This window comes from Eupeodes corollae, chromosome 2 (genome assembly GCF_945859685.1).
Source record: "Eupeodes corollae chromosome 2, idEupCoro1.1, whole genome shotgun sequence".
NCBI lineage: Eukaryota > Metazoa > Arthropoda > Insecta > Diptera > Syrphidae > Eupeodes > Eupeodes corollae.
In genome coordinates, this window is record NC_079148.1 from 30554694 (window position 1) to 30676583 (window position 121890).

Genomic DNA, 121890 nt, shown 5'->3' on the forward strand with positions numbered 1-121890 from the left:
AGTTTATCCATGGCTTGAGGTCCCTGTTTGAATTGTTCTGCATTAAAGTACAAGTAGAAAAACTTATGTGTTCTTTAAAATTTTTAAGAAATAAATCATAGGCAATGGATTCTTTACTTTCAGACATGACGCTATTCCAATTTTGTTGTTAGTTCACTCTGATAAAGGGGGGTTGGGTACCTTCATTGTTTTCACATCTAACACTTTCAAAGAGAATTCCTGTCATACAGAGGTCAGTTATATTAAGTTCAAGGTAAATTCCAGCAATAAAATTGCAGGGAATCTTAGCAAAACGACCAAGAACATGGTCAAGGCAAGTACCAGAACAAGGCCTAGTCACTTCGTTTACGAAGATGTAAGTCCATTTTCGGCTATGAGAACTTTATAAAGATCAGAAATTGAATTACTTATTAGAACATCTATGTTTAAATCACCTATAATAATAAGATTCTTCGATCGTTTAAGACTTAAAAAATTTGACATTTCATTTATAAAATAGAGGGGAGATGAAGCGTGTAATCTATAAATGCAAACAAAAGTAAATAATTCGTCATATATGCTACAACACACTTCGATAATATCTGCACTTTTTAGATTGAAAACTTTAATTTCATATTCATACACTGCGCGTACAAAAACTCCTACCCCACCACCAGAATAAGTATCATTAGTACTTGCGTGAAAATTATAACCAGATATGTTATAATTTTCTATTTCATCAGAATAAATCCAAATCTCTGATACAAAAATTAATTCAGGTAAATAGAAAATAGCTTCAAGATTTCCGACCAATAAATCGAAATTTCGACGCAAACTGCGAATATTTTGATGAATAATAAAAAACGATTTGTTTCCCCAATTACATTTTAAAATATTAACATAAATACATCTAATAGTTCTAGTAGTGAGGTTATCGTGCATAAGATCAAGATTGCCAGTCATACTTATGATCTTACGACAACAACCTCACTACCTTCAACTTTCTTCTTGAAATTGCTTGAAATTATTTTCTTTTTTAATTTTTTTCGCTGCCATATAAAGAGATCTATTATGTCTTGTAAATGAATCATTAATTAAAATACTATTTTGACTACCTACATTGAAAATACTCGAAGTAAGCTTTTTCCTTGCTTTGAAATTGTTTAAATTCATTTTTGAAAATAATGAAAAGTTCAGACTTTGCAAAACTAAATCACTTTGGAATCGTTGGGAAGCACCTTTTTGGTCCGCAACAGTGAAGTTAAATGACAAAATTTGAGTTGTTGGGACAAGTTCATCAAGAATGAAGAATTGAAGCCGTGTGCGAATTAATGAGAAAATTGCTGATTTAGCCCGGTTTGTAAACGAAAACCCAGGTTTTAGACATTACTTACTTACTAAGGACCTCACACAACAAACTTCTCCATTTAGCTCGGTCCCTAGCTAGATGTCTCCAGTTGCACACTCCAAGTTGGGTGACCTTACTTTACACTTGTGTCCCGCCGCCTGTTCCAATGTCTTCCTCTTATGTACTGTCTTGTGGAAGTGGATTTGATGACTTTTCGGACTAGAGAGTTGGTTTCCCTGCGCTCTTCGTGACCCAGCCATGCCAGTAGATGGGCTTTTATAATTCTGGCTTCATACAATTCTTTGTTCCGTCTTCTCCTTCACTTACCTTCTATCCATACGGGACCGTAAATCAAGGGAAAACTTTTTTTCAGGAAAAGACCCAAGGTGTTATGTCTCGAAAAGGTGGTGACATAATCCCCATCGAGATTGACCAACTTCAGTTTTTTTTTGTTTGAAGTCAAGTGGAAGAGAAAGTCTCTATGCCAATGTTCTACGATTTAAAAAGGATATTAAGGATCCTGAAGATGCATAAAATCGTAAATTTGCGAATTGATCAAGGCCGTTTGGCTGTATCCTTAAAAAAATACTCTTTTGTTATTTTTAAAATAATACCTCTTATTGGTAAACAATGTATTTTAAACGGTTGTGGCAATTTTGAGACAAATTGAATAAAAAATGAATAAAAACAAAGCAAACATTTTATGAAAAGTCCTTGATGGTAAAAAAGAAACTCATTAATTATGCATTTCCTTGGAACTTGTTTTTTCGGTCATCTCAATTTAATTCATTTCGTTTTTTTTTGTTTAATTAAAAACAATTTAGAAAATATTTAACTTGCTTTGATGAGAAACAACGCAAAAACTTCTCCAACATGAATTGAAATTTCACAAAAAAGCTTCAATTTATTTTTGTATAGTTTTTTTTTTGTAACTCATTAAATATCAATAAAGCTCAAGTCCTTTAGTCAGCAAAACATAAACATATACATACATACACAAAAATATGCATGTATTTATGTATGAAGCTATGTAATAATGTATGCTTAAAAAAAGTCCTTGTTAAATGTTAAATTTAAAGAACAAACAAAAAAACACTTTTGAATTCATGCAGGTGTCGCTCGCTACCACCATCATCGCCACCACATAGAACGGGTGCTTAACCAACCTTAATGTGTTATAATTATGTAGCAATTAAGGATTTGTATGTCCCACAATTGTGTTGAAAAATTTGAATTGAAAAATTAATTTTGGTTAAATTCCAAAGTCTAAAACCATAATTATTTTGGATGGTATAATTCTTATGAAAGGCACATGATGATAAATTATTTGTTTTTTTTTTTATTTTTGTTTGTTCAAGAATGAAAAAACCCACTTCCTTTGTTTTAAAACTGACACGTGCTGTTTTGGAAAAATATTTCGCTGCTTCGTTAACATATATTATGTACAGTGATCTCTCTCTTAACCGAACACTGACAGTATTAGAAAATTTGTTAGGGATATGTGAGATGTTTGATTTTAAGAGTTATCCTTAAAGAGAGGGAGTAAACTTTAGATATATTTTTTATTTCTAAGAATCCTTCAAGGGTATTGATTTTAATTGGTTTAATTGGCTTTTATCCAGAATCGTAAGATAATCTTGTTCGAAGCAAATATTTGTCCTGCATTAAGGGCAAAATATTTCACGTATATGAACGGGGGAAATATTTTAAGCTGGCCTGCCACAGTACAAACAAAATTGGAATGAATTCAAAAAAAAAGAACATACAATTTTCCAGCTTCAGTTTCCTGTAGAATAATCTAATACTATATAAGCAGTTTTGTTGAAAAAAATCTATAAACCTACCAAAAATACCACTGAATTGTTTAAAAGCCTTTATACAGAAAACAGAAGCTAGGTTCGACTTTTCCAACTTAATAACTTCCCAGCGGTGCTGGAAGAAAATCAATAAAAATTAAATTCATCCATTTTCTGACGAAATTTTCGAGGCTTAATATCACTTGAGTGGTATTCTTGGCAGGTTTGTATTCATTAAAAAAAACTTGTCAATTTAAAAATCGAGCAAAATTAATTTTAAATACTTTGTTCGTGTCTCCAAATACAAAGAAGAAGCTGCAACTTCTCAAGGATCAAGTGAATTACATACAAAATTATAAGATTTTTTTTTTAAACTACTGTCCTCTTATCGAAGAATTTCACTTCTTCTATGTTCGAAAAAAGTTAAATTGAATTTGATAAAACAGAATTTCACAACTTCAATTTGTATTTGGCTGTAACGAGAAATTTAGGATTATAGATATTAGTTTCCGGATTTATGTATAAAGCCAAAGGCACTGAGAAAAACCGGAATAAGATCAAACAATCTAGAAAGAACTGTAACAGACATATTCGACGGACACTTTCAATAGGCAAGGTTACTATAGTTTAGGTCCACCTGCACGGCTAGTTCTATACAGTCTTTAAACCATCCACTTCGGGATTGGATTGTTTGAAGAACTTGGCACAACCAGAACTTTGAGAATATAATCGACCTATAGCTTCAGTGTTTTTATTTATAAAGGCGATAGACCCGTTTTCACCATTATCATGCAGTTTGTCGTCCTCGAAGGAAGGTGGAAAATCCTTTGCATGCAAAATCTGAGCAGTTTTTCCACTTGTTCATATTTCCAACCTCCACAAGCTTGCACCACATAAAACATAACTGATTCCGATACAGCTTCGAAGACCCTAAATTTACTGGTATGCGTAATTTCCTTATTTTTAAAGCATTGCTTTCATACTAGGTTTATAGCTGTTTTCGCCTTAACAAGTTCGTCAGTGAGATGTTTTTCCATGCACAAGTTCTTAGTAAAGCAGACTGCTAGACATATGCATTCTTTCACCAACTCTACTCTGCCGATCCCGATCTACTGTTTAACCATTATAGTGCTATTGCCCACTTGCACCCGATCTTCCACCGTTATTCTTAAAAAGCATCATTTTGGGTTTATTTAAATTTACCACTAGGTTCCACCTTATACAATATTCAGCAAGCTTATTTAGCATTAGCTGAAGCGACTGCGGAGTATACGCGAGCAGAACAATGTCGTCAGCGAAAAGAAGAGCTTTAATGTTAAAGCCTGCGTACTCGATTTCTGCTGGTAATGCTTCGACTTTATCATCAATAAAGGGTGCAAACAAGCTTGGACTGAGTGCACAGCCCTGTCTAACTCCTGATTTCGGTTGGAACCATTCTGATAAGCACACTGATGATTTGGTAGCCTTGTATAAATTTTGCAGTACTGTACCGAACTTAAGGGACATGACTGAAAAATCTGGTAAAATAGGGCATTTGTTATCCACGGTGTCGAAGCAGCTTCGAAATCAAGTAAAATGCAAAAAAGTGTCCTTTTTCTCGATAGAAACGAGTCAGCAATCGAGCAGAGTACAAAAATGTGATCAACGGTGAACTATCCCGATCTGAAGCCAGCTTGGAACTCACTAAGCGGATTAGAATGTATCCTTTTATTTAAAAGACTGAGCAGAATCGATGTTAATATCTTATATGACGAGTTCAAAAAAGAGTTTGCTTTCTAGTTTTCCGGAACTTCAGTGCTCCTTGTGGATTGGGAAAATCAAGGCATATCGCTGAACTGATTTGGGATGGTTTCTTCCTCAAAGATCTGGTTGAATACTGCTGTTAGACATACAACAAGAGTATCTGTACCATATCTTTATAATTCTTCTAAGCCCGCAGTCTTTCGATCCTTTTAGTTGTTTATCGATACAAACACTTCTTCCTTTGAAATTAGAGCATTTAAAATAATATTTTAGAAGCCGGATTTGGCATACTGATTCAGAAACTCGTTTGGTGCATCTGGGTTTAACAATTGCTCGAAATATGTTTGCAGTCTAATTAAATCAAGATCCGGGCTAATAGTAAATTTTGTTTCATTAAGTTTTCGGACCAGGTTTCAAAACTCAGACGACTTGTTACGTTTTGCATGCTAATGTGCCCAGTCTGAACAGACTTTTTTTCGGCAGTGAAGTTTATAATTCTTATTATACTCCATGTAACGGTCTTTTCGATATGCAATTAGCCAAGCGTAAGAAAGGCTTCTCGCCTGCAAGCATTCCTCGTCAGACCAAGGTTCTATATATTCAGTTTTTCTTTGACTGTTATTCGTTATATGTTATGCTCCTTTAATGCTTTTTTCACTTTTGTTCAGGCTTTCGTCGTATTGTTTCATCATCAGAAGTGCATCTAAACGTGTTCTATAGTTGAATGCACATTCGTTTGAACAACGTAGTTTGGGAATCAGTTGCATTTGTACATTGGTTTCATTTGTTTCTTCTCCGTAAGTAAAAGATATACAAAGAAGCAAGTGGTCCACAAACGGTTTCTTTTCTATTTCCAGATTTTTAACAACTGTTCTCCAGTCACCATCGGTTTCTACGCTCGTTTCAAATGAAACTCCCCTTGGAATCCAATTTGCTTGCAACATAGTTTGCTATTAATTCGACGCAGCGTCTCTACTAGGACAAATCTTCTTTCGCACTCGTACAGTTCCTAGAGTGCTTAAAGATCTTGATAAACACAAAAAAAGACACTTGATAGAGTTCGGCAACAAGCTCTTTTATCGAAAATGCGTGCTTTAGGTATTGATGAATCCTTTCTTTGTTGGGTTACAAATTTAAGTAGTACATTTTACTTCCACAAAATAACCGCTGGTGTACCCCAGGGCTCTGTTCTGTCTCCAACACTCTTTCTTATTTTTATAAATAATACTTTGAATCAAATTTTTAACCAATTTAATTGTTTCGCTGATGACACTACCCTCAGTTTTTTATATTCGTTCTCAGATTCTCATGCTTGTTCTTCAGATATAGACTACCAACGACGGCAGCTTATGATAAGCTCATTAATTCTGACCAATACATCACGGTCCATTGGGGAATCAAAACCGTGTAGAATTTAATGCTTCGACAAAAGCGCAACACTCTCCCAATGCCTCTTACCATGGGTTGCATTTGCATCACGAAAACTGAACAGCTTTTAGTTTTTGGTATGTCACAAACCACTTGTTGTGGAATTATCACATATTTGGCATCACCATAAATAATGCTTAGTGTTTAGGTTTTCTTCGAAGATGCACGAAGTTGTTTACCCCTTCTGATATGACTGTAATTTATAAAGCTTTTATTCTTCCAAAACTCAAGTATAATTCTTATACTTGGGTACACCGCTGCCCAGCAAAGTTACATGCCTATAAATGCTTTATCAATATTTTCACAAACAATGCTCTAGTCAAATTGCCAGTAGTATCCTTTCCCTCAAACAATTCAACCGTAATGCCCGTACTTTTGGAAATACTCATTAGATTTCCCTTCAGCCCAATTTCGGACGTCCTATTAAGTACAGGGATCCTTTCTTCAGCCGCACTACACGAATGCGGAATGCTTTACCAGGTTCAATATTTCGTACTTATTATAATGTGCAAACAAAGCACACAAAAGTTGGCAATGCGAGGACGGCTAATTTTTGGGCTGTTATCTAGTCTTGAAGTTAAGCAAATTGCTGGAAAATACGAATTCCTGTCAGTATTGCGGCTTTGAGTGGTTTTTAAAACAAAACAATTTTGCAAAAACTCATTTTTACCTTTGTTTGGAATTACTGCGTTCCTGTTTATAGCGCCTCAATCTATAGAAACAGGAATTAAATTGAAACAAAAGTAAGGATTTCAAAACTCTTACTTTCACTGTCAATAGATAGATTTCAATTTCATTTTATAAGGAAGCAAAATGCATCCTTGACAGTCAACCGTACACATGTAAACCTTGAAATATAAAGAAATGTTACAATTTTAAATTTGACAACTCCAACCGATTCTCAATAACTACTAAACGGAAGTAAACAATTACTTCGACATATCTGACCTCGAAACATCGATTATTGTATCTCTGGCAATGTGTGCCATTAAAAGAAAGAAAGCGCAATAAAATATTTCATTGAAATTGATTTCAAAATCAAAGTTTACAGATAACTTCGTTATTCTTCTCTTTTCACTTACAAAAGACATAAGACCATTACTTATACTTTACAGATAAAACAAAAAAATAATCACAGATGAAACAATATTCAACACCCCTTAAATCTTCTTACTGTCACTTTAAATATATTTATACTTCAATATCCGTTGTACATACATAAATGACATATATAAAAATACCTTGTGCAATAACCTATTTAGCACATTTTGCCATATTCTTTCGTTGAATTTCCTATTCTGATGCACTTTATCTCGAAAACACGACTCTAATCATAGCTTATTAAAAGTTATATCATCGCAGAAGCAATAAATATCCTTGGAACTTTTCCTGTCAACACACTGCATCACCCAGATAAAAGTACAACAGCAACAACAGCAACAAAAAAGAGATATAAAACCAAAAAATAAAAAATCCTCTTACATCAGGCAAGAGAATCCTATTTTTTCCCATCTTAATAACAAAGCAAAAGGTGGGTGGGCTTTGTGTGGAATTTGCCCGTAAGCTTATTGTCTGCAGTATACAAACCCTTTTGCCTTTATGTATGGAAGCTACTTTCAACTTAACTCGCATAGAGTTGTACCTTGTGCTGCTGCTCCTCTATGCTCTATGAAAATGTTACTCATCGACTACGACGACGATGACGTCGAAGACAGCAGAACCAACAGTCTTTGGAATATGAAAAGCACATTTTTGTTATGTGTGTTACACAAAGCGATTAATTTACTCTGACCCGTTTTTAAGGAAGTGATAATTTCTTTAGGTTACATAACTCACTGCGTCTATACTCGTATAAAATATAAGTGCAATCGGGTGAAAGGGATGAAGGATGAGGGGTGTGTTTTTTGTGAGTGAAGTTACGTCTTACTTTCATATCTTTTTCTTTCGTTATTTAAGCTTAAGTATATACAGAGATAGTATACTACAACCGCTCCCAGAAGCTCAATTAAGGTTATATAAAAATATAAAAGAAACGAACAGGAGCGGCTACAAAAGGGGTGGAATATAGTATTACGGGTGCCAACATAATCTTTGGTCGTTTTAGAAGAGTAGTTGGTTTTAGGAGATGCTATAAAAAAATATTAACCTTCAATCATTTTCAATTTCAAATTGCTTCATCAATTTTTTATGGAAGATGATTAAATTTAATGATAGCTTAAAGATATTTGGTCAGTTGTTCCGTGCGTCGTTTAAATAGGGAATACAGTCGATTCTCTCATAACTAGGAAATCCGTACTGGTTAAGAAGTGTCTGGTGTCTGTTTTGATGAAATATTCATTTTAGTTCTTCAGAAACTATCCAAAATGTAAGTAATCTTTATTATTTACATTTCAGGATTATTTTTGTATTTCACAGGAAAACCATATATTTTATATTCTAAGCTTAAAAATGTTGACTTAAGAAAAATTTCATTTGAAAAGTAAATTTATGTTAGAATTTAAACAGTGTTACACAAATAAATTTTAGATGACATCGAAGGCAAACATTCTGACAAAGCTTTTAAGATTAAATCTAGTTTTGTCCATTTCGTTACAACTACGGTTTCAACTATGTGATAAATACGGCTCTTAAACTTTTCTGTAAGGCCACCATAGAGGCCGAAAAAATGTTTTTTTTTTAATACTACGATAATAAAGCAGGAATTTATAGAAAATTTAGTATACATATAGTGAATGCTTACAATATTTATTTTTAAACGCCCATTTATTACAAAATGGTGGCAGTACAACGTTCTTACTATAACATCACCTTTTTTAAAGGCTAAGTGGCAAATTTGCCAAAAAAAGTCATCTGATAATTGTTAATTACAAACGAAAATAGTCGATAAAAAAAGCCCTTGGGTCTTTTCACCGAAAACCTTATGGCCAAATGTCATGAAGCCCAAAATTGGGCACAGAGTCCAAAAGTTAAAAAAAATTGCCAAAAAACCCCAAGCGAATGTCGCAACGCCCAAATAAATGTTTATTGTTAGTTGTCACATTGTTAGTTGACATTTGAACAAAAGACTTTTGAATTTGGGGTTTATAGCATAGGAGTTGGGCTTTGTGACATTTATTTTAGGCATTACGACGATTGTGATTTCTATAGTTTCTTATGTTTTATCATCCAGTGACATATAGCCCAAATCATAAAATGTCATAAGGCCCAAACAGAGAAAAGCCGAAAAAATAGCAATAAGAAAAAGTTACAAAGCACAAGTAAAATGTCATATCACCCAAACAAACTTTTAATGTTGTAACGCCTAAAATTATAAATGTATAAATGCCTTAAAGATTTTAAGACGCGTTTATTTTTTATGAGGTATGGAACCCAGAAAACTGCTCTTATTTCGTTTAATGTTTGCACTTGGCGATTAAAGTTTAAATTCGAAATGCCTAGTGTCCAAAATAAACAAACAAATTTGCCAGAGTGTCCAAATATTGAAACACATAATATCTTTTGAAAGTTATGATACTTAAAAATTGCTTTAGGCAATATGACATTGATTTTGAGCTTTTGGCATTTTCTTCTGCAAAAATTTTTGGGCGAAACCAAGGTTTTAATTTTTGGTTTCATGAAATCCAAAACAGTTTTCACGCTCAAATGTTCGGTAATATTGTCCAAAATGTTAAAAAAATAAATTATTTTGAGCCCTAAAACATTTTTAATTTTTGCGATGGTGCGAAAATACCAAAGCCCATACAAAAATTTTCCACTGACGCTATAATATTTTTGGATAACATTTTTGAAGATTCTTCGGAAATTATAGGTTGGGACAACCTCTTAAAAATCACGTCTATCTTTAAGATAATCGAAAGGAGGCAAAAGTTTAAAGTATTGTAGAAAAAATCGCCGAAAACGTAAGAATAGTGGTAAGAAAGCACCCTTGAAAATAAATTAAAGCAATTTGTAGATTTAAAATAATTTTATTTCAAAGCCTCTTGTTCCCGAGAGGTATATTTTTGTATGGATAAATTGTGATATTTGTTAGTAGGATTGAAGTTACAGAAGTGTGCTAGCTGCTTAGGGATCTGCCATAAAAAAGAGAGTGCGCTTCATTTAACGCGCACCTCTTATGCCTTCCGAAGTATTCACGAAATTTCCTTATTCAATCCTGTAGTCGTCTTCTTTGAAATAAACAGGTGTCTCTTTCTATCTCAACTAATCGGCCTTTCTCCTTCATCTAACACTTCGCAGCAACGTTGTTTCTGATGAGTTCAGAAAAAAAGATCTGTTTGTGTTATTTATTTTTATGGTGGACTAAGTCATTTTTGCAACAGTATTCTCTAAAAGTTATACAACAACTTGAATCAAAATCAATTTTAATAAAGACGATTTCATAATAAACGCGATAGTATATTGAAAAATCACTTCTTCAAGTTATTACAATTGTTATGACAAGGCCAGTAATGATCTTGAGCGATAATCGTATCCAACTTAAAAAAGACAGCTTTTCATTTTTTTTTAAATCGTTAGGTGGTTCAGAAGCTCTATAGTCTTGAACCATAATACCTTTAAATGTACAAGTACTTAAGACACAGAAGGTTCGTTAAATCCATTTTATTCAAGTTAAGTGAAGTACATACATAATTTAGAGACGTTTATTGGGGGTTTTCGGTAGTGATTTATTCTCGAATTTCAATCATAGCCAAGTAAATTGTTACTTTAAAGGATAAGCTTAGGTGTTACTTATTTGTATTCTAGTTACCGAAAACAATCACTGTCTCTTTGATTATGATTTGTTCAACTCAAGTTGTAATTTTGGAAAGGGACAATAATATTTTGGGATAACTTCTAGCTTTTAAAACTTTAACTTCTAGCTTTTACAACAATTCAGTTCACAATAATAGCCTGACGATTTCTACAAACCGGAACATAAAAAATTCACCTGAATTAAACAATAACATTGTTTTATGGCATTAGTATAATTTACACTTCTTTTTAAAACTTACATTTGGGCATAGGATTTTCAGATAAGAAATTTGTATTCAGAAAATATTGAAATTATTAAAATTCGCTACGATCCACAGAAGTATCAAAACAATTCCAATTATGCAGGAAGAGTTTCATGACCATCTTATTGCATAAAGAAGTGATTGGCCACCAAGATCTTGAGCCTTAAAACTCTTAAATTTTTTTTTCTTTGGAACCAGGAATAAGTCAATTTAAAACCTTAAAAATGCGCCTCACATTTTCCAACTGGTCCTGAAAAATGTCATGCTAAAACCGTAGCTGTGGTTTGCTGTTTGGAAAATATCGTTCTTCATAGGTTATGTCATACCTTTCTCTTTACAAACATCCATTGACTTTTCTTAAGAAATATTCAAAACCTTTTTTTTTGGAAAATCATGGTTTAAGTCATGGAACCTTCACTGACAAACAAATTTACGATTCTTAGAAATTAAAACTTTTCCATCCGTACTTTCCATCCATAACTTGAGGGTTTTTACTTTAAATAAAAATGAATTTTACAATTTCACTAGATTTATCCAACCACGAGGAAAAAACAATATTTACTTACTTAACAATCTCAAGCCATAGCAGCGTGACAACAAAATTTATATAGTTGTGTTCTTGTTTATCAGGAGCGGGTAGACAATGGGTGCAAACCATTGTCAGCTTAAAGGCATCATTCGTGTTAAATAGCTTACTTTGAACTATTTCTCAAATACTCTTACTTATAAATAAAAAGACGCTTAATAAAACTAGAAGTCAAGTCATTCTTAAAGTTCCAACTACAAGTTTAAAGGAATCATGGTTAAGATACTGCAGTCGAATATAAAAGTGACTTGTGACTTCAATTTTAAAAATTAATGTTATTTTGGAAAACAATTTTCAGAACAGTATTTACAAATCAATCAGTGCTTCTGAAAAAGCTGACATAGAAACGCAGGGTCTCAGATGATTAATGGCGGTCCTGGTTTTCCTTTGGCTGTAGTCATCGCTAACACACGACTTCTTCAGTCATTAGCTGGGTCCTAGCATCCTCTCGCACGGTTCGGTTGGCTTGTTTTCTTGGCAAATAAATAATTTCAAACGTGATTGGTAAAACGTGCATCAGTGCCAGTGATGACTTTGGTGCACCATCGCATCGGTTAGCAGGAGAACAAACTAGTTAGAAAACTAAAAGCATGAGGGAAATTCTTGTGTTTGCGATTGAAAAGAGTAAACAATAAATATATAGCAGATATTTATATGTACATACGTTATTAAATAAAAAAAAGCTATTTATTTGAACTCCGACAGGTGAAAGAATAAATTTCCAATATTCAAGGGCGGAGCTTCTTTTGCACTATGGAACTAGAATAAGGTTTATGTAATCGAACTTTATGATGTGTTTTATTTCAAAAAAAATTACTGTTAAGGGCTTTGATTGATTGCACAAATGCACATGTCCTTTATACATGTGACTATTTTTATTGTATAGATGTTTGGTATTTAATTGTGTTCAAATGTGTTTTGCCTAAAAAATGGTATTTTTCAATATTTTTTAACAATGAAGACAACAGGAACAGAAGGTCTTCCAGAAGATATAACCACCTAGTGTCAATCAAAATCTTAAACAATTTGACTGCAAAACCGGTATGAACATTGGCTTTGACCCGAACGTTGTTTTCAGGATGATTTTTAAAATTCCATTCCTTGATAATTCGCACCAAACTACCATTTGTAGTGGATGCATTAGCTTTTTTAATAAAACGTATAGGTGTCCCGGTGAGTTCCTTTTTCACTCACCATAAAAATCCGACTTTTCGATGAATTTTAAGCTCAACATTTTTTTTGGTTCAAACTACGGAGCGGTATCTTAGCTGATAGTTTTGTTTTAACAATCACTAAATCACTGAACCGTATCAGAGAATAATCCTATAATAATGTTTGTTACATAACTGCCGGCACCGTTTGTCCTTGGATTTAGTTAAACCTTTTTTAAGTTTTTAATATATCCCAACGTTTTTCAAGTATTAAGCGACCTATTGCGCTGTACGGAGGCATGATACTGACTTTCTGAAAAACAGCTGTCAGTGCCAAAATAACCTATGATTTAAAAAGAAACCGCCAGATGGCGTGTCCTGTATAATATGTATTTTAGACATTTGAGAAATTCGTGCTATTTATTCAAAAATGAAGCCGTTTAATTTGAAACAAGCCTCATTTATTTCTTTGTAAGAGCTATTGCCTCTTAATCTTCTAAAAATTAATAAAAAAAAACATACTTCGTTTTATTTTCTTCTAAAAGGGAAATATCGTAAACTTACCTAATATCCAACCCAAAAGGTTTTTTTAAACATTTTCACATTTAATAAGAAAAAAAAAAACAAAAAAGGAAAATTATCTTCAAATTAATTATAATCAAATCAATCTTATTCGAAATTAAGTGAAATCGATGGGATAAATAAAAATAAAACGACCTCAATTAAATACTTTATCCCTTTTTCAAGTGCCTATTCATATAAGTTCCATACAAATAAAAGAAGTCTTATATAAGTATTACTTGATTGCTTGATATTAATTAACTTGAACGCGGATAACATTATAATTAAGGGCTATATTACACAATCGAAAAATCGGCAATTAAATATATAAATATAAATAAATATAAATAAATTTCCAATATTCAAGGGCGGAGCTTCTTTTGCACTATGGAACTAGAATAAGGTTTATGTAATCGAACTTTATGATGTGTTTTATTTCAAAAAAAATTACTGTTAAGGGCTTTGATTGATTGCACAAATGCACATGTCCTTTATACATGTGACTATTTTTATTGTATAGATGTTTGGTATTTAATTGTGTTCAAATGTGTTTTGCCTAAAAAATGGTATTTTTCAATATTTTTTAACAATGAAGACAACAGGAACAGAAGGTCTTCCAGAAGATATAACCACCTAGTGTCAATCAAAATCCTAAACAATTTGACTGCAAAACCGGTATGAACATTGGCTTTGACCCGAACGTTATTTTCAGGATGATTTTTAAAATTCCATTCCTTGATAATTCGCACCAAACTACCATTTGTAGTGGATGCATTAGCTTTTTTAATAAAACGTATAGGTGTCCCGGTGAGTTCCTTTTTCACTCACCATAAAAATCCGACTTTTCGATGAATTTTAAGCTCAACATTTTTTTTGGTTCAAACTACGGAGCGGTATCTTAGCTGATAGTTTTGTTTTAACAATCACTAAATCACTGAACCGTATCAGAGAATAATCCTATAATAATGTTTGTTACATAACTGCCGGCACCGTTTGTCCTTGGATTTAGTTAAACCTTTTTTAAGTTTTTAATATATCCCAACGTTTTTCAAGTATTAAGCGACCTATTGCGCTGTACGGAGGCATGATACTGACTTTCTGAAAAACAGCTGTCAGTGCCAAAATAACCTATGATTTAAAAAGAAACCGCCAGATGGCGTGTCCTGTATAATATGTATTTTAGACATTTGAGAAATTCGTGCTATTTATTCAAAAATGAAGCCGTTTAATTTGAAACAAGCCTCATTTATTTCTTTGTAAGAGCTATTGCCTCTTAATCTTCTAAAAATTAATAAAAAAAAACATACTTCGTTTTATTTTCTTCTAAAAGGGAAATATCGTAAACTTACCTAATATCCAACCCAAAAGGTTTTTTTAAACATTTTCACATTTAATAAGAAAAAAAAAAACAAAAAAGGAAAATTATCTTCAAATTAATTATAATCAAATCAATCTTATTCGAAATTAAGTGAAATCGATGGGATAAATAAAAATAAAACGACCTCAATTAAATACTTTATCCCTTTTTCAAGTGCCTATTCATATAAGTTCCATACAAATAAAAGAAGTCTTATATAAGTATTACTTGATTGCTTGATATTAATTAACTTGAACGCGGATAACATTATAATTAAGGGCTATATTACACAATCGAAAAATCGGCAATTAAGGTCGGATTTTCTTATGAGTGTTTTTATTTATATCGTACAAAAGTTTTGTCCTTTGTAAGATTTTGTTTTTATTAATGTATGAAAAAAATTAACCTTGTTTATAAAATTCAATACAAAAACAAGAAAATGTATTTGTTATTTTTCGTAGCAATGGAACATAACCAAACTTTCGCTACGTAGAATAGTTAAAATCTCGTATATAAAGGGTTTTATTAATAAAAAGTTTCATTGTACATAATTCACTTTTTGGGCTTTACTTTTGAAGTTTCCGTTTTTATAAGTTTTGACACGTAAAACCTACGAAATTGTTAAGATTCACAACAAAAATGGTGAGCTTTTTGCCGTGAAAATTCGCAAAACTAAAGAACTTTTGGGTAAAAGTGAAACAGGTGAACAAGTTTAAGCTGACGGGACTAGAAAATTATGTGTGCGTCGCTCAAGAATAACTCAGAAGTCAAAACATTTCTCCTGAAAAATGAAGAGTTCACAAAATACAAGGTTTATGGATTCCTTGTCGATCTTTGAAATTAAGTTTTCTACAAATGAAATTGTATCGTATTTTGTATAAATACTTAGGTTTTCAGACTTTTAAAAATCAGTTAAAAGAAGACCTTAAATAATTCGATCACTACAACTTCCCATCGTATCTTCGCCACTGGGTCATTAAAATATATCCAAATAATGGAAAGACCACTATCCTTCACTTCAAAGCAAATAATTGTAAATTAATGTTTTTGTTTTATTGTTGTGTAAGCCTTTGTTATAAAATTTACTTAAAAAGTGTAAATATTTAATAATTTAAACTAACGAATCTTTTTTTAGAAGAGTGGTTTTTAATCTGGGAGTACTTTTTTCGGAGTTGGTCACTTTGACAGCTGTCACAGGAATTATTCTTAGTTTGGTTTATCATTTTAAATGTTTAGATTTACTCACAAATAATTTTGAAAATCCGTGCAAATTACTACCGAAATAATTGTTCAAACAATTAATTTATTGGACATAACTTTTTGTGAGCGGCTTTTTTTTTTTTTTTTTTTAAACAAAATATTCGGCGCGCTGATGCACGGTCCCTATCGCTGAAACACAATAGCAAACATTTATCTTGATAATAAGGGGCCAGTTATAGCTATCATTGAAATCATTTTTGAATATTTTGGAAATTATGTACTGATCGATTGAAAATCACACGAAAAGTGAAATGTAATGCGTATTTATTTTTCTCTAAAAATGTATTTTTCTATTTTCCGAATGGAAATTCATTTTCCTGAGCACTGATACTTTTATGTTCAATAGTGAAAAGAAACGTTTCACTGATTTGTGTTCCAATTTAACACAATTCCAAGTGCAGATTTCTTTCAGTAAAAATTTTTCAGTAGATTTCAATCATGAAATTTTTTTCAATGATGGACATTTTTAATGATATCTATTAACGACCTGTCAACAACAGTCTAATGTTTGTTTTCAATGATAAAAACCAATCATAGCTATAACTGGCGCCTAAAGCAAGATTATTCGCCATAAAACGAAATTATATGTGTTTATTTCTTCTTGAAAACCGCACGCCTTAAAAAACACCCTTTATTTTAGCGTGTGCATATGATTAATGTAAATGATTTGTGAATATCTGACGTTTCAAATTGATAGGTCTGTTTCACATATTAAGATTTGTTTGCTTTGTTTTTTTTTTTCACCAACTGTCACTTTTTAGACGTGTTTAGATTCACTGTTTTTAATAAAACGGAGTCTAGAGACTTTGGCTGTCACATGCGATGATTTAATGCAATTCTTTTTTAAATTAATTTATCTTCCTTCCCAACCTATGCAAATAACTATTGAAATAAAGTACATGCATGAATGAAGGATATTGTTTTCCCTTAAAAGTTTTTTTTTTATAAGCCCACTGGAACTCAGATGTTTAGCCAAATAATTGTATGGAAGCCAAAACGGATGGTGTAGAAATGGGAAAGTTTCAAAATCCAAGCAATTAATTTGATTTTAATTATTCTATTTGCTTCTCAAGTACGTGTTGATTCTAATAAGAGAATCTTATGGATTTAAAAGTCAGGTGATTTTAATTTTTTTTTCTTGTATTTTTCAATCACATTCAAGATAAATCTGTCATCAATCAAATAAGGTATTTAAATTAGTTGGCATCAATGAAATATCTTGCACATGCAACCTGTGAATTAAAATAAATTATTTATGTCGTTTTGGTGGCGGAATGGAATCAAAAGATCTTGAAGTACAGGTCCGTAACGCTTAAGAAAATGTATTGCTTATTTGTCAAATTCATTTAATATTAAGTCTAAGTTTTGATGTTTAATCAATTATTCATTCCCCATATCAAAGTATCCGTTTGTCTTGAGATCAAAATAAAATCAAACAAATCCTTAAAATCATACAAATTCCAACTAAATACTTATTTAAATCTTGATAAAGTTTGAAATTTTTTTTTTTTTCAAAACTCCATAAGGATAAAAATCTCCCAAGGATATTCAACTAATTAATGAAGAAAAAAAAAATCTGGAATTCAATTATTTTAATTCAGATCAATGAGATCTGAGAAAGCCTTATGATAGCTGGAGTGAATGTACATATGTATGTACTTACAAAGGTCCTTCATTGAAGGAAAAAAAGGAACTTTCCTCACATATTTCAATCTCTTTTTATATACTTACATACATATATGTACATTTTATATGTAGTAGGTACGTACGTTTTTATGTATAGGGTATGTACATATGTATAAAGAAATCTGATTAAATATTGATTCACTTTATATATAATTGAATATGTAAATAGGTTAGCATACTCATCCTTTTTTAATCTTATTTTGGAGCTTATGAAAAAATGCTTTCAACCAAAATGAAATTGACACCAGAACTTTTTCCTCATCTTTTTTATTAATCTATTTTAAGTTTAAATAAAGTTTGCAAGGATAAAATATATGTATATTATTTTACAAAGTACAGTTTATAAGTCTTGATAACGGACATCATTGTGACAGATAAAAGGGAAGAAATAATAAAGTTGATATGATATACATATTCCTGGTAGATTCCATCTATATACTTGTAGGCCTTCAAAAGAGGACGAAAAAGTCATCGAACATAGGAAAATGTGACAGCGTTTGAGTAAGGGATAAAACAAGGAAAATCATATGAAAAGGAGATTATGTCTTTTCATCTTTTTCACTCTGTATGGAGAGGACGTGCAATTGTTATAAATTTGACCTAAAATGAAAAAGTATAGTTTAAATATAAAACTCAGTTCTGAGTAGTTCGTCGATTCCAAGTCAAAGTGTTAAAAATGCCAGTTTTGAACCTCAAAAGACATAAGGAGCTTTAAGAGGCCTCAGTATAATATTAAAGCGTTTTTAAGGTAACTAATTAGGCTACGAATAAGCTACGAACGGACTACAGCAGCAATTTGAGTAGTTGACTAAAAAAAAATTTGAGACTAAGACTAAGACTAAGACTAAGACTAAGACTAAGACTAAGACTAAGACTAAGACTAAGACTAAGACTAAGACTAAGACTAAGACTAAGACTAAGACTAAGACTAAGACTAAGACTAAGACTAAGACTAAGACTAAGACTAAGACTAAGACTAAGACTAAGACTAAGACTAAGACTAAGACTAAGACTAAGACTAAGACTAAGACTAAGACTAAGACTAAGACTAAGACTAAGACTAAGACTAAGACTAAGACTAAGACTAAGACTAAGACTAAGACTAAGACTAAGACTAAGACTAAGACTAAGACTAAGACTAAGACTAAGACTAAGACTAAGACTAAGACTAAGACTAAGACTAAGACTAAGACTAAGACTAAGACTAAGACTAAGACTAAGACTAAGACTAAGACTAAGACTAAGACTAAGACTAAGACTAAGACTAAGACTAAGACTAAGACTAAGACTAAGACTAAGACTAAGACTAAGACTAAGACTAAGACTAAAACTAAGACTAAGACTAAGAGTTAGACGTGTTTGATGCAATATATTTGAATAACCATGTTTGATGTAACATACTCGCAACAACCTGTTTGATGGAAAATGTTTGATACAACATTTTTGGTGCAATTCGTTTGAAGCAACATTCAAGATGCAAACTTCGACAACTGCAGATTAAACATCGACTATTATGAAATCGCATTATATATTGCAGAAAAATACAGCTGGCTTGTACGCATTGTACCATTCGGTGCCTTGAATTCGAAATGCCTGGTTTTAGTGGCTTAGTAACAACACAGTTTAAAGATTTTAAGAGAAGTTATACAAAGGTGTTTAGCCTACTGTCTCTTGTTCTGCGGTGGCCCTATATTTGTTCTTATTTGCAATATAACAATACGTTATCAAATTGAATCCAATTTAATTTTAAAGTATGTATGTTTTTGAATTTAAGTTTCGAAAAAAAAATTACTCAAAACTTTAATGATTTGATACAAACTTCAGAGTAAATATTATACTTTTTAAATTCAAAAAATTGACAGAAGAAAACTGTAGAGGTGGCTACAAAATTTATTTGGTTTAAAACGCCTAAATACCCAAAATTGAGTTACCCATTTCTAAAAACTACAGCATACTATAGATACTTTTAGCTATGAATAGATTTTGTATTTTATTTCAAAAAAAAAGATTCGTCTATCCTAACCTACTTGGAGCTACCTGCTAATAACAAAGTTCAAATATTGCATTTAAAAACAATTGGTGTTAAAAAGCTTAATCTGTTCAACACATTGCCTGATCTTTAAAATTATTTAAAAATAGATTTAGAAATCTTAAATATATATTTCTGATGTTGTTGTTGTTTCATCTAGTGTTTACATAATACCCCTCAACCTCAAGAGCTGTTTCGAACAGCACAAGGTTCTTGAAGTCAATTCCAAATCCAAAGAGAACAGCCACTGACAATAAGTGGACTTTGCTTTTATCCGAATAACCATCTCAATCGAAATATGTTCGCGAGCAACAAAATAATAGGATGAATCGATATCTATTATACTTTTATAAACAAATCTCGAAAGATTACCTATCTGTAGGTTTGCATACTCAAAAAAATAATTGTTCTGTGGATTTTGAATAAATATTTTGTTAAAATTGGAAAAATAAAACAAATTTTATTAATTTTCATTAATTAAGAAACAGATATTGAGAAAATAAATAAATGAGAAGAAAAAGCAAAAATAAAAAAAGAGTGTTTATAAAAATAATCAAAAGTGCTTTTTGAGAGTGGTGTCTGAAATGTGCGAGGAGGAAGATACTTCCGGAGGTATTTAGAATTTTCTTTTTATATTTTTCTTATTAGTGATTTTGATATTGTTAATAAATTATCATCAATGCAATCTTCTTTTCACTGTGCGTCTATTTGTCTGTCTGTGTTTGTTTTGTATCTTTTTGCCACATCATCATCGCGTTGCGCCAGAAATAAATAATTGCAATATTATCGACCATCCGATCATCAATTAAATTGTTAGTTATAAACAAAAATTTCACTTCAATTGCTTTTTTTTTGTTCAATCTAAAATTAAAATTACCCACGCTATTTTTAATGAGTGCTCATTTTGAAATACAAATTGAAAAATAAAGACAATTTTATATTTATTTCTAAGAAAAACAATCAAAGAAATAATATTATTATTATTGTTGATTAAAATTTATTTATTTCTGTGAAATTATGTCGTAAATAATATTTAAATTTTTTGTCAGTTATTAAGGTTAATGTGCAATTGTGCTGAAAGATGGAATATTTAAATGGAGCATCTCCGTGAAGCACTATGATGTTTTATTTATAATAGTCTTAGAGTTAGAGTTGTGTTTTATATTAACAAATTAAATTTGTTATGGTTTGTTTTTAAATTTTACATAAATGAATGGAACTCAAATCAGTTAAAAAAGCAACATACGCTATAACAAAAAACAATATAGATCATAATTCAAGGTTGTTTCTTTCTTAATACTAAAAAAACTTCTACTGATTCAAAATGCAACCAGAATTTCAACAACAATTTATTAATTACTTCATATCGTTTTTTCCAAAAATGACTCGACAATTATTTTTATTAAATTAAATTAAAAATATATTTTATTTTCAAATTAAGTACAATTAAAACATTAATGAATGAAACAGGTTCGTTTGCAGCGATTAATTTTTTGGAACCAATTTTCAATGATTCGACCACACATCAATATTGGCTTTGAGATCTTGCAGCATCATCAAATTGTTGGCATAAACCAATGACTTAACGTAGCCGCAAAGAAAATGGGCTAGAGGCATTAAATTGTACGAAGTTAAGTCAAAATTTTATTATTTTGATTTTGAAGGAAGATATATTTTGAAGATATAAAATTGAGTTATCTACTGGAATTTATCCAATTCAATATACATAAGTACTCTAACAACCAATTTATTGTTAAAGTTCTAGACTCTAAGACTCAATTTAATGAAAAATTAGAACTCGATTGAGAGCTAACTCATTTTTTCATCAATTTCTCAAGTGTTAGAGCTCTGATTTAGATCTACAAGTTTAAGACAGAACTTCGATTTTTTAGACCCTCAAATTTGGGGGAATAAGAACTCGGTTAAGAAATATTTTTACTTCTTAGAAAGCCCTAATTTTTAGATTCATTCAGATATTGGAATAAATTTGTATTTACAATAATAAATTATTTTTAGAAAATATGTTATATAAACATAAACGGTCTGTCAAAAAGTCATAAAAATGAGATGCATATTATAAAATGTATTAAACGCTGACATTTCCATAAAGCGTAAAAGTTAAATATGCATTTAAACCCATTAAACAATTAACTGTTCGTAGTCAATGGGTTCGAAAGCATAATAAAAGATTAGCGTATTCTCATCGACAACATGACCAAATAAGAGTGTAGATACGTAATTCTGTTAATAGATAAAAACACGCCAGACATGAAATTATATGCATCTAAAGAATAAAAAACAAATCTGCAAATAATGCCCTTCCCGCAAATTTATCGTAAGCGCCAAAATAAGTTTTATTGTAAACGACAAATCAAAAGCTTACTGCTGGTTCTTGAAACAACTTGTACCCGTAGTCGGTATTTTAAATTATTAATTATGCTTAAAGTAAGAAATGACAAAAGAGTTCAAGATTCTAAGTGTTATTAGCAAATTTTAATAATTAAGTGTTCATTTTTATTGAAAATGTCGCTTAAGATAAAATGGCGGGAAGGGCTTGAAATTTCCGCTTCAACGAAAACTAACAAAACTACAGGATGCTACAAAAATAGCAAAACAGACGTTAGAACTCGGTTTCATACAGATATGATTAATTTTAAGAAATACTCGAGCTCTAAATATTTTCAAAATGTAGTTCCGTAGATTACAGTGTTTATTTTATTTAGAACTTCGTCAAGAAATTTATTAGTGACGCTTATGTCAATATCGTCACACAAAATTGCAAGTTAAAACGACAGTAAAATATTTGAAAAACATTTAAAACCCCATGAATTTTAAATGTAAAGAAAGCTAGGATGCGACCCGCACTGATAACTTCCCATCCTGTCTATCGATTTGTCTTGCTTAAAAGTTTGTAGGTTTTTGTGTTGGGTTAAAAAAGTTGTCACTTAAAATTACCAAAAATATTTTTCATATAAAGAAATAATTGAGTTTGAAAATCTAGTTTTGTTAAATAGATTTTTATTTGGAAACAAATTTTTACCAATTTAATAAGGATTTCTTAAATTTTATAAATTGGATGAATGATTAATTTGAGAGATATCAAGATCCGAACATCAATTTTTAGTTCAAGTTTGCGTATTATTTATTGTAGATTATATTTTTTTATGAAAAAAAGGACTGTTGGATTGAACTATTGAATATCAAAAATTTTGTTTGTGAAAAAAAAGTTTGAAGTCAATATATTTAATTTTTGAAAAGCGATTTAAGTCGGAAATAAATGTTAACCAAGTTTTAGTATTGTTTTTTTTTTTAGATTTTTATTTTTTGTAAAAAACTGTAAATTAGATTTGTCTCAAAATTTTAATGAACGTTGACAACAATATATTTTAAACGATAAAAGTAGTTTAAAGCCAATATCTCAAAGTTTTGAAAGATATTTGAGTCGAAAGTAATTTTTTCCCAACTTTTGTTAAATTTGTGTTAGGTTTTTAGTTTTTCGCAAAAAAATGTCGATTAGATTTTTCTCAAAATGTTCACCAATGTTAAAAACAATATTTTTATGATATAAAATTAGTTTGAAGCCATAATCTCAAGTTTTTGAAAAGATTTTTGGGTCGAAATTCAATTTTTACCAACTTTGAGTAATTTTTTTTTTTAGGTTCTTATTTTTTATAAAAAAAATTGGCAATTTATTTTGATTTTTCTGAAAATTTTACCAAAAGTTAAAAATTTATTTTTCGTTCCACAAAATTGGTTTGGGATAAAATCATTTTTTGTCCGTTAAAGTTTCGAAGTGACAAATTTTCTTTTTCAGTTTTTTTTATTTATAAAAAAAAACGTTAATTCGATTTTATTACAAAAATATATTGGTTTGGTATCACGTTACAATATATATACTATAATTTAATTCAAGTCTCTGGCGTTATTGGTTCGTGCGATATTTAGGGTTAACTTAAACTTTCACCTTTTTTTTACCTGCTATGGTAAAAAAAACAGCTACGTAATTTTCTTGAGAGCCCTTTTTGCATCTTTCTGCACTATCATCTGTATAACAAAATTTATTTGAAGTCGATATCTCTTCTGGTTCTCTAGCTATGGTGGACTAAAAAACGTCACGAACGTACGAACATAAGTACACACGCACGCACAGACATCTTTTATTTCGACTCTAGGGGCCTTTAAACGTCGTGAAATGTCAAAATGTTCTTGATATGAGAACTTAAAAAACATTGTAATATCTAAAACTTTGTTTAGTTTTACATAACAGTGAATTCCAGATAAGTGCTTTTCATTAAATGTACCATTTTGATGATAGTTAGGCAGTTATAGGAAACTCTCATATGTGCACACTACACTAAAGGCACTTAAAACCGATTTTAAATATGTACTTACAAGAATTCTTTTAAGTAAGATTTATTAAAAAGCTATGAACATGAGTATTATACGAAAAAATGGTGAGAATTTTGCTAAAGAACTTATCCGGGTTTTAATGTATACGAACAAATTGCAGAAGCACCACCCTGACCATACCCGATCAAAGAGGAAATATTAATACCTTTACTATTTTCTCTTTTGTAGTACATTTAATTATTCAATATCCTAATTACTAAGATATGTAAATTTACAAACTCATGGTTTTTTAAATATTTTCTTTTCTGTTTTCCTTACAGAAAGCCCTTCAGGGTATACCAAACTGGCACATCAATTTTGGTTTTCTTATCCGCCACCAGGCGCTGGTGGAGGTTCTTCGAGTAAGTATAAAATATTTGTTTTTCATAAATTTGTGTTTAGTATTGAAAAAAAAAACAATAAAAATAGTGCAAAACAAACCAATAATATCTTAACTAAACCATGTTTTATATATAAATACAAAAAATATAATTTTAATAATGTTTAATTTAAATGTGGTTATTTGTTGTTGCTAATTGTGTTAATTTATTTCCATATAAACTTAAAGAAATTTTAAAAATGTTTCTTTAATTTGATAAATCTTGTCGTTTATCGTTGCTCATTTTTATATTATTCCAGTTACATTACAAACAAAAAATAATAATATTACAGCAAGAATTTATATACATATAAATGTTTTTATTGATTTATTTTGTTTCGTGTTTCTTTCAACAAAAAAAAATATTTATAATTATTATGAATTTCTGGCAGTTGTGGTGTGAAAAAATTAATAATTAATTTAATTGTTCAATGTTTGCTGTTTGATCAAGCAATTACAAATTTTATTTTATTCCAAATCAATGTTTTATGATTTTTGTGCTAAATTCAATTTTTTTTGTCGCTTCTGAGTTTAAATGTTTTCTGTTTTATTTTTAAATTATTATTTTGAATTCTATTTCACGCTGTTGCAATTTTATGAAATTTATTTATCTGTTAAGAATCTGGTAGTTTTTTTTCTTATATGGAGTTTTTCTTTCTTTAAAGAAGAATATTCGAAAAGTTACAATGCGGTTGGCTGAAAAATTCGTTTAGCCTTAATGGCTTTTTAAAAATATTTATAGGTAAACCCAATGATGCAAACATTCAATGATACTCTATTATTATTTTCAAGTTCAAATTGGCTCAATTTAATTCTTAAACGCAACCATGAACTTCAAATTATACAATATTACTCATACGCCCAGAATTAGATTGAAATCCCATGCATAGAATCCTCCAGTTGATTGCTTTGAGCTTGATCGATTTCCCCTCTTAATTGACTGGAAATTTCCTTTATAGGTAAAAAAGGGTTTAATATGCTTAAATGAACAATTAAAAAAAGTTAAAAATGCAGCTAACATATAAAATAAAGCTAGGGTTATCCATTTTGCGGTTTCAAAAGTAAACGTAAATAGAACACACATAAAATATTTTTGGTCATATTTCTTTTTATTATAAAGTTTGAACGTTGACAATATGTGTGAAATGTTACATCACTTAAATAACCACCACGAAGCAAGCATCGAATTTTTTGACACTTATTGGGTGGTATCTCAGTCATAACTTAACGAATGTTGGTTTTTAAGTGCGTAAGAGTTGAGGGTTTATCTGCATAAAACGGCTTTGCGCGTAGCCCTACAAAAACAAAAGTTCAGCGGTGATTTTGGTGGCTATTGCATATCACCACTACGAGAAAGTACGCGGCCAGGAAATGTCTCTAGCAATAAAGCGATATTCGATGAAGTTATGTAGCATGTGGCACCGTCTTATTAAAACCAAATATTCTAAAAGTCGTATTCTTCAAAAGCAGGCAAAACAAAGTCGGTTATCATAAGACCTTAATGCTCCGAATTGTAGGAGACAGTAATACCATCGTTGTTTTCGAAGAAGTAAGTTCCAATCACACCTCCCACACCTCCGAAACAAAAATCATACCAAACAGTGACTTTTTCTGGACGTATTGACCTTTATTCAATTACTTGAGGATTCTCAGGATTCTAAATACGACATTTTGAATAGACAGCTGGCTTCAATTGTTGTGTCAGCTGGACTTTATATGAGAACGACGAGGAATCGACACATTCGAGTCTTCGGCAACACTTTCACTTTTACGATATTTTAAGTAGTACAAACAAAACGATGATGATATCTGTTATCTATCCAATCTCTTCAAATTTTTCACAATTTTCCCAATTCCTAGCGTAGTTGGACGATTATGTAATTTCTTAAAGCACGATAAGTGGCTGTGACAGAATCGCCATTTTGGTAGCATGTTTTAACCATTTGAAGGCCTTGTGCGATATTTAAGCGATCCATTTTTGTAAATGTCAGACTTTCAACTGGAAAAAAATTGGTGTAACACCTTAGTTTGACAAATGTCGAATTCCAGTTCTATACCTTTGACACCGCAAGGATAACCTTTTAAAATTTCAGTTTTTGGTTAATAGAAAATCTGTAACTTTAATTTGACACCTTAAGATATGAACGTTTTAACTTTGTCATTTTAATCCGTCACAGGTTCATCATTTACTTCATATCTTTGGATGTTTTGAATAGAGATTCTAGAAGTGTAAGTCAATTCCTTCGAAAAACAAAACATTCTTCAAAAAGATTCAAGAATTTTATTGAAACCCAATTAAACCATATTTTCCGCAAAACTAGTAACTTTTCGAATAAACTTCATTGCAAAAGAATATACATTTTTAAATCGAAAAAAAAAAGATTGTGTGTGGTTCCATATATATATTATTGTAGTTATACCCAGTTTCCGAATTTGATTTTATTGAACGAAAAACAAAAAAAAATAATTAAATAAAAAAAAAAAAAACAAAACAAAAAACCAAAAAACCAAAAAACAAATCTGGGTCCTTTCTAATTGCAGTTTATAGTGAGTTTTTATTCGTAGGATAAATCAAAACAAGTTAAAGCGGTTTCCATACACAGAGATGCAATTCTCTCAATAGTGCGGATGTAGTTTGCTTGGAGGTAAGGCACGCATTCAAAAAGTATAGGATGTTACTTTTATGGAGATGAAATAATTTCCTAATGAGTTTTTGATGCGCTTTTTTCTACTATTTTCAAGTTTTTCATTTTTTGTTTTTAATTGTCTTTTATATTACAATTTTGATTTTATCAGTTTTTTTTTTAATTTGCATAAGTATCTATAACACGTTCCTTTAAAAAATGAGAAACAAAAAATACAAAAATTAAACAAAATCATTTTTTTAACGCACTTATACTATAAAATTTAAACAGCTTGTAATTTTAAATGAAAACTTATTCTTTTTTTTAAATTATTATTTAAATGCACCATGGCAAAAATTCTGTGTTAATGTTTAGTTAGTTTCTATGTGTGGGTAGGTAATTATAATAAATATATGTTAATAAATAAATACAATAAAAACAAATGACAAAAGTAAAATACCAATCTTATTGGATATTAGAATTTAATGCTCAAAGTTAATGAATTAACTTACAAAAGCAGAGCTGGGAAAAAGAAATAGAGACAAACTCAATTATATTTAATTGTAATTGAAATCTCAATTGAGTCTTTCAATTACTTTAAAGAATATAATTAAATATCAAATTCTAACTTTCTATTTATTTAAATAAATGTATTTGAAAACGAAAGTAAAAAGCACCATAGATTATTTTTTCAAATAATAGTTACACAAAATTGTGATACAAAATTATTTTTGTCAATTATACTTTAGACGGTATTACAAAAGAGTTCCCTAAAATGTTAAGTTTATTGTATGTATGTTGCTTTGGATTAATAAATAAATAAGTAAATTAATTTTCTCAACTGTAACTTTAAAAGTGCTTTCAATTAAAAAATTGAATATAAGCACTAAATTTTTTTCAATTACATGTGATAAAAGGGACAACAATTACAAGCTATTAAAATGTGTATTTTTGGTTGGGGGCCGTTCATAAAATACGTCACGCTAAAATCAGCTTTTTCTGACCCCTCCTCCCATTGTCACGCTGTGTCACGCTTTCTTCGGCCCCCCTAGAAATATTTCGTCACAAAAACATGACTTTCAAACACCAGCCAAAATTGTCCCTGCATATTCAAAGTTTTTTTCTCCAAACCCGGTGCATTTGTAACAACAAAGAAAGCATCCAAATTAAAATCCCGAAAATGTTGGATAGCATAAAATATTACTTTTCCATAACGAGGATTTTGGTCAGGACCCCCATCAGCAGAAATGATTACTACAGGTTTTAAGGCCAAACTCTTAAATAAATCCAGTTCAAATTTTTGTTTGAAATCATCGGCATGTGTCGAACTAGAATGTTTGCCACTTCGAATAGCTATAAATGTTGGCCCTGAATAGGTTACTTTTGAAGGATTTACAAAACCATTCGGTTCAATAACAATACCATCGTATACAGACGGTATCAATTTATGTCCAGCAGCCAATACCCAGTCATGGTCTGCAAGAGAAACTCTATATTGCATGTGCATTAATAATGGTGCTTGTTTTGAAGCTGCTGTGAGTCCGATCGGAACTCGGGCTTTATCATCCTGCAAAAGAAAGCTTCTAACTGTCTCAGTTCTACTTCTTTCATCAGCAGAGGTACCAAAGGTGGCAATTTTCATGATAGTTTGCAATATGTGTGGTTGATCCTCTTCTAAGCTCGGCCGACCGGGATTGATTCTTATTTTTAATTTTTCTGCGACTTCCGGATGCTTAAGACAAACATCCTCAAGCTTTCTTTTTTTTTATTGCACGGGATTTCGATGATCTTTGTTGAGCTAATTGTATACGCTTAAGAGATTTATTCTCAATTTCTATTTTGTCTTTTAGTTTGTTTATTTCATTATTAAGTCCAGCTGTAGACTATCCAGAATCTCTTTGCAGAAGTAATGAATTTAAAATTGATTGCAAAACTGAAGTTTTTTTTTCTCTCATCTTTTGCAAGTGTAGCTGTTTTTTGAACTAAATATTTGTTCTTGACAAGATAAAACTTTGTCAGTAGAGACTGTTTTTTGTAATGGAAGATCTTCTTTACTCGTCGAGGCTTGAGGGCCATCTTTGATTGTATTGTGTGGCTAAAAAAAAAACAAAGAATTGATTATTAGGCTGGGTTCAAATTGATTCAATTAAATAGAGACTTATACAGGCTCGTTTACCCTATAATTCAACATAGAAATTATTCAGAATAATATTGATGTAATCCGGATAATAATATATGTATAAACGTGGTACAAAAAATAGTTTTTGACTTACATAGCTTAAGACTTTTGAAAAAGGTTAAATTTCTTGCTTTGTTCTGAGTTATCTTTTGATTTAAAGATTCAAAATTATTTTGAATATTCACTTCAAATTGCTTGCCATCACTTTTCAATTTTTGATTGAAAGCATTCCAAATCTTGTTGACATTTTCTTGTACGATCATTGATTTTTTGTCCGGATAACAATTTTAATATGTGTTAAATAATATTTGATAAAGTTTACCTCTTATCGATGTCATTTTATTCTAATATATAACGAGTATATTTCAACCATTAAATTCAAGAGCTATAAATATCGGTTAATAGTTTATGTAATAAAAAGTATTAAATTGAGAATAATATGAAAAAAGCGTCCGAATTAGTTCAATAGTGTTAGAGATGCACAGCTGAGCAAATCTATTGTCACCGAGCGAAAAACATTGTATGAGCCATCCTAATATCCAACGGGACACCCAAAAACATGATCACCACACCCTTTTTCATAGTGTCGTGATAAGCGGTACTTGCGACAGGGAATTAAATATATCAAGTTACAATTTATTGTAATAAAACTATATACGTTTGATTCTATATATTTACTTAATACGAAAGTGATGAAAATTTAAAAAGAAAAATATTCAAAAGAAATACTAATTGAAGATGTTTTAAAGAATGGCGAACGACACGTTATAATAGACCACCCTTGTCACACTCAGGAGAACCCTCCCCCCGCCTTGTCTGCGAACGTATTTTATGAACGGCCCCTTGCGGCTCAGGTATAATATCGTAAGTTTGGCATTCGTAAAAAATTTCGAACTCGAGATTCTAATGACCAACAAACATGACAACATTGAAATGATAGAGAAGTCGACAAAATTGGTGCCCGTGAGTCCGACCGTCTGTCTGGTCTTGCCAATTGATTCGATTGAGTTCAAACTAGGAAGTAAAGGTCCTAAGCAGATCCGTATTAGGCTTTTTTTCCAAATGCTTTGGTCAAAAATCTAAAATTCGAATTTTCTCAAAACGAACCGAAGGATTTTTATAAATGTTTGTATTGCTCCAGAAGAGTAAACCCAATGGAACCGTTTCTTTTATTTTTAAATTTTCTCATGAAGTCATGAACCTATTTTAATGATTTTGTTTTGCACAGCAACATTTTCTGTTACTTCTAACTAAACCATCTTAATATTAAGCTAAACAAACAAAAAAGATCTTGAAATCCTTAGTTCTTATGGACACGTAATGAATGTTCATGAAAAATAAATCAATAATGAAACTTTCAGTTATGGGATGGTAACTTAAAGAAATATACTTTGACAATTTTAAGTTATTAAATCCGACGCATTATACGAGAGAACAAGAAGATTTCACTATTTATTAATATTTCAAAAATAATAAAAAAATTCCAGTGGAACTATTTTCCTCAAAGAAGAATCAAAGTAAGTTAAACTCTTTTCCATTATCAACGCTTAAAAACAGAGTTCAGACATCATGATAACTTTGGGTAATTAATATCAAATTTCAATTACAAGTAATTAAGTAATCACCATTACTACTTTTTGTAATTGAGATTGAAATAAAGTGCACGACGGGATCACACAAATTTGATCCTTTACATTTTAAAAGTTACCAAGTTCGTCCTCAAATATTTAAATGCCACTTAAAAATCCTTGATTTATTAGATTTGTTTCGAAAACCTTAAGAACAGTTTGTTTTTAAACATTTATTATTAATAGAGTATAATTTTAATGTATTATGGTAAGGGTTTCAAAAAAGTCTTAAGTTTACGTTATTCCAAAATGTATTAATAAATAAAGTCATATGTACTTTTAGAAACTACAGTAGGTAAATGTATAAAGGGGTACTGAGGGCGTATACTTACTTTTAAAATTTGTTCAACTAATTTTTTTCAAAATTTTTGGTACGGATATTGTATTAATTAACCTATAATTAATGAACTGAGTTTTCGAAAATGTATGTTATATGGTGTTATTGCACATTAAAGATTAGTAAGAATATTTCTTGTTCCTCGTTTCCGGCTGCTAGTAGCAGCACTTTAACTCCTCCTGGAGCATAGGGCGGCAACCATTTCACTCCAACTCTCTCTATTCCTAGCACGATACCTCAGCTGGGACCACGTCTCCACGTTTTGGGACCGAGCTTAATTCATGACAGATGATCTCCATGTTTCTCTTGGGCTTCCAGGAACAATAACTTGTTGTTGTTGATTTCGGCTAGTGTGCATTAACTTAGTCTTATTGGCATTAATCCTTAAGACAGCCACCTCCCCATTTTGTTGAAGAGAGTGGCACATTTGGCTGAAGTTTCCATTTCAGTTTGCAATTAAGTATTATGTCGGCAGCATAGTCCAAATGTACATTGTGCAAAACACCTTTTCATAATCGACGACCATGAGGTAAAGCGGCGATAGGTACTCCAACGATTGTTCACGAATAATTTTTTCCGTGCATGTCGGGGGGTCAATATTAATGCCTGTGTGATGATTTGCATTTGCGTTTGATCTTCCATTGACAATAAAAGACTACCGTTCGTGTCACGAACAGGATGGTTGACAACATTTTAGTGATTTTGTACAGCATCCTCGCGTTACCTCTTACTGCAGCTTCCTCAGCGCTTTCTGCCAAATTGTCTAATCTGGCATTCCTTTCTCGTCTCACACACCTCTGCAGTATCCTTTAAGTTGTTTTATACTCACTTCGCAAAACCGTTTTCCGATGAGCATCAGTTTCATTATTTATATTTATTTTGAGTGTTCTGCGGTGTTTAATTTTGTGCCAGGTGTCTTGTGATATCCACAAAACCTTATCTCTAGATTGCGTCGGTACCGTTTCAAATCCTGCTTAAATTAAAACTCTTTTTACCGTGCCCCACAACGTCTCAATGGGAACATTTGCGTTTAACCCCTCATTTGACGCCTTGTCGTTAAGAGTGTTTGCAAAATCACGACATATATTTGGGTCACTAAAAGCGATTGTATTGAATTTGTATCTGGTTGCCGTCTCTGTGCGTCTCCGTATATCAGCTGTTCGCAGTCGAATTGGCGCTAACAGCGGATGATGATCGCTTGCTGCATCTGCACGTCTCTCGTTCCTCACATCGCAAAGTTATTTCCTCCATCGTTGTTGTATTATAAAATGGTCGATTTGGTTTTTTGTTCGACCATCATGGAATACCCAGGTAACTTTGTGGCAGGTCTTATGTGGGGAAAGGGTTCCACCTGCCGTCAGCTGACGGGCATTACAAAAGTCGACAAGCATATCACCATTGTCATTTCGTTGACCTGTGCCTTGTCTACCCATAACTCACTCAAGGCCTGTGTTATCCGAGACAACTTTGGCATTGAGGTCCCCCATGATGATAGTTATGTCACCCTTAGGAACTCTGCTGTAAACCGCCACCGAGTTCAGTTGAGCGTAGAATGAGCTTTTGTTCTCTTCTACTGCATCGTTCGTCGGAGCGTAACACTGGATGATGGTGAGTTTGCGAATTCTGGACTTAAACCTTGCTGTCATTATCCTAGCCGAAAAAGGTTCCAAGGAAATAAAGCTTTTTTAGCCTTATTATTCAGAATTATGCCAACACCATTCAGTCTTTGCCCGCTACCTATCTCATCCTCACCAGAATACAGCATCCACGTCCGATTTGTTGCTGATCTGTGCTCTCCTTTTCCTCTCCTTCTCGTTTCACTCAGCCCAGAAAACTCAATTTGTGTATTTTCATTTCACGTTGCACCTGTTCATAAATGTGCACTGTCCATACAGAGAGTTTTGAGTATTTTTAACAATGCATTCCAACGATGTTGAAATGATTTATTATAATACGAGTATATCCTGGAAAACAAAACTCGGTAAAATAACTACTGGTACATATGTATATCTTGATTGAGATATATTCATCTTATAATTTACCTAGCCCACTTCTCTCATCTCTTCTAACTCAATAAATTATTGTATTATGTATTATTATTGTTAATATTTTGAATGAAGGTTTTGTTGTAGTTTTTCCTTCGAATTACATAATTTGAATTTCAATCAAAACCTATTTTAAAAAAAATGTTAATTGTAATTAGTAAGGTAGTTTATAACCATATCTATGTAAATTCTGCAATTCTGCTATATTTAATAAAGTATTTATATTTTTTACAATAAAAATGAAAAAAACTCGGTAATGTGAGCCAAATTCTAAGGCTCTTATTCTAATTCCACTCTTACTTTAGAACTGATAAAGCTAACAAAGTTATAATAAGCTTCTTGTGGATATGTCTCTAAGAAAATTTAATCTCGGTCACAGTATATGTACATATTCCAAGAGATTGAAAAAGCGCAAAAGCTTTATTTAAATTATGAAACAGTTTTTGGTATTGGTACGTAGAACCTTTCATTTTAAATGTTGATCTTGTTGCGTAAACAAAGGATCAAATTTCCATTTTTTTAAAATCAGGCACGTAGTATTCGTTTAATTTCTCAGGTGAAATTAGGTTCAATAAAAAGACTTGTGTTACCAATTGTTTCAGAAAATAGTGGTTAGGAATGGTAACAAGGACAAAATTGAAAACTTGAAACATTTCAGTTATGAATTTTTCAAAGTCATAAAGAGTCAAGTATTTGTAGCTATGTACAAAAAATGCAAAAATGGAAAACACTCAGATCTAAAAGTTCAAAGTTCGCAAAAGTTCATAATTTAAAATTGTTTTAATGTACTGATGAATTTTATTTATTTTGCCTATTCAAGAACTTGGAACTGTCGTATTTTAAAATCTCACTTCTTTCCACGGCTATTTTTTCATATATTATAATCCCAAACTTAACGTTTACGTAAACTTTGTCAATCCAAAGAACTTCCAATACCAGAATAAAACACAATTTCACAGCAATAGAAATGGACATTCTTTATTGTACAGATTCTTAATCCCAAACAGATGGCAGAGTTATCTCTGCATAAGGATTAAAAATTTGTAAATGAAAGCTGTCAATGACTCGACAAATTTGTTTCACAAATAAGACCCGAAATTAGAATTTAAATGTCAGCAAAATGATGATTTGAATAAATTTAAATTTTAAAAAGAATTCATTGTAAGGGTGACGTGTTTGAAATAACAGCGTAGAATTGAGAACTTTAATACTACGGAAGGTTTGATGACTAAGGCGATAAGTGAAATTAATGATAGTCAAAGTGAATGTTGTCTAACTTTTTTAATCTTCGATTATAAAAATGTTGAAAAAGAATTATCAAAATAACCATTCATTACAAATCATCTTAAAAAATTTGTAAAGAGATATTTACGAAATTCACGCTTAACAGCCCAAAAGTTTTCTTCTCTTCATGTATTATTTAAAATACACAAGCATATTTAATCGAAGTTAAATGTTAAACAAAAATTGTAACTAGCGTAAGGTTCTTAACCATATTAACTTTTTTTATATGAAAATAAATTATTTAAAAAAAAATTCCCTACCACCAGAAATATTTTATCCTCTCTCTTTCTCAGTCTTCAGCACTTTTAATCATATTAAACGAAAAATTTTGCTGTGTCCTCCTTAAACGAAAATCTGTAATTAATTTTCTTGAATTTATTAATTTTAAGATGCTCACAAGCAAGAAATATTATCCTCATATAAATTATCACTTAATTTTTCCCTGCTGAAAGATATTACTTTTTCAAAAGATTTTTCTCCTCCACGTTCTCACACTAGGAACACCATTCTTTATTAAGGTTATACATCAAGCTAAGGAATTTAATAAATCCCATTGCCACCTTAACCAGAACACACCAAAACACATGACATACCTATCTACCTTCTACGTAAGCCCTCCATAGCTATAGAAACCTTATGAGAAGGCATTACCGGGTATGGCTACAAAATTCTGTAGTGTCCTATAATTTACATATCATCGCACTTTACGTGTAGGTTTATTAAGTCCTAGATGATGATTATACCTACTTGTATAGTTTTTGGAAGGAAATGTCAAACAGCTTTCAATTAATTCCATCCATCACTTAAGGTATACCTTACCTTCTATACATACCTATTTCTATGTTCTATATTTAACGGTAGAGCAACAATTTGAGAATTAACAATCCAGATTCAAGGAGACTCGTGTGGTTCGGTGTGTCTTGTCTGCACACCACACCACCTCTAAGAACGCTTTCGATCCTAACCTAAACAACTAAAGTATTTAAGGGCTGGTTTGGTAAATAAAATTGATTTCCTACAATTTTATTTTTCCATCAAAGTAGAAGAGAAAAAATAAATAAAATAAAATCGTTATTGGAAAATGTATTATAAGCTCTTAAGCAGATTGTACTGCCTTTTTATGCTGTGTTGATAGGGCTTTTTCCTCATAGAGGTAGGTATGCTTAGACTGGACTTGTACCTAGACCTAAATATACCTTATAAACCATTTTATTTTGTTCTGTGGTATAAGTAAACCAAGTATTGGACTTTGGTTGCTTGTTTTTCTGCGTCTTGAATCGAATGTTTACCCCGGAACAACCACTTTGAATGAAGGTTAGAGGTGTGGAGTGCAGAGCGGGGGTGGGGTTGGAAAAATATATTTTATTTGTTTTTCATTTTTTTTCCAGTTGTTTTTTTCGCCCTTAGGTTCATTTAGTTTTTGATTTGATTTGATTTAAGTTGAATTCAAGTTGTTTGTTTCTTGTTTCTGTATTGAATAAATTAATATAAAAATGTATAATTTTATTGTATCTACCTAAAAAGAAAAACTGCGCCTTCCGTTTTCAATCAAAAAAATGCCAAGACCAAAGCTTACGAAATATTTAATGGTAGTGCGAGTTGCAAATCGGATACAAAAGGGTGCGTGTTGTTTATGTGCGTTTTCGTTTTATTTATTTTTTCCAAATATTGACCTTGTTGACAATGTTTGCTGTTGTATAATTTAAAATCATAATTAAAGAACAAAAATCTTATTTATTTTTTCTTTTTTTTTGATGAAATTAAACAAGGAAGGGTATGAAAGTAAAATGTATCTTTATATGAACAATTTTGTGAATATTTTGCTACCACCAACATATCTCTCTATTTACATATTTACAGTGCGAGTCACTCAATTAAGGTAACCCTTACATGTGAAATCAAAATAATTATAGTAAATTTTGATTGGATTTTTTTTCACCATAAAATATGTAGTTAAAAGTTGCGGTTGTGGGTGGCGCCCGGGCGCGGCCACCGGTGTGACCCTTTAATTAATTTGTGTGAAGCGTAGAAAAAAGAATTTTAAAAGTTCAGTGGCAGGTATGTCCCATGTTTGAGGTCGTTTAGAAATTGAAAATAAAAAAAAAAAACATAAATATATGGAGAGAGTGTTACTGTGAAGTTGTGAAGTTGTTCAACCTATGGGTGTGACGGCGAATCAATGGTTTGGGCTACCTCCCGAGAGTTCAAGAAGTTTTTGTCAGAATGTTGGCCTATGTGAATATAATAAGTGTAGGTTAGCTCTAGTAACAAGGAACTTTAATGAGTTATGTGTCAAAATTAAATGTTTTGTATCTTAAATATTAATACATCCTAAAACAAGACAGTTCTCTTCAAAAGACTACTCATTAAACTGGTACCTTGTTATTTTAAGGTGTTTTTTTATTGAGATGTTCTAGACTCCCATATCAATTAAGTATTTTGTGTATTTTTTTTATTTTTTAGTAAAAGAAACTTTATACTGAATCATACAAATTGTCTCCACTTATAAAAACAAACACTTTTTGCTCTTAAAATGTTCAAGCTGAAAAAAGATTTACCTTGATTTTTTGTGTTCAAATTTTAGTTCACATTAATTCTTTTTATAATATACAAAATCAAATTAAGTTTTAATCCGCAGCATTTTCTATCCGTTTAATATTCACGGTAAACCAACTTATACACTTTTGCAAAAGATTAAATTGTTAAATAAAAAACTTCAATGACAAATAATTGAAAACTGAGCTGTTTTTTGTCGAAATATTTGAGACATTAAACCAATTTGGCAGCATTTTTCATCATTGGCTCGACAACCGGTTTCAGGTCTCTGCCTCATACAACAAGGTTCTCCATTTATACCGACCGCGAGCTCAAGCCATCTATCCAGCTGCGCTACCCAAGGAATCGGTCACCTTGGTCTGCCATGCCGTCGCCTACCACAAAATGTTTAGCACAAAGGACTTTTTGAGTTGGTTCCTCTTCAATCATACGAGCTAGGTGTCCAGCCCACTGGAGTTAACCGAGCTTAATTTTTGGAACAATAGATTGCATAGAGTTCTTGATTGTAGCATCTCCGGAATCGTCTTTTCTCACATAAGGTGACAACAATTCTCCGCAAGAACCTTCTTTCGAACGCGCCTTTTATTAGTTTAGGGTACCTTTTAACTTAGCACCTAGAACTCGGATTTATACGTGATAACTGGCAGGACCATTGTCCTGTATAGCAGTAGAATTTTTGGTAGGACACTATTTGTTTTTTTCAAAACTTGGAATTGAATTTTTCTAAACATTTTAACAAATGTAAACAAAAATATTTTGTATTAGATAAAATAATTGAGTCGAAACCAATTTTTTTATCAATTTTTAGTATTTTTTTTTTTAAGTTTCAGCTTTTAATAAAACAAATGTTTGATTTTTGTTAAGATGCACTAGGTAAATGCTATTTTCCATAGTATGATTTTATTTGGAACTAAATATTAAATATTGTTGGTAAACAAATCGAGCTGACAATATATATTCTTCAGAATGTGAAAAATAAAATGTAACTGAAGTCGATAACATTTTTTTCTTAATTTTTACACATCTTGGCGCTAGTATTTATATCGACACGACATAGCTATAAAATCTAGGGTCGAGATAAAAATGTACAATTCGCTACGATAAAATGATATAAAAACATCCTTGAAAGATAGTATAAAGAACAGTGGACCAAAACTACAGCCTTTAGGCACACCAGAGTGTGCTTTTATAAATTCAAAATTCCCTAAAACGAAATCTCTTACGTTCCCTCTTTGAAAAAAAAACTTATTGAAGAGGATAGTAGTTAAATAAAAATAAGACTCTTTTTATTTTATATGGATACAATCGATTATAATGGCATTTCAAAATATAATTAACAGGAGATGTAAAATCAATTTTAATAATTTCTTTTTTATATCTCCAGTTGTTTAATTTGCATGGACATTAAAACCAGATTAGACTTTAGAATGTAAAGTGTAGACCTTGAGTCCGTTTGAAGAAGATAATCCAAAGGTGCTTTTGGACTGCTTGTTGTTAATTTAAAAACAACTTCATATCTAAAAGAATGAACACGTGCATGAAGAAGGAATAACATAGGTGGCAGCTGGAAATAAGAAAGAGAAATACCTTGAATTTAAAAGACATTAAAACTGTGTGGCACGTGCTGGAAATTAACGCATACACAAATACTTAAGTCTCCTAAAGAATGAGATATCATAATAGAAAAACAATTCAATGGTCTTGCAAATAATAAGCTTGCAAAAGTTTATCATTGAGAAGTGACAATTCAAAAAATTATAAAAAGGTGGAGGAACGTTTGAAAAAAAAACAAAAAAAAATAGAATGCAAGACATTTATTTCCTTAATTGAATTCCTTGAAGATTACTGCACAACTTAAGAGTAATTTTTATTTTTAGAGTTAACAAAGCCAGGTAACCGTTAACACAGGTTGTTTTAGAAGGTTTCAGTTTGATGTAAAGAAAAAAGGTAGTTTTGGAGGACAAATCAATAGATGGTTGTTTTGTTGTAAGGAAGGAGTATGTCATTGAAAATTTAAATCAACGTCAGTCAAATTGCCACCAAGAAGTTTGCATGCTCTACGTTCACATTTGCGGATGTATGTCCTCGATAAAGGCCTGAATTCCATCTCTAATAGTCATTATCTTTCACATGGCTCCAAAAAAAATTACTTAATGTTTAAACTCACAAAACGTCGCGGTCGATAGCCCATTGTAAACTTCTCTTTGGGAACTAACACATCAGTAAAGTTTTTACAAACTACAAACTACAAACCAGAAACTACGAAATAGAAATAACAAACTACAAACTACAAACTGTAAACCAAAAACTACAAACTACAAACCAGATTCTACAAACTACAAACCAGAAACATTAAACCAGAAACTAAAAACCACACACTACAAACTGTTATTGCAAAATGTATAACATTTATATGGTTAATTTTACAAATGAATGCTGCGTTGTATTTCATTTTTAATAATGAGAGTATATACATATAAACTTTAACTTGGAGATTGTCAAAATAAGAAAGCTTCAAAAATGCTATCTGCTCAAATAACCTGCTATTCACATTGAAACTTCTTATTGGAAAACCTTTTACACAAAGTTGACTTAGCATTTTGTTTTTGAAAAAAAAAAAATGTATTGTTTTTAAAAAGGTATTTATCTTAAAATAAAACAAAAATAGTCACGTGCGTTGCAACCGGAACCAGCTGACGGAACAATCATTAGCTTATATCGCTTTTTATACTAATTTCTTTAATACAACGTGGGTTCTATTTTTGATGTTCGTTTTCTTGAGGCATCTAAGGAAGTCAATAAAACATTTTATGACTAAAGTTTATATTTAATTTTCAAGTATAATAATAAATTCATGGCAATGTGTGCTAGTGCCTACTCAGACTTTACCTATACCTTTTTGACTGTATTAAAATGTTATGTAATGTTTATCGCTTTTTATAAGCACCGGAAGGGTTTTGTTTTTTGTTTGTATGAACTTTTTTGAATTGACTTTCTTTGTTTTATTTTTTATCCAGTCCCAGAGAATTTAATTGACTGCATTAAAAAAGTTGTAGGGGTTTAAAAAAAGTTTACTGAGCAAATTGTGTTCAAAATAAACATAACCATTGTTTAAATAAAACTTTGGAAACGATTTTTTTTAAAATTTGAGTAGGGGTGTGTTAAAAAAAAGTGCATTCACCATACTTTAAGCAAAATATCTGACAGATAGGAACATTTTCCCTTTTATTTCAATAATTTTACCAAACACTACAAATGCTTACATGAATCAAAAGTTTCTTGCATTATAATATTAAGTCTCGAAATCAGAAATGAGTTAAACTTCAATTTGACAATTTCTGGAATATTGCACTATTCAAAAAATAAAACAAGTAATCAATCTGCTGACTTGTAGTGTCAATATTATAATTCCTGTTTTAAACAGAAAAGATGTCACAGCATCATAATATTATAAATTGTATCCTTCGCTTGTTGGCTTGCTGAAAATTCACGATAAAGGATAATTCGTAATTAAAAGTTGAAAGTGAAGGCTTCACAAATGTAATTACACTGACATGATTGGCTTTTAATTAAATTAAATTTGTGTAAAATTTTCATTTATTCATCAAAAAGCAAACAAACAATTTAAAAACAAAAACCCGAAAAAAATTTATGTCAAGCTAAGAGTTTCTAGAGGGTAATCGTATTGTATCAAATTGCTAAAATTTGTTTTATTTTACATTTTCATATTTTTTAAGTAGATACCTACAGTTTAAATAAAAGAGGGTTAAATTAAACCGATTAGTTATATAATAAACTGACTAATGGTTGTGATTAATATGTGCAGCATGTTAATTTAATTAAAAGGATATAAATGCAGTAATTTGAGTTATCCAAGGACATTGTATTTTTATGCAATATGGTATTATACTATGAGGGAGTTGTTAATGACCCATTGTGCTTCGCACAGAGTTCAAAATAAAACCTCTAAAGTGAGGGCAAAGTTATAGAGTATGACAGAAGCATGAATGTGAAAATTAATTTTTTGAAGGTTTTTAGTTAGTTGGATACATTTCTGTTATAGTATGAACGGAGGTCGAAGACGGAAAAAATAATTATTTAAATTATCGAGTGGGCTATTAGGTATTCTACGATTCAACAATGAGGAACCGGGTCAAAATATTTTTAGTTTTGCATATCAACGCTGAGAACGGGTGTTCCTAATTAACTGAAGTGAAATGTTTTTAATTGCATAGCACGCATGTTAATTTTTTTAACATTGGTATTATTGAGGCTTTCTTTATTTGAATAAAATAAATAATACTTAAGATTGTGGACAATATACAAAAAAAAAAGTGTCCACTCCTAAATTCAAAACAAACAAAATAGCATTGGAGGGTGTTTTTTAAAGGTTTTTGAAATGGAACAAAACAAAGATGATTTTTAACTTAATATAGGGAGCTATTGTAATCCAATTTCTCGACGCTTTAAGGTCCCTAGAGGATAAATAAAAGATTTCTATAGAGATGTCTGTGCGTGCTTGTGTACGTACATTCGTACGTCCATACGATCCGGAAGCTTTTTTCATCGTCCATATCTCAAGAACCAGCGAAGATATCGACTTCAAATTAATTTTGTTATATAGGGACAATAATGTAAAAGGAAGTAGAATAAATAAAATAATATATGTATTGTGTGTCGCAACAGTCCGTTGAGAACTAGAGCCTACTGACTTACAACTCTCAACCATTCATGTATGCAAGTATTGTTGTTAGGAATGGAGGGGACCTACAGTTTTAAGCCGAATCCAAACAGCTTATTTGAGGAAGCACTCGCAAGAGGCAGTACTCGTGAAAAAAACTCTAGATGGCATAGGAAGGGATCGGACCCAAGTCCTTTGGCATGACAATCCAACGCACTAACTATGATACGACGGGTACTGCACTGAAAAAAGAGAGGACTCTCAGAAATAACTCTCAAAAACTGAGTGTGTGGTCGAAAAATCCCACGAACCAGTAATGCAAGCGACTTGAATTCAATTTCATATAAAATATTGTGACCTAATAAAATTGTGATCAATCAATTAAATCAAAAAAATGAAAAAAAAAATGACTGTCACCTGCAATATTTTACGAACGAAAAAACGATCTTATCTCCAAAATAATTTTATTTAACGAAGAATTACTTTTTTGACTTCTAGTAAAATTTTGAAAAAATTGAATTTGATAGAGTTTTTGTGATAGAAAAAAATAAAAACCTATCTAAAGTACGTATTACTAAAAGTTGGTAAAATTGATTTTAGATTCAAATATCTTTTTAAAAAGGAAAGATATTGGCTTTAAACAAATTTAACCTTATACAAAATATTGTTTTCGATATTCATTTAAATTTTTATAAAAATCTGACAGTCAGTTTTTTGTCATATCAATTAAGGTTTTTTGTCTAAAAATATAAGTACCAAAATTAGTAAAAATTGATGTTCGATTCTAGATCTCTCTTGAATAAATGACACAATACCCGTGTTTTTTGACATTCAAAAAATAGTATAGTAGAAAATTCCAAAGAAAACTCATCGGCAGTAGCCAGATTTTTCTATTTAAAAATTGGTACAAATAAAAAAAAGACTTGTCACAATAATAATAAAAAAAACACAAATAGAAGAATATTTTGTTAAAATCAAAAGTTAAAATTAACTTCAGCAAAAAAAAATAACGAAAACTAATAAAATGGACAATTTTGGAGAAGAAATGGTAAGAAAACATCTGGAAATTGAGATTTCAAAGTTTTAACCAAACAATTTGACATAAAATAAGAACTTTAAGAAGGGGATTTGTTCGTAGACTGCTACATTAACATGTGGTGTTGAAGCGAGCCTCAATTTTTTATATACTTGAATCGAGTTGAAATGAGCTTGATTTGACTCGATTCCGGTCGGGGATCGGAGTCAAGTCAAAATTTGTGAAGAAAAACCTATATGGAGGAGTTGGTTTTACAGATAATGCATTATACTCTAAATTTTTATTCTAAATTATTCAGTTCTTTATTGTTTAACACGAATCAAACTATCTCACTTGCACTTCATAAGAAACATCGAAACACCATTTGCATTTAAGAAACTGCTGTCAAACTTAATCATTTTTAAATCTTCTTATTTAATCTAAACTGAGATAAACCTTTTGTGAAAACATATCAAAACTTAATTATCTTTTTTATTGTTTTCTCTTGCAAAATAAGCCCAGTTAGTCCATTTTCATTAAAAAAAAAAACTAAATAATATCAACAGTAACAGATTTATTTTTCTCCATTGGAAAACACAAGATCCCAAATGCACAACTACTCAACGGACACAGCCATTGAGATACAAATGTCCATTCGAGACTCGTATAAATGTCAAAAACCCATGCGTAGCATGATTCTACTTTAACTCTTATCGGTGGTATTCATACTGCGGATATAGTTTTTGTTACTCGTGTAAGATCCTACTATACTATATTTTGTTTCCAACAAAAAATGGGTAATGACTTCAAAATGATTTTTTGTATGAAGTGCTACTAAAATTGGTAGACATTGGTTTTCGACGACAAATCTTGTTTACAAAAATAGATTTTGAAAAATAAAACTTGAAGGTGTTTCATCATATTAAAAACTTTTTTAACAAAACATGAAAACCTACAAAAACAACAAAAAACTGATAAGAAATAGTTTTCGACTAAAGTAAAATAAAAAATTACTTTAAATTATTTATCTACCTAACACAAAATATTGTAATAAACATTTTGTTAAAGGTTTAAGCAAGACGCAATAACACGTCCAAGTGGTCAATAGTTTTCGGCACGATCTTGGAGGCCATTTTACGGGTCCTCAAAGAGAAGCTATGTTGTTACAAAACCTTTCCTAAAATTTAAATGAATGACATTTTGCGTCGTCTTGTGGAAATAACAGATCCTGTACATCATAGTTTTTCAACTGAAGAACAAAAAGTCATTCAACGTGGCTCTAAAGCGTTCATCATTGACTGTAAATTTCTGGCTAGAATCGTTATTAAAGAACTTCCATCCCATTATTCCGTTTATGTGCACGGAAAGAAGTGTATAGCATTTATGACAATCCTAGTATGGCCTCGAAACCCATACTAAAAAACCATCTGTGAATCTGTTTTATTCCTACATTGTCTTGCAACAACTCCTATAAGTATGGGATTATGTACTTACCGTATGGTACCACAATCTTTGCTTGTAACACAAGGGCGCATAGTACGTTTAACTAGACAGCATTGCCTTCAGACCCATACTGTACCGGAGATGTCACAATGATACTAGTTTTTCCCGCGATAATTCATAGCGTGATAATCGATACTCTATTGGATAACTGTCAATAGTGCATGGGTATAACTACTGTATTGATATATTTCGACAATAATAATAGGACAAAAGGGACATAATGGATAGACTTTTCTGCTAGGAGCCTTGTACATGTCGCCAGTAAGTATGGGCCTGACTCCCATACTGGTATTGGCGTATCGGCTATAACTATTGTCGACGTTACTTTTTTCATTATGGCCAAATTAACTATGCTTAAAGCTTTTTATCCTATGGAAATCTTATAAGCCATACAGTATTGCGTTCACACCCATAGTGACGTTGTAATATTCGCAATATATTTCTTTCCGTGTGGATTTAACGGTGTATCAACATACACTTGCAGATTATCATCACTCCAAATAAGAAATTTTTATTTATTCACGTGTCCATTCAAACAAAAGTTAGCGTCAACGCTAAACAAAATTAGTCTATGAAAATTAAGACTATTTTGTTGTGCACAGTTCGAAAGATTTGATGACATCTAACAGAATGGCAACCAGTTGAAATAGTGTTGCCAACTTGTAACATCCGTTACAAGTATGGCGCTGGTATCGAAAGAGAGAATGTACTTTTGACTTACAGTGTACAAAGTTTGTCAAACCAAACTTAAAAATTGATTCGAAAAAGGACAACAAGGAAAAGAGGCTTTGGTGCCATTAAAAGTTTGTTCCAAACATTTTTTTGTAATAACCAAATTGAATTTCGAAAAGTATACAATCAATAATTTTAGTTTACGTTGTTTTCGGTCAAGATATTTCTAATAATAACCTAATTGAATAGAACATGTTTCTTCTTTAGACGAACTCGCAATTCAATTTTTTTATATTTAATTGTTTTTAACAAAATTTTTTGTGCACACTAAAACATCATTCTAGCTCCATTTTTACAAAGAAAAAAAAAAAAACAAACAAAACAAATATACAGATGAAAAATATTTTTGTAAATTTCTTTATTCATATAGGAAACTGTTAGCTAAATTTTCTTAATGCGCTTAAATTTTATAACTTTTATATTTTAATTTGATTTAAATGCTATATGGTTTTGCAATAAGAGGTTTTATATTAAAAAAGTATTCTCTTTGAAAAATCCATAATATATCTTTGTTTTAATATAAAGAAAAAGGTTTTTCATTAACCATGGAGAACAATATCAACGAAATAGCCACTATGGCTACTGTTTTATCACCCTGTCCTTTCTATAAAATTTTCTATGACCAATTGACCTTATCTTATCAGCAAGAACTACGACCTGTTACTGATAAATTTTCCACATTTTGTAGTGATTTTTATCAATTTTAAAACGTTTTTTAAAAACCGTTTAGTTTAAGAATTGAAGTAGTTTTTAGTTATTAAATAAAATGACAGCTTCAAAAGTGATAGCGTGCGAAATAGCAGGCTATTGATACCCCTTATTGGAAAACACTCTTTAATAAAGAAATATATTTCTTACTTTTACTTTGCGAATTTATTTCACCAAACGCAAAGTACGTTTTATCAAACTTAAATTTTGCATAGTCTTTTGTGAAAAGTGAAAAGTTTTCTTATTTTGCAAAGTATTTGTTCTTTTTGTTTCACCAAACAATAAACTTTAGAAATTATACTTAGAATTTTGACAAGCTTTTTAATAATATGCAAAAAGAAATATTTTTTTTTGCAAATAAGAGTATGTTTTAAAAAGTTGTTGAAAACTAATAAAAAAATGAAAAATTGTTTTCAAATTTAAATAGTAAATAATAATTAACAAGGCAAAGGAACTAGGCTATTTTTTTTAATCTTGACGAATTTACCAAAAAAATATGCACTTTAAATTGTATTATTAACGCCTTAATTCATCTCAATTACAAAAACATTTGATTCTGTAAAGACAGATCATTCAATGGAATTTGACAGTTTATAGCAAAACACGTTTCTCTTGAAAAGCTGTTGTAAAATTATTTAAAAAAAAACAATTGTTTTGAAGAATATTTTGAAGACGACGAATTTAATAGTAGTGACGAAAGAGTAGTGAAACTTAATATTAACTTCGATATCGGAAATGATTTTTCGGCAGAAGGGTTTTCGATTTACCAAAATTACCATCGGCTCACTCGTTATTATTTTGATCTGATCGATTCATATTGCATTATTTAAGTATTTGATAAATACAAAACTTTTGAAAGTTTGATCGATATCCACTTAAGGGCAAGTATTGATAGTCCCTCCTCTCAAAAGATCAACACGCCTACAACAAAGGGAAATCAGTTGAAACGGCTCTACACAATATAGTACGTACAATCGAATAATTTCTCCATCATAAAAAGTAGACCTTATTTGCCTTCTTAGATATAGAACGTGCATTTAACAATGTCGACACATCTGCAATTGAACGTGTATTGACATCTCTGAAGGTAGATAAGTCGATCAGCGAATTGATTAATCAGATGCTGATAAGCAGGATTATCAATTAAAAACTGGGAAATTTTACTGCGCCATAAGGTGGTGTCCTATCCCCTCTCCCCTGGAACTTAGTAATAAATCAATTACTAATAGCTCTAGAAAGAGAGGGATACAGAGTGTTTGCTTATGCGGACGATGTTGCTATTTCAGTAACGGGTAAACATCCCAATACACTAAAAGAACTCTTACAAAACGCTTTAAATAAGCTCACCAGATGGGCAAATCGGTGTGGACTAGGCGTTAACCTACAAAAAACCGACCTTGTTCTCTTCACAAGGAAATACAACAAAGTCCCACTCATTGACCATCCCCTAATAAACGGTGTACAACTTGGGTCTCATTTTGGATTAGAAATTAAGTTGGTAACCTAATATTCAAGAGAGAATAAACAAGGCCACAGTAGCCCTGTTCTCCTGTAAAAAGGCCATTGGTAATAAATGGGGCCTACAGCCCGCATTACACACTGGCTATATATCTCGGTCATAAGGCCGATCCTTACTTATGGAGTAGCGGTATGGTGGACGGCGGCGCGGTGCTAAATATAGCGACAGATCGCGATAAACGAACAGCCGGCCTGTGTATGGGAGGAGCACTTCGCTCTACTCCGCCTCACTTGATGTTCTGTTCAAGCCTCCTCTCTGTGGATCAATAATGGAATTGGCCACACCACTATTTTGAACTCGTTCAGAAATATAAACAGTAATATTGACTACACCATACCCCATCCTCAGTTTAATACCTCTCAGGTCTTCTTCTATAAACTTTTATACAGACGGATCAAAAACGAAGGACGGGGTTGGTGGAGGCGTATACTCAGATAGACTAAACTTAAGTCTATCCTTTCGTCTACCCGATCATTGTAGCGTATTCCAAGCTGAAATCCTCAGTTCAACATTCACCTTTTCTGTGTGCCGTGCCAGAGACATTCCAGGAAATTGCAAAGCTGACGAACTTGCAAAAAGCGGAACAACTTTACCTCTGCTGGCTCACAATGCTTAGTACATGTAAACTCATGCTAAAGCAAGATACCATAGAAAAAACAAACTTCAGGTGGAATAACACCACCACCTGTTTAGCGACAAAACTAATTCGGCCTAATCTTAGCACCGGAGCCCCTGCAAATGATTATTGTAGGAGTTGCATGGACGAGGAGGAGGAGGAGACAATCTCTTATCTTCTGTGCACATGCCCTGTCTTATCACAGAGATGTAGAAACCACCTTGGAGACTACTACTTCAACGATACCAGCGATCTAAAAAATTCTGATATTATTTGACTCCTACGCTTCATTCGGAGCTCCAATTGGTTCGAAGAGTTAAGCTGATCAACTCATCCATGTGGTATTACAACGGACCATACTTTGGTCTAAGTGTGTTGGACTTCCCAACCAACAGCCACTTTAACCTAACCTTAACCTAACCTAACTTATATGTAAATGTCAAAGTTTTAATACTTGATCATAATAAGTAATCGTAATATCAAAGATTTACTCTGCAAATTTTCAAAGTACTAATTAATTGTGAATCTAATTTACTTTAAAGTCTGAAAATGGAAAAGTGAAAAGACTTTTCATTTTTTGTTTGTACTTTTACTTTGCGAGATACCTACTTTTTTGCGAAGTTGTAAAGTGAGGAATTCTTGGTGAAAAAGACCCATGGTCGACAACAAAAGGTACTGCTTAACTTCAAGCCGATTCAAATTATATTCCTTGTGAAGTAATTTCGTCTCCCTATGGCTGGGACTTAAAGTAACTTTCTTTCTACTTAATAAGTGATGAAAAAAGGTATTTAAAGCAATTCGACAAAGTACTCTTGAGAGAATTAATATATCTTGAACCTTGTAAAGATTTAGACCGTCAGAATTTGCTGTTATTATCCAAGAAATATATATATAATCATATATATATATGATTCAGAATATTTCAATAATGGTTCATGATAATGGACATTCAATTCAATTTCAATATCAAATTTATTCTACACCTAATTTCAGATAAAACAATTGAAACGATATTTGTGTTTATGCCCTAAAGACAATCCTATTCGTTAAAAAAAGAGAATATTTTCCTTGTCAATCTTTTTATTTTCTACAAACTTAGTTTAAGTTGGAAAACTGTGGAATAAGAAAAACTAAACCATGAGATAAAAAAGATATCTTTCTTTTTTAAAATATCCTCCACAGTATAAAAAGCGTATTATACAGTCATTAATTCCTTTATACTCGTATATAGTTAAATAAGGATTATTATTTAATCCAACGAGCACAATTCAAAATAATAGTTTAAGATTAATTATAACTCTATGATAAATGATAATACGAGTATACAGAGGAGAACTATATTCTCGCACATACCTAAATACAAATATATGTATATTTAAATTCAAATGCCTAGAGCCGTCATAGCAAAGGTAAGTTTATTAGCACTCCCACTACAATCCCCATCAGGAACACTTTAAAGTAGGTTGTTTCCACCAGGTAACTCATGTCAACCCTATCAAGACCCTTCATTTTGTATATTTATATCCCTTCACTCAACATTCATACATATACCTTCTTACTTATTGTAACGACATCCAATTATTCTGCATGGTTGGTTAACCGCTTTATGATGGCTTAATTTTTTATTAACATATTATAAATAATACAAATGGGAATGAAATTACATTGGTAATAATTTATGAACCCTTTTTAATTATTTTAATTTATTATTTAAACAACTGTTTTATTATGTTTGATTGGTTCTAGATCATATACTTTTGTTTTAATGGATCAAATCGGAGAGTGTTTGCAATTGCACATAATTTGTTTGATGTTTATTATTAACCCCTTCTCCCTTAAAAAACAACTTGAATGCCCCCACTTCCCTTAAGGAAGAAGAACAAACTTTTTAAAAGGTTAACCTAAAAAAAAACCAAAAACATTTTTGATATTCCTTAGAAGAATTATTATAGACAACCATAAAAATGCCTTTCAATCTTTTTACGCATAAATGCAAATGATTAATTAAGTTCCGTTTTCAGACAGCAAAACATCGCAAACGGACGAAGAAAAACAACGTGACCGGCAACGAAGTGAGCGTGAACAGAAAAAGGAAGAACAGGACGCCATCAATTATAAAGTATGTGATAAAGATGATATTTTTTGAATTTGAAATCTTTTCGCCCGGAAATAGACCGTAATTTTTTCTCTTTTCTTCTATATTTCTCTTCCCTCTATCTGCTTTATTATTCTTAAGCGAGATAAAGACGCTCGAGAAGCTCGCCTCTTAGATTTAGAAATCCGACGTCAGCAAGAACGCGAACAGAAAAAACGTGATCAAGGACATAAGCAGCAGACACCTACGCAAGGGCAACCGGGCCAGGGCGGTTCCTCGCAGCAGCACATTCACAGTGAAAGGAATACTCCGACATCGGGCGATACTAAGTCGCCACGCGACAGAACCTGTCCACCAGCTTTTCGAAGTCGATCCATTGAAAGAGACAGTACTCACGAGAAAAAACGTCTTTCGGAGACTGAAGATATAAAAGTAAGTATAATAAATTTAAAGAACTAAAATAAAACTAACAAAAATCTATCAATAGGAGCAAGTAAGCACGACACCATCACCGCAGACTATTTCTGGCCCACCTCCATCACATTCGGTGGTGGCGGGGCCTCCGGCAACAGCAGCGGCTGCTACAGCTGCCATAATCCCAATACTACCACTTGGAGTCGCCGGCCTTCGCGATGATTCCACTGAAAGTGATCAATCTTTGACATGCTCCCAGGCCCAGCCAGATGCATTCAATCGTGCTATGTAAGTCAAATCCTTTTCATAACTTCCTACAAAAGTTAATACCTAGTTCTAGTACTTGTCAACACAGCTAATTTATAAATAGGGGGTGCATGATATACGCGTATTTATGAATAAGGAAGGTGAAGTAGGTTTAAAATCCGTCCCGTCACACCTACTTATCGATCAGAAATAATGGTTCATTCCATTTTTGCTGAGGGAGTAATAGCTTTTTTTGCTTCTTCTCCAATATTGGGAAGTGTTAAGAAGCTTTTGTATAGAATGTAGCAGAATAAAATGTTGTAAAAGTTGTCAAGAGAGGAAAATAAACAATAGTTATGCGCCGAATCCGGTATTTGCTGCGTTGCCAAAAATGAATTTCTGAGCTTTTTTCTCTTTGGGAAATGTATATAAAGAGTATATGATTATTTTTGTATGAAGCTGAAATTTCAAAAGAGATTTTTTAGATTAATTTAGAAAACAATTGTTTTGCCATCTGAAGCTACTTACATCCAATTGTAGTTAAAAGAAAACATATATAAATTCAAAGATACAAAAATACAAAACTATTGTCTTAAATTTAGAAAACATTTAGTCCGTTTTTTTGTACAAAAAATATTCTTTGAATAAAAGACACGTTTACCTCACAACAAGGTTGAGAATTTTATTTACATTATTCGCAGCAAACGACAATTAAATATTACATAGCGATTTAGAACAAATTTGTATTAATTCATCATAGTTAGTAATTATTCATCAAAAAAAGGAAACATTTAGCTCAAAATTTCATAGTTCACTTGATGAATTCGAAATTATTGTTAAGGCACATAGTACGAGCATTTATTTTGATACAGAATTTAAATAAATTATTAACTATACACAGAGTAAAATTTACCGGTTAATTTAATACCTGTGTACTTAAATTCAAAGTTTACTGTAGTAGGTTGTAGATCATACCATAAATCAACATCAACAATAGATAAACTTTTAAAAATGTAAACTTTTTTCTTCGAATTGTTTTTAGGTTCTTAAATAAGAATGTGGGATTTTATTACTTGAAATTTTGATACTATACGCCCCTAAAAGAAGAAACCAACCTTGTTAATTTTCTATCACTCCAGTACTTAAAGTCAAAATGTTGTTAAGAACTAACTTACATTTTACTGGTTAGCTATGAAAAAGGCTGGTTAAATTTTAAGGGCCGATGTTGATTTTGATTTTATTATAAAAGGAAATTATTGTCATTTAACTTTATTATGACAAAATTGGCATGAATAAGTTATGTATGGAACAAAATATCGGTTTATAAGGTCACCGCGACCTAGGCGGCACAACTTCATCCGATGATAACGCTGAGGCATAATTAAGTTTCTATGATGTTAATGTACCTTATTTTCACATCCTTTTGCTCTTAAATTGTTTCTGACTTATTGCAGTACATTTTTTATTTAAAATAACCCCAAAAAATAACACGGCTGATGAATTGGTCTCACGAAAGAGCTATTGTTTTGTTAGCTGAGTGCCAAGTGGCACCGTCTTGTTGAAACCACATATCGTAAACTTCCATGTCTTCCAATTCGGGCTATAAAAAGTTCGTTAGAATCTCACGATAGTGGACACCATTTACAGTAACTGCTTGACCTGTTAATACGGCCAATGATGCCACAAGCCTATAAACCACACCAAACAGTCACTTTTTGTGGGTGAATTGGTTTTTCGACAATCGCTCTTGGATTATCATACGCCAAAAGGAGGCAAATTCTGCTTATTGGAAAATCTATTGAGATGAAAATGTCCTTATTCACTGAAGATGATTTTCTTCGAAAATTGATCATCCAGTATTGCCATTTCTTTCCACCATTCTGACCATCGACGACGCTGGAAATGGTCAAGAGGCTTAAGTTCTTGAGTCAATTGCACCTTGTAAGCGTATAAATGAAAATCTTCATGTAACATGTTCATCAACGAGCACCGTGAGAGGTAAAATTGTTTGACACAAACGAGTTGGAGTGGATAGCGCATCAGTCACACAGCAGCAATATTTTCCGGTGTTTTCTCATATCCTACAAATCTGGATTTATGAAATTTGTGCATGATTTTGTTTCACCGAAAAAATTACAAAGTGCAGGGTATGCATTTTATTTGAAAACCCATTTTCATAATAAACCTGAATAACTTAAACGCGTTACTCAATCTTTTCATTGTTCAGATTAAATAAGAACTTGAGAAATGACAAATAAAATGCATGAAAAAAACTTGTCGTTTAGGTGTGGTTTACATTCAATATCCTTTAACTTTAACAACCCTTTATAAACAGTCAAAAATTTACTAGCACTTAAAATTTGAATCCTTTAGTAGCTAGTTAAAAATATATCTTCCGTTTAATTAAAAAGCAGTTCTTCTAAAAATACGGCCCATTTTAATTTAGCAAATTACTCACAAAGAGTCTTTTGCTTATATGCATAAGGTTTGTTTCCAAGGTTTTCTTTCTTGGCAAAATTTGTCTGCCACTCAATCAATGCGAAACAAACTGAAAGGAATACACTAATAACAGTCAGTTTACCAACCATAATATGACATTTAAAAGACTAACAATTTTAGATTTAGTCACAGCTCTCTCTTTTGCCCAAAACTACCAAAATTTGTAGAGTGGAGTTGCATTTTGGCAACAATTGTTGACTATTAGCAGTTTTGGTCAAAGTTGAGGACAGACCTGTTATAAATGATACTGTAGACAGTAAAGCTAATAAATTTGAAAAACAATTGTTAACTTTTCGTGAGTTATTTATTAAACGACAGGTTCCCCTTCTGAATATCTTTACCAAAGTTTAACTTTGTTGAATTTTTCGAAGTAAGGGCATTTTGGTTTATCCTTGCATAAGTGAAATTAAGAATTTTTACACAATTTTCGAGGCTTGATATAGATTAATAATAGTATCCATTTAACAAGATAAGAAAATAAAATACCAAGATTAAGAATAAAAAGCTTTATTTTTTATTGAAAAAACGAGAATCTAAATTTTCCTTTAAGAAATACAAGTTTGTTGGTATCATTAAATAATCTGCAATTAAAAACTTCTCAGGTATGACATATCGTAATTTGCAGACTAATTTTTTACAAGCGTACAACTCGCATTTTTAATACTCTTAAACGTCAAAAACAGCCAACAGCTTATATGGACTTGTCCCCTTCCAAGACATTATAGGTTAGGTTAGGTTAAAGTGGCTGTCCATGATGGAAACGGACACACTTAGGCCAGTTCAATGGCCTAATGTGATACCACATGAATCTGGAGGCTTCCTCCTAAGCTCAATGGAACCAGCTTGAGTCCCTTAAAAAACGTGAGAGGCGGATTATGCTGATATGATTTAGATCGTTTAGATTGTTAAAGAAGAAAAATTTTTCTTCAAGACATGTTAAATTATGCAATTTATAATAATATGATTGTTAAAAAAAAAATGTTGTGTGGTAATCGCATACAATATGGATCAAACTAAAATTTAAATTGTTAAGAAATACAGACTTTGCTAAACCGAGTTCCTCAGTTCTTATACCCCAAATTTGAAAGTCTAATGAAACAAAGTTCTAACTCAAACACAGATCTAAGTACGCTTCTGAACTTAATAAAATCTGTTAAAACTCAATCGAGTTCTTATTTTTCGAAAAGGTAAGTTTTAGAGACTAGAGCTTTGTAAAGGAACTAGGCGTGTTTTCCACTTTTGGATTATTTTGTTTACATTTAATAAAATTTCAAAAAAGTACGCATTCGCCAAAGTGTACTGTAACAACACTGAATTCCACTCGCTTTGGTTCACAGGGGCACCAATATGACTTTAAGATTAGTACCCTTTTTTAACAATCTAAATAAGATCGGAAAAACTCAATCTTGAGGTTGTGAATATTAAATGGAACTCAGACAAATCGCACAGCATACATGATACATAATTTACTGGACTTTCTTGTAACTGAAAAAAAACTCATTTCCACAAAACTGCTAAGTGAACTAAGTTAGTTTAAATCATTGAAATAAAACTTCAAAACCCAATTAAAAAAGGGGCTGGGATGCGACTCACACTGATAACTTCCCATTCCGTCCGTCGATTTGTCTTGCTTAAAAGTTAGTACGTTTTCGTGTTGGGTTAAAAAGTTGTTAGTGTTTTTTGTGAAAAAACGGACTGTAGGATTTTTGATTTTTGAAAAGCTATTTGAATCGAGAGTAAATTTTTACCAAGTTTTAGTAAACTGTCAATTCGATTTTTTCTTAAAATTTTACTGAATGTTGAAAACAGTATTTAAAAAAAAATAAATAAAGCAGGTTAAAGTCAATATCTCCAAGTTTTGAAAAGATATTTGAATCGAAAATCAAATTTTACCAACTTATAACAATTTTTGTTTAGGTTTTCATTTTTTGTAAAAAAAATTGTAAGTTATATTTTTCTCAAAATGTTTCCGAATGTTGAAAACAATATTTCTTATAAGATAAAATTAGTTGGAAGCCATAATCTCAAGTTTTTGAAAAGATGTTTCAGTCGAAATTCAATTTTTTTTGTGGGTTTTTATTTTTATAAAAAAAAATGTCAATTTGATTTTTCTCAAAATTTTACCAGATGTTAAAAACGTTATTTTTCGTTGCACAAAATTGTTTTGGAGATGAAATAATTTTGTATTCGTAAAATTTTCGATGTGCCAATTTTTCTTTCAGTTTTTTTGATTTATAAAAGAAACGTTTATTGGATTTTTTTTACAAAAATATACTTGTTGAGTATCACGTTACAATATAGACTATAAGATTTAATTCAAGTCCCTAACGTCATTAGTTTGTGAGATATTAAAGTTTAACCGAAATTGACACCTTTTTTTAAAACTGCTATGGTAAAAAAACCACCCGCGCAATTTGCTTTAGAGCCCTTTCTGCATTATTATTTGTATAACAAAATTTATTAGAAGTCGATATATGTATGTACTGGTTCTTGAGCTATGGACGACGAAAAAAACATCAAGAACGTACGGACATACAGACGTATGAACGTAAGTACACACGCACAGACATATTTCTTAAAATCTTTGATTTCGACTCTTCTTCTTCTTGAAACGTCGAGCAATGTCAAAATGTTCAATTCGACAAATCGGACCCATTACAATAACTTCCTATAGAAAAGTAATAACATTAGTGGGGTTATCAACAAAGGAACCTAGCATAAGTACATACTTTCTCTTTTTGCTTCTCATCTCAAGAAATTTGAATGATTACATTACAAAACCTACAAAATAGTAAAACAAAAATTATTCCAAAACCAATGTACTACCTTTAAATACAATTTAAAAAATAAAACGACCAAACAACCTCTGCTAGCAGTGACATCTACATTTTTAAGAGATTAAAAATTAAAAGTTTTAAAATCCAATGCGCGAGAAATTGAATCTTCGAAAAGTTCTTTCCCACCAAAAAGAGCTTTTCCTCACCTCAGATGCTGTGGTCGTCGTCGTGCTCGAGGTGTTGTTGTCACAAAAATTCACCATCACCACCATCACAAAATCCTTCGGTGGAAAGTTGGACAGTGTTGAAGTGTGTTGTAAATACTCGTATCTTATATACATTCCACTCGCTGATAAAGTTGTACTTGAAAAATTGTTTACATTTCCAAAAAGTTTGACAAAACGACGACGAACCAAAGTCTTGCATTTTCTACCATCATCATACTCGAATATTTTTAATCGGCAATAAATTGCATCTCGCAAAAGTGTCTTGTTTTCTAACGAAGAAGGAGGTGGGTGTTTCGTTTTCCGATGTTTACATTATTGAGCTCGTTAACGTGCATAATTATTGAGGTGTGAAAATAATAATGTTTAATTTTATTTATAGGATCACAAATCTTAAGTGCATCACAATTATTCGTAAGTTGCATTGCATTGGTCCAAGTGCGGCGTTTTATGCATCACTTCGTTACATAGTTTGTTGTAAGTTTTGTGTTTCCATTTTTTTGCTATTTCTGACACATAATTTGTTATCTAAAGGAAATTGTCAATTTTCATAATTAAGAAAGTGTTAATCTTAGAACAGCCACGTGCAGTTTTTGAACACATACAACACTCATATAAATATGTGCTGTTCTGGAGAATTTCGTTGCAAACAAAATTTCCATGAACTTTTGCCAAATTAGAATTTTCATAATATCCTTCTTGCCGCGTTAAGGGTGAGTGATTCTATTGATAAATGTGATGTGTGCCAAAAATGTCTAATAAATCTCATAAGAAACAAGGTCATTCAATCTATGTATACATCTCTAGAGTGTTTTCTATGATGATAATCATTTAAATATAATTATTTGATTATTATATAACTTAGTGTATTTTGTGCCCAACGATAGCGAAAACAACAACAACAAAACACTTCTGCTGGTAAACTTTTAAGTGCCATCCAATGTAATGCGATACTATTGTAATGGAACCAACATACATATACTGCCAAGACATTCTCGTACTCAACTTAACTCATCTTAAGGGGTTTCTGTTTCTTAAAAAGATTTAAGAAAAAAAATGTATAAAACAAAAAAATTACATTTCAAGTTGATAGTAGGTACTTCTCATAGTTTGCTGAAACATCTAGGAACTTTCTAAAGTAGCGTCAGAGTGTTTGTTGTTTTGAAAAACTATACTGTTGTGTTATGGAAAACTTCTTCGTGAACTTATTTCAATTTGAAAAGTTTGGATTTTTTGTTTTATTTTTTTGAATTCAAAGAAAATTTCTACCTTTAGAATTTTCAAATTTCAAATAAGTTATTGAGGAGGAGAAGAAAGGGTGTTTAGCATTAATTTGATTTTAAAACCGAATTGAATCTTTAAATGGAAAGTTTTTGGAATACGTGTACCTTTACCAAAGTTTAACTTATGTAAAGTTTACTTAATTACAACTAATACTCTATATCAATTTCAATACTAACTTATCTGCTCTGGGTAAGTTTGTTGGTAAATTTATTTTGAAATTAATATTTGTTTAAATATGGTAACCATTATTTTATGCAAACGGGCCTGTTGCAGGTTTCCAGAAATCTTGGGAGATGTACTACGATTTAAGGGTGTAAGTATTGCTTAAGTTTTCTTTTCGAATAATAATTGAAAAGAATCCCAAAGCAAATGCGAAGCATACGAGTAATTTGAATTGTAATTCAAAACCAAATCTAACTAGTTCACGACTAAGTGGTGTTCCAGCAGTAGTTATCTGATGCTATAGAAACCAAAAATATTGTTGATTCAGGCCAGAGGGATTTGAAACACAAGTTTAATTTTGTACTTATAAAGGATGTCCTGAAATATTAACTAGAAAAATAATTGCATATATTGGTATCTCTTGTTATCATTTTATATCAATGACTAATAAGTACAAGAGGTTGAGATATACATGTGTGGCATTTATTTGGCATTCGGAAGTAATTTTGATTTGAGAAGTCAGTTAATCTTAAGATATGTATATGAAGTTATATAAGTGCAAAGGATGAATTCTGCATTAAAGAAAGAAATTTCAGCTTTTAATCAGACTTAACAAAACGATAATATACATTCCGGGCAATGCTGTTTATTTTTGAACTTCTTCTTCTTCGTCTTTTGATCTTCTTTAATTTGAGACCTATAGGTAGTTTTAAGAGATTAGCAATTCATAAGTTTGAAATGTTCTTAATAATGAATGACATTAAGTAGCTGATCCAATATTGTCATTCTTTGCTTAAACAGTCTTAAATTAGAAAAATTTCTTTATTTAATTAGTAATCAATTAAAACGGCTTAAAATTCTAACTTAATTGTATAAATTGTTGCACCACAGATTGTTGGTGATTTCATAGAGGAAAAGCTTCAACAAAATGAATTGAGTACCAAATGGCTTTTAAATATTCACTTATCATTGTCGCTTTATCGATATTTTTAGGAATCGGCAATAATGCATAAATATTCTTTTTTAAAAGATAATGTGAAACAGAAAAAAGTTCTTACAAATTAAATAAACTATGCACATAGATGGGTTTCAAAAGGTTTAGAATAGCTAGTAACTCTGCTATATGTAGACAAATCTGCACTGTTGATAATTTGGATTTAAAAAAAGTTAAAAAACAAAAAAAGAGGCTCCGTTTGTTGATTTGTCTTGATTAAAGCTTTAACAAAATATTCATAACAATATTTTATGTAAGATAAATAATTTTAGGTTTTCGTGTTTTGTAGAAAAGTCATCAATTGAATTTTTCTAAAAAAACAACTTTAAACTAACAAAATTAACAATTGATTTATTCTAAAAAATCAATTTTAAACTACGAACAATATTTTGCATAATAAAATAAGATTAATTTTAAAATCTTTTGTTCTCAACGAGATTTGTAGGAAAACCTAACTTTTTTAAATTTGAATTTTTAAAAATACAGATTGGATTTTTCTAAGGCCAATATCTAACGTTAGCAACAAAATTTAGGAATTTCATTTATTCAAAAGTACTGATTTCACGTACTATTTTTTGTAGAGTCTGATGTTTATGAACAAATCTGACAGTTGGATTTTTATTAAAATTAATGAATACAGAAAATAATATTTTCTATAAAATAAAATATTTTGAAGGTATTTTTTTTTTAATTTTTGACAAGATATTGGTGTGGAAAATCTATTTTACCAAGTTTAAGTAATGTTTTTTGTTTTTTAAAGAAACCTGTCAATTCGATTTTTCTCAATATTTGACCAGGTGTCAAAAACGTTTACCCAAAATATCTCACGAATCAATAACGCTCACGACTTGAATTAAATTTAATATTTTGTATTATAACGTGATACCGAACAAATATATTTTTGGAAAAAATCCAATAAACGTTTTTTTTATAAATCAAAAACCCTGACAAAAAAATTGTCAGCTTGAATATTTTAAGAACAAAACACGATTTTATCTCCAAAATAATTGTATGCAACAAAACATGACATTTTTGACATTTGGTGAAATTTTGAAATAAAAATCGATTTGACAGTTCTTTTTATAAAAATAAAAACCTAAACAAATGTATTACTAAAACTTGGTAAAAATTGATTCTCGACTTTAATATCTTTTCAAAAAATGGAGATATTTGCTTCAAATAAATGGTATCTTATACAAAATATTATTGTCAACATTCAGTTAAATTTTGAAAAAAAAAATCGAATTGACAGTTTTTATTACAAAAAATAAAAACTTAAAAAAAAAACATTACTAAAAAAGTTGCTAAAAATTTGTTTTCGATTCAAATACCTCTTCAAAAATTTTGATATTTGCTTTAAATTAATTTTATATTTAAAAAAAAATAGTGTTTTTTACATTCAAATTGACAGTTTTTTTTACAAAAAATAAAAACTTAAAATAACAAACATTAACATAAGAAATACAAATTTTTAAGAATTGGTATTAAAATTTCGAAAATTATTAAAAATTGGTTTTCGACTAAAAATCTCGTTAAACTGGATTTAGAAAGCAAACTATTTTTATCATATGCAAAATATTGTTGTTAATTTGTAAATTTTTAAGAATAATTTAACTGACAACTTTTTTAACAAAACTCGTACATAAGCCTACAAACTGTTTAAGCAAGACAAATCGACAGACGGTGGGTCACATCCCAGCCTCTTTTTTTATTTTCTTTATCCTGGAATTTATTTTTGGAAGTACATTTATTTTAAGAAGAACTCATTTTTAAAAATGATAAAGGAAGGAAATTCTTGCTTTATTCATTAAAAAGTTTATTGGATTTCAGAAAGAAATATACATTTAATATTTGCAAAACAACTCGGTAAATTGTTGTGAAATTTGGCACCAAGCTGTTTTTCAAAACTATTAAAAGAATGTCTTGCTATAGAATAGTAGTTTATTAACTTAAATTCATTTTTATAAAAATAAAAAACATTTTTAACTATTCGCATTGTGCCAGAATTATGTATTTTTAATTTTCAAAACGTGCAAGCCAAGCTACCCAAATAACAACATACTACTCAAGAATATCACGTTTTTATTGAATCGTTGGTTTAAAGTGGCAAATAATATACATTACATTTTTATCAGAATTAGGAAATGCGTGAAAAAATGTTGGATATGAATTTGAAATATGTTTTTTGAATACTTCCTAACATTGATTTCTTGTAACATGTATAGTAAGGCGTTTTATTTTTGTTGATACAACATTAGCTTTTTTCCAAATTTAAGGCCAAGACATCAAAATTCTTAAAGTCTTCACATAATTAAACGGTGATTTTTTAAGAGCTTGAGAACTTTAAAAAAAAAAAAACGCATAAAATTTGCAAAATCTCATCGATTCTTTATTTGAAACGTTAGATTGGTCCATGACATTTACTTTTTGAAGATAATTTCATTTAAATGTTGACCGCGGCTGCGTCTTAGGTGGTCCATTCGGAAAGTCCAATTTTGGGTAACTTTTTTGAGCATTTCGGCCGGAATAGCCCGAATTTCTTCGGAAATGTTGTCTTCCAAAGCTGGAATAGTTGCTGGCTTATTTGTGTAGACTTTAGACTTGACGTAGCCCCACAAAAAATAGTCTTAAGGCGTCAAATCGCATGATCTTGGTGGCCAACTTACCGGTCCATTCCTTGAGATGAATTGTTCTCCGAAGTTTTCCCTCAAAATGGCCATAGAATCGCGAGCTGTGTGGCAGAAATCGCTGAAAATTCGACGTTGTGGCAGATCGTTCGGCTTCAGTTCTGAGCTGTATTTTATACGGTTTTACACCAAGATCTTTGCGTAAAATCTTCCATGTGGTCGAATAACACAAACCCAATTGCTGCGAACGGCGACGAATCGACATTTCACGGTCTTCAGCAACACTCTCAGAAACAGAAGCAATATTCTCTTCTGTACGCACTGTACGCATTCGTGTGGTTGGTTGCGTTGCTCGTTAGTAAGTCTATTCATGATGAAATGTCAAAGCATACTGAACATCTTTCTCTTTGACACCATGTCTGAAATCCCGCGTGATCTGTCAAATACTAATGCATGAAAATCCTAACCTCAAAAAAATCACCCTTTATTTGTTAAGTTCACTAACAAGAATATTTGCCTATTAAAAAAGTAAAAAGATATGTGTTTCAACCTTGCAGATTGTCATATTTGTTGTATCGAGTTGGACGCATTGGGTAACAAAATTGACTAAAATGCTTTTTTTTTTTGTAGATCTTATGGCACATATTTGTTTTTTAATTTTTCTTCAAAATCTGTGTTAATACAATTCCAAAGGTTGAAACATGAATCAGGAAAACATACCTCTATTTAAAACTCGATTATTTGAAAAAGGCATCTTTGCCAAAAAAAATCACACCCAAACCCTTCTTATTAACCTTAAGTTAGTTGTAGTCATTAGTTTAATACAACAATATTACCATGTTTGTACCTAGATAATTTTGAGTTTTCAAGCATAAGGAGTAAAATAAAGTACACGACTGGGTAACAAGCGTTGGCTCCTGTATTCAAAGAAAATATAAAATGCACCTACAAAAAGAATGTGTCTTTAAAATGTAAATGTAATTAATCAAAAAAAAACTTGATTTTTAACTTCCCTGTAATGGGTCCGATTTGTCAAAAATTTTTACATTTCTCGACGTTTAAAGGTCCCTAAAGTCGAAATAAAAGATTTTTAGTGCGTGTGTATGTACGTTCGCGAAGTTTTTTCGTCGTCCTTAGTTTGAGAACCATTAGAAATATCGACTTCAAATAAATTTAGTTATACAGATAATAATGCAGAAAGATGCAGAAAGGACTCTGGGTGTTTTTTTTACCATAGCAGTTTAAAAAAAATGTGAAGATTTTGGTTAACCCTTAATATCTTACGAATCAATGGCGCTAGAAACATGAATTAAATTGTATATTAGATATTGTAACACGATACCAAACCAGTTTATTTTTTTTAAACAAATCCAATGAACTGTTTTTTTTTTTTATAAATCCAAAAAAACTGAAAAAATATTTGTCACAGCGAAAATTTTACAAAACAATTTTGTGCAACGATAAATAACGTTTTTAACATCTGGTAAAATGTTGAAAAAAATCAAATTAACTAAATTAATTAATCAATAATAAAAACCTAAAAAAAAACATTACTCAAAAATGGTACAAATTGAATTTCGACTCAAATATCTTTTTAAAAAATTGAGATTATGGCTTCAAACTCATTTTTCTTATAAAATATATTGGTTTAATATTCGGAAAATTTTTGAGTAAAATCGAATTGACAGATTTTTACAAAACAATAAAAACAAAAGAAAATTTAACAAAAGTTCGTGAAAATTGATTTTCGACACAAATATCTTTTCTAAAACGTGAAAATTTGGCTTTCAAATTAATTTTAACTTATAAGAAATATTATTTTCAAACATTCCGAAAATTTTTGAAAACAATCGAATTGTCGGTAAAAATTGATTGTCAACTCAAATATCTTTTCAAAACTTTGGGATATTGGCTTCAATTTACTTTTATCTTTTAAAGAATATTGTTTTTAACATTCGATAAAATTTTGAGAAAAATGGAATTGACAGTTTTTAAACAAAAAAATAATACCTAAAAAAAACAATACTAAAACTCTTGGTAAAAATTTACTTTCGACTCAAATAGCTTTAAAAAAATTAAAAATATTATCTTCGAATTTTTGTTATTTCACAGAAAATATAGTTTTCGATATTTAGTAGTTTTTTATAAAAATCCAACAGTTCGTTTTTTCATTAAAAAAAAATAAAATCTACAAAAAAAAAAGTACGCAAATTTGGTAAAAATTGATATTCGGTTTCTGATATCTCTCAAATTAATTTAATTTTTGCTAATTTGTAGATATTTAAAAAATGCTACTAAAATTTATTTATTTAACAATACTTGATTTCCAAACTAAACTATTAATTTGTATACAAAATATTGTTGGTAAATAAAACTTTCTTAACCCAACACGAAAACCTACAAACTTTTAAGCAAGACAAATCGACAGACGGGATGGGAAGTTATCAGTGTGGGTCGCACACCAGCCTTTTTTTATTTTTGTTTTTATTTGAAACAAAAATCTCCCTTAAAGTTTCTGATTTATTTATTAAAATAATTCAAATACAGTTTATATATATTTGTAATCTAGATAATTTCAGATCTATCCCAGATCGCTTAGACTATACCACCCCAAAAATGGTATTTGGTAAAAGATTCCATGTGTCCATCCCTTCAAGATCCTCCTGGGAAGAAGAGGGACCCCTGGAAGACGATGCGGTACACTTCTACACTGACGGTTCAAAGACCGATCACGGAGTTGGAAGTGGTATCTTTTCAGAACAACTGAATCTCAGTCTATCCTATAGACTTCCCAATCAATGTAGTGTATTCCAGGCAGAAGTAATGGCGATAAAAGAAGCACTATCCTGGCTCAAAGAAAACGTTATATCTTGTAAGGATATACGTATCTTCTCGGACAGCCAAGCCGCTCTTAAATCTCTCGCGTCTGTCTCCACAAACTCTCGAACAGTCCACGATTGTCAATCATCTCTGAAGGAGATGACGGAACAGTTTAACATTCACCTCATTTGGGTGCCGGGCCACAGAGACATTCCGGGAAATTGCAAAGCCGATGAGCTCGCCAAAAACGGAACACTTCTGCCTTATGTTAGACAAAAACATAACATAGGAACACCACTTGCTACATGCAAATATCTTCTCAAGCAATATGCTTTAGAAACAACAAATACTAGATGGTCACAAAGTACCACCTGCCTGGCAACCAAGCAAATATGGCCAAGTATTGACTTAAAACGGTCAAAAGGCTTGATATCACTAAGCAGACAAAGTATAAGCTCTACAATTGGAGTAATAACGGGACACTGCCTCATAGGTAGACATGCTCTGAGGCTAGGGGTCTACACAAATGACTTCTGTAGAAGCTGCATGGACGAGGAGGAAGAGGAAACAGTCCAACACCTTCTATGTACATGTCCAGCACTCTCCATTAGAAGGAATTACTTTCTCGGTAATCCCTTCTTCGATAATACCAGTGAACTGGCAAATATTGACACAAAACGTCTCTCTAACTTTATTAAAAGCACAAAATGGTTTGTTTAAATTCATTACTCCCATGAGTAACCTCATTAGTGGTATCACAATGGACCCTTGAGGTCTACGTGTGTCAATGATATCTAGACAGCCACTCTAACCTAACCTAACCTATATATATTTGTAAACCCTCTATAATTTTTTCATTTAATTTTAAGAGGTTAAGCTGTTTTTTTGATTCTGAAACTTTGTCCTCCACATCTACCACCTTACCTTGAAGTGATGCATTGAATTATATCTTCCTTTGAAATTCCGTTTTTCACGTTTTTCACTTTCCATCATTTTGTATTAATGTTTGCTCTAATTTCAGTCAGAAACTCAGTCGCTAGTTGTCTTTTTTCAACTCTACTTGTGCTAATTAAAACACAACATTACGACAAAATATCGTAACATAAAACAACAACAACTACTACAAGCATATCTATTTCAAATCAAGCTAAAGCATATTTATGTTTGTATGTGTTATGACTTTTATACCGTACATAAATACATACATACATCTATTTATCCCTTTTTTTATAACACTGACCTAGAGCTTCAAACAAATCTTGGTTAATAAACCTTTGCCCTTTTTTCAATGCAATAACTTGGTACAAAACTTAACCAAAGTGCAACAGCATTTTTCAATAATTTTCTATTTTACCATTTTACCGCAACGCAGTCTTATACACATACATTATTATTATTATCTTCTATACCTTAGCCGCAACCATGTGCTTTATATACGCATAATAATGTTGATATAAATTTTGTTACCACGTGACTCAACAAAAAGAACGAAACAAAAAAAAGTTAATTTCTAAAAGAAAAAAGTAAAAACAAAATTTCAACACAAAAACATATCCATAACTATCTTGATACAATTCATATCCAGGAAGTGTACCAGTTTCTCGTGAGTCCTGAGAAAAAGCTTCTTCTTCTTCTCTCAAAAAGCACCACGACCACCATTTTCCCCTCGCTGATGGGTGCTTATTCACTTTTCCACCTCAATTTTGGTCTAGTTTGCAAGTGTGAGTGATAGTGTGAATAAAACCGCTACTTATTTATACCTCTCTCTCACACATTCACTATCTCTTTCAATCTCTCACCACAAATCCAAGAACTTTTATTTACATTTGTTATCCGAACACAAAAGCCTAACGTTTTCACGGTGCCACTGGGACGCACAGTTAAAAACAAAAAATATATAATCCTTATTAGGTCGATACCAATTTTCCCCGATTCTTCAGTGGTGCTTTTTAGCGTGGAAACAATCTACCATTTTGAAAACGTACCGTTCATAATACTGTATATTGGCCTGGCTTTTTAAAAGAAATCCAGTTATTCACCTCCCTAACATTAAATGGAAGGGTAGTTTTTTTTTTGTTGTTGGTTTGTGTGTGTGTTTCTGTGTGCCATGCCAGTGCCATGGTGAATAATGTGTGTTTTTTAACTTTGGTGGACTAACTGTTCATCGAAGACTATACCGTTGCTTCATTGCGGTGTTACGTGTATCTTGTGTCAGACACACACAAGACTCGGTTTCCATTGTTGTTGTTGTTGTTTTATTGTTGTTTGTACTCATTGTTACCTGAATAGTTTATGTGTGAAATATTTTTGTCCGTCTTTGATTACAAATTTAACTGTATTTAGTTTATGTGAGCTTCTTAAAAAAGGACTTACAAAGTTTTTTAGGTGTTTTCTTTTTGTTCGGTTTTTATAGTTTAGATGCTTAGAAAATAAGATTACCGCTTAAATTAAAAAAAAAATAAAAATTCTAGAACAAAAATATAAAAACAAATATCTCGTACCTTTGAATCACATATCGAAGAATATTAGAAGTTTGTTTAATAATGAACAAATACAAATTATTTATACCTACATACATAATACAGAAGCTTATAGCACACAAACATATTTTTCTATTTGCAACCTCGAACTACGAGTAAATCTATAACAAAATAAAAAAAAAACTATTGTGATTCATCTTCTTCAAGTCCTTAACAATTCGAAAAGGACTGCAAACTAAACTAAGTGTAGAGTAGGGTACCTACGACGAAATCGCGTGAAGCAGCTCATTTAGAACAAACAATTAAAATACTGTACATATTCGTTATTATGTAGACAAAAAAATAAAAATTAGTTTCCTTTATAATAAAATCTACAAACTATTCGGTTGTCGTACGCCTTCATACGTATGGACAGTCATTGTTGTTCGTCGCCGTTGTCGTCGTCGTTGTCGTTGTCGTTGTCGTCGTCATCGTCGTCACGACAAGTGCAAATGTTAGTGATATAATACCTATGTTCAAGTGTATGCGTGTTTGTGTGTATATGTGTGTGATGTCCTTGTGATGTACTGTGCTGCCACTCACTCTACCGTCTCTGCTGCTATACTCGTAGCATTGCAATGATTTTTAATAATTAATAAAAAATGAAAAGACAGAGGGGCAGAGCAAAAAAGAATACAAAATTATAAATAATTTAACAAAACAAAAACAAGCCAATAATAACTATAATTTCTATACAAAATGGAGCACAACCGTTAAAATAACAAAAATTGATTTTATTTTTTTGTGTTTGGTTCAAAACTACTTTAAATAATTATATACGAGTATATAGTCAAACGTTATTAGTAATTTCCTAAAGTGGCTTAAAGTGCGATATAAAATACATATATATATATATATTTATAAATAAACCGATAATCAAAGTGCATGTAAATAAAACAACAAAGAAAAACAAACGAATTAAAATAATTATGGTAACAAAAAATCCTTACATAACTTTCTTTCCTTTTCCTAAGTGGAACAAAAATTTAAATAAAATTATGTAACTGCTACAGATACTGATGGTGTTGGGTCCACATATAGAAGGCATCAAAATCGCTCCTCAGCGGCGGGATTTCTTTATATTTTTTTTCTGTTGGTCCTTTTGATTACAATTTCTTTGCTTTCCTTGATACCGCACCATTGCCGCACCGCTACCGCTGTTGGCGCTGCTGTTCTTGTGCAGATTTACTTCTTCTTCTTCTGTTTTCTGCTGGTAGTCCGTTGGTCCTTAGATTGTAGGGCATAACACTTGATTCTCTATTGGATCAATATTGAGCAAAGACCAACTAACCAAACCACTCAAATAACACACAACAAAAACAGCAACAACAACAACAACAACACCAGCAGCATAAAATGCTGAGGAGAAGAATAACAAAAAAAGACGAAGAAAAAAGCAATCAAACACCAGCCATGATGGTTATCTGAAATGTGACTTTTGTGAGGCTTTTGGGGAAGTGTTAAAGGACGAAATAAAGCGGGAGGGGTAGGGATTGTCGAGTAAATTCCTATATTTTTTGTTGTTGTTTGGTTTGCATACAAAGAAGGGTCACTGTGGCGTATACGTAACCTTAATGAGTTTTCCTCTGCCAACACAAAATTTTTGTTCTTGCATTTTTTCTTAAATATCTACATTTTCGTCCTTATACTCGTATTTCTTTTCTTTTTTTTTTCTTCATAATTTTGGTTATTCTTTTAAGCCAAAATGATTTGTTTGTCTCTTTAACCAAAAAAAAAAGGAAAAGAAAACGAAAGGGAAATGTTTTTGAGATGAGTGATGGTAGTAGAATTTATTTTTTTAATATATGGAGTGAATGTGGAATTTAAGCATAAGGAAGAATACAAATGCCGCAAAGGATATTTGTTTTGTTGTTGTTGTTGTTGTTTTTGTTCATTTGATTTAAAGGACGAATAGAATGAAGAAATTGAGAAATTTATTTTTTGTTTTTTGCCTTTCACATCCTCAATGTTGTTTTTGTTGTCTGTGGTACCTAGTTTTTTCTTCTTTTCTTCGTTTTGTTCTAATTTTTTGTAAGAAAAGGGAAGATTTTCAGTTTGAAAAAAAGAAGAGAGGTTTTTATTGCTTAGGTTTTATTACTCCCGCGGGAAAAATTTCAAACCATTATTACATTGGAAACATATTGGAGCCGTTTGAATGTTTTTTTTTTTTTTGTTAATAATGGAACAGAGATTGGTCGATATATAGAAATGGTATAAATGATTGGAAGACATATTGACAGATATTTTTTAGAGGTATATATATGTAGGTATATTACAAATTTTATTGTTTTAATTTTATTTTAGAATTGCCTATTTGTAACATAATAAGTAAACGTACTGGAAATAAGTGAAAATATAATTTATATTCTATTAAATAAAAAAAAGTTATGGCTTTTGTTTACTTGTCAATCAGTTTGGTTTATGCAACCAAATACCGTAAGGCATACCACGAGCGTGGGGTTTTCAAAAATTGTTAGGTATTCTTTTCTTTAGTGTTTTATTCTTCCAGCTACACGTGTAAATAGCTTGGATAAGAGTTTATTTTAAAATAAATAAGTGCAATTAATGGTAATGCTTTGATTACGTTTTTGTGAGTTTTGGACTTGCACTATACATATGTACATACTTACAGAGATTTCCAATAAGAGATTTTATTTTGGTATTTAGAAAATATATTAACAAATATAATACATATGAAGAATAAACCCATGTTTATTTTATTGTAAAGAAGAATTTAAAAAAAAAAATAGGCAGACAATAAGACTAGCACCTATTTGTATTTGTATTTAATAAAGCCCGGTAGCGAAATCCATTCATCTTAACAGTTGCACCAGCCTCATTTTCAACAGTGGAATGTTGAGGATGGAGAAGCTTTTCACCAATCCCTCTTTTATTTTCGAAACCTCAAATATGACAATTCTGCTTTTAACATAGCCTCAGAGATGAACATGAGACTAATCCCTGATTCTTAGATGAATATTCGAACGTTTGATTTATTTTATGGACCATATCAATACTTTATAGACTTGAGACTTTATACCAAATTGGGTGTAATACCGTTTTTGTAATGGTATATTCCAATGGACTAGGAAATACTTCGGGCTATAGCAGCAATATTGTCAGTTTTTATTGTTGTTAAAATGATCACGTAGGGTTTTGATGAATACCTTTAATGGGTCAAAAACAGAGTATGAGCATTAGGAATTCTTAAACATTGCAATGAGAGGGAAAGACAGATTGGGGTAAAAAATTTCACATTCGCGCAGTACGGGTAAAGAACGAATATCTGTACTTCAAAGTAAGACCAAAGTTGGACTCAACGATAAAATTATGGGTGTTCCTATAAGTGCGGTTAAGCTGTTCAAGGGAAGGAAAGCAACTGGCTATTTTATTTCTGAAATAAGCCGTTTAAATTCAGCATATAAACTGTAGTTCTCTACGGACTATTGTGCCACGTTATTTTTAGGCAGGTATTTTCAAAGCTCTTTTTGGAATGCTGTCAAAGAGACGTAAGTTACTGAATCACGAGCCCAGAGTTAGGTGTTATACACAAGCTTTGGACGTACATATGTTTTAAAGATTGCAGCCAGCTTGGAAGGAGAACATTTCTTGCATAGTCTTAGAAAACCTAAACATTTGGCGGCATTTTTTGTAATATCGCTTATACTGTTTTACAAGAGGTAGTTCGTGATGCACGTAACGAGAATATCGATATGTTCAGCTTCATTGATGCACATTATATTTATGGATAGTGGCAAGAAGAGTGTGTATCTCGCTGTATCGATATTCACAGCATTGGGATTTCGAAGCTTTAAGTTCCACTAGGTTTCTTATTCCCCAATATACAATGCTGTGTAAATCAGAATTTTAAATTTAATAAATATGATTTAAAATCATGAAAAATTAATATAAAAATAAACCAGCATGGTGCTCAAATATGCGTTTCTACTCGATGTAATGGTTGGGCTCATCAGAAGATGACCATTACACCTTGTCTCGACGCATATTTTCTCGAATAAATCGAGAATCCATATAACGAGAGCTACATAGAGCTACTGTGAATTATATGGTTGCTACAAGTCTTCAGAGAAGATAAATTGTAGCTAATAATAAAAATAAGAAAGAGAATCGGAGACAAAGCAGAGCCCTGGGCTACACCACCAATTATTTTTTGGTTTTCAGACTTGTATTGAACAGTCTGAAAGGTAATTTCTAATCAAACGAAGGACAAATTCATCTATCAAATGCCTTTGAGGGACGAACATGGTTCACATCAATAACTTGTAGCAACAACGCCAATTTGTCCATTCGATGCTGCCAGTGAGTGACATGACTCCTCCTGTACTGGAAAGCGTAAACATTTCTATGGGACAAATCTTCTTCCGCACTCGTACAGTTGCTAGAGTACTAAAAGATCTTGACATTCACAAATCCGCTGGCCCTGATAGTATTCCCGCTATTGTGTTGAAGAGGTGTTCTTAAACTTAAGCTTTTCCATTTGTCCTATTCTACTGGTCTCTTTCCGAGTGGATGAAAAACTACATTTTTCCAGCCTGTCCCTAAAACAGGCGAATCCTCCTCCCCCTCCAACCATCGTCCAATTTCACTTACGTCCTTCTTTCTAAGGTCATGGAAACGCTGATCAATTGTTTATCTTACGAAATATCTTAAAGAACGGAAGCTTCTTAATGACCGGCAGTATTGCTTTGGTTGAAATAGATCCACTGGTGATCTCATGGTTTATCTCACCGAACCGTGGAACAAATCTTTATAATTATCTTTTGTCTGAAACTTTTAACCCACTAAATTGTTTCGATGACGACAGCACCGTCAGCTTTTCATGTTCGTTTCTAGATTCTCATCCTTGTTCTTCGGATGTGGACTACCAACGGCAGAATATGATAAGCTCATTTAATTCTGATCTTGACAGCGTTGCTATCAATCTAATGTCGCAAAAGCGTAACTCTCCCCCAATGTCACCACTCATGGAAGTGGTAATTGCATCGAGGAGACTGAATAAATATCAGTTCCAGGTATGTGCATCACAAACCGCTTGTTGTGGAGTGATCACATATTTGACATCCCCGAAAATTCTTCTAATTCCTTTTGATCTGGCTATAATTTACAAAGCTTTTAATTGTTCAAAACTTGAGTATAACTCTCATATTTGAGCTGGTGCTCCAATAATGTACTTGAGACTTCTGGATAGAATTGAAAAAAAAAGCTCTGAAAATGATTGGAGATCGTTCTCTTACCGAGAAATTTGCTTCTCTTGAACACTGCCGCAATTTCTCATGTCTGTCATTGTTTTATCGTTATTTTTATAAACAATGCTCTAGCGTAATAGCCAGTTGCATTCCTCCCCTTAAACAATTCAACTGTAATACCCGTACTTCTGGGAATGCCCTTCAGTTAGCCCTTAAGCCCAATTTGGGACGTACTGTTAAGTACAGAGATTCTTTCTTTAGATGAATGTTGAATGCTTTACCAGGCTCAATATTTCTCACTCATTACAATGTGGAGCCATTCAAAACTAATGTTCTTTCCTAATCGCTCGCACTGTGTTCAATCATTAAAAGGGTATTTATAACCCCTTTAGTGAGCGCACATTATTTTAAAAAATGTACTTTTCCTGGCCGTGAAGGTGCTTATGACGGCCCAAACTTGCATTAGCTTTTCAAAACTGATCACTATTTGTTCAGTATATTTTACCAATTTTAACGCGTTTTTCAAGCGTGTATAAAGTCATTTATGGTGTAGTGGAGTAGTTTTGTCTTATTAAATAACAAAACATTACACTTTTAAAAGTGATATCGAACCAAAAAGCAGGTTACTCAAAATGAAAACACGTATTGGAAAACACTTCAGTTAGTCTGTTTCGTCTCTTTATCGGTATTCAGACAGAAAAGATCTGAAGATCCATCGATTTATTAAAGTAATAATATTTGTTTACAATTTTTTGAAGCATATAATATCGTCTTCGTACTCTACAATAAAACTACAAGACGATTATTATTTTCAAGATATAAATATTGTTTAGATAAAAAACAAAAGAGAAGTTATCAGAACTTTTAAGGCCTGAATTTTTGAAAAATTGAAGAAGCAGTTTTTTGAAGTCCTACATTTTTTTCTTATAGATATCCGAAATGTTTTTTTGTTTTGAACGAATACATCCTTTGAACAAAATTTAATAAAATTTCCAAAAAATTAAAAAAACTACATACACATGCATGTACATTATGCATGTATGTATTATGTACATACATCTACTACAAGTAAATCCATTCACATGAAGGTAATTTGACCTCTCGTTAAGTGAATTTTCTCAAAAACCATCTGCAAGAAAATGATAAATGGTAAAAAGTTTAAGATTTCCTTAGATGTGGACTACATAGTATCCATGCTACATGCACATCCCATGTACCTATCTCAATCTCAGTTTGCAGATATTTTCTAAACCATTATAACAGAACACAAGAAATACATACATATATAATGTACAACATATACAGGAGGTAGTAGAGTATATGTTCTAATAAGCTTCTCGTTTTACATTCATGGGATTGTTATCCCTATAACACATGCCATAAGGGTGTTAAAAACTATGACGTACTATGCTCATATAAAGTATCGTATCTGGGGGGATAAGGATAAGGACTTCCGATGAGAAATCTACTTCTTATGGAGCAAAACTCTCAGGAAATTATATTGAATTTCTAAAATTGCATTTTAAATTTAAACATTCTTTTTTGAACTGTTATTTTATTTAAAATCCAATTGTACAAGTCTAAACGAATAGGTAAAGGCAGGTTTGTTTCGCCTTTTTGCAATTATTCTCGTTTCATGTTTTAGATGGTTAATTAAATTGTAGAATTTTGAGGATGCAACTTGCATAAAAGGCTTTTGATGAGATTTTTTTGTATTAAACAATTGATTGCATTTCAATTTGTTGTCCAACACTTGTCCGAAAACTTGTCCCATTCATTGCATGACTTGAAATTCCAGCAAATACAATAAGTCTCATTAAACTTTTTTGGTCACAAATTAATAATTCAAAATTGTCGGACTTTTAATAACAAAATTATTTCATATTACTGACATTTCTGAATTGAAAATATGTCAGGCATATTCAAAAAGTCGAAAAGGCTATACGAACATGTGTGCCATAAAGTTTTCAAAACTATTTTCTTCACAAATCCCTATTACCCAAGAAGTGTTTAAATGTCATTGAGGAGATTGTCAAACTCTTATAAAGTTTCTTGCTTTTATGCTAAAGTTGTTCAGACAATCCATTTCATAATGTCCAATCAAGGAAAAAAATATTCATGAAAGGATAAAACCTCAAGCTCTAACAGCTCAGTAAACAATTATAAAGGTGCTGCGAGTGTGTGCGTGCTTTTACTATGCATAAAGTACACAAATACATGCTGTTTTTAGTCCTGAATTGTTTATGCTGCTGATGGTGGGATGTTCACAAGGTCGTATACGGTGTAATTTGTTGCTGTCTTGCTGTCACTGTCAGTGTGGCACGAGCTAAGCAATTACATTAAAACTGGGTTACTGTGCAGTGCATGTGCATACAGTAGGTATTTTTTTAGCATGATTTTTTTAAATGTCATAAACAGAACTAAAGAGATAATTATATTTTCAAACATGGATGAGAAGTGAAGGATTTTCATTTGCAGGCATAACTTGTCGACAAAAATAAATAAAAAAATATTTTAAAAAGAATATTTTTGAAGTAGAGATGAAGAGTGAAAAAGTAAAAATAAAAAACGTAAGAGCTACAAAATTATATACCTACAAGGCTATGTAACTTTTTAGTTTATAAAGTTGAAGAGAAAAGTAGAAGACACAATTTGAACAGCATTTGCTTGGAAAAACAAAATTATTATGTGTGTATGTTTATTTAACGCTAAGAAAATGTATGATGAGAATGATTAAAGTTTTTTCTCTAATGCTTATTCACTGTAATTTAATTAATTTCTTTGTTCTTTTTATAGACTTTAATGAATTGAACAATATTTCTGCTTTAATTAAGGACTAATGTAAAAAGTGTGTGTTTTATATACACATATAAGAAATAAATACTTATATCAAACCTAATGTTAAGTTTAAGGATCTTTTGTGTCTTGAACGAGATTTATCATTTTTCTTTCTGACCACCATTCGTTTATTTTTATCTGCTAATGTTCGAAATCCTTATTGGTTTCATTTTTCTTATCTCATGACGTACACATATTTCTTCTTCAAATCGAATTTTATGTCTGTCCATTTAACTGCAGAATGGATGAAGACTCATCTTAAATTCTTCTTTTTTTTAATAATATTTTGTGTTCTTTTTGCCATTTCTGCCATTTTGCTATTTCAACTTATTATAGTTTGTTTGGATTCTTTTAGAAAACAGTGTAACGTGGGCACATACAAGTCGATGAAATTGCAAAAAAAATCAATAAATAGTACGCATACGCCCAACTGTACCATTTAGAAATTTGTTTTAAATACAACAAAACTGATCAAATATGTTAATTAAAACATACATATATATTGAGTAAAACCCGAACTATATAAGATAGTTTTAGAACAAGAAAAGATTTTGGCTCGCAAGTAACTTACATGAACAGATTGATACAGATTTTCCAATAAGAGGTTTCATTTTTATGCACCACCACGACTATTGTTAAGCATCCTTTTCATACAATTTTCTCTGACAAATCCACATGTTTGCTGCATTATTTTCCCGTTAACTCAAGTTCCATGAATTGCATCTTTAAGGTTTTGAATCGAGAGCGAAACATTGACATAGAGTGTTGGCGAAACATAAGCAACTTAAATCAGTTTTCTTAGCTAACTTTTGTAAAATGGCTGCAATCAAATACTCTAACGAAATAAAAAAAAAATTATAAAAGAACTATCTGACCCGGCAACGTGTTGCTGTAGAACGTTTTTTGTTATATTGGTATAAACAATTAAAGGGGAACGATAGGAGAACATCAGACATGGGCACCATCATGCTTTTTTATATATTTGCCATTTGTAAAAAAACATGGCGAACTTCATGACTGATTTTTAAATACCGTTAGCATTTATTACAATAAAATTATTATTTACAAACGAAGATGGAAACGTTAAAACTGAAATAAAAATGTACTGGTTTAAGATTTCAAGAATGTATTATTATTTGTATTCAAGTTTACAGCAAATGATAAATAACAAAGTTTTTCATTCATGTGACAAATAAACTTATAAATTAGGTAGGTAGAGCCTATTGTTCAAAACCTCTCAATAATATTTATTACTTTGAATTATAAATATTTTTATTTTCAATTCTTTTAGTCCCCGTGGCATGATGGTTAGTGCGTTGGACTGTCATGCAAAAGGTTTTGGGTTCGATCCCTGCCTGTGCCACCTAAAGTTTTATTAACGGATACTGCCTTGACAAATTCTCCACGAGTAATTCTTGTCATGAAAAAGTGCTTTCTCAAATTAGCGTTTGGATTCGGCATATAAATGTTAGGTCCCCTCCATCCCTGCAATTACTCGCACACAGGAATGGTTGAGAGTTGTAAGTCACTATGCCCTGGTTCTTTACGGACTTATGCGCCATCTAATTTATTTTTATTTAATTTCAATTTAATGAAGCACTAATCGGTACACAATATTTTTTGTTAACTTGTCTTTCGGTAGCACAAATAGGTTCGACGGTTTTTCTACACGTGAACATGCAAAATATAGCTGTTTGAGAAAAACATGGATTTTTCAAATCTAAACAAACGGTTATTGTGAGTCTTGAGACTTATTTATAGATATGTCAAAATCTAAACGAATTTGAAACTATAACATTTAAAAGATATGGTAGAATCTGACTATCTCATTGGACTACGTGGCAACAGGACCATTTTTCCTTTAAAGTTTCTAGTTAAAATGGTTGCTTCAAGAAAATTTCCGGTGATTTACTGTTTATCCATTAACAAGAGTATCGATTAATTTTAAAGACATCAGATCGACTGGTAACAACTGTTGTACCTGGAAGTTAATTTCGTTAACATCAACATTTTTGGCTGCCAAAGTAGTTTGATTACTCTGTTTATCCGGAAATAAACTTTGAATCTATTAATTTTTTTCCTGAAGAACAGTGCAGAAATTGTCTGGCAGTTTAATGCATTGCGTGTGTTTTTGCAGTTTATTTTACCGTTCCCAAATAATTTGGAATACAATAATATTCCAATCAATAATTGAGATGTACATCCATTACATAGCTGTCATTTGCGTTTTGTTATTCCAAGTCTGATTTAGTTTTTTTGTTATACCATGTTTTATGTCAAGTCACACAGAAACACTGTCGAACGGAATAGAAATACGAACCCAACTCGAGCTGAATGTAAGCGAAAGAACAATTCATAAACGAGCGGTGTACTAAAATCTTTCAAAGCCGAAAAAAGCCTTTTATTTGCACCAAATTCAAGTCTAAATTCAATTTCAATGGTTCCGATAGTTTCCATCGTGTTCGCAGACCAGCCAAAGAGTCATTAAATCCACGTTACACCAAAGCTACTGTAAAGCACGGAGGAGGTAACGTAATGATGTTGGGATATTTTTCAGGGCATGTATTGGGACCGATTCAACAAATAGATGGTACAATGTACCGTGAAATTTTGCAAAATATAATGCCACACACTGAGGATAAGTCTTCTCTAAAATTTTAGCAGTACAACTACCCAAAGCACACTTTCAATACGGTTAATACGAGGTTTCAACAAAACCGGATTGACGTGCTACAGATCAGTCTCCAGATATCAACCCCATAGAAAATCTATGGGAAATTGTAGATCGACGAAATGTAAGGACCAATTGTAAAAATCTAAATGATCTCTTTGATTTAATCAAATTGGCTTGGGAAAGTATCCCAAACAGTATTATAATCAATTCAAATGACTCCATGTATCGAAAATGTGCTGAAGTGATTAAAAACAAGCTGCTAAATACTAGCAATATTTTCCTTTTGACCAGCCTAATATTAAAGATTTCCATGGCCAATTGTAGAGAAATAACACGTTTAGGAAAATTTTCTTGCAAAATTGCGATTGGTTTGTTTCTTGTTGTACGAGTATGAACACTTAGAGCCACTGTCTTGCTGGGAAAAACCTCATCCACAGAAATATCTTCTGATTCCGGGCATAAAAAATTACCATGTCCATTTTTGGATAAATAAGCTATATTCACATCTTCAGAGCTGTCGAAAAAACCGCATCAAAAAGTGGCACGTTGTTGATGTTTTTAACTTGTCAAATGCCAAGAGATTTTTTCTTCAAAAATAGACAGGTGACAAAATACTGCGCTATAAATTCATTTACGTTTAATTCTTAGTAACTAAAAATATCATAATCTTTAATAGCAGGAACCATAGCGTAAAAACAATGAACACATTTATTTTGGATTAACGAAATATTTAGTATTTTTAAATGATCATCTTTTCTATACGATGAGTCTGAGTAGGAAAAGTGTCATACCATTTCCTTTAGGAAATTGCATGCTTTTAAAGGAAGAAAGGTATCACAGTAGCTATTACATGTTTACTTGAAAAAAATACTCTTGATGGAAGTAGCAGATTGGTATATTTCTTTGTATTTTTTTCATGGGTTATGCATGCATTAGAATTCAGAATTCAAACTCGTACCCAAATTTCAATATCAGCTGAATAATAATAGAGCCCATTTAGTCAACACCAAATTTTGAACTTCTTAACCTTTCCAAAAATTTTGGTTTTTACCTACACATAAGAGAAAAAAAAAATTCAAGTTCATAAAATCTACACAGCAAATTTCCAGTACAATACTTTCAATAGTATAGGAGGTTACGGAATATATATAATTTATCAAAATTGACAAAAAAGAAGAAACAATAAATACAAACCTTGTGCTATTGTTGTCTTAAATATTAAAATTTACTTTCCACATCATCTGCTGCTCAATCAAGTAAAATTTGTCCCTTCAAATATTTTAGAAACATTTCTATATATGTATCTATTTCCAAAAGAACACCCCTTTGACATTCTATTTTATTTAATGGTGGTTTCTTGTCTTTCTTATATGACGATAAAGCCTCTTTCTATACACATACATATGTATATATATAATTTAACATCGAAATGCCATAAATTTCATAAAAGATTTACCTGCAAATAAATTGGCATACAAACTCAAATACAAACAACCAAACCTATAAAAATGCTATAAGTACTAAAGCACAAGTGGGGTTTATGTCGCTTGTGTGTCTACTGCTGTTATTTTGCCAAACAATCAATATAATAAAAGGCGACACGTCACGCCGCGCCGCACCGGCAATGTGTCGTAGCCGTCGTCATCCTTCTCGTCGTCGGTCGTTCATCGCCTGTCGCTGGCTGTTAGTTTCTATTTCTTTTTGTGTGTGTTGCTTTTACGACATTTATTTAATTCAGAATTTGTGGCATTATTGGGACTCCACTTATGATAAGGGGGCACAGGCAATGTGCATGGCACCAGTGGCTTTTTATGTCTCCAACAACACAAAATGTCGATAATATCTGCAACGTGGTATACTTTTTCTATACAGATACAAATGTATCTGATTTCTTTTTTTTTTTTTTGAACTTAGATTCGCACTCTTAATATATCTAAATGATTCCTTTCAAGTGTTTGAATTGTATAATATTTTACATAGGATTTTTGTGTCTTAATGTACACATATACAAACATACATGACATAGAGTATGTGTGTGAATTATGCAAAATACCGTTAACTGTGATTGAATGCCATAACGATGATTATTATCAACTACGGTTTATTATGTTATTAAAGGGATTTCGTGACTAAGATGTTATTTAATTCTGAAAAAACAATGATGTACACTTGGGCGTATACGTAACATAAAAATACGTATATTTGATTTTACATATATTTCGTACAAGGAAATCAATAGTTTTATGCAACAATGACACTTCTTATAGTAGGAATCAAAATGCCTACACATATATGATATGATTCAAAAGTTAACGTAAATAAAACACATATATAATATTTTTTTCTGTGATATTTCTTTTAAATTAAAAAGTTTAAATGTTGAGATTAAGTATGAAACACTACATAATTTAAATGATCACCACGTGAGTTGTTGCAAGCATCGATTCTTTTGAGGTAATTTTCGATCACTTTTTGACACATGTTGGGCGGTAACTTGACGAATCTTTGTTTTAAAGTGCTCAAGACTTAAAGGTTTATCTCCATAAGCACGGTCTTTCGCGTAGCCCCTCAAAAAAAATCCAACGGTGTCAAATCAGTTAGCAGACATCGCCGCGACGAGGAATTAAGCTGCCAGAAAATGTCTCTAAGGCCATATTTGTTGTGTGGCGTGTGGCATCGTCCTGTTGAAACCACAAATTCTCCAAGTCGTATTCTTCAACAGCAGGCAAAACAAAATAGGTTATCATATAACAATAACGCTTCGAATTGACGATGACAGTCGTTCCATCGTCGTTTCCGAATATATAAGGTCAAATCCCAACTCTGGACCAAAGAGCACACCAAACAGTAATTTTTTGTGAATGGAAGGGCCTCCTTTAATTACTAGAGGATTTTCAGAACCCCAAATACCAACATTTTGTTTATTAACATACCCATTGAGTGTACTTCGACGTTTTAAAAAAATTTTGTTCGAAAAATCGCCATCCGCCGCTTGTTTTTCAAGCACCGACGTTGTGAATGGTCAGCTGGCTCCAGTTGATATGTGAGCTGGACTTTACAAGAATGTAGTTGTAAGACAGTCCTTATTCCTGAGAACGACAAAGAATCGACATATTCGAGTTATCGGGAACACTTAAACTTAAAGCAGTGATAGTTTCAGTGGTACGAGTGAAATGATGATGTACAGGCCTTACAATATCTGTAACCAATTTAGTCTCTTCAAATTTCTTCACAATTTTGCCAATTGTTTGCGTAGTTGGACGATTATGTAAATTATAATCTCCTCTTTAGAAACAATATTTAGCTGTGACAGATTTACCATTTTTGTAATAGGTTCTAACAAATTTTACAAAGTTATTCTAATTACCATCTTGGGGAAGCGAAGAAACTCAAAGTAGGACTTTTTGATATTAATCACGTTCAATACACATTTTGATAACCTTTAATTAATATCTCTTTCAGTAATTAGTATTGTTTTTACTAACTTAATTTGAAAGTAGGAAAATCCTTTTAATAGATATTTGATGTGTGTATGTGCATATGTATCAAGGATATTTTTTGCGTTCTTCTTAAAAAATCCAATATCATTAGCATAAATATAATTTCCTAAACTATGAAACCATCTCGAAAGATTTCTAAAACCTTTCCATCATCAGTCAAATTAGAAAAAAACCATCAGGCTGACAGTTGAATCATATAAATAAAACTAAAAATCATCAAGGATACTTTTCGTTTTCCAACAAAAAAAGAATACAAAATTATGAACAAAAATATTGAATTCAAATCCTTTTTTTGCTTCTTCTTCTATTTCTTTTTTTTTCTTTTAAATTGTAATAACCATTCATCCTTGTCAACATTTTCTCCACAAGACTACTTGAATGTGAAACATACATAAAGGGTGGCATATAACACACGAATCCTCTGTCGCTGTCAAGTGCAAACACTTTGACAAGCATATGCTTTCAAGTGTATCCTTTTTTTCATATCCTTTTTTTATATATTTTATTTTATTTTTCACTCAACTTTTACCTTCCAACTTGCTCTACTTTCACAAAATTCCTTGCAGGTACATCATGTATAGAGAATGTATGTATGTGTGTTCGTGTAAGGATGTTTGTGTGTATTTCTAAATTGCACTTGATACACATTTTCTTTAACAAAATGAGAAAAAATGAAAACTTTCTAAGAAAGAAACAAAAATATGTTTAGGTGTATAGGAGGTATATGAAAAGAAAACTTACGTAAATGTCCTCAAAATGTAATGACCATCTTGTGGGATATCTGTCACTTTTGGCATCTTTTGTCCTGAACGAGAAAAAATAAAACATTAAAAAATACATAAACAAAAAGAATCTGCTGACGGGTGTGGGAATTATTACCCAGTCAAAGTCGATTTATGAGTTAAAAACATGAGTAGTAAGCAACAAAAATAAATACTACTTAAACTTTTTAACGAATTTTTGTCGCAATGAAGCAAAATGGCTTTGAACAGAAGCCAACAAATAGAAAATAAAGCAGAAGGGACAACTTTAAAATAATCCCACATTTTAACCGTTTAGGGTGACCAAAAGTGTTTTTTTTTAAAAGATGACATAAATTAATAACGATAATTCTGAAGGAACCAAACAAGCAAACATTACGTTTATAAATCTAAAACTTGCTTTCCTTTTAACTAGACGGTTCTTAAAATGGCAATTGGACCATTTCCAATTTTATATAAAGTCCAATTTAAAAATGGCAACTGAACACTGGGGTTCCCTGCCTGTATCATCTAAAGTTATTTTGCACGGGTACAGCTTTTTGCCAGAAATTGACAAATCCTCCAGGAGTAATTCTTGCCATAAAAAGTGATTTCTTAAACTAGTTCGGATTCGACATAAAACTGTAGGTCCCCTCCATCTCTTACAACAATACTCGTACACAGGAATGCTGGAAAGTTGTAAGTCACTAGGATCTTAACGTCCTGTTGCCCACCTAATTTTTTTGTTTTTTAACTGGAAACTGGGATCGAAAGAACTCGCATTGAAGTTATTTTTCATTCTGTCTACTTTCGAAATAAATATTTTTGACTCACTTGAAACACTTAATCTTCAAACCGGAAAAGGTTAAAGGAACCTTTAAAATTATATAGAAAAACCTATAATTTTGATGCTTTATAGCAACATCTGGTACCGCATGTCTCATAAGTAAAGACGTTGCGGGTATTTCTTGAATTTTACAAAGCAAACACACAACTTCGTTGTTTTAAAATAAGATTACGATTGTAATCTTTGGATTTTAGATTTTAAACTTGTGTCTTGAAAATAACATGATCTTAGAGGTTTTTAATGTGATTAACTATTTCATGAGGCCTTTCATGAATTCCATGGTAGAAGGAACTTTTACAAATCCCGTATATGATTTTTCGGTATTCGGAAAAGTTTCCAATTACGATGGAACTCATGAGAGGGATGAATTTTTTTTTTAAGCTTGAAATTTATAAAGGGAAAGCTGTAAAATCAAAGGTTATTTTGAGTCTATTTTCTCAATATCTTGACAGAGGGTTTCTTATCGCGCACAACAAAACAAGCAAGTTTAGTCCTAAACAAAACAAAAAGGAAACCTGTTGTATTCAAGCTTGTGCAATATTTATCCTTAATATTATTGAGCATGGAAATAACTTTTTGTTCCACAGTTTTCATTACAGAGCAATAGGATTCGACTTTTTTTTTACTGCAATCGAAGTGTACTCGGAAAACCTGTTTTTTTTATGCCGAAAGTAATGTCATGTTACATATCCCAAGCCATAATTGATCTTTTGCACATACAATTCCGATACCTTATTGTCTTGGTGTCTCGATATCAATTGGCCACCTAGAATCTGCAACTTGAAACCTTTACACTTCCTGTTTCAAATCGATCCAAGCACTTAAGGCAATCCAATCCAATCCAATCCAAGCAATTCCTGAGTTCCATTTTAAAACTATCACCAAGATCTTGAAAAATGGGAGTGCAATAATGCGTTACTGCGAAGCGAGACGATGCAGACACTCAAACGATACCACGCGTTCAGTATTTAATGGGAAAGTTTGCTTTTTCTTATAAAGGGTTCAACACCTAAATAGTTTGTAATTTGCTAAATATTTAGTCAAAAATTTAAAAGCTTTCCTTTCGTTTTGCTAACTAGAAATTAGCTTATCAAAACAAACAAACAAAAATTGAGTGGCGTAAAAGTCTGTTGAGAAGTAGGGCCTTGTGACTTACAACTCTCAACCATTCCTACCCTACATTTTTAAGCCGAATTCAAACGGCTAATGTGAGAAAGCATTTTTCATGACAAGAATTACTATTGGAGAATTTGTCAATTCCTCGCAAGAGGCAATACGAGAACCCAAGACCTCTGGCATGACAGTCCAACGCACTAACCATCATACCACATGTCTAAAAAGTCACAATTCGTGAAAATAAACAAACTAAATAGGTACGCTTAAACGGATCTATTAATTGAAATTCCCAACTATTGACTGGACCATTCCATCCACTACTCTAATAAGAATAATTTTACAGATGTAGAGATCATAGGGATTTAGCAAATTGCTAAAAATTAAAGAAGCCATTCCGGAATTTTAACTTTAGGAAATTGTTAAGAGATAGTAAGATGTTAACATTTAAATTAGATAAATCATCTTTTAAACTTAAAAATGGGTTTAAAATTTTACATAATCGTTTAAAATTTTGCACCATTGATTTTTAAAAAAGAAACTCGTATTTAGCTTAGTGTTTTATGAAAAACAAACACTTTCAACATTAAAACTCAACATAAAGAACTTATATCAATTAATTGATCTTATAAGTTAAAACAGCTTTTCAAGACTCCAAATTATTCGGAATTACTAGTACCAGAGTTAAATTCCAGAGTGAAGTCTTCTGTTCTTTCTTCCTTCTTTTTTAAAAATTCCAAGTTCTTGAAATATTGATCAAGTACCTGATACTTAGTTCTTGCATCGAAAAAGAAATACTAAATTTGGATTTTTACCTGCATAATCAATATTAGTAACATTAAACACAAGTACCGGCACACCAATTAAAACCTGCTTAACTAATTGAGTGCTTTTAAATTCTGGTTTCCAAGAAACAGTCAAAAAACATTACCACGCGCATAAAGGCTTAAAAACAATTTTCTAAATAAACCTGAAAGAAAATTACTCAAATAAATCAAAAATGCATAATGGCCACACTAATCACTTTGAAAGTCTATTCACAATGAACTCAAATAAACAAAACAAATAACCAACAACTGATTGTGTCATGTTTTCGTCATTGGAATTATTCCACCATCCATGCATAACTTCATTCAATCTTGTATTTGTAAAACATGTAACTATTTCCACATAGAAAAACAATTCCTCCATAATTGGATTGGCAATGCATTACAAAGCGGTTGCTTATGACCTTCCCGAGCTTGAGCTTTAACTGTCTAAGCATTTTACAATAATTGTGCACTGTGTTCGTTGGGCGCCATTTATTGCACTGATTATTCAAAACAAAGATTACCAACATTTTGTATAGTCATCGTTCACGTTGCAAGGGGATTATAAAACAAAAACAATGACAGTGCAGCACCCTTTTGCCAGTTAGGTTAAATGGCATCCGACAGCTTCCGGTATTGTGTGTGTAGTGAAGGTATGTGTAGTCAGGATAGGTATTAGCAGGTCAAAGTTAGAAATGTGATGTGCAGTAGTTAGTGGCCTTTGTTAAGTATTTCACATTTCACTTGATGTATGACATGATTTACATCGAAAAACAGTTTCAACTCAGAAACAAAGGGTTTCAATGGAATACGGAACTTTTAATCAACTTTTAAGAGAAATTTGTGATACCATGTGAAATTTATGAATTAAGAAGAATGTTTAATTTGCGATACACAACACAACAACCAGTGTTGCGAGTATTTATTGAAGCAGAGTTTAAATAGTGTCAGGAAATACATTTCACCCTTTCTCAGTTTTGTTATTAATTGGCATTGGGATGATAAAACATCCGTTTACAGTTCAAGAAATATATTTCTCTGTGCTTAATACCGTAAGGTTTATCTTTTCGATTCCTGTTATTTATTTTAAAATAAAATATATTGCCATTATATGCACCAATACCTCCAGTATTTTCTTGCGTTGTAACAGCATATGGCGAAAACATCTCTTCCGTTTTGTAAAATGAAAATTATTTTGGTTTCATGTTAATTTTTGAACTACATGCCGATGCCAATTGCCAGCCTCTTTGTTACCTGAAGGTTATTTATTATACAAACATAAAATTGTTATTTCCCCTTATTGTTGTTCTTGTTGATAAAGGGTTATATAAACAGGATTTCAGGGAAATTTAAATGTTTTCAGCACAACCCATGTGAAAGAGTAACTAAAAATGTAAATAAAATAATTGATTTTTGTAACCAATTTCTGGAAATCAATTACCGTAAGAGGTTTTTATTAAAAGACTAAAGTGCTTGAATAAAATATTGTCGTTCTAGATGAAGTAATCTGAAATAGAAATCTCGTCTTGGGTTAGTTGCTTTTAAGACTATCACCACTATTTCTATAAATTTATAAATACGTATCAACGATTAACATTTAAGCCAGCCAATTGATAAGAATGTTGATAATTTGAAATGTTTTATCAGATTTTTCTGAACAACAAGAAAATGCATAATTATCAATTAAATTGTTTAATTTCTTAATAAATAAATTTTAAAAGTCTAAAGTTTTATATCAACCTACTTACAATTGCAGTAAAAGTGTATGTTAAGGGTTTCTCCATAAGAGTTTTCATTTTGAATCAATGTTAATAAACATCATCTTTTACTTGGGTCAAACAATTTTAAAGTAGTTAAATCACAACAACTCGGTGCCCAATTGTTCGAGAAATATCAAGGTCTAAAAATTGTATTGCAAATTTAAAAGAGTTTCGTTGCATGAATTGCACCGCGGACCACTGACTAAAAGACGTCCACATAATAGTGTCTTTCATTAAAATCAGGAAGTGTTGCTCAGCAGCTCAAGTTATTCACTTAGTGAAAATGGACATTATTTTTTATGAACATTTGGACCTCAAAAGTGTGAAAACAAATTTGATAGTGACCGAACAGCTGAGTCTTCAATGCCTAATTAATGAATAATATAACAGGAATCTCAGAAAATTTCTCAGTTACTCTTTCAGGACGCACACGGTTTTGATTCTGAAAAGTCTTTCAATAGCATTCACTTATGTAGGTGACAATTTCTTATTTTCGATAAAGTACAAATTTTCCGTTTATATGTTTGGTTGATATTATCCAATTATTAGAAATTTTTTTGTTAAAAAATGCGTTATCTTCCAGACTTAAGAATATACAATTGATAGTTAATACTCGCGGTAGCGTTTCATTTTCATATCTAAAAAAAATGAGAGGAGTCAATAAATTAGTATTTTTGTATTCGCTTAGTACGGCGAAAGAACGAATCTCTGTATTTGACAGTACGGCTGAAGTTGGACTCGAGGGTATACTGATGAGTATTCCTAGAAGCGCGAGTATTGAGGTTGAACTGCTTTAGGAGAGGAATGCAGCTGGCTATTTCACTTGAGCATATACCGTTGAAATAACGGTAAAAAAAGATTCAGACAAGAAACATTACGACGATGTTCAAACGAAGTAAATGAACTTATTATGATATTATCATCTATCAATTTAAATGCTTTACGTTCAATATTATCCAAGAGGCTTAAGTAAGTTGCAGGAGCACCAGCCCAGAGATCGGAGTTTTACTCAAGCTTTGAACGTTAATAAGTCTTGAAAATAATAGTCAGATCAGAAGGGGAGACCAATTTCTTGCATTATCTTAAGAAACCCAAACATCTTGTGGCATTATTGGCGACATCACGTGTGTGATCGTTTCAAAAAATTAGGTTGCTGACACGCATACCGAGGATATCGAGATGTTCAGTATCATTGATGCAAGTGCCATCCATGGATAATGGCAAAGGGGTATATCTCCTCTAAACGATACAAGACGGCATTGGGTTTTCAAAGCATTAAATTCCAAGCGGTTTTTTAATTCTCTATTGTACAATGCTGTTTAGGTCGGAATTTCATGAGCTTATCATATTTTGTCGTTGCAGTTTCACATCCGAAGAAGAGGGATGCGCGTCTGAAAATGAATATGAAAAGCTAAGAGTACTATCGTCAGCGAAACAAGGTATTGGATTAGATGTTGCAGACAGGAGATTATTAATAAAAATGTGAAAGAGTGTTGGAGATAGAACAGAGCCCTGGGGCACACCAGCATTTATTTTGTGGTTTTCAGACTTGAATCCATACAATACTACTTGTATTGAACTATCCAAAAGGTAATTACTAATCTAATGAAGCAAGGATTCATGAAAACCGAAAGCAATCATTTTCGATAAAAGATGTGATCAGGTCTTCGAGAAATAACAATGAAAGGAAATTTTTCTTGAAAAATCACCATAGTATTGCGTTGCTTGCACTCTACTGAGGACCACTGACTATAATTCAAAACTAAACATCATATTCCCGTCAATAGCTTTCAGTTTCGGTCCTTTAAATCAATATTTAAAGTTCAAAAGCCTAACGTATCCACTAAGTGTCCGAGGTAAAAATGGGCCTTGTTTCTCATTCAACATCTAGAACAGGTTGGTGCATTGTAAGGGCCCAATCAGAGAAGATATATGTAACTTAATTAAGTCTTCATGTAAATATTATGCATTGTCGTCTGTGGAATGCTTAATTCTTTAAGAACATTTCGGGCATTTTATCAGTTGTTCTTTAAAGAAGCACACGGTTTTAATTCTTTACTTATCCTCAAAGCTCAAATATTTTTTCACTGGTTTAGCTTTACTTTGTAGTGAATTTAACCATTTTAATGGGTCGTTAAATCGTTTTATGTTTAATTCTTAGTCATGACGGAATTTCTACTCATCTCATGTCAAAAGATGAACAAATTAAATCTTTTATAAGAAACCATTTATATCTATCTGGGACCGCTGCTGGTCTCCATTTAGTATACCGATTTTAAATCAAATTTGTTATTAGTACTTATCATCAAACATCGAAAGCAGAAAATTCAACCATTTACCCAAATATTTGTTAACTGTTGTTACTCATATCTTCTAAAGAAAAAATAAGCTGTTCCATAAAAATGAGGAATTTGAAGTTTGTGAATAGTGATCAAAGAAAGGGAATTAACATTAGCATAATCAACATGTTCTATAAATTCTCATTAATTAAGTTACTCTAAGGAACGTCTTCAATAACTTCTACAGACACTTAAAGTGACGTTTAAAACATTAATTAATTCCTTGTCAAGTTGATTAAAATATGTATGCATGACACTGACTGAATTATAGTTTCATTATTACTTTCAAGTTCAGCATAATAACCTACAGTTAAGTTATTTCAAAAATAAACCCTTTAAGGACAATAGGTTTGCATCAAAGTATGCCTACAGTACAGCCTCAACATCGTTTTCTATTAGTCTCTTAAAAAAATATATATAAACATAAACAGAGCTATGAATATGAAATAATCACTGCATTGCCGACATGAAAAGAATCATCCTCTCTTGAATATAAATTGCTTAGCTGAATAATCACTGCGAATACATCACTTAAATACATGCGCTCCTTCCTTCATCTTCTTCTTAAGGTTTCTTTATTTGTTTGTAGGTATGTTTTAATAGCTCTGAGGTTAGGTTAACAACTTTAAAGTACGACTTCACGGTCGTGTCCTCGTACATAGTCATAACTTGAAAATCATCATCATCATCATCATCGTCGGAGTCCTTGTTGTCGACGTCGTCGTTGTTTGTTGGTGATGTGATTCATTGAAATTCTTCTGCATATCCTCCCACAAATATTTTTATTATTGAAACCATCATACGTATGCTCAACCATAATTGAAGAACATCAACTTGGTGATGCTTCTTCTTTTATTTTTATTCTTTACCGACTACTCTTCTTTCACTTTCATTTCCCGCATAGAGCTTCTCATTGCCAAAAGCCCATCATCAGGACTTCTTTTCTCCTTTAAAAGGATATAAAAATTCACATAGTCAGGAAAACCCATTACAAACTCAAACGAGAAATGAAAACAAAAAATGTTCTTAGCTGAAATTATTTAAAAGTCTTCTTCGATCTAAAATGTCATTTTTATTTTTCAAAAGTCGGCTGTGTTGGTAGTTGAAAGGATGCACATCACTAGGGTGGTGCACACGATACGACGGCAACGAAAACCTCGTTGTGACGCATTCTTTGGCTTGAAAAAAAAACCGGCACAGTATGTATGGTGAAAAGCTTTAATCTGGATCAGGACATTTATTATATAGAACATAGTATAGATTCTCGTATAGTGAGAAAACTCAAGCCTGCGCCATAGCATTTGACACACATTTTGATTATCCTGATGCTATTGTTGCTGGCTTCGGCTTGTTTTGTATATAATAGGACAATGGGCTAGTGTGTTATGTTTATTTATTTTTCTTTTCTAGGAGACTACTTTTTTTCGCTTTTTTTTTCCTGACGTTTCATCGTCATCGTATTGCTGTTTGTGAAAGGTAAATCTATTTGGAAACGAAATTTGAATGACAATAGATAGTGAAGCGAGATATTAGTTAAAAACAATCAAAAAGGAAGTTGATTGTATCCCATGGGTTTTATAAACTTGCTGATAAAAATCAATACCGTGTTTTATTGGAAAATTTATCAATAGTATAGCAGGCTTTTACACGAATAACAAAAACAATACCCGTAGTATGAATACTACCGATAAAAGTTAAAGCAGAATCTTACTACGGATGGGTTTTTGACATTCATACGAGTCTCGAATGGACCTTATGTGATTTCGTTCTCAAATGTTGCCACGATTAATACTGCATTCGTATCTCGATGGCTGTGTTCGTTGAGTAGATATGCATTTAGATACAAATGTGTTTTCCATTGCGGAAAAAAATTAATCTATTCCTGTTGATATTATTATTTTAGTTTTGTTAGTGAAAATGGAGTTACTGTGCTTATTTTGAAAGAGAAAGCAATAGAAAAGATAATTCAGTCTTGCTATGTTTCCACCAAAGGTTTAACTCAGTTTGGATTAAATAAATCTTTTGTGTGTTTCCACCGCACAAGATTTAAAAATGATTAAGTTTGACAGCTCCTTCTAAAATGCAAATGGTGTTTCTTATGAAGTGCAAGTGAGATAGTTTGATTCGTGTTAAACAATGAAGTCTACGAACAAGCCTCCTCCTTGAAGCAATTGTTAAATGCACTTTTTTTATAGAATCTCAATTTCCAGGTCTTTTCTTACCATTTCTTCTTGAAAATTGTCCATTTTATTAGTTTTAGTTAGTTTTTTTTTTTTGCTGAAGTTAATTTTTGATGATCACAAAACTTTTTTCTATTTGTGTTTGTTTTTTATTATTATTATGAGGGATCATGACGAAATCTCGAATGCCAAAAATCTCGAATGCTGAAAATCTCGAAAATAAAAAAAAATATCTAGAACGCAAAAATCTCGAATCCACAAAAATCCAGAATTAACAAAAATCTCGAAAGACTCTATCTAGAAAAAAATCTCGAAAAAAAATAAAAATTCGAGATGTTTTTTGTTTTGTATTTTTAACAGTTAAAACTCAATAAAACATAAATACATCAGTTTACTCAATATTTTATTTTCTGAGCAAGAAAAATAGTTGCATGAGTAGAAATGAGCAATTGTATGATTGATAACTTTAATTGTCAACTTTAAGTTTGTTAAGGAGAAGTTATCCAGAATTCGCGCGAATTTTAACCATTGTCTCAAAAATTCAAACACACATTCTGGGTTTTTGCATTCGAGATTTTTTGTTCTAGATTTTGGCATTTCGAGATTTTATTTTCTAGATTTTTGTTTTCGAGATTTTTTCCATTCTAGATTTTTGTTTTCGAGATTTTCATATTCGAGATTTTTACTTTCTAGATAATTAATTTCTAGATATCGTGGTAGACCCTATTATGACAGGTCTCCTTTCAATTGTACCAATTTTTAAAATACAAAAATTTTGCTACTGCCGATGCGTTTTATTGGAAATTTTCTACTATACTATTTATAGAATGCCAACAAAACACGGGTAATGTCTATTTTTTAGAAACACAGGTGCAACTATGTTTGGGATTCTTATATAAACAAATCTGTTTATACTTGGTTAAGAACAAAATTATTTATTATGCTTTTTCAGTTTTTGGACAACTTTTGAAACTTTTTTTATAAAGATTATTCGATTTTTAAGATGTAGTCCAAAAGATTCCCAAAGAAAATATACGTTCACGGCCACACACAGCTATCTTCTTAAAAACCTATTTTTTTGGGTTCCCCAAAAACTTGAAACGTCGAGAAATGTCTACATTTTCAAAACCGATTACAATAATTGTTAATGGGAAGTTAATGAGTTCTTATAATGACATAAAATAATTCTGATCCTGTCTCAAATATTTATGTCTCAGATGTATCTCATTACTGTTATATTAACAAACAGTTAAAATGTATAAGTTTGTGAATCGTAGCTGATATAAAAATAATCTCTTAAACAATTATGGAGTGTAATGTAGCTCAGTGTCATCTTATATCCGTTAGAAAACCTAACAAACTTTTCTGATTTCTATGCTTCGGAACTATTTTCAAGGAAAATGCTAAAAGAGGTTTTTGAGTAGAATTTTTTGAGCTGGTGAAAAATCACCATTTACAACCTAAAAACTTTTGAAATGACTTTTTTTTAAATAAGCCAAATTGTTTATTCAAAAAAATTTAAGAATAAAACTTACCACTCGAATCTAGATGTCGAAAACGTCATTCTTCTTCACACAATTATTCTTAAGTCATTATATTTTGTTCGTAAATTATTGTAAAGGGTGGTTAAATTTTAAAGGCCGATTTTCATTTTTAATAAAAAAAAATTATGCAGGAAATTATTGTCATTTATTTTTATTATGATATGAATATAAGTATAGCCCAATTTTTTATGGAACAAAATATCGGTCAAATGGCTGCCGCAGCCTCGGTAACACATCTCCATCCGATGATCCAAATTTTCGACGACACTGAGGCATAATTGAAGTTCTATGTCGTTAGACTGCGGAAATCCTTGACTTTTTGCTTATCGGCGTACCCTTCTTTTTTCAAATAACCCCATAGAAAGAAGTCATTGACAACGCCACACGGTCATTGAATTTGACACTTAAAAGTGCCATTCTTTCTTTAGCTGTGCAGCAAGTGACACAGTCTTGTTGAAACCACTTTCGCCCAAATCCATATCTTCCATTTCGGACCATATATAGTTACTAGTTAGCTATCATTATCACGATATCGAACACCATTCATAGCAACGCAACGGCTTGACCAGTCTCATTTTTTTAAAAATACGGCCCGATGATGCCGCCAAACAGTGTTTTTTCGACAATCATTCTTGTAATATCGTTGTTGAGTCAATTGCACCTTGTGAGCGTGTAAAAAAAGTCTTTTATGTTCGATTTTTCCATTTGTACGTACATTTTTACCATTAAATTGACCGAACAAATATCACAAAGTACACTGTAAGCATTTTAATTTCAACGCTAATTTCCATAATAAAAATGAATAACTTTAAAGCGTTGTTCGATTGTGTATCTTTCCACGGTTCAAATTGAATTATTCTAAAATAGGGAAATTCCAAATAAAATGCAGAAAAAATCTCGATGTTTAGGTGTGGTTTACATTCCACATCGGCCCTGAAAATGAAACCACGCTCTAGCTATAAAAGGTGTTAACGTCAATATCAATTTTATTTAACATTATTTTAAAACATTATTGTTTTCTAAGCCATATGTCCAAAACAAAAATATAAAAATAATGCTATCTTTAAGTTCTTTATAAATAACAATAGCCGTTCGGAATTCATAAGAGGCCGTGAGTGCAATAGGAGCCTAATTACATGTTTTACAGGCCATGGTATGTTTGTTTTTCGCTTTGACAAAGGTGAATTACTATATATTTCTTAAGAAAAGTTTACATATTTGCGTATACCATTTAGTTTTTAATATTTTTTTCCACTTTAAAAATTGTTTAAAAAAAAACACAGATTATACCTCCGTAGGTAACAACCACAACATTTATTTTAGTTTTTTTTTCTCATTTTCTAAAATGCCTTAAGTGATTTCTAAAATAGAATTTCATATCACTTTTCCTTTTGTGTTGATGAGTATGTCATAATCATAATGCAAAAAGTTCAACTGTTAGTAAATCTATGATAATAATAATTTAAACAAAAAAGGTTCTAATATTAAAAACCATTCACAATTGAACAAAACATTATATTAAACAAAAAAAAAAAACACAACAAACAAACGACCAACTAAATAAACTGCTGGGCTTAACATTTCTCTCATGTAAATTCTTCATTCAAAAACTACATATATATTTATAATTTACATTTTTTGTATTGCTTTCTTAAATATTAAATCCTGTAAATATTCAGATTTTATCAAATTTCAACAACTTCACTTCCAGAACACATTCAGGTCTTTTCATTTTCTGTTTTGCAGTTATGTAAACTTTCTTTTCAGGAAAACAAAAAAAAAAACAAATGAAAATCTTTATTGTTATGGTAAATGGTTTTAAAATACATAATTTTCATTCATTTGACCACAATGGCTACCGGGCGGAGCAGAGGCGTGATGGCGGGGTTAGTTAAGGGAGAAGAACACAAAAAAAGAATAATTTAACGTTTTTTTTCCTTTCGGAATTAAAAATACAAAGATATTAAGATAAAAAAGAATGCCTACTTTTCTAAAAGAAAAAGGTAAACTTTAAGAATATTACATGCAATATAAAATATTTTAGGAAAAAGAGGCTAAGATTATAACTTCCCATTGGTGATATAATTGGTAATATTATTTCAAATTGTCATTCAAAGAAATTCAAAGAGTATTCAATCAGAAATTGCAGTTCAAATTGTCTTCATTCCTAATATTCCAGACGTTATACCAATATCTTCGAATGGGAAGTTTAAAATCTTTGAGAAGTACTTTTAAGTCGAGCTAGTTATACAAACAAAAAACAACGTTACGGATTTATTCCTCAAACTTTTTAATTTGCTTCAGAGCCTTTGCCAAACAAATGGGATCTTTTTTAGGGATTTGCTATTTATTTACAGATTTCATTTCGGTTGAAAAGAACTATAATGTGGAAATACCTAGTGTGTGTGCACAAAGGCGTTACGTCTTTTTTTTATAGATATACAGATTAACAAGACACATATAGCTATGTATATATATAGAAATTATTGTAATAACTTTTTTAGACATTTTTCATACCGAAAAAATAATAATCAAATGAAAGTTTTGGTAATTTTCAATGTTTGCAAAAACTATTATGTTGTAGTAAATTAAGAGTGAGATTTTAGTCTTTTTTTATTAAAACATTAGAAAAAAAATTTCATGTTTTCACAACAAACTGCTTCAATAAAAACTTACAGAACATGAACAGAACATGTCACGGTAAAAGCCTAATTATTATGTCCCACTTTTATGGGACTAGTTGGAAGTTGGTTATGTTTTACCAAGAAATAAGTAAATAATTAAATCCTTTTAGTATTTTTAACGAACATATCAGCAAAGGGCATTTAGTGTGATAACACTCAACAATTGATATCCACTATATACAGTCAAACTTCTTTATAACAAACTTAATATAATAACGTATTACTATCTATAGTGGTTTTCATTTTGAATTCATTTCCCTTAAGAAATATTCCATACGAATGAGCCACTGTTATTTATTTATAACGTAGTTCTCTTTATAAAGAATTAAATTTTTGGCCCGAAAGCATAGTTTTTTCTTTATATAAGAAATGTATATTTCAAATATGTAAATTGTTTAAACAAAACTGGGTTTTGGTTCTTTTGATAGTTGGTACGATGAAAACTAAGTTCCATTGTCAACGATAAGGTCATTAGCAATCGAAAACAATAGCAACTCTACCAGAGTTTTATCAAGTGAAGATTATCCTATTACATTTAGTTACGATGTTCCATGGGCTTACTTCATAGATGACTTCGTTAATAGATGTCTTCGATTCATCCTACGATTTTCTGGCCAAACCGATTATCCAATGGGGTCCTTCATAGAAGGACAGGTCATGAACCTATACACGAAGGCGTAAGTGGCAATGGATTGGACATACGCTTCGAAAGAGTAACGACTGCATTGCAGGCCAAGAAATGCAATTGAATTCGCTCACACAAGAAGGAAGAAGAGCTGGAGGGTGCTAACAAACATCTCCCGGAAACCACACACGATGGCGCGTAGGCGTATTAGGGGCCTTATGCCCCTTAAGGGGTTCCCAACGGATTTAACAGGTCTAAGGACCTATAGAAAAAACCCAACGATAATGATATGGGAGTAGTACCCGTGGCATGATGGTTAGTGCGTTGTACTGTCATGCAAGGGATCTTGGGGTCAATCCCTGCCGTGCCACTTTAATTTTAAAAAAATAATTTTCGCGGGTACTGCCTCTTGCGAGGAATTGACAAATCCTTCAAGAGTAATTCTTGTCATGAAAAAGTGCTTTCTCAAATTAGCCGTTCGGATTCAGCCTAAAATTGTAGATCCCTTCCATTCCTGACAAAAGTACTCGCACACAGGAATGGTTGAGAGTTGTAAGTCACTAGGCCCTGGTTCCCAACGGTATGTTGCGCTACCCAATTTATTTTTTAATGATATGGGAATAGCATTTAATAATTTTCAAAATTTTATTGAAACAAGAGATGAAACCTCAGATAATGCATAGTTTCACATTTTTTAATTGAATGATTTGTATAATAAATCAAAAACAAAAATTTTCTGTTCAAGTGCAATTGAAAATTAATATATTTTTAATTAAAACATAAACACCATATAAATTTCAACAGCTGCAGTGTTAAAAATTGAATAAAATACATTTTCTATACAACGAATTTTTGTATAAAACAACTTTTTGTTCTCTCGAAGTTTCGTTTTAAAGAAGTTTGACTGGAACTCATTTTGAATTTAAAGAACTGTTGGAAAATTATTGATAGCAAACAGAATTATTGCTGAAGTTCTTATAAAGATGAAGCTTCTAAGAACCCTGCTCCTTTTAATTTTTTTAAAATCGACTAATTTTGTGTTCTTTCTTATGTTAATCGTACCGGAGGTAAAAAACATTATGGCACAAAATGCTCTATATCGTCTTAAACTGTAACAATCTTATTTAATAGAATTATATGAATTGTTATAAGGATTTATGTATTTCTGTTTATATAGCACTGCCCTGGTGGGACACCTACTTTTGTGATCCTTATGTGGGTACAGTCAATGGACCCAACCACCTTTAGAAACTTCCGTATTTGAGAAAACTACTTCATAGTTCTTAGCTGGTCCGAAAAAGAAGAAAGAAGTTTTTTAATGAACAAAGGTTTTTTGGTAGGTAATGCTCTTGCCACTCTTGGCGAAGCTTAGGTTGGCTAAATTCGTGAATGTCTGCTCCATCGTCTTGAATCTATGAACAAATCATAAAGGGTACAAATTTCCAATTAGTGTGAACATTTAGTACAAACTTACCTCGTTCCGTCTCCAATATCTTTTTGCATTTGCCATTACTTGGATATCTTTGAGGATGAGGTCTCCTCTATTGTCGATGATTTGGTCCGTACCGATAATTCCAATTATTTGTATGATATTCTCTTTCGAAAATCTATATATTTGTTTTAATTCTTCGTTTTTTAGGCTCATTGGGTTGAACCTTTTTTATAAACTTTCCGCCATCTTGAAGTTGGTAAAACGCGATTTAAATTATTAAAATCATTAATAAACGAGCCAAACTGGAAAGATATTATTTATTTTACAAAATAATAACAATAACTCAAAACGCGTTTAGCTTATTATAGGACTATGCAACCTTGCATAAGTTTTATAAATAGCATTTTCGCGTTAAGAGGCATTATAGAGACTACATCATAACTTTATGTAGGCTCTTTACATCGTTTTTAAATAAGACGGTAAATGTTAAGCATCTTACCATGAAGCATTTCTATTTTGGTATCACCGAAAAAAAGACGATAATCTAGTTTGCAGAAATCAAGGGCGGATTCAGACATTTAATCAGAAAGCGGGGGGGTGGGTTTCACACCCTTAACATAAGAAAGGTGCATTTAGGTACATACAATTTTTCTAAAAATTAAAAACAAACAAACTAAGGCAAAAATACAAATTGGGAAGAAACTATACTGTGGCAATCACAAAATACATGTTGCTTACAATCTCTTCTCACTTCAATTCTCAAAAGATTTAAAACTTTTATTTTAAGTTAATAGATATGAAGCATTCATTTAGCCATTATTTTTTAAAAAAATGTCACTTTAGCTGTTTTTGGGATATTAATATTCTCAAAAATTCATGTTTAAATCCCAGGTCTAGAGCATCTGAAGCAAATTCAAAAAGTAGTTTTATTCAATTTGTTAAGATCTTAAAAGTTTTTGTATTTTATAGATAATCAACGTTTAAAGAAAAAAAAAGCACTTAACACTTAATTTTAATAAATATGAATTAAAATGTAACCAGCATAAGTTTTCATGTATGCGTTTCGCTCCGGTGTAATGGTTGGGCTCATCAGAAAATGACCATTACACCTTGCCTTGACGCATATCGAGCCCTTCCCGCAAATTTATTGTAAGCGCCAAAACTAATTTTATCGTAAACGACAAATCAAAAGCTTACTGCTGGTCCTTGAAACAACTTGTACCCATAGTCAGTATTGAAAATTAGTAATTATCCTTAAGTTAAGAAATAGCAACAGCCTCCAAGGTTCTATGTGTTATCAGCAAATTTTAATAATTAAGTTTTCTTTTTTATTGAAAATGTCGCTTACGATAAAATGGCGGGAAGGGCTCGATATTTTCCCGAATAAATCTAGATTCCATATAATCCGAGATACACAGAACAACTGCGAATTATATAGTTGCTACAAGTCTTCAAAGAAGATAAATTGTAGCTGTTTTATTGCCTTGCTATGGGACTTTTTGAAAAAGAAATATTTGACTGTAAACAGTGGAAATGTTCTTCCTGGACACTGTTTAATTTTAATAAATATGATTTAAAATATAACCAGCATTAGTGTTCATATATGCGTTACGCCCCGGTGTAATGGTTGGGCTCATTGACACTTAAGTTCATCAAAAATAATATAAAATGGAACTGAAGTAGAGTTTCAGGGATTCAAAGACAACAACAGTTTTTGTTAGGAAAATAAAAAATGCTTATTTCTCAGAAAATAATATTAAATTGACGATCTTTTCTTCAAGGTTTCTTCTTAAGAATCTGAATATTTGCCCTTTTTGCAGATAAAATATTTGCTTATACAACTTCACGGTATAAGCCTCATGGCTCAAATGTTCATCACCTCCTTGAGTCTCCATTGCTTAAAAGTTGGTAATTTTTTGCGGCGTGATTGGAATAGACCTGCATAACCGAATCATATTGTGTTCCTGGTCCAGTCCTCAGTTAAAAGTAACATTTTTGCCACAAAGTGGAAACCAATCAAATAAAAATTTTCCACGTTTCAATTAATGGAACATTGCTTTTCAAAATGTATTTTTTAAATTAATATTTGTCATTATTTCCCAATACGTATGTAAGTACATACAATGTTTATTTATAAATAAAATAAATCTCAGTGTTATAAATCAATATTTGCACCCCAATACTAATTGGCATTAAAACCCTTTATAAATATGCCAAACAAATGTGCCTACTTGTCTTCTCTGGTGACAATAAAAATTATGCCATTAAACCAATTGAATGAAATCATTGAAGTGACATAATAACGTTGTTACCGTTCATCGACGTCGCCATTCGTCGCGTCGCGTTGCGGTCGTCATGTCGACTGAATATGAATGTATTTCATATTATTGTTCCACAGCTTTTATAAAATATATTTCCTTTATTTTATTTGACATGGGCCTTTCAATATTATTGTTGTTATGACTTTTCAACCGCCACAATAGGGTTTTAAAATGTGCTACTCTTTTATCGAGTGGTTTTATTATTGTGTTTTGATTATTCTCTTTGTTATTGTTTCAATTTTAATTAAATTTTCATTATACAAGTATACATATAAAATGCTTAAGGGATTGTAAAACATAATAAAACAAAAGCTACTTTTGTTTTGTTTGTTTTTAATTTCTCAAGAGAATGTGTTTGAAAATAATATGAATTAATTTTAAAACAATATCTCTTGTTAATTTTGATGCTTTGGATATATTTCTACGAAAAATACCTCCCCACACTATCGCTCACAATTTATGTGGACCCACACCATCTGTATTTCATACGTGGAAATATTTGTTGTTTATTTACATTTTGAAATTTTATAGCGACCTACTTTTTCGCCTTAACTTAAAATAAAACTCTTAGCAAAACATAGAAATCTATTGAAAATAAAATTCTTTAACCAAAAAAAAAATACATCCGTCACATAGTTAATAAAATTAAAATAAAGAGTATTTAAAAACCTAAGCATTTTCTACAAAACGCGTTTTTCAACTAAAATAATTTTCGATATTTCTACACAACGCTATATAATAATTAATAATAAAAAAAAATAATTTTAAAAATATACATAATTCTAATAAAATTACAAAAATTAAATTAAATTTTATACAAAAAACAAAAACAAACAAATATAAAATAACACAAAACGGTTCAACGTAAATATAAAAACTCAGCTTACTGCCTGCTTGGATGTATAGTTGGCCTAAAAACCAAAATGTCCTTGGTTTTGTACAATATTGGAGGAATTGCTAACGGTAGCACGACAACAGTATCAACACCCACAACTGCAACCGCATCGACGATAGCAATAGCAGCTGCAGGTGTTGTCAATAATGACAATAATAATAATATGGATAACACAAGTGAGGAATCCAATCCTGTCACTATTTACAGGTACTTTTGAAAAAGTTGTTTTTAAAAAAAATTGTTTTAGTATTTTTCTCTGAAATAAATCCGAATTTTTAATCATTTAAATAAACCAACCGTTTTAGGTTTTAAATTGACTTTTTTTTGGGATGTCTTAAAAATCTGAATGGAGAGATTGAAACAAATTTGTTTGCTGCTAAATTATGTTTTGAAGAACTTCAGAATTCACCGAATTATTTTTTAACTTTTTGCAGCCTCATGTGGCAGTGCTCTAACAAACCCAAAATAATATTGTTTGGTCTAGAAATAGAATCAAAAAATAATTTTAAAGAAGTTAATAAGAATTACATTCCTTATTTAATAGAATGGTGAGCTTTTTAAAGAAAACTAAATTTTTCAGTGATGTTCAGTTTGGTTTTCAAAGCAAAAAATCAACCGAAGATGTATTATTACATTTCTGTTCTCAAATATTTGTAAGTCTTGATAGAAAAAAAGAATACAGCCGGATTGTTTGTTGACATATCAAAAGCCTTTGACATGGTTAATCACGAAATTTTGATTAGCAAACTTGAAAGTGCTGGGTTTCGAGGATGCATTAGTGATTGGTTAAGATTTTATTTAAATTTAAGAACCCAAAGAGTGAAATTTGATGGTATTAGGAGTGATATAAAGACATTCGATTTGGGAGATCCAAAAGGTTCGGTTTTAGGACCAATACTTTTTTTGGTATACATTAATTCTTTATTTCAGTTTGACAGCCTTTGCAGATGATGTTGGTTTTTCGTATGGTACAGATAGTTGTCTGAATCTTATATCGGATATAAACTGGGATCTCAGCTTGTTAAGAATTTGCAGAATTGCTGGTTTGCAGAGCACAAATTGATAATTAGTTCTAAAAGCAAGATAATGTTTTTCAGTCTGTCTGACCAAAAGATTGTTGATGCTGATCTCTTTTTCCATGCTACTGAGTGTCCAAAATTCAAGCTTTTTAAGTGCACCTGTAATCCTATGGTTACTTCCATAACTTTTACGTATTTCATGAGCTGTAGTGATAAATTCTTTAAATTAAAAATAGTTAATGAATTCAAGTATTTGGGATTAATAATTGATTCTAGAATGATTTTTTAATCCAAGTTTCTATACCGGTATATCGAACAACCGCATTTAGAAATTTTTATAATGTTTCCTCATGTCTGATATTTAATAGACTCCCCCATTCTATCAGGATGCAAACTTCTCATTTGTTATTTATGAAACAAGTTAAATATTGGCTCCTTGATAATGAAAGTATTGAATTTTTTGTAAATGATTCTGCCTGATGTTTTCTTGAAATGTTTAACTTCAATTTATTTTAATTTTTGTATGCATTACAAAAATGTATGATGTTTTAACTTTCTTTTTTAAATTTTCTTTTAAGGGTCACCCCACCCATTTTAATTAATAAATGTAAATTTTTTTTTAGAGTGACAATAACTTAATTTTTTATAAAAATATTTTTTTCAATTATTTCTTTTCTTTCTTATTGTATTTATTTGGATTTTAAGAAATAAAATGTTTAATCTTTAATCTAAAATCTTAAAACTGGAATTTCTTTGAGAACATTTCCACAAAGTTGAACTTTGGTTTAGAAATTTATTTTTAAGTCCTTAAAACTTCCTAAAAACTCAAAATTTTTGAGAGAAATAAGTACATGAGCTTAATTAAAGGCCCACAATTTGTTTTCAAAAAAACCTAAAAACCTAAACCATACATCCCACTTCAAACTAAGAGAAATTCTGTTAAGTATTAGATTCGTTTAAATAAAGCTGTCTTAATTCTCTCCAAATTAATGTATTATTTTTGCAGACTTATGAAGATTCATAATAGAAAAGTTTTTCTACAATTATAAAAGTGGTTCCAAAAGTACAATCTCCAATTTTAAAGTTTTGCTTTTAAATATAAGTCCCTCCCTTACCTCTGTTAAATTTTATGATTATACAAGCATGAGAAGTGTTCCTTGTAAGCGATATACATATACATAAAAAGTGGACGATACCACGCCTCTTGAGAGTGTAATTTCGTAGTTTTATTAATAAAACAATATTTTATTGTTTATTATTCATAAAAGTGATACCAAATACAAGAAAAGTTGATGGATACGATAAGCTGCTTTGATGTACAACCTCAAATTGTCGATCTTAGTCTATTTATGAAATAAACATCAACCTTCCTTAAAACACTCGGATTGACTTCATTGTTCTACAACATTTAGAAATAATAGTTTCAACTCATACCGCTTTTAAGAAAGTGAAAAGATGTCACACCCTCTGAGTGTATAAATGCACACCTATCACTCTAGTAAATTTCATTATTCTACAACACTTATTTTTATCTCATATTTTTGTGGGTGGATACCACGCCCCTTCATTGAAAATCCCAATTTTTAGATTTTCATTTTCCTGCAAATCCAGACCAACCATCGTGCGAAATTTCAAGATTCTGTGATGTCGAGACGGGCTTAATGATTTTGATAATTGCTCAGTCAGTCAGTGTCGTTTTTTTTGCGATTGTTGCGGTTTAAGCTTTAGCTCTTTTGTCTACCGAACTGAAATTTGGTAGGGTATTGCTTCTGTAATATAAGGGAGGTTAAAAACCGGCTGAGATATTGTTCCTGTAAATAGATACCAGAACTTGGCTGGACATTATCATGCCCTTTCATGCCCATGTAACTGGGAACATTAAAGCAAGAGGTAATTACCCAGTATCAGTATTCTCTCAGTAATACATACCTGTTTTAAGAATTTACTCAGATACTAGAAGTACTACAAGAATATGAGAATATGAGACACAACATTGTGTTCCCTTAGGGGCCGGTTAATTTGTTTAATGATGAAATTTCATTTAACTAAACAGCTGACTGCCAAAAGCCAAACAAAAACAGTTCGTTTTACTTATGGTATTCCAATTTTGTACTGTTCCGATCACATCATTACAAAATTTACTGATGAAAGCAACATGTTATGATCAAAAGAAAACATCATTTAATGACGTAAATTTACTGTTTCAGATTTTACTGATTGATTTTACTAATAGCTTCTATAACCGGCCCCTTACAAGCTCAAGATACAGTTCAGTGTGATTTCAAAAATTTGTCACTTTTGAGAACCTTTATTGCTTTAAATTGTAACATCACTTTTAAGAAATAAATCATAATATGATTGTCCTTCATTTTATGAATAATGTAAGCCTTGTGATATTATTGTGAAGGATTCAAAATTATTTTTTGATGACTTTCAAAAACTAACAACCAAAATTTGCATTTATTTTAAGAAATTAACTGCAGTATATTTTTGACACTGAAAATTGGCGTTTCAGCCTGCACTTGAGCCTCAATTAATAGATCCAGCTTCGAATACCAAGCTAGCGGCGCACAGTGATTCAGGCTGTATGGGAGAGCGGAAAAAAGTCTATTTAATCTGAACGGTTCAACAGATTTAAATGAAATTTGGCAAACATGTTTAGATTAGTCTTATACATATTTGGTCAAAATTTGGTTGAAAAAAATAATTATAAAACTAAAATAAATTTATATGGAAGGGCGGAAAAAAGTCTATAAAATCTGAACTACTAAGCGAATCTTAATGAAATATTACGAATTTCTAATTTTTTAAGATTAGTCTTATACAAGTTTGGTCAAAATTTGGTCAAGAAAAAATTATTAGAAAAACAGTTATTGACATTTTTAGAAAATTAGAGGCATTTGATGTTATATTTAAATAAAAGTTTTTTTAGTAAAATCTTGCCTTAATGGCATGGCATGTATCAATACTTAATATTGGCGTTTCGACAATTCTGCTTGTTAAATAATGCAAGAGCCTTGTCCGGATCACATTGAGAGCAGGAAAAAACAATCTGATGTTGCTGCATAGTTTATCTTTTCTTGAGGAAATATATTTCTAATTTCGTGCCTCTTATACCTTTTAGCTCAATCACAGCATTCGTAAAAACTCTTTCATGGTCTTCCCATAATAGTTGACAACACCGAGTAAGGAATTTCTTTTGAATTCATTTTAATGTATTGAATTCATCATCATCACTTTCACTTCTTGGTTGATCAAGGAGTAAACATTTTTCTTAAACACCTTGCACAAATGCTCAATAACTCAATACTGACTTTTTTTACATAATCTTTTATTTGTATAGATTCAAGTAAGAGATGTTATTCTAATAAGCCAGATAATACAAAATTACGCAATACACAGCAAAAAAAAAAAAACTTTAAATATAACACCTTTTTTATTTCTACCTGCCCTACTTTTAGCGAAAAATAAAAAAAATAAAGGACTATCCCCTATCCTTTTCTTTATTTTGTATTAAGCTATTATCATATAATTTAAAATATCATGAAACTATATTGTTTTTTGTGTGATGTTTTCAAGAAAATTGAGTTCAATGTTGAACAAAAATTTCCAGGAAGAAATAAATGGTTTCGCAAAAATCGAAATTCTCAGACCTGGGTCCTTGTATTAATTTTGTTTTATTTTTAAAATAAAGTTTGACATTTTTTCTTTAAATAATGGGCTTTACCAGTTCATTATGGCAATTAATACGGAAGAAATCAAACTTTTTGGTAAACACCACCGTCAAAACGAAGTTTTTTGAAATCCGATTCAGTGAAACATTTTTGATCATAACTTCCACATCTGCAGCTGATTTTTATCCTATCCGCTAGATTATTTTTTTGGCTGTCGTCATAAACAGGTCTATATATCGTAAGTAGATCTTCCTCTAGAAGATATCAAGGGATCCTTCGGAAAAAAATCCATGCTTCTAAGCCATACATTAAGATTGGGATGGTCAAGGCTTTGTACTCCTTGGTACTTTGCGATAGGGCCTTATTGCTCAATTCCTTACTTTGGCCAAAGAAACAGCGATTAGCAAGAGTAGTTCTACGTTTGATTTAAGCGCTGTATCGTTTGCAGAGTTAACAGCAGTGTGTTTTACCTATCAATGGACTCGATACAGTAAATGGTACTTGTAACTGCTCTTTTGGTTCTTCCCATTTTGCCGAAGTCATCTGCATGTCCAAGATATTGTCGGATTAAAAGATTAAAAGATAGTGACATTTGCGATGACTTTGGTGTTTCGCACCACTCTCTCAAAAACAATATTGAAGCAGCTAAATGACAGCGCATCCCCTTGTCGAAGTCCTTTGGTAGTTTCGGTTGAGTCTCTTTCAATTTTGACGCAGCAACGAGAATTCACCAATGTCATCCTGATAAGTCGTATCAGTTTGACAGGCATACTAAAAGTCAACACGGCAGGGTACAGTTCGTTCCTGTCGACACCAAACATAGCAAATTTTGTTCTCTAAGTAGCTTTGAAACCTCAAATCAAAATTTCCAATGATGAAAACCAATGATTTAGTTTATTTGTTGACCAATTTGTGTAATAATTGTGATTAGTGGAAGTATAGTTTTCCGTCGGCTTTTTTGGTCACTGTAATTTTCGCAATGAAACAATTAAGTTACATTAACTTTCCCAACGTTTCTACAGGGGTTGCTGCCTTCTTCAGGGGAACTTTATTAACACAAAAAATATACAAATGATCTTAGTTATTTCAATGGGATACAAACACAATAAAGTTTACTCACGCTAGAAAAATAGGAAAAAAATTTAATATTAGTTATATTAATTAATGTAAATTAAAAATCAAACTATGAATATAATTAAATAAATAAATTGGGTGGCGCAACAGTCCGTTGTGAACCAGGGCCTATTGACTTACAACTCTCAACCATTCCTGTGTGCGAGTAATGTTGTCAGGAATGGAGGGGACCTACAATTTAAGGCCGGATCCGAACGGCTAGTTTGAGAAAGCACTTTTTCATGACAAGAATTACTCTTGAAGGATTTGTCATTTCCTCGCAAGAGGCAGTACCCGCGAAAATGATTTTTTTTTAAATTAAGGTGGCACAGGCAGGGATTGAACCTAAGACCCCTTGCATGACAGAATATAATTAGCACTTCTAAAAATGAAGTTAAGTCAAAATTGAATAAACACAAATTACGAAAACCAATGATGGCTAGAACTGGCACCTTATTATCATACAACTAAAATATTGCACCAATTCCGCCCTTTTTCTTTTGCATCACAAATTGTGCTTTACTTAATTTTTAACTTAACTTTGGGAAAAGTTTTAAACTACTTCAATATTGGTTTCGGTAGTCCAATCCGTAATGGAAAATATTAAGAATTCATTTTTGAATTTGTAATTAGACTTTCTCTTTACAGTACACATCATTTTTCTTAAAACGACGAATTCTTGACATAAAACAGAACTTATTTTTCTTAGTTTTTAGGAAAGCAAAGTTTCACAAGTGAAATTGACATTTTTTTGTTAAAAGTGCAACTTAGCATTTTATTTAAAAAACTTTCTCAAAATAAATCAATTTCGTATATTGATAGATAAGCATTATCCCATTTATAGAATATACCAGTTTATTAAATTCCCCACAAAGACTAATTAATGTAAATTAATATTAAAAAAAATATCAATTGAAAAATTCGATTAAAATGCAAAAAGGATACAAGTCACATTTTATATATATTTTTGTATGTGTAAACAAATACATATACACCGCATAACATTTTTCACGAACGTATTATTTGTTTGTTGTTGAAAAGACCCCAATCCAATACCTCATTATCTGGCTTTCATTTTGCTTTAAGAGTTAACTCTCTCAGACAACAATTTACATATTAAATTGTTCATACTGATGGTGCTCTCAGGACCAGCATAGTAATAGGATTTTCATTACTCAAAGGAAATGAGACGTTTTTTCTTTTGGCTTTAATATGCATTACATACTTGTATTGATAATTGGGATTATTTATATAAAGTGCAAAATTTTTGAACAATCGAATTAAATTGTTTACTGATTTATTTTACAATTTGTATGGACTTATTATATTTTATAAGTTGATGGAAAATATATAAGTGATCGTGACACATATCGGAAAAATCAGTCTTCAACTGCCTTAAACGATACTGCGAACCTCTTCGGGAAGCAAATTGAATGGCAAAACAATTTTTATTCAAAAACAGAGAAGTATTACGAGGAACAAATAAAACTATTACTGCAAACACAAAGAGAATATACAGAGGAATAGACAGATTGGGTGACATGAAAAAAAACACAAATTGAAGAATCACGAAGACACAACAAAATACAAGAAGAGCTTCTGCAAAAAAAAAAAAGTTGAAATAAAGCTTAAAATACTGCAAATGGAAGAGGAGAAGCTAAATCGCCACAACCTGAATTATTTTAAGGTTTTAAAAAAAGAATTTGATGCATTTTGAAAAAGTTTCTATGGCCATGCTGTGAAAGCTTTAAAATAAGATTAGATTTAAGATTCTGTGGACTGTGAAAGTAATTTTTTTATTTTCAATTTTTATTTTTCTAAACAAATGTGTTCCAAATGTTATCCCTCATAGCGTTTGCAACATTTTGTGTAACAACTCGAATCATCAATGCCGATATTTTCTTGTGATCCTTCTTGGTCCTCAATATCAAAGTGAGGAATATTCGTGTAGTCCAGGACAAGATAATGTATACAGATATTAAGCAACGCACAAACCACATTGATAATCTGTGCTGCTTTTTGTGGACTGTAATGTAGTTGACGTGCACCCAGTATGGACCAAAATCTGTTTTTCAAAACTCCTGTAGTTCTTTCCACAACATTCCGTGTTTTGCTGTGTCTACTATTGTATGTGCTCATTGCACTTCCAGCTTCAGCACAACGATATGGAGTCATTATCATTTTCTTCGGGTGGGGCAATTATATTTATATGTGTTCCATCGACACACATAATGACGCCTCGGAAACTCGGCTTTGCATAGAAGTCTCTTTTCGCATTAATTTTTGTCCGACTCGCTCATCGGGATTTGTAGCCACACAGGACAGAGTTTTCTTTCCATTACATTCAACACAGTTTTGAGTGTTGAAGAAAATGTGGACTGTGCCATGCCAACCTCATATTCGTTACCAACACCAAGTTAGTATCCACCAAGAATCTTATGACAGCCACGAGCCGGCTAATGGAAGTTATTGCGCATGAAAACAGTCCTTAATTAAGCTCATGTTCCAGTTCATTCCATACATATTTGAATGCTGGTTTGTTCAGTCGGAAATTTCTTTGAACTCTGTAAGATTTTGTTTTTAAAACATAAAAACAATTAAATTCAATGTCACTATACATACGTTATATCATCTAAGTCGAGTGGATTACAAGCGTCTCGAAGTATTTTCCTCTGAATTTTCAGGTTTCACTTTCGCCTGAAGGACTCTATTCGACCAGCAATTATAGAAAAAGCCACTGAATCCATTTTTAAAGACTTTATATTTAAGCAGTAAAAAGACTTCAAAGCATTCAAATGACTGCATTACACTGAATGCAATCAAAAGACTTAATGAGTGCAAAGAATGTAAAAGACTTTTAAAAGACTTACAAGAATGCAAGCAGTAAAAATTAATGCATTCTTTTGACTTTAAGTCTTTTAACTGCTCTAAATGATTTTTTTACAAAAGACTTCAAAATTAACTGTGATTTTTTTTTCGAAGTTAAGTACTGATATGAAGTCAAATTATTCAAAATGTAAGTCTTTTCAATCATTTAACTGCAATACAAAAATGATTGCATTTTTTACAGCTCTGGAAACGAGCAGTGTCTCGGCAGTAATTTTTGAACTTTTCAGAGTTGATACTAAAGCCGCTTGATATGGCTTGTAGTATCATATAAATCGTCTGATAAGCTCATGATTCACTCCTGTTACTTTTGCAAACGTTTCATAATTTTGAAAAAACTTTTGAGCTACGTTTCCGTCATTGCTATTTCCTAAACCAGTCTTTGGTTTGTCTACAATGAGAGACATTTGATATTTTTCCATCAACAATGGTAAATATGGGTTTGTGATTGACTTTATATGAACTTCCATTTAAATAAACTAATGAACTTATTAAGTTCCTGATTTCGCCATCAATTTTCTCTTTTTTTTTCCTTAACAAGTTCATCTGTTTCTTTTGCGTATTCAAGATTAATGGGCCTGCAAAATCTGGGTGAGGAAGGTCTGGGGTTTTGCCGCAAGACAACTGGCATCTCATTCGATTTATTTAATACTAACCGTAAAGGTAAATTCAGATATAAACTTTTGTTTGTACTGCGTATGGCTGGAACTTCCATCAAACCCCCATTTTGAAATTAAAACAAACTCGTCAGATGGATTTACAGTGCATAATTCGAAAATATTTTGCTGAGAATTAAGTAAGCAATTGGCTGTGTGACCAAGCAGCGACTGAAGAGACACCTCAGCTTTAGTTTCACTAACAGAAACATTATTAGGATAGCATAAAGACTTTTCTGCCTGGATCATTTTATATGATGGAAACAGATCTTTTGCAAAGTTCCTGATGGTGTCGTATTGCTTTCTTGACAGTTGAGCTTCAATGATCATTGAAAGTGCTTCTCGTGGCGACAATTTTTTATTTTTGAATTAATATTTAAATCAAGGCAATCTTTTGCGTAGGTATGTGACTCTGCAACTTTCTTAATAACTTCTGCTTCTTTTACCTAAAGCCCTAAAAGACATCTGAGCAGCAAAAGCCAAAGCATTTGCAGGAATCTCAGAACGCAAACTAGCCGTTTTTCTACGTTTAGTTTGATCACTGCACTCCTCAAACTCTAACGTACGTCTTCCCATCCCCACGCAAGGAACACATGATTTTTTGAACACACAACTTTTCATTTGCTACAAGTCGTTCATTGTGCTTAGAATACATTACCCACTTACTACGTAGCTGGGTCTTGAAGTTTCGGAGCTCCGTTTTAATTTTGCTTCTATTTTCAGTAGGACAAGTCGTTATTTCCATAACAAAGTCAACAATGTGATCAAATTTTTTACCGAAATCTTTGTCATTACTACTTATAAATTTATCCACTAAAACTTTTTTTTAATTACAATTTCTAATGAAGAATCTGAAAAAAAAAGATTTTTTTCAACCTCCACAGCCTTGTTTCTTATAGAATTAATTAAAAAACTTCCAACACTTTTTCCTTATCTACTAACTTTTATTAATCGATGACATTTTTTTCTTTTTTCTAAAAACCACTGAAACTTGTTTTTTGTTTACTTTTAATTGACCGATTAGAGCACAACAGATCTTTTTATTTACCAAAACACCGCTTGTTTCCCTCGCCGACCTTCAAACTTTAACAGATTAATAGAACTCTGCAACAAAAAAAAAAAAATTGCAGGAAACCGTTATTCTCAATTTTTCATTTTGAACACGCTCTTCATACAAATGGCCCCAGTGTGCGACGTTACAAATTCTCAGATGTCGACAATCTGACGATTTCTGCCATTTTATTTTAATGTTGAGGGGTTTCCAATAAAAGATTATGATTTTGAATATGATTTGATAGTCACATCATTTTTAAAATGTCCATTAACGATGGAAAACAATATCAGTAAAATGAACGCCCGCCAGGGCTTCGCGAAGCTTCGGTTGCAGCAACATATGTTTTCATTAAATTTTAAAGCAATTTATTACTGTAGGTGAAGTGAACTTAGCAATTATTGCAATGACGTAGTTTTAACCTGTCAAAATTCAAAATATAACAACTTTCTAATTAGCTTGCTACTCAAAATGAAACCTTCTATTGAAAAACAATTTATTTGACTATTGTCATTGGCAGCTATTCTCAAAGCATTTACTGATATGACATTTTGGTAAAGTAAGAGTGTGCGATAGTCAAGCGATACATTTATGTAAATGTCAGAATTCCAACTGAAAAAACAATTGGTTTTACCACTTAGTCTGACAGATGTGACAAAATGGATAACCTATTACTAATTGCATAAAACCCATTTCATATTTAATTAAATTTAAATAAATTATTAAAACATTTTGAAATGATAATTGTATTCGTCACGCAAATGCAACAAAACCTAAGGTGTTATTTTGTCTAACTATTTAGGTAAGTTTTTTGAATCCATTTGAATATTTGAATTATAAATAATTTGTTACACGTTTTAAAAATGTTCCAAAATATCAATTTTAATTACCTTCATTAATTACTATATAAGCACAGCTGTTGACAATAATTAAAAAATACATATACATAATATAATAAATAATATCACCTTTTCAATGTTGATTAAAAAAATACGTAATTTCTTGTCATTTCAGGTGCCGGGCCCCAATAGCGTCATTAGATTGCATGGAGGAGTTCAGTGGTACGGGAGGTCATCTTGATTTCGGTATCTTTAAATTTTCACACACACAAAAAAACGGAGATAAATAATCCTTAAACTTAGAGTAGATTTGCGAACCTTATAATATTTTGTTTAAATTTTTATTTGCGCTAGTGTGAACTATTCAGCTTTTTGCATACACATAACTCTTTATACCTAATAAAATATAATGGATGCTTTTAGTAAAATATTACCGAATATAAAAAGAAAAAAATCACTTCGGCAGTGAATGTATACAAATTTTGGGAAATCCTTAAAAGTTCATTTTTCATTTCGTACTTTACCCTTAATCGTGTAAAAAAGTAAAGCTATCAAAAAGCTATATAAAAATTTGTTTAGAAAGACCCACATTTCATTAAAATGTTCATCAAATTCATTAGCTTTCCGGAAAGAAAACTGGACTTTAGAATAAATGATACCCATTATTCCCCAACGGATTTATTTCAAAAATCATTTAACATTTCCTGCCGACAAAAAAAAAACTAGAAACCGTTTCCCTTGCAATTAGTTTTTTCTTTTTTAAATTAAAAAGAAATCATGAATGATACTCGTTAGCAAACTTATTGAATTTTATATGTTTTCTTTTTTAAAATTTAGGGCGTTCAATAAGTTTGGGATCGAATTCAGCATTACCATTACGTCATGGTTCAACTCCGACACCGGGTTTGCGGTACAAAAACCTTGGAAAGAGCGGTCTACGTGTCTCAAATGTGGGTCTGGGCACGTGGCCAGTCTTTTCACCCGGGGTCAGTGATGAACAGGCCGAATCAATACTTAAACTTGCCATTGAAAGCGGTATAAATTTATTTGATATATCTGAAGCGCATTCGGAAACGGAAATTGGTAAAATACTTCAAAGAACCGGTTGGAAGAGAACAGCATATGTGATTACAACAAAAGTTTACTGGAGTACAAAGTGAGTATATTATTATTAGTCGTTAATAAGAAACAAATCCCTTCGATGTATTGTCAAGTGCAGATATTCTTTCATAAGCAGCACAACACGAATGCTTTAAAATACTCAATATTACTCTTTACAAATTGGAGACATTCAATATAGTAATAAAACAGAATAGAATAAAATAAAATAAAATATAATATAGTATAATATAATATAATATAATATAATATAATATAATATAATATAATATAATATAATAGAATAGAATAGAATAGAATAGAATAGAATAGAATAGAATAGAATAGAATAGAATAGAATAGAATAGAATAGAATAGAATAGAATAGAATAGAATAGAATAGAATAGAATAGAATAGAATAGAATAGAATAGAATAGAATAGAATAGAATAGAATAGAATAGAATAGAATAGAATAGAATAGAATAGAATAGAATAGAATAGAATAGAATAGAATAGAATAGAATAGAATAGAATAGAATAGAATAGAATAGAATAGAATAGAATAGAATAGAATAGAATAGAATAGAATAGAATAGAATAGAATAGAATAGAATAGAATAGAATAGAATAGAATAGAATAGAATAGAATAGAATAGAATAGAATAGAATAGAATAGAATAGAATAGAATAGAATAGAATAGAATAGAATAGAATAGAATAGAATAGAATAGAATAGAATAGAAAAGAATTAAAAAGTAAGAAGATTAACAAACCACTTTACCAAATTGACATTTTAACGTTTGTAATAAAAAACGTTCTAAGAATTCTACAAGTAAAAACTGTACTTATTTCTGTATTTCAAAAACAAAAACTCATTTAAAACACAAACATAATCTAGTTTCACAAAATTGGCCGAAATATCACTCCAGCAGACCTTATAACAAAAAGCAACTTTACAGTCTTAAACTATCCTTACAAATATTTAATTCTTTTATATAGTAAACTCGATAAAAAAATATGGTTTTATTTTCCATCAATGTTTGCTTTTACAGATCTGAAGAGCGTGGTCTATCGAGGAAGCATATTATAGAGTGCGTCAAGGCTAGTTTGCAGAGATTACAATTGGCTTATATTGACATCGTGATTATCCACAAAGCCGATGCTATGTGTCCAATGGAGGGTAAATATATATTCCTTTTCCAACTTTCACTTATCCACTTCCATTTTACCACTTCAGTGATAATGACTTTTCAAAAGCAGCAAAAAAAAAAACATACAAATAAAAATAAATAAATATAAATAATAAATACATTTTTTTTAACAGAGGTCGTTCGTGCCATGACATACATCATACAAGAAGGCTGGGCCATGTATTGGGGCACGGCTCGTTGGTCCCATGTGGAAATTATGGAAGCCTATTCCAATTGTCGTCAATTTAATTGTATTGCTCCGATTGTCGAACAATCCGAGTATCATATGTTCTGTCGTGAAAAATGTGAACTTTATTTGCCCGAGATGTATAATAAAATTGGTGTTGGCCTTATGGCATGGGGGCCATTGTCGATGGCATTAAGTGACACGCAAAATGGTGAGAAAATTTTGTTCCCAAAGGGATCGTTTAAAACCAAAAGCCACAGCTATTCGTGGACTGAGGACGAGGTTAATCGAAATGTAAGAATTTGAGGTTTAATATTATTTATTCTTTTTGTTAGTTTAATCGAGTTGAATGTTGTTTTTTAATTTAAAACTATTTTTTTTCACTTTTAGGGAAGTTGGAATAAGGACCGTTTGGAGGAAGGACGCAGACATTGTGACAGGTTAAGAGATCTCTCGGCATTGGCTGAAAAACTTGGATGTAGTCCTACTCAATTATCGATTGCATGGTCGCTTAAGCATGAACCAGTACAGTGTTTGCTATTGGGGGCGACATCTGCTGAACAATTGCATCAAAGCTTACAGTCGCTACAGGTTAGTAAAATAAACACACTTCTTTTATTTAATTAAAAACAAAAATAATATTGACATTTTTTGTGTGTAAAGTTACTACCAAGATTATCGACCAGTGTTATGCTTGAATTAGAAAGAATTCTCGAAAACAAACCGATTCGGCCGCCAATGATATCTACTTTGGCGCTTCGGTGACAATCAGCCTGCCCTCAGGGGCCACCTAGTATAAGTGGCGCCTGTGGGGCAGAGTCACCAAAAGATGAAGAATTCTGCGAGGAAGCCGATCCGAAAGATGCATCAAAGCAGGGTTTCTGCACTATTCAGTGACGAAAGGAGTCTTTAGATAACGATAATAAATTTTTGAAACCGATAAGTAGCAAAACTAGCTTAAGTAGTACAACAATAATAACAACCGTTAGTAACAAGCCAGATCGAATAATTCTACAACAACAACAACAACAGACGCAGCAGCAGCAGCAACAACAACAACAACGTTCTTCACTTTTTAAAGGTTCTTCTTCAAATTCAAATAGCAATTTATTAAATTTAACTATTGAGAATCGCTTAGATAGTTTACCAATTCAAATAGATTCCTTAAACAATAACAATTCTTATAACCAAAGCAATCAGGCAAATGGGGGCAATAATAATGAATATTTAGCAACAGCAGCAGCAAGTCATTATCATACAGTTAAAGATACAACAATCAATATTAGCCACACTCAAGGTTACGATGAACGATCCAATATGACCAAGGCCAAGAAGTCCTTGCTTAATTTCAGATCATTTGACTTTCACATCAAGTCCCTGTATTCAGGCTTGCGCCACAATAAAAATCCCTCTGAATCGACTCATCATCACCAACATCAAACCTCAGAATCGTCGAATTGTCCAGCTATTAATGGGCATAGTGTTGTCGCTGCCGCCGTAGCGGCTCACAATCGAACACCTCCATATCTTCGTGTTGAAGCTGTGGACATTGAGGAATCGGAAAATTTGCTCCTGGACTATCCTCAGTCACCGTACTCCTCGAGACGTAATAGTGACGATAATCGATCGAGTGCAAACTTATTGCAAATAAACCAATTCGATATGTCCATTTCGCCAGGCAGTTCACCATATTTCCTGTCACCGATACCTATTTCGGGAAACATAAGACGTTCGTCTACCTCGGATATTATGTGCAAGAGAAGCAGTGCCGGAAGTAGTGCTAGCTCGAGCCGTCGTCCTAGTACATCGGATCTGCTGAGGAAAGCTCGAGAACGCAAAGGTAGCGAATCTAGTAATCGTATTGGAAGAAGTGTTTCTCACGGTGGACTACCCCGGGGTGGCGGTGGAGGTGGTAGCCGTGGTGGAGGTCGTCGCACAAGTATTGCTTGCTAAATTGACAACTATTCAATATTCTTCTTATTCTTGTCGTTTAAATCAATCCCAAGCTACCTCTATAATAGCTCAATATTTCGCAGTGCTACTTTCGCAAAATATAGTTTTCTTAAGAATTTCCTAAAATAAAGCTTTATCATTCATTACCTTAGAAATGATTACACTTTCGTAAGGAAACAAATTGATAGACCCAGCAGATAGAAACCCCCACTTGGGGATTTCCCATCTGATCATGTAAACCAGACGAACACACGTAAAGGATCTCTTAAGCGATGGTCAAAGGAACTTTGAAGTTAGAATAGTCAACTTTCCTCGTGGAGAGTTTATTATTCTTCTTTCCTAGAAGTCTAATTTTTCCTTCCTTATATTGGGTTGCTGTTCAAATATTGATTAAGAGTCTCAGAGCTCATTAGTTTTTTAGTTTCAAAAATTATTCGAATCTTCTAATTAGAAATTAGATATAAGATTTGCTGCTTGCTTGGATAATGGTAAAACATAAATATTTGTAGAAAAATGGCTAAGAGAATCGAAAACAAAAAACAAAACTCTTTAGAAGACAAATAATATTTTTTTATAAAAAATAAACAAAAATTGTAAAAAAAAAACTTAAAGCAAATATTATTTACTCAAAACATATATTTAAATAAAATAAAAAATAATAATATTAATACATAGAAGTCGAAATCAAATTTCATAAAAACAAATAATTATAGAAAAAGACATGAATTAAAAAATACAAATAAATAAATAAATATTAAATCAAGCAGATACAAAATATTTGAAATCGTAATTGCCTTTTGAATAAAATAATTTAAAAAACAAAACAAACATAATTATTACTATAATAATAAATATAAAATTATTAAAACAAAAATAACAACAAATTCATTGTAAAGAAGCTTTTTTCTCATTTTCAATATTCTAGCTATAGTATTTTAATTTAAATATATTCAAAAAAAAAATATCTTTCAAAAATATTTTAAATATAATAAAACTTAGTAAAATTTAAAAAAAAAAAAAAACCATACATAAAAAAACAAACACAAAATATTCTCGTTTCATAAACAAACAAAATAAAAACTAATTAAATGATTCAACAAATCTCTCTCACATACGGACTGTGATTTAATATTAATTATAAATTGTGAAATAATAAAAATAAATCTGAAATAAAAGATTATATCAATATGTCAACAAGGAATGAGTAATAATACAAAAAGAATTTAATAAAAATATATCAAAACTTTGTAGAAGTGGAGTTGATTATGTGTTGATGAGTTGTGGTTTGTTGACAAACAAATAAAAATAAATACATACATGTATAAAAACTGCATACAATTTTGAATTAACTTAATTCTTATACTAATTTTAATGAAAATAAAACAGAAACTAATACCAGTAATATTTTTATATTTTAAAATTAATGAATTACAATGCAATTGCTTAAATTCAATTCATATTTTTATCGTAAAAAGGTTCCTAACTCCTTAATAAATTCTATATCAATATATATTTTTATTCGTACTTTGTTATCTTAAAATTTTAATTTTGGCAAGACTTTTGTTAAAAAACATTTTGTTTACTTTTTCTTTGAATTCAACATACTAAACAGAACTTTTATTTTCAAATAGTTTGACTTAAAAATGTTTAAAAACTTAAATTAGCTAAGCCGCAAATTTTTCTTGTTGTTTTTCTTATGCATGGATCCAGGGTTTCAGCTCGTATAAAGCTCTGTTCAAAATATGCAATATCAATGAACAGGACATCGCAAATGTTCAATATTATAATTTTCCAATATTTACGTAGAAGAAGGTACTTTCATTTTAGTTCTAGCTAACCTTTACGAATTTTTACTAAAATGTGAACGATTTAAAACCTTTTTAAACCAAATTTTAAGGTAAGGCCATTTTTACATTAAGCAGCCTCTAAAAGCTTATAAACAAGATTATTACATAAAGATATCAAATAAGAGGTTAAATTTTGATATTTCTCAAAAAAATATCAATGGATGTTTATTCCACTGGAAAGTTGGAGTATGGCATTAAAACCGAAAAACGACTACGTTTGCAGTCTATCTATGATCAATTCAGAATTAGGGGCTATAGGTCCTCGATAACAATAGGAATTCCTTTTTTAAGTCCTTGAATTGATTTTGGAGCAATGGCAGAGGCATTATCCTTCATGTTATTTTTAAGATGTAAAATCACGACATTTTGGTATATTTCAGTATGTTGTTGAAGCGTGTATCATTCTATTTTTATTAAAAGTCGGTGACCGCTTTAAGACTTTAAGAGCGTTAAGTTCACTCCAATTTTCAGTCGTAATTCTCAAGAATTGGACTTCGCTCAGACCACATTATTGCGTATTTTGCGTAAGGTTTTTTCCAGTAAAATATCAAGATTAATCAAGAATTGAAGCGACAAACTGCGTTATTTTTCCGATTGGGCCAGTTGTCATGTCCTTTGACAAAAAAATAACAGAAACCTTGATAACCCGAAATTAATTTTGATTCTGGTTAACGTCTCTGTTTTCTATTTTATTAGCTACTAGCAGACCCGACAGACTTCGTCCTGTCATAAAGTTTTGTAATTTGGCAGTTTCTTGTTCCTACGTATTTTATAGTCGTGGATAAAATTTCTCCTGAACAGAACCGTCACATTAGTCGGAATCATTGGGATAAGCGATATGAGAACATCTTCTCCTTTATACTTGTTGTTTGTTTAGTAATTTTTGTATCGCTAACCGCGTATCGTTGCAAACTCGCTTGGTTGGTTGATATTTCGCAACATTTAACTATTGATCCAACCTTTAATTGAAGATTGTGAGGTGGCAATCTTGAAACATCCAACAAATTTCGGTGGATAGTTGACTACATCATCTTGTATATCCTCGATTCGCCTGTAATTTGTTTTTGAATATTGAACTTTAATTCAATTACATCTGTTTTTTGAAGCCAATATAGGTAGTTCCATGAACCAATCATGGTTTCTGTAATTTCGAGAAACATCTATCTGGAAACACCTTCTGAATAAGTTCATCTTTTGATTACGTTAACTGACTAAAACTTTGATTAAAGTGCAGCAGTCAACTTGTCTATAGGAAATTTGTCATTACCAATGCCAATGAGTTGTATAGAGAATATGTTTCCAGATTGGTCATTTTACAACTCGACACGCATATTCTTGATTAAATGAAGTTAGGTTAGGTTAAGTTATAGTGGCTGTCCAAGATGGAAACGGACACACTTAGGCCAGTTTCTTCCTCGTCCATACAGCTTCTGCAAAAGTCATTTGAGAATACGCCTAGTCTCGTGGCGTGCTTTCCTATTAGACAGTGTCCGGTTATGACACCTATTATCGAGCTTATATGCGATCTGCTTAGAGAGAGCAAGCACCTTGAACGTTTTAAATCCAGTGTTGGCCAGATGTTTTTTGTGGCTTGACACGTGGTGATGTTGTTCCACCTGGTGCCTGCCTTCCTCGCAGCATCTTGCATTAGCAACTGTTTACAAGTAGCGATTGGTATGCCAGTACTTGCCAAACGTGGTAGGATGGGTTGTACTGTACCGTTCCTGGCGAGTTCATCTGCCTTACAGTTACCTGGAATGACTCTATGGCCCGGCACCCAGCAAAGGTGAATATTAAACTGTTGCGCCATCTCCATTAGAGATGATCGACAGTTATGGAGTGTTATAGAGTTTGTAGAGACAGAGTCCAGAGATAGCGGCCTGGCTGTCAGAGAAAATACGGATATCAGATGTTGATATCACGTTTTCTTTGAGCCAAGACAAGACTTTAATTTCAGTCGTTCAGAGTACACACCTCCACCAACCCCTTCTTTGGTTTTTGACCCATCTGTGTAAAAATGGACTGACTCATCCTCCAAGAATGTCCTATCCTCCCAAAAAGATCTGGTAGGTATAGAAATCTGGAAGTTTCTGTCGAATTGTAGTTGGGGGATGGTGTAGTCTGTGTGCTTAGGAATTGATTCTAAGTACCTTAGAATTACGGAGTGGCCAATGTTGTTGTTAGTCCACTGCGACGAAGCATTGAAGCGAATAGCAGACCTTGCAGCTATTTGTTTGCTAAATATGTCAACAGTTGTTAGGTAGAGTTAGGTGTCCAGTGCCGCAGACAGGGTCGTGCGAAGCGATCCGCTTATACATAGGCAGGCTGAACGTTGGACTTTATTTAACGTATCCCTGTTAATACCTTTTTCTAAAGCAGTCCACCATACTGCCACACCTGATGTGTATAGCCAATGCGTGATTCTGGGTTGTAAACCCCATTTATTACCAATAGGTTTTTTGAAAGAAAAGAGAGCTACAGTAGCTTTTTTGACTCTTTCCTGTACGTTGCGTTTCCAATTTAGTTTTTTGTCTAAGACCAGACCTAGGTATTTAGCCTCGTCTGAGAATTTTAATTGGATTCCTTTAATGTATGGAGGGTTGACAAATGGAATTTTGTATCTCCTCGAAAATAAGACCAGATCGGTTTTGTGTGGGTTAAATGAAGTACTTTGACATGTTTCCACAAATTGGAGGACTTTAGACATACATTGATTTCATCAGCTGGCGTTGATCGTTAAATCACTGGCAATGTTTGACGAAAATCTCCTGCTAATGAAATCATTCCACTACCAAATCTCTTATTAATACTTCGTAGATCTTTTAAGATTCTGTCTAAATCCTCTATCGTTAATCATTCCAAATAATCAACTTACATTGCTGCTAAAACCTTTGCCATTGAGAGTTCTTCGACATGTTTTAGGTTGGAGTTTCATTGTTTTGCATAGTAATTGTCAATTTTAGTGCTGAATGGGCTGTTAGCCCACCTTCAAGCAAAGTTGCTCCGATTCCCGACGAAGCGAGTGCAAGTGCAATTTTTTTTGTGAGCGAATTTTTGCTAATATTATTCAAGTCAAAAAAGGTTTTCATGTACCACCAGGTGCATCTAAGAAGTAAATCAATCCAGTTTCATCTTTTGCTACTTTCATAAGAGTATCAAATACATATTTTCGTTGTTCATTGTCAGTGATCAAACTTAAATACTATTTTACTTAAAAATTATATATTTAGTTGTAACTAATATCTATCAATAAACATCTTAACTTAGGTGATAGAAAACTTTGTTCGCTAAAATAATTATGAATAACTGGTATAATACATACCTTGAAAGTTGCACGACATTTTCCCGAACTACATTTGTTGCCCCAAATGAAGCCATTTGAAAGCAATTGTTAAAGGGTATGGAATCTTTTTCTATTCCTGAAACCAATGAGTACAATGGCTCTGGTGGTGTGTCAATTTGACTTTACCATTTCCGCAACACAAACCATTTGCTTCGTTTTTGTATTTCAATGCCTTACAGTGTGAGCAAACCGAGTTCATAGAACCAAAGACAACACATTGGTAGTTACTGTAGTCAATTGACACATCGTAACTAAAAGCAGCTCATTTCAAACTTGAGCGATCATTAGTTGAATGTCGGGCTCGCGCTTCACGCGCTTGTGAGACCCAAATTCTTAAACGTTCAATTTGGTCTTCACGTTGTTATACAGTACGATTAGATCGGTAATTAGCTTCTTTTGTAGCAGTTCGGGTGCTTCTACCTAAATTGCTTCGTCTTATAGGAGGCATATCAAATATAAATTACCTTGTCACTAAACACTAACACTAACACTCTGCACAAAACATTATATACGGATTTGTTCCAGCCGTTCATCAATTGAAAAAAAACTCAGTAGATAAGGTAACAGAAGATCCAAGAAAAACAACAGCAAATCGACATCAAATTTTTTTTCTTTTTTTTAGAAAACATTTGCATGGGAAAAAGAAAAGGGCTGTTTTTATGGTTTTTCCGGCAATTATTAGAATTTTTCTCGCCTAAAAACCATCCTTGAACTTCAACGAACATTTAAAAAAAAGAATTGGCCAAATTG

At 31.6% G+C, this 121890-nt stretch overlaps 1 protein-coding gene across 2 annotated transcripts; it reads left to right on the top strand.

Annotated features, from left to right (window-relative positions):
• Positions 1-20442: 20442 nt before the first annotated feature.
• Positions 20443-118771, top strand: LOC129944083 (voltage-gated potassium channel subunit beta-2). Of its 2 annotated transcripts, XM_056053255.1 has the most exons (11): positions 20443-20530; positions 24589-24669; positions 50135-50232; positions 50350-50640; positions 50696-50910; positions 111696-111766; positions 112358-112676; positions 113673-113800; positions 113945-114291; positions 114388-114588; positions 114661-118771. In XM_056053255.1, exons 1-11 carry the CDS (start codon positions 20503-20505, stop codon positions 114760-114762), a joined length of 1881 nt encoding a protein of 626 aa, XP_055909230.1. In that variant the 5' UTR covers positions 20443-20502; the 3' UTR covers positions 114763-118771. The 2 variants fall into 2 exon arrangements, with proteins under 2 accessions (XP_055909230.1, XP_055909231.1); XM_056053256.1 differs by lacking the exons at positions 20443-20530; positions 24589-24669; positions 50135-50232; positions 50350-50640; positions 50696-50910 and adding exons at positions 66453-67706; positions 99919-100489 and having other exon boundaries at positions 111696-111742.
• The last annotated feature ends 3119 nt before the right edge of the window (positions 118772-121890 follow it).

Coding starts and splice junctions, on each gene's coding strand:
- LOC129944083 (XM_056053255.1), top strand. CDS start 20,503: ATGTGCGAGGAGGAAGATACTTCCGGAG. Junction 24,670..50,134: donor CGCTGGTGGAGGTTCTTCGA/GTAAGTATAAAA, acceptor TTCCGTTTTCAG/ACAGCAAAACATCGCAAACG. Junction 112,677..113,672: donor AAAGTTTACTGGAGTACAAA/GTGAGTATATTA, acceptor TTGCTTTTACAG/ATCTGAAGAGCGTGGTCTAT.